We start from the raw sequence: 144,179 nt of genomic DNA on the forward strand, positions 1-144,179 counted from the left end.
ATTCACATCAGTCCCTGCCCCATTGGAGCTTACAGCTTAAATTCCCTAATATACACAGACAGACAGACAGAGAGACTAGAGTCAATTTTGATAGCAGCCAATTAACCTACTAGTATGTTTTTGGAGTGTGGGAGGAAACCGGAGCACCCGGAGGAAACCCACGCAAACACGGGGATAACATACAAACTCCACACAGATAAGGCTGTGGTCGGGAATTGAACTCATGACCCCAGCGATGTGAGGCAGAAGTGCTAACCACTTAGGCACTGTGTAAAGATTTAAGTGACAGTAAAGGTCTCATGTTGGGTGCCATGTGCTGGGATAAGTGTAGCAGGAATTGCTACACTAAGGAACTGCACTAAGGAATGCCGAGCATGAACCCTGTAGGATAGGAATAACATGGATTTCGATCTTTCGCACCCAGGAGGAGTAGGATATGGTGAGACACACAAGTCCATGGGACTATCCTGCTGGGTGGGAAGAATGCATGCTGGTATTGCAATGGTCTGTCTTTGCAGCCCTGATATGAGTAAACCTATGTTTGACTTCCATAGGGTTTCAGAATGTCATTCCTATTTAGGTGCACCCCTTCTTGGCAGCAGTGTTCCCGTCTATAAATGGTCTTGTTGAGCAAAACAATGCTACATATCACTAGGGAAGTCTTGGAATGGATCCAGGTACATAACAGTGAATTTAATGTAATGCAGTGGCATTTTGAGTCACAAGCTCTCAATCAAATCAAGCCATTTGGAATCCACCACCAGCTAGTCTGCAGCAACTATGGTACACCATGGATTGGATATGGCCAGCGTTCCTGTGCCATTCTTTTGTCATTTTATTAAGTTCAGGTCACAACAAATTCAGGCTTTTGAAAGGGTAAATGAGTAAGCAACTTATACCTAATAATGTGGCCACACAGTGTGGAAATAGTACAAATCAAATGCACTCCCTAGTGTTCTACAGGTAAGAAGAAAACCTAATACTCTACCTATAGCATAATAGAGCTTAAAGAACTCCACCTAGGGCTAAAATGAACACCCTGCCCTTACTAATATCAGAACTTTATAAGTCCAGGGTCCAGGACCACACTATTTGTGAGATACTAAAACCCCTGTTGTGTGATCTACTCTGGCAGAGTAGATGAATTCCCAGTGTACCAACACCACTAGGTGGTATATTTACTAAACTGAGGGTTTGAAATAAGTAGAGATGTTGCCTATAGCAACCAATCAGGTTCTAGTTATCATTTATTTAGTACATTCTACAAAATGACAGCTAGAATCTGATTGGTTGATATAGGCAAAATCTCCACTTTTTCAAACCCGCAGTTTAGTAGATATACCCCCAGGTCTTCAATTTAAAATCTGTGGGGGCTGGGTGAATAGTAATTAATTTTCCAAACAACATTTGATGAGTTCTTTTGCACCAATGTTTAAAAATTATATTCATCTTTACTTAAATGTATCTTTATACTGTACTTTCATTACTCAGGTATGCATTATATTTTATAGGCATACCTTGTACCGATACATTGCTATTGTATATTGGTTTATACTAGTTGACTGGAGAGTACTTTTGCTGCAACCCATTTTATTTAATGTTATTATGCATTTATATTTAATATTATTATGTGGGTATTTAAATCCTCCATCCTACTATGCAACATAGATATAAACAAAAAAACAGTTTGAAACAAACTACTATTTTACTGTTCTAAGCTTTTACTTTAAGAACTCGTTCAGATGAGTACCGTATATTAGAGACATTTCTCATGTCACGTTCCAAACAAAATGCAACATAAGCAAACTGAAAACCGTGCAGGCATCGTGATCATTGTTCAGAGGAGCAGCAGTAAAATCCACGGGTCAGACCCAAATGCAGAATAATCAACGCTTCCGAAGACTGCACGACGTTCACAGTGGCTTCCTCACATTGAACCTCATTTAGAGTCGGTGCAATTTACACTGAAATCGTAAGTGTAAATTGCATCCCGTAATTTATACAGAGTTTAGAGTGGCACGGATCTTTAGATCTGTGCGACTTAGAATACTGTGCAAATTGCACAAACACGCCTCTTTATCTGCCTTATAGGCAAGTGTATCATGCACAGCACCCTGTAAAGCAAATAATTAAATAAAAAATAAAAATGTAAAAAAATAAATAAAAAAATTGTTCTTTTCCCCCCAAACAGCACCCTGTAAAGCAGATAATTAAATAAAAAATAAAAATGTAAAAAAATAAATAAAAAAATTGTTCTTTTCCCCCCCAAACAGCACAAGGGTTGGTTATGCCAACCTTTTTTTATTTTTAATTTAATTATTTTTTTAAATTATTTTCTTTAATACAGCAAGGTTTCTTCTACCAGCTGAAAGCACCCGCAAAAGATACATCTCCTAGAGACCTATCTGCGGTTGTTTTCAACTGAAAATAGCATATTAAGAGCATGAACACACCTTTACATTACTAGGCTCGCCCACTACCTCCTCCGTCCCATCTCTGAAAGCGCAGAGAGGTGCAAAAGGACTTGTGTCCTACTCTACATCAGGCCCATAGTGTTCTTTTTGAATACACTTGTCTGAATGAGCCCTAATAAAAGATTTAAGTGATACATGTAACCTGTTTGCCCTCTTTCAGTGATTTAAACTCAACCCATTATCACAGTGAAAGTTTGAAAAATAATATAAGCCAAGCGGACTTGTTCACATACAATCTCTGACAAGAATTCGCTTCATGTCAATTTTGACATGACCTGCAGTGTTCAGAAGTATCAACGGTCAGTAAAAATACAATGGAGTTTATGGTAACCTCTATTTAATTAGATAGTTGCTGTGCAATGGGGCATTAATAAGCACTGTTAAAGTGAGGGCAAAGTAAAAGTTTACAATTTAACAGGCATCATTCTTCACTGCCCATGTGTATTAGCTTAAAAGCTGTATTTCCTTCAAAGTAGCACAGACAAGTATTTAGTCTTCAGCTATTTCTATAGCGCCACTAATTCCGCAGCACTGTACAGAGAACTCACTCACAATTTAATAGCAGCCAATTAACCTACCAGTATGTTTTTGGAGTGTGGGAGGAAACCAGAGCACCCAGAGGAAATCCACGTAAATACGGGGAGAACATACAAACTCCACACAGATAAGGCCATGGTTGGGAATCGAACTCGTGACCCCAGTGCTGGGAAGCAGAAGTGCACTAAGCCACCGTGGTATTAATTATATGAAGGGGCAGTATAGTTTACCTTAATTAACAGAACGGTGGTGGCGCTGCTCCCGGAGCTTCAACGTTGTAGCACTCCTCTGTCAGGCACACTGAGCTTGTTCCATTTTCCAGCCTTCAAAATCAGGAGCATTTTATAGTGTGAAGCTGTATGCGAATGTCAAAGGCATCTGACTGAATAATCCACTGCACTCTGACACATACCCAGTATCTCACACTCTAAACATTCTACACACTCTCAGGGGCGCATGCAGGGGGGTTTCTGGGTCTCCAGAGACCCCACCCCTCACAAAGTGCCACACATAGCGGCACTGTACTATATAGCAGCCGTGGCGCTGTCAAAGAAGCGTCCACGGACGCTTCTTTGACAGCGCCGCGGCTGCTGTATAGTACAGTGCTGCCGAAACGGAGCTGCTGCTACTCTCCTGGAATTCAGTCTTCCAGGAGAGTATTTTGAAAATGGGCTTACAGTGGGGATCCCCCATTGTTCTGCTAGTTAAGGGAATAAGACCTCTGTCCCCGGCTGGATTCCCTTTAAAGTGGAATTGTCACCATGATTTATTAAGTTGTTTTTTTTTTTAATTCAGAAGTATTATTATTAACTTTTTTTTATATGGTACCACAAAATTCCAGAGTGCTGTACGATGGGGAATTAGAGCATAGCACAAAAATGTAGAGGGTCCACCAGCAAAATACAGAAAAAGCAAAGGCATAACAATCAAGAAGCATTAATATCATAAAATAAAACAAAATGCATAAGACATAATAGGCAAGGTACAGGACAAACATAAAGCGTAGTACATAACATGCAAGGGGGTTAATACAAGGACACAGAGGTGAATGAGGTGGGAGCAGACAAGAAGACAGGACGAAAAAGGCCCATACCATCTAATGAGGCCAATATACCACAAACTACTAATATCCCATGCAAATCATCTGTTCCGGGCTGCTCTTCTTCCCCACTGGGACTATATGTTGTAGTATTTTATAAAAAGACAGATAGCCCCTGTTACTGTAACTTCAGATAGAAGAAGGGGATCACTATATAATTAAATTTTATGTAGGCAATTACTCATTTGATGATATAAAGACACCAATGTGGTTTTTGTTGAGCATGGCAAATTCATTTGAAGGGCTCAAATGGGCATTTATGTTGTGCAGTTTAAGTTCAAAGACTTTTAAGTGTTTTTTTTTTAACGCTGATAGTCCCAAAAATAATGTAAGCAAGTGATCCTGTAAGCACAAACATTGTGAGAAATATTCTCTTTGCATCGATTTCATAGGGCTGCCTGCAGATTTCAGCGGTGTTAACATTTAGTACAATATGATGAGTCTAAGTACATAGTACACTATGCTGCAGGGAGGCTTTGAGAACAGGATAGGACAGGAACGTTAGAAGATGCCCATGTTCACGGGACTAAGATTTTGGGGTCTTTTAAGCTCCTAAAATGACATGTTAGGATGGTGGTTACACAGTACACATTCAGCACGTCCATCAGTACATAACCGCACTTTAAAGCAAGTGGGGGATAGTCACAAACAAAGCGCAGTAACCCATAGCACTATGCACATGGTTTCATTGGCTCTCACTGGATTAGTCAAAGCTGATTGGTTGGTCTGGGTTATTGTAAGTTTACACCCAATCAGGGCTCATTTACCAACATTATATTTAAGCGTAAAATTTGCAGTGAACTACAGCAACCAATCAGCACTTAGCTTTTATCTGTCTAGTGTAAGTTAGACAAAGAAAGCAAGCGTCTGATTATTTGCTCTGGTTTACAGCAAATTTTGCAACCAAATGCAGTGGTGGAAAAGCCTTGTTATGTTGGTGTTTGTGTGTGTATACACATTTTATATATATATATATATATATATATATATATATATATATATATATATATATATATACACACACACACATATATACACACACACACACACACACACACACACATAGATAAATAGATATGGTACAGCCTTGTCATTATATTTTTATGAACACCAGCCTGCTTAAAAAAATGCTTTGTGGGTATATTATCTAGTTTTCATGGCAGTAAATAGTAGTAATGGAATTTAGCACTCATATAATGCATTGCCAAAAAGCTATTAGCAAAAGTGGATGTGACTATGTGTGCAATCTCATGTCTGCTGGTAGAAGACAAACAATAAGAGCATTAAATGGGACGTTCACATCTGTCTCATGAACCTTTCACAGTACATTTCTTGTACACAATATTAATGTCAGATTGTAAGTAAAAATAAAGTAGAAATGGTACAGAGATCGCTAATCCTTCATCCAAGATTATAATAAAATCTGTAAATATTTCCTTTGGAACCACGTAGCACTTTTACATAACCAGAGGGTGTCACTGTTTTGTTTAAATAAAGAGGTCATTTTGGCCATGGACTATAGTGACAGCTAGCATATATTAGATTGTTCTATACTAATTAACATACTAGATACCATATTATACAGCAGGGATTCAAAACACGTTACATGTACCACTAGCAATACTTCAGACACATTCAAGGTGTACATCTACCCGTTATGTTCAAAATAACAATTTAATATATTAGTTGTGAATAAAACACATTCAAAGCCAATTACACGGGGTATTTATAAATATGTAAATACATAATTGTTTGCTTGGTGAACATTTATACCCATTGGGAGGTGCTTAGCATAAATTGACACACAATACGGGTTACTGGGTATACATTTACTGTTGTAAGAGGGCACGTGATATAAAATGATTGATAAACCCTTCTATAGAGTACCAAAATATGCATTAAAAAAAAACAAAAACAAAAAACATAATAAAATATACCCAGTCTGTAAGTTGTTTATTTTAAGGGACTGGAAGAAAGACAGGTTGCACATAAAAAAATTAAGCAATCGCCCAATAAAATTGGACAGTCATATTTAATTAAAACAGGTGACCTTAACGCCCTTGTTGTGAGACAAGGTAGCAAAATACAGCAAAAGATAATCTTTGTACATAGAAAACAGACAAATCTAATGCCAGTATGGTTGTGAGCTTGTATTTTATGATTGATGTCAGTTCCATACACATGTTTATGGGGATATTAAAGGTAAGAATATTGATTGGAAAGCTGGAGATTAAAAAACACCCCAAAACATAACAATCCAAATATACAACTCCAGCAGCTGCTACCACTGGTGGCCAGCAGGTGGCCATACAGAATGAAACCATTCTTTCAATGTGTATTTGCAGGACCATTGCAGACACCTGTAGTGAGTTGTAAACTATTATACAGCCACATTACTATATAAAGTTACTATATGTTTTGGTATTTATATGTTTGTATTATTAGTATGCTATGCATACTTTTTTAAAATACTGTTATGTTGACATTTTTGTTTGAAAAATTGGATAGTTGGCATCCCCCCATGAAAATCATGTGTCCACCCAAAGTTTCTCATTTCTCCATATTTTCATACAAGGAATTACATTTCTGCGTTGCAGTTCTTTCCAGGTAGGTCACTGGTGTGAATGTAGTTCGGATCCACTTTCATTTGTTGCAGATTCCTGCGCATTCTCCACCATCTCAGGAAATTGTGTCTGCTTGATCCGATATGCCTGTGTCTTAATAGCCTGCTGCCAATTATTGCTGCATGTTCTTTGTTAGTTCTCTGCGGCAGGAAAGATGTCCACTGGCCGCACCACAATATGGATGCAGAAGGGCAGTGGTAAAGTAGGGGTTCAGACAGGTAGCATTAAGCTGGATACTCATTCCCATAAATACTAGATGGCTCTTCATTTACTGAGAGATAAGTGGCCCTCATACTTGGAGAGTACTAGAGGAAGACAGATAAAAAAATATTGAGTAAATGATCATGGTATATAATGTACTCATACAACATAGACATATATGTATAAGGATAATGTACACAGGGACAGCTAGACAGCTTACTATCAATAGAAGGTAATGATTCGTGGACAAGTCAAAACAAGGGGCTTTATACGTAGACCATCAATGTTTGCGGTACACTACACCTTGAATTTTTTTAAACTGCAGTAACCTATCTACAAATAAATAGTCTCTTAGTTAAGATCAGATCAAAAAGGTAGTAAGCAAAAAAAAGCAACGTACTCAATAGTGATAATACAAGGTGTAAGAGAATTTGCTAATGACCAACACAATGTTTGCAGGGTCCTTCAAAGGACTAATAAATCTGATGCGCAAATTAAAAGTGCTTCCCCACAAGTCACAGGTTTAACCCACAAAGGTAACTAATATGTTCCCAAAACATTTCCATATATTTATTATCAGCTTCTAAGCTGTAAGAAGTATTTGACCAGCATAGTACTAAACTCTAAGCTAAAGATATTTGCTTACTGCCTCTGTTATAATATACCTTGATCTCCCCTGTTCACTCCAACTTTCAATACTGACCATTAAAATTATAGGTAAAAGACCTCAAGCCTATCTGACGACTGTTTAAGGAGAATTTGGGTAAGGTAGCTGTTATACAATAATGTGCAAAACTGCCCAAACATTGGAAGATCAGAATGGCCTCATCCTATGGGGGCCTATTAAGTGTGGTCAGCTGAGAGCAGCATACTGGTCAGTTTGTGGCCACGGTCAGTGCTGAATGACAGCTGATTGATCCTGATCACATGCTGATAGGTATCAGTGATCATTATTGTCCCTACATCATCCTTTGGATTGCAGTGTACACTGGCTGGTACACAAGATTACCCTGTGTCAATTAAACCTTCACTACCGACAAAGGAGAAATATTTAATATATTTGGGCATACTAAAAGGACTCTATCATAAGCTTTGCACCTGATATTTTATTTTCAATTTTAATTATTTAAATTTAAAGACATCCTCCTAGAAAAACAATGTTTTTGCACCAGTTCCAAAACACCTTACACCCACTCTGGCAACTTAGTTCAGTTAGACAGTGTCTTACAGAACACAGAGGGGATATTTACGTACTTCTAATGTGGATAATATTTTAAACTCTGCAGCTGTTTTTATTTCCAATCTCAGGCACAAACTGGTACTCTGCTGCTTTTGTTGAACTATAAGTCCCAGCATTTTCTTCTATGCCCTGGAACGACTGCAGTGCAGATTATTGCTAGTCTCAGGGTTAATGCATACTTTACTATTAGTGAATTATTTGGACAATGACTTCCATGTGTAATTCTTGGTATCAGTATATTAAAATGTGTTCTCCTTCCTGACAAACACGTTCTTCTTCTGGACGAAACTCACAGGTTGGATGGACAGAGGGAGACAACGAACAGGTTCTCAATGCACATCACACACAGAAAAACACTTACTTTTTACACTATATAGCTCCAAAACATGCATGTGAAAACAAAAGATGGATTAGCAAGCACAATATGTGTAATTGTCCAGTAGGCTTCAGTACACGACATTTTAGTACTGTGTAATATCCGCAAGAGACAGGCTTTGTAAGGTGTTTAAAGATAAATGATTTCATAACATAACTATAAAAGTGTTAAACAAGTAAATCATGGCTAGATTTTAATAAATGGAACCAGTATGCCCCTGGCTTTATACAATATAAAGAATTAAAACAGAGACAGCCATTCAGGCATCAGGATGCAGTGAGCTAAAAGATTTGTGCTTCAGCTTTTTATACCAGAAATAGTGAGACAAAAAGGTGCACTTCTTTAAATGAATGAAATGTGTACAAGTGAATAAAATCATTTCAGACGACAGCCAAGGATAAATAAGACCGATGTGCAAGTGCAAATAACAGAAAAATGTTGTCCGGCGCTCGTAAACAAACAATATATAAAAATCACTATGTGTCAGCAACTACATAAAGGAGAGTTCTGTGCACAATACGGTTTTAAATCAGACACCCTGAATATAAATATGTATCAGTAGATTAGGGACTCACCTACAGGAGATGCCCTAATGCTGGCAGGTGAGCTTAACTCCCATATAGCTATATTGTGCACAAAATTCTCCTTTATGTATATGCTGACACATAGTGATTTTTTTATATTGTTTGTTTCTGTGCGCCAGACAACATTTTTCTAATTTTCAGCTTTTTTACGTAAACATAACCCATGTTCATGAAAGTGATGTTCCCTGTTTGCAATGCAGAACTAGGGCAGGATTAAAATATAATTATATTTGTCATATAACAATATGTATTTAACAAAAAGTACAGGTAGGATCTCCCATGATCGTTCTGTTAATAGTTGCTGAAGACCAGGAATTTGGAACATGTGGGTTTAGGGATATTTGTATATAAACATGGTTAACAAGCTGTGGACAGGGATTGATTGTTACAGCAATATAGGCCTCAGAATGTAAGCTATAGAAAATTCAGATGTCACACTGCTCAATCAGCTTTAAGTCCTAAAAGGATGCAGCTTGGATATGATTTTATATCTGGAACCCTAGCAGAGGGGTTGTTATGGAAATCTCCATGATTCAGAGACTCAATGCGGCAGGTCAGAAAACCAAAGCTAAGGACAAGCAGCTGGTTGCTGTTTAACAATGGCTTACATATTGTTATACGTCTGTGATGCCCACAAGCCAAATACAAAGTGATGACCTACCTACAGTATAGTCTAAGGAGGGCGTTGTTGCTATAGAGCAGGTTGACAGCCTGTGGTTCCCCAGCTGTTGTGGGACTAAAAGTCCAAGTAATCCAGGACATGCTGGGACTTTTAGTTCCACAACTGCTGAAGAACCACAGGTTACCTAAGCCTGGTTCAGAGTATCCTACTATGTGCCATTCATCTTTGATGTGGCCACTCAGGGCATGACATGCAAACTATCCTTAGCTAACTCATAAGTACCATAAGGATCTTTTATATCTTACTCATGAATGACACTGAACCCGCTTATATTGTATAACAGAAGAGATGATTTAATCTTTACATTGTGCAAAACATAGTGGAAGTACCACTGCTTCATACCTCTACAGCTTCAGACACTGCCCACAATTCTGAGAGTATTATTATTGCTGTTAATTTCAGAGATCTCATGCATCCCATATACTGTGATTAGAAAGTGTTCCAAATATGGAGCCAAGTTAAAGGTTCTGCAGAATCTGGGAACTCCCATTTGCAGAGGAAACCCAAGTCTCTGCTTATCAGGGATATCAAGGTAGAAGGATTTCAAAAATGCAAAACTCACAAAATAAAAAGGTTTGTTACACACAGCTTTTGATGCTTCAGTTGCAATTCTGCCAAAACTGTGAGTCATTAAAGCATTAATGTGTGTTTACACTGGCAGTTCTCAGATGAACAGTCGCAGTCATGTTCTTTGCATACAGCATTCCCTCTCTCTCTCTCGCTCTCTCTCTCTCTTAAAAGTTGCTTAAAAACAGCAAATAAAGGAGAGAAGTTTATTCATCTTGGCCTGGCAATTGATTAAATTAGGTTTTGAAAACAGATCATTTAGGACAGCAGACGGAGGAGTATTTCTGTATAAAAAAAACATTGTTACTTTGTCTTTTCCTTTAAATCAACAGTTTTTTATATTGCAAATAATTCTGCTACAAAAAAGATTTGGATTCAGAGGCCCAGCGTACCGTGGGTGGAGGTGATCCTCTCCCAATCAGCGGCACATTCTCATAGCGAGGGTTTCCGCCAAACAGGGCTGCCTGGTTCCTACAGAAGAGAGCAGCGGAGAGAAAATATACATCAAAGATCTTTGAAGAGCTTTAAGACATTAGTGGACCCTGGGGAAATATCACATTAGTATGTCAAATGCCACTTAGCAACACATATGGGATAACTGGTATCTGTGAAACAAAATATATACGTTTCCACTAAAGCAACTTTCGTTAAGTTTCTGCCCTTTGATTTATTGTAGAGATGACCAAATCAGTCTTTGTTTAGGGTGCATGTGGAGATCTGGCCAAGTTTACATTTAAAACAGACTTAAATAGTCATGTGCGCTTCATGGTGTAATGTCTTGGGTTAAGAAGCTAATGACTGGGATAGGTTTAGATTGTCTATATACATTGATCAGCCACTACAATAAAACCACCTGCCTAATATTATGTAGGTCCACCTTGTGGTGCCAAAACAGCTCTGACCCGTTGAGGCATGGACTCCACTACACCTCTGAAGATGTCCTGTGGTGTCTGGCATTAGTAGCAGATCCTTTTAGTCCAAAAAGAAAAATATCACACACCAGGGGGTAAATGTATTAACATGCGGGTTCTTCAACACCCGCGAGTTAAGCGTCTTTGGCGATTAAATTTAAAGCGGCGCTGCATTGTAAAGGGAAGTTTCCCTTTACAATGCAGCGCCGCTTTAAATTTAATCGCCGAAGACGCTGAACTCGCGGGTGTTAAAGAACCCGCATGTTAATACATTTACCCCCAGGTATTTCACATCCCCACAGATGCTCAACTAGATCACGCATCTGTGGGGATGTGAGATGTGGGGTGTGGGGATCTTGTAGGCGCTTTCGGTGGTGGACAGGGGTCAGCATGGGCACTCTGACTAGTCTGGTTACACAGCAAGCACCTTTCTATCATAGCCAGTATTAATGTTTTCAGCAATTTCTGCTACAGTAACTCTTCTGTGGGATTGGACTAGACGGACCTGTCTTCGCTCCCCATGTGCGTCATTGAGCATTGGGTGCCGATGACCCTGTCATTGTTTCACTGGTTGTCCTTCCTTTAGGTAGGTACTAACCACTGCATACTGGGAACACCCCACAAGACCTGCCGTTTTGGAGATGCTCTGACCCAGTCGTCTAGTCATCACAATTTGGCTCTGGTCAAAGTCGCTCAGATCCACTTGCCCATTTTTCCTGCTTCCAACACATCAACTTCAAGAACTGACTGTTCCCTTGCTGTCTAATATATCCCACTGCTTGACAGGAACAATTATAAAGAGATAATCAATGTTATTCCCTTCACTTGTCAGTGGTTTTAATGTTTTGGCTGATCACTGTACTAACTTTAAAAAAACGTGCTGTACTGTATTTAAGTTGACGCTACCGAAGATAATGTGAGTTAAATGAACGCTGTGGTACCTTATGTTTCATGTCTGTCTTTCACATATGATCCTGTTTTGTCTCAAGCAGAATCTTCTGGTGTTTGTTTTCTCACTGATAGAATTTGTACCGACATCCGATCATGCTGTAATTGCTAGCTCATGACTGTCCACTCGTATGTTATTAAGCTTAATTGTATTCATTTATCTATTATTGTGTTTATTATGACCATGTATGTCAGAGACGTATGTTATAACTGTAAGATGATTGTCCAGCGCTATGGAATCTGTGGCACTCTATAAATAAAACATGATGGTGGCCTAACTCTATAATTATGCATCAAAAATGCTGATGGCCCTGTCTCATTATTTTGTAGGGAAAAAAGGAAGAAATACTAAGAAATCAATGATAAAGTAGAGAAAAATGTAAATATAATGAACATACAGCTATTTTTATATTACCCTTCTGAACAGTATAGCCATAGGCATGCACATATGTTGCCTATATGGTATATACAGCCCTGTGTACAGTTAGAACTTTGCATACAAGAACAGACACATTTAGAATCTAGAATTGAAGTGTACATCACTATTTACCATTGATGGATTAATCTGTATTTACCTATCCTTCCCAGTAGGTTGTAGTAATTACTCACATGTACTCGGCAACCGGTGCATTGGAGACGGTTTGAGCAGGTGGCTGCAGACTGGCCTGGCTGCCTAAACTGCTGCTGAAGCTGCAGAAACTCCTCAGCTGAGCCCGGTTGGGGTTATGCACAGCTATGCGGCGAGCTTGTGGGTTAAAGGGATCTTCCTCATCTATGTCATTGTAGTCTCTGTCCCTGAAACAATAACTCTCAATTGTTAACACTGACATAAATCAAAGGCCCCTCACATACATCTATGACTGCAAATCAAATCCATGATTTTAGAAGGGCACAAAACATTACTAACTCTTCATTACTACATTTTGGCAGGACCCAAATGATGTCCTTGAATCAGATTCACAACCTATTGCTTGAATTTTTATGGGACACTGAGAAACAATATTTAATAGCGCAAAGTGATAACATATCTCATATAAATCTACTATGTAGTAAAGTAAATTGATAGCAGAATTCTCATGACTATTGTCAGCCGCTACTTTGTGAAGGGTAACAAGTTAAGACTTCGGTATCTTACATTCTCCACGTGTTACCTTTGTCCCATTCGGGTTTGCAGCATAATTTCCCTTACACACCAACACTCCATTTTTTCAGAAGCCAATTAACCTACCAGTATGTTTTTGGACTGTGTGGGAGGAAACCAAAGTACCCGGAGGAAACCCACGCAACCACGTGAAAACATAAAAACTCCACACAGGTGGAGCCATGGTAGGAATCGAAACCATGACCCCAGAGCTGTGGGGCAGCAATGTTAACTACTTCGCCACTGTGCTGCATATTTAGTTAATGTGCAGTGTACATTAATCGTACGTCTTCTTTCATTTTAGCAAAATGAGAGGTTAAAAACCATTGATTTTGGAGCTTTTCTAAAGTGATCGGGAAAGAAATCAAATAAATATATTCATATAACAGACAATATGAATTCTACAGTGACAAACACACATTCTCATGGTAATAAGGTATAATTCAGTAGTAAGTATACAGAATGCTCACCTTGCAACCAAATGCTTCCAGGCCCGTGGCACAGCACATACCATGGCAGTGAATGCAAATGCTGCCAGGATAGAGAACAGTCCCAGATAGAGAAGTCCTTCAACACCGTCATAGCAGATGCCAATAAGAGCTTCCACATAATCCTTAAAAAGAGAGACAATGTGCAAAGTGATTACAAGTACCATTCATTTTTTTCTTAGTTTTTTTATGCACAATGGTCACTTGTCAATTTTGGATGTTGTTGTTCTAGGCCTAATTCATCAAGAAACATAAGTGCCGATACATGCCATTTTTTGCGTAAGATCGCTCTGCGCATGCCCAGAACCGGACTATAAACCAGTGAACGCAGCAGCATCCAATTCATCTTTGAGGGCACAGTACCTATGCGACAGCCTACAATTAGAGGGACGGAACGCGGAGGGAATTGGCGTATACATGTAGTCAATGTACAGTAAGTGCATGCCAAGCTCCAGCACGTGCAGCAATGTGCGAATTCAAGCTATGGCCATCTCAAAGGTATGTGTTACATGCTAGAACATGTGTTTGCAATCAGGAGCAACTGTAAAAATGTATTTGATGTATTTTAAACATTAAGAACATCATGATAGATGTACTGCATGGAATTAAAATAATGGAAAAAAAATGTTTTTTCATTTATGACTATATTATTATCATTGAATATTTTTTTTGTAATAGGCATTCTGCAGGGACTTTATATTATACATATGTATTGGACATATCCTGCAGTGTATTGTGTCTGTCAAAGTAGAGCGTACCTAGACCTGTGTTCAACTACAAGCGGATCTGAAAATAGGTCTCTTATTGAATACAGGTCTAGGTAACAAATAAAGAATAATAATAATAATAATAATAATAATAATAGGTATGTGAATTACCTGCTTTTTAAAAAAAACAAAAAAAACATGTTATTTGTTTTGCGTGCCTTAATGAATCAGGTCCTCTATATGCAGATTCAATATTTTAATGAGAATGCAGCATATCAAATCACTAGGCACTAGTGACATTGTGGATATTAGTTAAAAAGTGCTTCAATAACATCACAAATTCCTAGTGAAGTAATAAGCTATATTCTCATGAATATTAGCACGCCCCAAAACATGTGTGAAGACAATAGGTGGTCTTTAAATATAAATTCTATTAAGCACTTGCATCTAAGCCTCCACATAGTAAATGTGCAGGGAGTTATGCCATAGTCTATTGAAAGAAAGAAACTCATTTTGTTTTATGCAAATGAACTGAACTAATTCATGTGTAATTCATGAACTGTACCCAGCTCACCTTATGGAGTCCTCTACAGTCCAGCAGTGCAGTGAGCTGATGCAGGTTAGACTCAGATGAGTTTAGCAGGAGTTGTATGCCCTGAAGATCTTTCTGATAAATATAATATAAAAGCCATAGTGAACATATTGCATCCATTGGAAGATTCATTTATGTACTTTAAATTACAATGACACTAGCAGCACTTTGAGACTGTGACATGACTTCATATATCTTTATACCCTACAGAAGTTGAGTGCAATAGAATGTTTTGCAGTGGTCTCACAGAAGCTGGGACTTGGTCCCACAAAGTGGCGGCACATTACATTTAAGAGGCATCAGATCACAAATTATGAGATCAGAGCAGCAGCAAACAAAAAATGTCCACACAACAATTTAGTAAACTTGCTCTTAATTGAGCCATATGTTATCCTTAATGTTAGCTCAGAAAAGATAATTCTGTGATCGCATAAAAAAAACAAAAGAAAATTAGGATTTGAATTCCTCCGAGCAGAAAGTCGGTTAAAACCGTTTTTTAATTGGCTGAATCCCAAAATAATTTCTAGCTATGACATATTTACTGTTCAATGACAATAATCTCATGTACAGCACTATAAAGATTATTTGTCATAAGCTATAGCTACAAAGGGCATTATCCGCATTTACAAGGAGCCATGTCTCACCTTGGCAGTAGGGAATAGAGGCACCGCAAACTGAAGTAAACCTTGAACCTGGATTTGCATGGTGGTGAGTGATTTCTGGAAAACATTGAGAACCTGGAGAAAGACATAGAGGGGCTTAATATGTAATCTTAGCGATTGTTACTTGACTCTTTGAAGAGCCTGTGATACTGGTACTTAGTCACAATAAAGAATATATCAGATAATGTACTCCTTATCATAAATTATATGGATATTAGAAGTCATCGAGGAGAAATCCAAGATGACATGCAATATATTTAATAATTTACAGTAGTTGTGTGTTATACCTTATAATACACAAGCTTTCCTAATTAATACTGAAGCAATGACTTCAGAAATCACTGTTTATGCAGATATTATTTACAGGATATTAAACATATAATAACCTCACTTTTGTATAAAGAGGTATATAATAAATGAATAAGTAAAAGACGAAACGGGCTTGTCAGTCTATGAAACATTGGAAAAGAGAAGAAGGAGTAGTTGATCACATAATGACATTGAAAAACCCATTGAGGACTCTTGCTGGAAGTCCAATGTAAGTGGGTACTATTTTACAGACAGAAGTTTCTTGACAAACAGACCAAGAGACTAAGGTCAATTTAATAGCAGCCAATTAACCTACTAGTATATTTTTGGATTGTGGGAGGAAACCCACGTAAACACGGGGAGAACATACACACTCCACACAGATAAGGCAATGGTCGGGAATCGAACTCATGACTCCAGAAGTGCACTAAGCCACCGTGCTGCCCCTAGAATGACAAGAGGAGACTCTATGTACCTGCTGGAAAGGATTCCTCAGACTTTGGCTGCAGTATAGGTAGTAATGAATAACTTCTGAAAAGACAAATGCAAAATAGGATTCTTTTAGTGATTCCCAATATGTTTTTAATGCTACTTAATAGGTGTGCTATAATAAAGGAGACATAAATGGATTGCAGTGAAAGGAACAAGGAACACATAAGTAATATGAGCTTGGTCATCTTTTCACTGTTCCTGAATAGCAATTAATGTGTGTGTCTGCTTGGCTCCTCTCCTTACTGGACAACACTTTGAAAATGCTTGGGACTTAAATATAAACAATAGATTGTTTTATCACATTTAAAAGGGAATGGCACACAAATGAATAATTCATACCCCCAACTGATTTGGGTTCTCTACAAGAGCCTTGCACACAGCAGACAGGTAACAAATGGTGGTTTCCTTGTTCCATCCTCATAAGGGGATTTGCCACAGTCATCTATAAAACACTGGTGCAAAGATAAATGGTCGTGTTGCTAGTAGTGACCAATCAAATTCCAATTTAAAAAAAGAAATTCAAATATCTGATAGGTCGCTATAGACAACACCATCTTTTTCCTTTGCACCAGTGCTCTTCATTGAGCTATGAAAAACGCTGCCAGCAAATTAATGATGATACACTATTTTTCTAATCTCAATGAATCCTTAATAAAAAAAATCAGTTTATAATTCCTCTATTTTATATATACATCTATGTGAGAATACACACCCCCCTGTGAAACATAAGAATATTAAAAGTCATCTAGACAAAACAAACCATTTAAAGACCTTATAACACCCTAGTTGACCTCCAATATCCTTAATATTCCTTTAACTAAATAAATAGTGCTTGATAAAAAGCACACGATAGGTTACTCTTTTATTATCATTTTATGAAGTTATTTTTTTCAGATATTTTATTCATAAACTATATATTTTCTTTTTTAATGAGAAAGCAAAACTGTGCTTGTGAGAGGATTCTGTATGTTTGTGACAGACTCCTTGTACATAGAGTTGTTGATAGGTTGGAAATAATCTTTTGCTGAATATGGGGGAAGAGAGGAATGAATCAGAGAAGCACTGAGTATTGTTCAAGCAAACTATCATCATCAAGTATTTATATAGCGCCACTAATTCTGCAGCGCTGTACAGAGAACTCATTCACATCAGTCCCTGCCCCATTGGAGCTTACAGTCTAAATTCTCTAACACACACACACACACAGACAGACATACAGAGATAGAGAGAGAGAGAGACTAAGGTCAATTTGATAGCAGCCAATTAACCTTCTATATGAACAACTGTTAGATATATTGTTTTATTTGTCTCTCTATTACATGGAAATGGTATGTGCTAAAATGGAGACTCTAGTGGAAAATATGAACAGCTCTTAGGTATATTATATGAACAACTGACAGGTATATTGTTATCCTTGTCCCTCTCTGCTATTACTCGGCACCATAATAATTATATATTTCACAGATGTTATTAGAATTATTCACAGCACTCAGGCACTATAAAGAAAACTGATATCAATGTAGATTACCATCTAGGCAGTAAGAATGCATTTCTTAAATTATACATAACTGCCCAGTATATAGTCATAATCAAGAGCGAGAATATCCACATGCAGATTATGTCTCTAAATGTGAAGTAACACTATGAAAATGATCTCCGTGTTGAAGCCAACACAAATGTATAATTGTCCTGGAGCCCAACCTTTACCTGCACTGACTTGATCCTGTGTCATGTTCATAATGAATTTGTCAGGAGCCACACAGAAGTCACTGGTACCCTATAAGACATGTAATATATGATAAGTTATTATTACCAGTTATCATTATCATTTATGAGTAACTGACATTGGAAGCAAATATTAAATGAGCTAATTCTGCTTTTCTCAAGAATAATTAGTTTTCCCGTTTAGTTTATGTAAAACGAAAAACAGTTATTGTCACTGAACAAAGACTTTGGGGCATCAACCACTGCTGGCCGTTTCTTTCACCCCCTGTAACATATCTCTCTAGAGGGCCTGATTCATTAATGAATGTAAATGCTCATATGTGCCATATTTTGCGCTAAATTGCACTGCGCATGCCCAGAAACGGACTATACGCCAGTGAACGCAAGAACATCCAATTCATCTTTGAATGCAAAATACACTTCCGGCACCCTACGTTTTCATGGGCAGAACGGGTGGGGAAGGGGCATATGCACATAGTCACTGTACAGTAATGGCGTGCCAAGCTCAAGCACACCCAGCTGCGACCGATTCAAGTTGTGGGCATCTCTAAGCTATGTGATTTTCAGCCATATAACTTGCAGTGTAAGTGCCAAGTAATCATGATGACAAATGTGTATACATGCTAGAACATGTGTTTGCCATCAAGAGCAACTGTAAAATGCATTTTATGTTCAGTAGACATTAAAAACATTCTGATATATATATTTTATAGAGAATTTTTTTTAATGTTTTTTCATTAATGACAACATTATGAACGGGTGACAATAACTGAATACTTTTTATTTTTCTCTGTGCGTTCTGCTGGGTTTTCCACATATCCACTTCTAGTTGAATACAGATGTGCTTATGCTCGATACCCGTGCATTTAAAAAAACAAAACTCTTTGAACCAGTCCCAGAGTCTCTGTGAGAGTGATAGGTGTCGTGTGTAATTTTGGCCCCACTGCTATGATGAAATCTCAAGAAGGTCCCCGTCCCGCCCACCTAATTAGAAAGTAGGCGAGATGCGGGAGGATGACCTGCTCTCACATGAGTCCAGGAGAGGTACCCGGAAATCAGGAGTAGGCAGGTATGGGGTATGGCACCTTGCAATACCCTGGCAGTCCTTAGGATCAGTCTAATGCGTCTTTTGTGTGTATGACACTGATCACCTGGCAGAAAACCCCCCATTAGCAATGTGCTCCAGAGTGAGTTGCTATATGCATAATAATGGGCAACAGTTGGCCTCAGCCAGGGGCAGGCTGGGCAGGGTGGCATCTGCCCCTCAGGCCGGTCCCATAATGGGCTACCTTGGGCTGGGTCACTGGGCCACCTGGGTTTTTATCCTTTAAAATAGGCTGCCGAGTCGAGTCTTGCCCCTCCAGGCTGAAGTTTGCCAGCGCTCCCCTCGCCTCTAGCAGCTAAGGTGGCCTTTATCTGCTCTGGCTTATTCTCTGCTATGTTCTAATATTTCTATAAACTGAGTGACAAGTTAAATGAATAAATAAATAAAAAAAATAAAAATAAAAAAAATATATATATATATATACACACACACACATACATAATATACATATATAAGTATATGGTAGGTCTGAGGACATGTGGCTGAATTTTGGTAGATCTTGTGCAGCACAGAGGTGTAGAATTGTGAGATATTGTGAGATAAGTGAGATATATGTCGGTGCAATTTTGCTGACGGCCTTGTATGTTAGTAGAAGAATTTTATATTAGATTCGTTGAAATACAGGCAACCAATGTAGAGACTATAACTGTGGAATTTGTATGTTCTCCCTGTGTCTACATGGTATTCCTCAGGATGATGTGCTTTCCTCCCACTCTCCAATAACATACTGGTAGGTTAACTGAGTACAGACAAAAATGGACCCTATTGTGTATTTGTGTGGTAGAAAATTTAGACTGTAAGCTACAATGGGGCCAGGACTGATGTGAATGATTCATTATTCTCTGTACAGCACTCTGTAAAATGGTGACACTATATACAGTACATAAGTAATAAAGTCCATATATCCCTTAAATGAGGCTAAACAAAGCAGTATTTTAGGAAAAAATAAACTTTTAAACTACTAGTTTGGAGAAAGAAAAATTATGCAAAAGTGTCAACATCACATCAATAGTCCAACCTCCAACACTTTTCAACTTCTAGTTGTCAGAGGTGTCTCTCAAGAGCACAGAGCACATTAAGCTTTTTTCTGTGTAGTTCACTTTATGAAACCGGTCATAGGATTCTATTTTCCTGCAGAAGATGTGGCCAGTGAGGTGTACGCCACTTTAATGGGAATCAATGTCACTATTCATTTCTATCCGCCTCTTAACTAGGCAAATGCTCTACCTGCTCCATCACCGTGGAGAGAAATAATGTGCAAATCAGACAAACCTGGAGGCTGTAATGTTAGCTATGGAAATCCAGAAAATTCAATTAGCAATGATTGGAGGATCAGACAAGGGTAGAAGCTGAGATTAGCCCGCAAGGTAATATGAGAACAGTACTTTTATAACTAACATATTAAAGGTAGGACAGACAAAAGTGGAGTCTAGTTTGCAGATGTGCAATGTGATAGACCTGTAATTGGTATGCCTGGAAGGTACTAGCAATGTAAATTAAAACACAGAAATTGTACTAAAAATGTATTATCTATGTCTATCTATGTTGGGAGTGTTACATTCATTATACATGAGTACATTATTATACAGGAGTACATACAAAAAACTAAACAAACTAAAGGTGGGTAGGAGATAGTGAAAAAAGACTGCACTAGAGCGATGGTTCGGTGGGGTGCAGCTCACCTTTATCAAGGTAACAAAACAGTGACACATTTGCAGTATTTATCCCCATTCAACAATACCAAAGTTTTGTGTAGCAACCTAAGTCTCCCCCCGTCACGGTGAACAAAGTGTACGATGCAAACAAATGGCATACCTACAAAGCACAGTAAACATGTAGGTGAAGCATTTTTAAGTATAAAAGACAGCTGTCAGGACTGGCTCCCTTCTAATAAAAGGAGCCGGTGCACGTGACCATCATTACCATAACAACAATATTGTATGTTATATGCTGTAATGTTAAACTAGCAGTCAAGGAAATGGAACTGCTTGATAGGCAGCGGTAGTCACATGACTGCAACTGCAGTGTCAGACATAAACAAAAGTGGTTGAGCTGCAGATTGGTGGATGTGGTGTGCAGCAGAGTAGAAACACTATCAATGCAGGAACACAGGCATAACCATATAGTAATAGGCAATGGCTAAAGGGTGCAGTCGGGGCCTATAAATGGATCTCCACGTGCTGGCCTCAGACAAGGATATACATGACTGATCCTAGAAGACCTGTTAATGTGCTATGAGAAGCCATGCGGTCACCAAAGGAATGTTTTAAGGTTCATGTTCAACAATAACAAGGAAATCAAGTAATTAGCTACCTGGTGACAGTGGAGAAGGTACAACATATTCGGAAAGCCAGGACCCTCCGATGAGCTGCAATTTCATACTATTGTGGAAATACATTTTTTTAGCAGGATGCTAGTTCCACAAGTGCTACAGTCCCCAAGAGTCAATAGCTGCAGGGTTCCACAATAGTACTTAATCTTTTTCTTACTTTAACAATTCTCCTGCACCCACCACACCAGGGGTGTCTGGAAGAGTCTTCTGTTGCAGGTTCTTACTCACATTATGATAGGGTGATCCCACACTGCAAGTCTCCCTGTTACACTGTGACCAGCCTGGCAAAGCATGGTGCCAGTTACTACTTTAGCAGTAACCTATCCAAGCTACTGCTTTTTTATCTACTATTTATTAAAAAAAAACAATTTTTTTACACTACAGATAGGGCAAGTTGATGTTGATGACTGCTGTAATCATTGCACCAGACGTTTTTGCTATAAATACACATTTTTATGTGAACGTCCACGTCACATTTCCATGTACAATCAGGGCCACTGTTGATTAACAGAAAGGATTCAAAATTTATGACACAAAGGGTTGGGAAAATCACTCCAATCAGTTAATTGATAATCTAACTAATGTATTACAGGCTAAAGGTTTTATGTGCTATCAATACGTCTCAAGGTTTCTCACCCAGATGCTCCCTATGTCTCCTGGGAGAATATGACACATGCTAGCTCTTTACTGCTATAAAGGCTTGTGATGCGTGGCTCTGGGGTGACACAATCCACTTATCTATACGAGGGCGAGATGTTACCACAGATGGGGCCGAAAGTAAATCTCATTTATCTAACTAAGAGTCACATAACAAGAAACCATAAAGACTGATGAGTGCAAGAGACAGGATAAAAAAATGGTTAGTGTGACTTGATAGTTACTCACATCGGGTGACACACATGGAAGGGGCACTCTGTATGTTAAAATAGAAAATCATTGCTACACATTTTAAAAGTTCTAAGACTTTGATAAAGATTAATGAGCTACATATCATTTGCTACATTATGATGTCTCTCACAGTGTGCAGTACTGCGCTGTATATACTGACATTCTGAGTGGAAATGCTTTGATCTACTATTTTAAAACAGGAGCAGTAAACAAATAGTCTATATAAAAGTTAAAAAAATATTTTATTGGAGCATAAAGGACTGCTACAAGAGTAACTTATTTACTTAAGAAGAGGTAAGAATTCTCTCAGAAATATGTCAGCATGCTATGAACAACTAATATAATGGCAATCTCATCTGCTAATTTAGACTATTGGACCAAATTGACCTAAAAGTGTCATATGTGGGCTTCTATCAACTACCACTGACCAGCTAGCCTGAGATTTTATCCTTCAGATTGGGATAAAATGATCAGACCCTGACAGCAATCTGTTTATGTGTGCTGTAATCTGAAGTCAAAAAGATTGATCTACATAAATCCACACTGTACATTTTTATTCCAATCAGTAGTTGTCATTTATTTACTTCTTATCGGTCCATAATGATTTAGAATTAATTAAATGTAATTAGTTCTCTTTTGGACAAACTTGAAAACTATTCCCGTCTCGCTAAGTGATTGAACTATATTGAATCAAGTTTCAGTATTTTTAACATTGTGTCCTTTGCATAACTCCTCCAGCTTGAATGGGTGGTAATATTACTAATTGATAGGAGTGAGATGTATGTCTTGTTTCTGTATTCAAATGTGATTATTGAGGGCTTTACATCAATAATATGTACAAGGTTCTCTCCTGTTTTAACAAATCTATGAAATGAAGTTCCTTGATTTTACCCAGAGGTCTCCATAGTGTGTTGACTATTGGGGACTGTGTACTTTACCTTGTTTCAGCTGTGTCACAGTCTACACTACAGCGGCTAGAGATTTATGTGGTCCTTTTGGATACAAGTACACAATGAATAGGAAACACATAAGAGCTGGTCATTTTACCAGACCTACAAACAATTGGAACCATCAAAGTTGGTCATCTATATGACACCGATCCAATAATTTGATGGAATTTCTAAACAACTTTAACTGAAAGCTCCAGGCACCCAAGAGAGAAAGTCAGCAATACAATTCTAGACTGCAAGCTTTCTTGACCAGGCACATCTGGGTCTTTTCCATCTGTGGAGGTCATTAACAGAGCCCACCACAAAATGCCTTATTGTTATCATTGTAGATTTTGTAAGCTGCCACAGTGTTCCACAGCTCAGGACAGTGGAGAAAATATCATATATATAACAGATATACAAGGTAGACAAAATAAATGCAGACATGTAATCAAAGTGTTGAGGGCTCATGAGAGGGCTTACATTCTAATGGGTGAGGGGAATGCTTGTCGAGGCAGGAGATGACGAAAGAATGGATAAGAGTTTTGGTTGGTTAATAAAATGGCGTATTCTGGCAATATTTAGATGGCGGAAGCAACAGGACTAGGAGAGAGAGACTGGACGTGAGGAATAAAGCAGAGTTTTGTAGTACACTAAGAGCTATGTCTAACTTCAGGTCTTAGGAGATGGCTCTGCAAATTACAAATGCCCCAAGGCTTGCAGGAAGGTGGACGAATCTGATAAGTTGCACTGTGCAAATGTTATACATCACATCAATAGTCTAATCTTCCACATTAGAACCTTTTATTAAATTAAATCTTTACTTTTTTCTCCTAAAATACTGCTTGGTTTAGCCTCATTTATGGTCCAAATTAAAATGAGAGTGATGGGACATCAAAGAGTTTTTATTACATATGTCAGTTTTTGTTGTGGAAAGTGTTTTTTTTTTAGAGTGCGCCTACCAAGGCCTTTCTCCATCAAAGTGCGGCATAAAGACACTAAGGGCTAGATTTACTAAGCTGCGGGTTTGAAAAAGTGGGGATGTGGCCTATAGCAACCAATCAGATTCTAGCTGTCATTTTGTAAAACGTACTAAATAAATGAAAGCTAGTATCTGATTGGTTGCTATAGGCAACATCCCCACTTTTTCAAACCTGCAGCTTAGTAAATCTAGCCCTAAATGTGTCCAATTAAAAGTACAGGACAGAACACAAAGACTAACAAAATTGGAGCAAAAGTAAAGCACTTTTGTGGAGTGGAAAGGGCTATGAGGCCCTCCGCACAGTAAGGAATATTCCTAAAAAAGCACCCACTCCACCTCATTATCTCATTTCACTAAACATGTTTCGCAAAATGAAATGTCATTCATGCACCATTCTGGTAGGAACACCCTCAGTCCAATTCCTGCCCTCGGCATGTGCACACCTCTCCTCCTCACACCGTGCATTTTAGGTGCAGTTGCACAAATCGAAAAGCACAGCAGGACCAAAGCTGATTTTGTGCTGCGATTCAGCAGCTTTGCACTTTGTAAATGACCTCTGTTTTATATGTAATATCTCACTGGAACTGCATTGTAGAGCACTGTGAAAATTCTGATGATGAGAACAGTAATCACATATAAGGATTTACAGTCACAACTATACATAAAAACATGATATAAAAGAGTGTCCTAATCCAACAAGGGCATCCAGAAAAAAGCATCAAAGTACTAAGTGAATGAGAAGAAATAAATGGGCACTTGGTAATCTGGTCAGAATGCCCCAAGGAGAAGACAAAGAGAATATCCTACAACAAACCTTGACCTTTTAATACCCTGTAATGGAGCATAGCACTCAGAGAAGATGTTAGTGTATCCAGCGCATTGATGAGGACTGAGAGGCAGCTGAGCCATTTAAAGATGTCATGTCCCTTCTGTATTAAGTACAGGCTTGAATAGCTTGTATCAACCCTGCATTTCCCGATTCACCTGTAAGTAGCTCTGTGGCTTAGGAAATGAAGCAGCCCGAACAGCATGTAACTGCCACTGCTGTCCACCTGCTCTACGTCAGTGAGAAAGGGCTAGCACAGGAGGGATAGAGGCACTCTGTATAATATTACCATGCTGAGCATTCTTCCTATTTGTTGATGGACAACACATTATCTATCTGAAAAAAGACCAAATTTATAGGAGCAAGGAGAGTGCAGAAGCGATCTCTGAACTGTTCACGCTCCTGCTGAGCCATTCTTTTGCTATTGTAGACCTGCCATATAACCTGAACCACCACCAAATGTTATGTATATTTTGATGTTCTTAGGTTATTAAATACGTGTAAGTTTTAAATCCGATGTTATATATTCACTCACTATTTGGTCTACAATCTGTGAGGTTACTATCATCACCATTCAATCCCTGATAGAACCAATAGAGCATTTATATTATATTACAGCATCATATCACATTTATAACATTCCATTCCAATAGTGACAATTGAGCGCTTACTATACAACTTTACTATTTGGATCAGGGAAGGGATATCCCTTTTAATGGAGCTGCCCTTGCTCTATAGAGGACTAGAGCGCAACCATTTTTGCTTGAACTAATTACACCGCCAAAACCTGAATTTTCGGGCTTAAGTGGAATAATTCTTTAAAATTATAGGACCAGACTGAAAGACTAACAGCTAGTGTCCTTCTCCAACAAGGACATCCTGAAAAATAGCATCATTGTACAAAGTCCTTCACCAGTTTGCTTAACAGTTCCTGCCAGAGAAAAGAATGACATATAAGTGCTTACCTAGGTGAAATATAAGTATCCCTAATTATACGATGGCTGCACTATGTCTGCATATATTTACATGTGTTAGTCTAACCTGTTAATTGGGCTCCCTCATTCTGTTTTGGAACAATTCATTGTCAGATATCCATATTTTGGGTGGGTTCTATAAAGTTTCCTTTGGTGTCTCAGAAATATATCACACTGACACTTAAGTACATAATTACATTTTCTACACTGCCAGAAAGTTGCGAGTCCAATTGTAGGTACAATGTAATAAAATTGTATTATGTGCAGAAATATTCTCAAGCCCAGAGCAACCAATCAAATTCTAGCTGCAATTTTTCTAGTACTGTTTAGAAAGCAAACATCAGACGATTGATAGCTATTACAGACCATATGATCACTTTGCCACAGTTTATGATAAAAGCTGAAACGTGTGTGACCTTGTGGTGTAACTGTGTTTTGGGAGGCAGGATGTGTGGGTCATATAACACATCGATGATTGTATGCCCAATGTGCAGAAGGGCGACAAACTTACCACAGCAGAGGACATATCAAGCGCGAGAGACGTCCAGCTTAATAATAGAGTCATAAGCCCGAAACCCAGCATCCTGAAATAAAACACCAATACTGAGTAACCACATAACAAGAACCTCAAAAATCACAATATACTTTCTCACTTTATGATCACAGGATTACATATCCTACCTCCATAATAAAAAACAATTATTGGATACTCAGACAACCAAGCATGAGATGGGCAAGATGTGGATAACAATTTTGAAAAATAAAAAAAAACAGTGCATTGCAAATAAGTGCATCTTGGAGGTCACCAGTGGGTGAGTAAAACAGCCCTGAAAAATATTTTGAATACAAATTGAATAAATTTGCCCAAGGAAATCATATAATTCTTCAACAACTCCCCATAACTTCTGTATACAGTGCACTCATTATGCAACCTAGGACCCATTTTATTATTAATACACTTAGGTCCTCCTTTAGGCTAGGTACACACTACAGAAATTTTCGACCACTGTGTTATCTATAACGATTTTACTAACGTCTGGAAAAAAAAAAGTCCTGTTCAACATGCCGAGTCATGTGTACACGCTATACATGTTTTACAAGAATTAACTTCAGATCTGGGCTCTTCATCTGTCATAACTAGTGGTTGAAAAGATCATGACTCTGTAAACTCTATGGAGATCCTGATCGTGAGTGCATACACACTGCAGGATTGGAAGGATGTTGTTCCATAGCTGGACAAGATTTTTAGTTCAGTTTAAAAATCAAATGAAACTATATGATGTGCTTTGGAATATTAATCGTTCATCGTTGCAGTGTATACACGAATGCAATATCGGGCCGAACAGCTGTTTATCAGGCGATTGGCCCGTTAATTGGATGAAATCTCTGTAGTGTGTACCCAGCCTTAGTCTGAGCAGGATCTGGATTTTGAGCTTTACAATGGAGGATGGGCTGTGAGGTACCCAGGGCCCTGGTCTGGGCAGGGTTAGCCCTACCGTTGCTGTACTTCCCAGTGGCTGGCCAGCGAGTAAACCAAGGACATGCACTGAACGTCCCTGGCGCCACTGTTACTATGTGTTTGGGCTCCTCCAATCAGGACTTAGCACACATTTCTTTGACAGGCTTCTGTGAATAGTGACTCACAGTGGGCTCATAGGGAGTGCATCAACATCTTACTGCAATTGACCCCAGCACTGTAGTTCTCAACAGAGTGAGTTGCCTGTGGGCAGAGGTAGGTAAAGCATTTTTAACACCTGATGGGGGAATGATTCGTAGTCAGATTAAGCAGTCCAGTATAATGCAACCTGTTGCACTGCAGTCTTTGTGCAACCACTAGCCCCAGCATGCCAGGTATGTAGGGGCTTGTAGTTCCACAACTGCTGCAGCTTACTGGGATGGGAGGGGACTGAGCGGGACTGTGGGGCAGCAGGGAAGTAATTTCTGTTCTGTGAGTGATACTATATGTAGATTGGATGAGGGTGGTGAGGGACGAAGTTCTTTGTTTATGCTTATGGGAGGGACACAGGTGTGCTCAATGCTAGCTCTCTGGAGAGAGCTTATGCATGTAAGTATGAATATGTCACAATTTTGAATTCAAGGAGGACAAAGGAGAAATAATATATGTACGTACTGTAATAGTGTGGTGTAGAGGATAGGAGTCAGAGGAATGCCATGGTACAGGGATTTTTTTTAAAGATGGATCGGAGGGAGGTGGTGGTGGTGGGACGGCAAACCAGTATCTTGCCTAGGGCCCCATGGGGTCTCAATCTGGTTCTCTTCTAGTGTAGTCCTGTCTTATCTGTGAGGTCTGAGTCCAGCATCCGCAGACCTGTCCTATTCCTCTGCTGTATTATTCATGTGCACTGCAGATATCTGGCTCCTTTGCAATTAGTTACTCTCTCCTGTATGGTTCTCACTCTACATCCCAAACAAGACTATCTAAAATCAATGGGTGCACCAGTGAGAGGGGGAGGCGAAGAGACACAGGAGCCTGTAATCAGAGATTCCCAGGGGTTCTTGTGAGCAGATGGAAACTATCAAACCCTTTATCTGCTTGCCTGATTACTTATTCCCCCCTCCCAGAGACAAAAACGGCTTCCAGAATGCCTCTATAACAAGGCAATTATCATCATACACTGCAGGCCTATCCAATGCAATTACTTAACTTCTTAAGTGAGCTTGCTCTGTAATGTGTTGCAGTTATGATTTAATTGGCTTAAACATCTATATTTAGATATGTGTCTTTGTAAATATGATTATACGTAGAGGTATAAAGAAACATTCTTTGTCACACCTATAGCCTGCCAAAAAACACCGCACAACTAGCAGTACAATGTAATACTTGAGAAATCTTTTCTTATACAAACCCTCATACAGGGGGAAACATGACCAACAGCACTTCCAAGTAAATGAATCACAACGGCCAATATACTAGCCCAGGTCATATAGGTGATATTAATATCACAATCTACTAGGAGTTTCTGTCTCTCCAGTTTAGCACCCTTCACTTTACTTTAATAAGATCCACAAATATAATTTCACCAGGTACAATATGTTCTGATCCCACACTTAACTTCCATAGGCAGCGTCAGGTGTGAATGTTAGAACACTGCAATTTGCTGACTAAGAATCAGTTGCGTTCTAAAGTGAGAACACGCTAACAATGTTGAAATACTTAAATTACATCTCCTCTGTTGTAAATGTTTTTAGTGATGGCTTTATTATGCCCCAAATGTGAAATAATGTTAAAGCAATTGCTGCCCATCTGTCATCCTTCAACAAAGCCGCTATAAATTGGTAGCTGTTACAGCCTTTCACAACTCAGCATAAAGATCAGCGCCAAATTAAAGTGAATATGGAACGCTGTTACCTGGTCTCATCATAGCGAATCTGCTGTCAAAGGGTGACATACTGTGCTCTGGAGCAAATACAGGTAAAGCAGCACATTTGTGCGTGGATAAACATGATGCAACACTAATCCACACAGCTCAGCCCTCCTACAACACCTTGTCTCCCCAACAACACCTAACTTGTCTGGGAGGTTCTTGTGCAATGCTGGGGCTAGTATCTTTACTATTAATCTTTTACATATCAGCTCCACTTCAGAAAGGCGAATGAAGATCAAATTTTAGTAGTCACAATAAACTGTCTAAACGTTACACAAACTAAAGGTAGTACATTCCCAGGGCTAATATTAGCAATCAATCAGCAATTTGCTTACATGGTCTAAAGCTGGGTCTACACTACAGAATTTTTCACCAACTTTTTATGCCAATCGATTTTGCATCCGATCGATGGTCCGATCGCTCGGTCCGTGGACTGCATACACACTAGCCTTGTTTTAGACGATAAAGGGAAGAGCAGCTGTCCCGTTAGCGACTTTTTACAGCCATGTTGTCGTGAGCAATGATTGTAATTTCGTACTCACTGTTGTGGATCGGTCGGAAACTTATACACACTACACAGCGGAAACGAGGTTGGAACGAAAATATTTAACGGTACGACCAACCAAATGAGGCGACAATCGTCCATTTGGGCAGACTTTCGACCACCGTGTCACTGCACACACTGAACCGACTTTTGAACGAGAGGTCGTATGTCGGCTGATGGAGCCGATTATTGGACGAAAACCGTGTAGTGTGTACCCAGCTTAAGATGCAATATAGTGATGAAAACTTATATTGCTGAGGTTACTGCACTCTAAATAATATCCAATAAATGTATAAGACCTTGTTTAAAGTACACATATTATAATTTAAATGGGTACCCACTGGCAATAAAAAGCATGTATTTACAAGCATATTTTAACCAGTAAAAGCATGTAAACAGATATGGGGATGAAACCTATGGGTCCCATTGATCCATGTGCTATAATAGTTGGCAGCACTGATTCCTTTTGAACACTGCATGCTCCATTCACTAACTTTCACTAAAGTGAACATAAGAGGGTCAATGGAGTGTCCTGGTGCAGTTACAAATGTGAGCGATTTGGGAAGCACAGTGGTTAGCATCGCTGCCTCACAGCACTGGGGTTATGGGACTGTTTCCAACCAAGCCCTCTCTGTGTCGAGTTTGTATGTTCTCTCCATGTTTGCATGGGTTTCCTCCCACACTGTTATCAGTGTGGTAGGGAATGTAGGCTGTAATCTCCACTGAGGCAGGGAATAATACTTATCTGTAAATCATTGTGTAATATGTATGCAATATATAAATAACTATTAATAAATACATTTCATCTCACTGGTAATAAAGACACAGCTATTGCTTTGCTGAATGTTTCACGTAACCTTTTTCTTTTTCCCCATTGGCATTGCTTGTGATCAGTTAAAAAGTGGGAATCCCATTAAGTTAGGATGAAGGATGACTGAAGCATAGTTAATAACAGGAAGTATTTACTGGAGTCACATGCTGATTCAGAAGATGGTTCACTCAATTTAATGATATTAAAAAGCAAAAAAAAAGCACCTAAAATTACATGCAGATTGTAGAGAAAATCCATTAAACATCTGGTAAAATAGTACATCCTCAATCTAGAACGTGTTGTGGGCATAGAAGCCTGTAGTCCGATACCTCTGACTAGCTTGCAGGTTACCAAGTTTTCCCCTTTCATGATATATCTCCACTTTATTTCTTACATATATTTTATTCCTTACTAGTATAATATTATTTTGAGTTAAAGTTATCAAGCGGACGTACACACTTGAATGTGTCTGGAGTACCACAGGGGACTAAGATGTACACTTATTGTATACTCACTCTTTCATACTGTAATGTATTCTGCACAGTGTGTGTGTCTCATTATATGCTCTCCTATGATGCTGAATGCCAGACCATTTCTGGAAAGTATGCAATAAAGCACAGTATTATGCAGCACAGAAAACAGCTCTGGAAGTTAGCTATACGGCATTGCTCCATCAAAACGGCACGTTCTGTCACCCATAGCTTATGCAATTAAATAAAAAATACAGAGAACATGAATTTTAGTGACATTCTATACTCACGTAATGAGCAGACACTTGCACCGTTTGGCTAACCCTAAGCATGTAGCAAGACAGATGACCAGGTCAAGGATGAAGAGGAAGAGATAAGAAAGCCATCTATAAGAGAAAAAGATAAATGTCTAAGGTGGTCTTCTTGACTAGGTTTGTTTTGCTTCACTCACAGTTATGGAACACTACCAGAATGTGTCATGTGACATGTGTGGGCAGAGCCTGTTTCCTAAGTACACACTGACAGAGTCAGAGGTGATACTAGACAAAACCGGGAGGCTTGCGATCAATGAAAAGACCACTTACTTATTAAGATCCGACCTTTAGTACATTTCAATTTATTTGGTTTCCCTGGGCTACACATCACACCTCAATGACAGATTATCATTTTCTTTTCGATCATGTGATTTACTACATTTTACATTTTTAATATACTAATTCTCACTTCATGATGTTGATAATTAAATTACCAATGCAAAGCCCTTGTATCTTCAGCTTGCTCTTAAAACACCTATTGTGTTTATCTCATGCACTGCTTTGCTAATTACCAATGCAACTAGAGGCTGTGCACATATATCATTGACCATCCTCTTTAACCAAAAATTACTGTTGGAAAAGATGCACCTGGCAAAGCAGAAAGTAGAACTGATGGTTTAAACATAAGTCACAAGTGGCAAATCACAATAGGACAACCCTGTGTCCAGCTAATTACTACACCTCCCCAGTGTGGGCCTTCCACTGTTGCCAGAGCTGCGATACTGCACTGAGTGACAGGAAGAAGAGAAGATGACTGCTTTTGGTGCTGGTGATTATCACTGATTAGTTAAAATCTTCTAAGTTTGGGAGGTGAGTAGTGAATGCATCACTTGATTAGAGGCACCGCAGCCATCAGAGTCAGGTGTCTCATTAAATGCACATCCTGACCTAACTGCTTGGAATCCTCCAGCTAATCAGTGCCGAATGCTCTCTACTCCTCCACCTGTCAAAGCACATGGTGTGTTGGCTCATATCAGGGGTGGAAACCCAAGCATGGGTCACTGGAAAGGGGTAGTTCCTAAAGAAGAGTTGTTGTACCTCTGTATATAACTTGTAAATCCATTCTCACTACCTGTAATACTCGATGACTGTGGCTTGCCTGGCGATCATAGAAAGCTTGCCACTAGTCCCCTGCCAGTTGGGCAGGCTCGAGAGTTGCGCAACAACATTCTTAGCCATGATCTGCATGAAGCGCAGGGTCTGTACGTAATCTCCATGTGCTGCAAATATCTCATTGAGACGCAACAGGTGCTGATCTAGACTTTCCTTCATCTTGTAGTTGGTGCCAGACACCTGTTGGTAATAAAAAAAACATAACAAACCACTCAACAAAGCACAATTAACAATAGTACACTATATAACAATGTTCACATGTAGTTGTTAAGTTATGTTGCACACAGATATGTGGAATTAAGTCCTTAAAGAAAACTAAACTGATAATACAATATTAAAAAGGCAGCTTATAGCATTCAAATACATGCATGTAAAAAACATATACATATACAATGTATGGCCTGGGCATTTAAACACAAGTGCAAAAGATGCAACATATTTGATTCAATGGGGCAGATGCTGAGTTTAATGCATGTGCACCCAAAAATAAGCACATAAAAATAGCGTATTTACACCCACCAGTAGGAAACGTGAGTATTTCTGTGCATTTATTGCACTTGAAAAGGTCCTTTGAGCTCTATATAATAATAATATGAAAGCCAATATAGTTCTCCTAGGAAGTAACAATTTTTACAGGTGCTGCGAAAACTGATTATAAGAAATATAGATAGACCCAACTGAAAGAGTGTAAAAAAAAAGAACATTTCTAAAAAATAAATGTAGGAGTAGGACTAAAAACTGAAGGATTGGGATTTTGTAAGAGACAAAGAAATTGCAAACTGCCTAAATAACTATTTTTGCTTGCTATTTACTGTTAAAAATCCAAAGGGTTCACCTTCACTGCATGGGATATATATAACCTACTGTACCATAAACACAAATATATTTACTACAGAAGATGTCTGTTACTTGACATCTCAAAAAGTAAAGTAGACAGTTCATTGGGTCCAGATGGTATACAGTAATTCCAAGAGTATTAAAAGAACTCTTAATGCAGCACCGTTAACCAAACTTTTAATCAATCACTGGTGACAGATAATTCCAGGTGATTGAAGAATGGTAAATGTAGTTCCACTACACACAAAAGGCAGTAGAGAAGACTGTGATAACTATAAACATGTGAGTCTCACATCAACAGTAGGGAAATAAATACAATTACAAAATAAAAGGAATGGTTGACTCTTAGAGTAGATCAAATGATAAGATCCAAGGCATCATGGATTTTCTGCTGGAAGAAAACAAATGTTGTGGACTTTTTTTTACTCTGTAACTAAAATGTCACATCAGGTTGGGAATGTGGCTATAGTTTATCTAGATATTAGCAAGGCATTTGATACGCTATGCCACAGTAAAATAATTTAGAAACTGCCAATCTTTGGATTTGTCTCAAAGAAAGTGGAATAGATAAATGTTTGGCTAAAGGACAGGAGACTGTGTTGTGGTAAATTGTGTAAACGACGGACTGGTAACTAGTGGAATATATCCATAGGCAAACCGAGGTGGTGGTGGTGGGGGGATCCTAGTGCCTGGAAACCCCCTGCCAAGCCTGGGGCACTGTATTATTGAGGTGGCTGGACCCTGTCCCCGCTTCACACGGCTCTGCTTGAAAAGGGAGACCTGCGTGCACCTTACAGTAGTGCAGGCAGCATTGCCCATGTATATTATAGGGATAGGAAGAGTTGGAGAGCAGCCAAGCACTGTCTAAAATTATAACCACGCCCCTGTGCATGCTGGTCACGCCCACTGGTGGCGTGGTGTGGAAACCCCCCTCTACAAATCTTGCGTTTGCCCCTGATATCAGGGATCGGTCCTTGTGGTCTACAATGGAAGGTGACTATATAGAGATGATACAAATATTTGTAACATGGTTGATACTCCCAAAATCAGTACAACTAATGCCGAGTGATTTAGAGAAAACAGAGGAATGGCCTGAAGTTTAGAATCTTACATTTAATACACCAAAATATATAAAAGTAATACATGTAGGACAAAAAGAAGAAGAATATAGATTGAACGGGAATGCATTTTCCCTGTTTATGGCATGCTGCATGTGAAAATGCAAAATAATCATTATGGCAGATCAGGATACACATGTAGGAATCTAATATATATGAGCCTAGCGGCGTGTGTTAGTCTGTGTGTGGAAAAAAAACAAACAAACTGCAGCGCCACCTGCTGGGCGGAGTTAAACACTGACCTACTAAATTCTTAGCATTATCTAATATATAAAAGTAAAAGCCTAGCGGCATCTGTTAGTGTGTGTGTGTGTGTAAAAAAATATTTTCTCAGAAAGGGCTCATCCAATTGACCTGAAATTCGGTATACTGACATTATTTGACAAAAAAATTAGAATAGTGAAGTCAGTTAAATTCCATCATCCCCCTTTCCCCCGTGGGAGGGGTAGTAAAGGCTAAATTTACGAGTTGAGGGCTCAAACTCTTTTTCGTGAGGTAATTTTACCTTATGAACACACATGTGTAGCGGCGTGTGTTAGTGTGTGTGGAAAAAACTATTTTCTCAGAAAGGACTCATCCAATTGACCTGAAATTTGGTATACTGACATTATTTGACAAAAAAATTAGAATAGTGAAGTCAGTTAACTTCCATCATCCCCCTTTCCCCCGTGGGAGGGGTAGTAAAGGCTAAATTTACGAGTTGAGGGCTCAATCTCATTTTCGTGAGGTAATTTTACCTCATGAAAACACATTAAAAAGGGCGCTTGCGTTGGGAAGTAACGCTCTTCCCCTGAGGACGCCTGGGCTAGGCCCAAATGCATGACAAGAACCTTTTTAAGACCTTAAGTAGCTTGATTTGACTAGAATGCATGAGTATCATGCACGGGTTAACTTGTGGTCTATTATCCTTTAATGCGTTTTATTTTGTGTGCAAAATGCATGGCAAATTGCAGAAGTGTGATTAAGGCCATGACATTTTACAGATAATTAAACACTGTATGTAAAGTAAATTGTTGAAATATGTCAGCCAGATTCACTAATCTTGCCAAAATATCTCATATCCTCACTCCCTCACTATGCCACTCTGAATGGGCACGTCACAGGCTGCAGCTAAAGAAACATCCCCTGGGTCTGAGGATTTAAGTCTGATGGCCAGAATGTGATGGGGGAGGGAGCCAAGATGCCCAGCTGTTGGGTTAAAGCCCTGTGTTTTGGCACAGGAGAGAAGGAGGGTGGGAGGATGAGGATAGAGTATTGAGTGAGCATACTGTGGTCTGGTGAGCGGATATGAGAGAAGTGAGGTTGATTACACAGAGAATAATAGGTTCTGAGGTCTGTGCTGGATACAGCATTTCACAAGTCAAATCAGAGAAATGAAATAGGCTTTTTGCTGAGAGCCATTCAGTCTAATAATAAGTAAATGGACAAACCCATAAGCAGTGTTATCTGTCTACTTACAGGAGTAGTCTCTAAATAGGAGACTTCAGTGAAAGGTCTATTCCTTCTGTATTCTTTATATATTATCTTTAGTAGAAACTGGAGTATGTGTTTATAAGAAGAATAATAAATAAAATAATCTAATGATAAAAGATTGTACAATCTATAATCATGTAACAAAATATTTCAATGCAAATTGCACAGATGTTTCTTACTTTTAACCTGGACTCATAAGCAATAAACCTGTTCTGTATAAAGGATTGCCTTTTGTACAATCACATTAATATTCAACTGAGGCACACACGTATTCCTATGAGTAACGTTTTATTTATACTTACTACACTACATTTCTTTCAAACTCTGGAAAGACCGTGAATGCAACTTGTTGTAGTTTTGATGTGTTCAGAATGCAGTGACTACAAAGTGATCCTCATAGAGATTAGTAGATCACTATTTTCTGGGCCATTGATGCTGCCTTTACCATCCCGTGAACGCACAACAAGACAACCTACCATATAAATGGATAAATATTTGAGTTTTCCCTCCTTACTCTGAGATCAGTTGAGTAGAGACTATAAAGGTGACAGGCTGAATAGGATGGACTTTTTCAAGCAAAATAAATACTGACCTGTTTATTATTATGTTTTTTCACCATTTTTTTGCCAGTTGCCATTGTGTACAACAAGTTGTGCCCTAAAAAAGTCTGGTAACCGGGAATGGTAGCAGGTAATGACTGTGGATGAGAGATGAAGATGTTGTGCAGAATGGAGGTGTCGAGTTGGGAGATATTTTGAGACAGTATTATGTCTATATTGGTTATAAGTTGGTGACTTTCCAGTGTCCATGCCTCTTTGTCCTTTTGGAACTGTGTCTGAGACATGACATCACTGAGTGGGAGACAGATCATAAAACGTACTATTCTCAACTCAAGTGGCAACTAAAGTGTACTTTTTCCCTAAATAAAGTAAAGACAGACAAAATTCAAAAAAATGCAGCCTATCAATTTAATTAGCTCAACTTATAACATGACTTTGTACTTCATGCCTCAGTATTGTCACTTGTTCTTAAAATAATTAATAGGTTAAATATTGGTTTGGCCCACAAAATGTCTGCCTATACTCTGTGTAGGAGAAGAGGACAATTAGAGCTGTACTTCCCCTCCCCCCCTCCCAATTGCCAACTAATGGAGAGAGGAATCTGTTTAAAACTGCTGAGTGGTCTATTGAGAGGCATCAGCTTGAACAAGGGAAATCAAAGAGAGACTGGGAAGAAATGAGGAAATACAGAGAGACGCAAGTAAAAGAAAAGTGTGAGAGACAAAGCAGGAAAAACACAGAGTAGAAAATGGAACCGGCAAATCAATTAAGGTAATCATCCTTAAAATGGTGGAGAAGGGGTTGTGACCAGGAGGGCCAATCACAAGCCTCATTCTCTTGATTACAAATTGTGGTCCTAATACTATGGGTTCTCAGCTGGAACTCTGAGAGGAATGAAAAAGCCCTCGGAACAACAGCTGGTCACAGCTTTGGATAGGCGGCACGCTAGTAAACAATTTTCCTAGGTGGCAGTACAGCTTTTAAAGTTCCCTTGAACATTAAAGTACCCTTCTTCTGACCTACCAATGGGCACATAGGGAAAGTTATTCTTGCTTTGTCTATAACATTTTTCTTTGACTTTCTTTGTATTTCCTTATTTTCTTCTCAGTCTTTAGCTTCTCTCTTTCCAGCAGATGGATCTGAATATACCACTCAGCAGTTCCCAACAGATTCCGTCTCCCCATTAGTCACAGTCCACAGGAATGTCACAGCAGTGAGATTAGTGATTGTACTGCATGAACTACGCTATGGTGATTGGCACAGTTGTGCCTCATTTATTTCTGTCAGAAAGTACAAAAGTGTTACATTACAATCCATGACAACATATTATTACCCATAAGGATACATGCTGCACATACAGTTTGCCTTTTCAGCAAATTATGGACAGTGCTTAGAGCAGCATGGTCCTTACCAGAGCATCAACCCCAGCTAAGGTATGATTGGCATCATCCAGTGAGTAGGTTAGCTGGTATATGCCATCATTGGTCTCGCTATTACCATAGAAACCGATGCCAACAGCAGCACTGTAAAACAGAAAGCAGAAAAGGACTCAATGTTTCTCTCTGTGTCAAAACAATAACAAACATATAAAATAAATAAACATCATTATAGGTTAAACACTGGTTTAATAACATTTACACAATATACAGCCATTCTCTTTGATGAGGAGCAATTAAACAAAGTATTGGAAATTAATAATCACATCTTGTGAATTTATGAGTGGGATTATCAACCTGAAAATATACATTTATTTAGTTCTGTGGCCTTTTTTAAAAATATATATATCAATGTATATTAATGACTCTATTTCTTATTATTGCTAATTATGCTCCCTGTCTATCCTTTTTAGTTAGGAAATCTATAGTAAGGTGGAGCTTAGGTGGAGGAGGAAATAACTAGGGGTGGGCAAAGGGGCTGCATGGCAGCCCTTGTGCAGTACTGGAGGTGGAATTTGGCTATCTGAAAGCTAGCAGGGGTTCCTTGCTGTTTGAAAGAGAAAAGTCAAGTCTCTTTGTACCATCTCTAGTTATCAGAGTGGTAATAGTAAGTGCTGGACTAGAGGAGTTTTTAAGTCATATATGGGCTCAAGCTCATTAAAAAGACTAGTTAGTGCCTGGCAGACTTACCATCTGTGGCTCCAAGAGAAAGAAGGACCCATCCACAGCATGTTTGAGCCCTTCTACTATCCCTCAGCAGCAGAGATGGAGCTGTTTAATCACTGCTGCTGTTTCCAACATTTCAAATAAAAAAATGAAAAGTCAAATTAAGGGTTGTGGATGCAGTTGCATCAAGTGGACCAGTGTCCCACATGTCATCATCATCAGCAGCATCTATTTATATAGCAACACTAATTCCGCAGCACTGCACAGAGAACTCACTTACATCAGTTCCTGTCCTATTGGCGCTTAGAGTCTAAATTCCCTAACAAACATACAGAAACATACACTAGGGTCAATTTAACAGCAGCTAATTAACCTACCAGTATGTTTTTGGAGTGTGGGAGGAAACCGGAGCACCCGGAGGAGACCCACAGAAACATGTGGACAGCATCCTGCACAATGTTTTCAGAATTTTATAGTGGTTTGCTGGTCTTTCAGTTCCTCATTACTGTTTCATCAGAATGGCTAAGCCTACAGAAATTTCTGTTTTTTAGAATTATTTACAAGCATTAGGTCTGTTGGGAGTGGAATATCAATCTCATTCTTGCCAAATTGTGGCTGCCAGTGAGATTTGTCCATTGGGTTTAGATAATGAAACAGTGCAAAGGATTGTGAGGTGGGAGTCTGTCTATTTCTATAGGTACAGCATAACTTAATGGAAGCATAGCATTCTGTCATTAGATAGTTTCAGAGTCATCTTTGTTGACAGGTGTGTGTGTGTTGGTTTTGGGGTGTTATTTGCTAGTTGTATGGTTGACACTTATTTTTTGTCCTCATTTGTATGTTTGATAGCACACATATTTTGGGATTGCGGAAGCATAGCCAATTGGTAGGCATTTTGCTTTTGAATAATCTGTTGCCCACTGGTTTGATATTCAGGATATGACTTGGGATCAGGTAATGTATAAGGTAACCACTTCAATCAGACTATGGGGGCTCCCATACATCTTGATAGCGCACAAGGGGGGCAATGACTTTGTGATTTATCCCATGAAGGGGGAGTTAATACTACAACCGTGACTATGGAAACAGTTCAGTAATTTGATTACAGTGTAGTCTGAGAGCGTAACACTTTTCTGCATTGGTGCAATGCAATATCTCCAGTTGAAAAACAAGACCAGTATAACAATTAGCAAGGCAGTGTAGAACTTTGTTCTGCTCATATATGGGGACAATTAAAGAAAAATCAACCAATCGGGCTGCGACTTTTCACAGCCATATTATCGTGTTAAAAGATTTTGATTTCGTGCACACTGAAATGACATATGATGTCCATGCAGCGATATTGCCAAGAAATTTAAATAAAGGGCAGAACATTTCTGGTAGAACCTCACAAAAACTCTTAAAAGGAAGCAACTATTTGTCAACTGACTGATGTGCGGACACCGCACCACGTGGGAGAGCTACAGACATCAGAAAATTACATACACATGCCCATATTTGAGTCGCAGTTGGTCGTGGAATCGGTCATGAATTCATACACACTACATGATCGGAAGGGAATTGGAACGAGATTATCAAACCGTACGCAAAACAAAAGAACCAACAATCGCCAGTTTGGGACGACTTTTGACCATTGTGTGATTACACAATCTTACGCGACATCCGACTGAACGGTCATATGTTGGCTGATTGGCACGATTATTGGACGAAAAAGCTCCAGTGTGTACCTAGCTTTAGTGTTTCATATGTCTATCTCTTGTGATTTACCCCTATAATCAATTGTATTGTGGTAGTGCATGTTAACACATAAGAAATAGGATGTGCTGTGTTCTAAATTTTATATACAACATTCAAATTATAGAATGCAAGGGTGGGAACAAGTCCACAAAAAAACATTCATCCAGATAGATGTGTCACATATTATTAAATTGTACTGAGGGCTGCCCAATGTTACCCTCCTGTACGTAAGGTACAACTGTATGGGGTAAAGCGTGCAGCGACTGTGTAGTTAGCAGGATGATACTAACATTTGCTGACATAAAAACCTCACCTCTGGAGATGCCTTGAACTAATCTTACGATTTAGGACTTGTATGCTCAAGTATTGAAAAATAATGCTAGGTTAAAATGTAGCAAAGCCTTGTACTTATCCTTGGTCTGAACAGAGCATATGAGAGTATGTTCTTAAAGACTCCCTGCAGAATAGTGTGCTATGTACGTAATGAGTTTTTCCATAGAACTCCATTGCATATTAAGGAGCATTAAGGCTTGGAAACAATGCAGTTAACATGTACAGGTCCATTTTCTCACTTTCTTTAGACTGTCAGTGTTAAAGCTCATTTAATAGGAATTTAGAACGCACATTAAATAAATAAACCTGTCACCTGTGCATATGATGCCTTGCTAGCATATTGGGATAGGAGAATTTTTTTTATTTTTTTTTATTTATTTTTTTAGAGTTGTTGGGGCAGCACGGTGGCACAGTGCTTAGCAATACTGCCTCACAGAGCGTGAGTCATGAGTTCTATTCCCAACGAGACAACCTATCTGTGTGGAGTTTGTATGTTCTCCCTGTGCTTGCGTGGGATTCCGCCAGTTGTTTCAATTTCCTCCCACACTCTAAAGACATACATACATGACAGGTTAGGTGTTGCTATATAAAAAGCAACAAAACATAAAAGAATTTGAGGAGATGAGACAATTTAGGGTTCATGGAAAGCAGAACAAACATTTCTTTACACATTTGCGGTTTGCAGAAGAGATATAATTAAAACTTGTGGGCACTGCAGCCAAGAAGCTTCTGTGGTCTTAATGCATAAACCTGTGACAGGGAGGTGATCCAAGTCATCATTATCATCATCAGCTATTTATATATATATGTGGGCAGCACGGTGGCTAAGTGGTTAGCACTTCTGCCTCACAGCGTGGGGTCATGAGTTCAATTCCCAACCATGGGAGTTTGTATGTTCTCCCCGTGTTTGCGTGGGTTTCCTCCAGGTGCTCTGGTTTCCTCCCACACTCCAAAAACATACAAGTAGGTTAATTGGCTACTAGCAAAATTGACCCTAGTCTCTCTCTCTGTCTGTGTGTGTATCTTAGGGAATTTAGACTGTAAGCTCCAATGGGGCAGGGACTGATGTTTCTGTACAGCGCTGCGGAATCAGTGGCGCTATATAAATAAATAATGATGATGATGATATATAGCACCACTAATTCTGCAGTGCTGTAAAGAGAACTCACATCAGTCCCTGCCCCATTGGAGATTACAAGAAACCAGAGTCAATTTAATAGCAGCCCATTAACCTACCAGTATGTTTTTTTGGAGCGTGGGAGGAAACCCGGGGGAAACCCATGCAAACACAGGGTGAACATAGAAACTCCACACAGATAAGGCCATGGTCAGGAATCAAACTCATAACCTCAGTGCTGTGAGGCAGAAGTGCTAACCACTAAGCCACCATGCTGCCCATATCTCCACATGCAATGCTGTAAATTCCACCTCTTACCACTCCACCCCTCAAAAAACATTTGATTAAAACAAAAGTCATCAGATATTAAATTAGTTTAACAAGGTTTATGGTGCACATTCCACTCAAAAACTGAGAATGGATCCTTCTATTCTATCTGCCTCTGTTCAAATCTCCATTTCCATTTTGTTACTGCGCTGCCCGAACAGCCTTCTGCGAGTCTTTTGTGAAAAAGGAGATAACGTATGATGCTATTTTAAGGCTTGTCTGTTAAAAACCGCCCTGAGGTTTTGTTATATAACTAGATCTCTCTGACAGCCCAATATCAGGCTCAGAGATGAACTTCCACCCCTCCTCACCCGGCTCCCTCTGATCCATGCCTGCCATCTCTAAGTGACATAAAGCAATTGCACTGATTCTTCTTTTCCCAACACTTCACATTCTTTCTGTAAAAACAGTACATCAATATCTCAATATGAAGATAATAGATGTTGGACAGAATAAAAAAAAAATCTTTATGATTCATCAATGTGATCACCATCTGCTACACTTCAACCTCTCTCTCCATGTTTAGTTTCTGATGTGTTTAGGTAAATGGGATTTGTTTTGATCCTCACTGAATTTTGTCATACATTTTTAATGTTGTTAAATCCACCCTGTTTGAATTGACCTTTTGAAGAAGCACACACTGTTTTGTTCTTTACTAATGTACCACTGAAATGTATATCACTGGGACAAATAGATGAAACTATATGAAGCTCAGGACCACTAAACCTAAAATACAAATTATTAACGTTTATAAATATGTGTAAAATTCCCCTTACTGTGACAGGTCTTCAGATGTTCAATAATGTATATATATGTAATGTGCAGGTATGTACAAGTTATTCTCTGTTACCGGACATTTCAGACCAAAGCAAAGTCAAACTTTACTCTCCACCAATCAAATGGTGTGTTGCAATTATAGTTCATACACAAACAGCTGATATTCTTGATTCTCAAGCAGAATGTAACACTGGTGCATTTACAGTGCTAAATTTACAGCATGGTGAATGCAGCATTACTACCACTTGGAATACTACACATTGATGCTCATAAGAATGTACCCACACAACACATATGTTTATTGTGAATGTTAAGCAGATCTCGGATACAGTATATTCTACTGTTTTGCACCCGTGGTCCATCCAGAATTCACTGTGAACACTCGTTTGTATTATGTGTAAGTTCTGCATAGGAATCAGTGATCCCTATTCTATTGTTTATAAGTGCTGGATATGCTGTGTGCAACATGAGAAAGACATAGTACAAGTGGAATATACTATGGGCACATGAAGAACTCCTGTGTGTACTTGACAATAATGGGGCACAACCTCCAGGTATGTCTGAACACAACCCATCACTTTCCGGACTAACATAGTAAAATGCATACAAATATTTCCATTTTATGACACCCTGATGAGGCCTTCACACTGCACTTCAATAGTAACATTAATGATGGCCCAAAGCAAAGTAACATGCCAATAGATAGTCTTATCAAATGGTTAATTTCTCCCCTTTTATCTTTATGACAAGTGAGACCATACGCTGAATGCCCTTTGTGAGGGTAAGCGGTGTGAGGGCAAGCGTACCTGCTCGGGGTTAAGTCCGCTGCATGTCCCAGCCAATAGAATCCAATGGGAGTATTCTCCGCTCTGGTATAAAGGCTCCTCCCAAGGGTTCCTGGGACTCTTTCACTGCAGGACATCCCTCACTCCAGTCATATGTCCCGACTCCCTGCTATGGGTAATCATTTTACATGTCTAACACTATTTCTCCCAACGCAAAGAACAGGCACAGTTCGGCAGGAAGGCATTTGTGAGTTGGCGACTAATTCATATGGTGCTTCCGCTCATTGGCCGCAGGTCACTGCTCTCTTTGAAGTACTTTGGCTCTTGGTCCCTTTGTGGGGGGGATCCCTTGACCTGCTTTGTGTAGGCACGTCATTGTGAGTCCAGAAGAGGTGTTGTCACGCTGACTCAAGATTTAGCACCGGCCAATCGAAAAGGATTATATCCTGGGTCTAGTAGTTAGTGTCGGATAGCCATACATTGTTTGGTTAATGCTGCAGCTGACTTGCAATTTACCTTCTCTGCCACCATGTCTTGTTATTAATAAACTGTGGCGTACTACTTGCCAACAAATTCATGGTTTCAGTGTCGTTATTTTATTATAAGTACAGTTTAAGGCTTAACATGTGAGTGAGGCTTGGTGCAGTGAAAGTGAAACATCTACAATTTGCAGTTTATTGGAAACACATTAGGAATCAGAAGCCAGCCCAAAAGAGCTTACAATCTAAATAGTGAATGTTCTGTAAAGATTGGAACACGTTTCTCTAGCTCCAGCATTTGTCTAGACACACTGATTTGGTATTGTCAGCTTGAAAGGCAGTATAACAGTCAAGTCAGGACACAGCGAGCCAAGGAATACGGATTCAGCAATGACTTTGATGATGAAAGACCTTATAGAATTACCACAGATGAAGGTCGCTACTTAGTTCATGGCTAAAAAACGGAGTTAACAAAAGATGATTTAACACCATCTTGGGAATTAAAAGGGAAGCCTATACTTATTTTAAGATCATGTCCCCAATTAATAATCAAAAAGATGATTTGCGAAGTATTGTCATTCGCTTTCCTTCTGGTGAAAAAATAAGCATGTATTATGTTTCTTCTAACTTATCTACAGTCTGGGCTTATATACCCTGATCCTTTCTCTATTCACTGCGGAAGAACTTGGAAGGCAGCCATACCTACTGTTGGTTTTTAACCTGTTAAAACAATGTTGCTGTGAAACAATTGACCCTTACTGCGTGTTAAAGGTGTTCTGTGCAGTGACAAATCACGCTTCTCTGTTTGGCAGTCAGATGGACGAGTCTGGGTTTGGCGGATGCCAGGAGAATGTTACCTGCCTGACTGCATTATGCCAACTGTAAAGTTTGGTGAAGGACAATCTTAATACTTCAGCATACCAAGTCCTTTTGGACAATGCTATGCTTCCATCTTTGTGGCAACAGTTTTGGAAAGGTCCTTTTCTATTCCAACATGACTGTGCCCCAGTGCACAAAGCAAGGACTACAAAGACATGGTTTGATGAGTTCGGTGTGGAAGAATTTTACTGGCCCACACACAGCCCTAGCTTCAGCCCCATCAAACACCTTTGGGATGAACTGTAATAGAGTTTGACCTCATAAATGCTCTACAGAATGAATGGGCACAAATTCCCACAGAAACACTCCTACATCTTGTGGAAAGCCTTCCGAGAAGTATGGAAGCTGTTATCGCTTCAAAAGGGGGATCAAACCCATACTAAAGTATATGTATTTGAATACAATGTTATTACAGACCCTGTTAGTGTAATGGTCAAGTGTCCGAATACTTTTGTCCATATAGTGTGTGTGTTATTTTAGTGTTGCACATCATTCATGATGATATATTATCAATAAAGATGTATTTTAACTATAACTAGAATACCATGGAGTTATGGATGGACTGAAGTGCTCATATACTCAACCTTTCTCTTCTCTGTTTGTAAATAATACAATGACATGAAGCAGAAGGTAAAGATGACCCTGCCCAAAGGAGCTTACAATCAGAGGTATGGGGAACACTATAGCCGCCAATAATAAAGCAATATTTGACAACTGGCATTTCTGTGCAGCTACAGGTGGGGTAGAGACACTGAAGGCCAAACATGAATCAGTTACTGAAGAAATCTTAAAACAGTCATCTGTTGTCAACCATAACTGTCCTTCCCCATTCAACCTCCTCTGGTTCTAGGGAAGGCTTCTGCTTTTGAGCTGCACGTGTACTCTTGTGGTTATCTGTCAGCCTGGAGTAGCTGTGTGCAGTGTTTTCGTTACGTATCACGCTCACTGCTGTAAACAGAGCCAGGACAGTTGTTCCCTGTGCTCAGTGGTCCTTGTTGTCAGTGAGGCAGTGGAGATCACCAGAAGAGGAGCAGAGATGACAACAGCAATGACAGTTTGATTAGTGTGGTGTGAGCTGAAACACCTTGAGATAACAAACCAGTTGCAATGTAACAATAACAGTTCAGAGTGACTGCAGTTGCATAGACGTACTCTGCACCAGTATATGGTTTCTGGTCTCGCACCGCCAGGAGTAATAATTCATGTACCAATGTAGGGGAATTATTATGTGACTGTGTTGCTGACCTGTCACTTCCCCTCCACACCCCCTGATCCCAACATGCAGATCAGCGCTTCACGGGCTGGCCCGGATTATAAACACAATCCTTATACTAAGCTCTTGGAGAGAGCAAAATCTAATCAAAGTGATTCAGGGGCCTCGGCCAGAAACCCCTGCTTAGCTGTGCTAGAGATGGAAACAACTGCATTTGGGGGCCGGAGTGCAGTATGAGAGTGAGGTTAAATATTCATTGTCGTCCCTGCCACTGTTTTACAATGTGGTGTACATGGCATAATATCACTTTTCCTAGAATTTAAACAGTGACCCTGTATGTCACACAACATACTGTGAAAATATATCATAGGAACAATATGTTTCACGCCAAAACCAAACTAGTGTCCATTTTATCCGCAATTAACCTAGCAGTTTTGTTTTAGGACTGTAGGAGGAAATCAAAGTATCTAGAGGAAACCCACACATATAAGGGGAGAACATACAGATGCCAGACAGATAAGGGCCTGGTCGGAATCAAATCCATGACCACAGTGCTGTGAGCTAGCAATGCCAAGGACTGGGCTTAACATTTATTATGTACCATATCATAATGCGCAATATTATAATATATAAGTAACATTAAACCTTCAACCCTGACGTACTAATCAATAACTCTAGCCAGTGAAATATGAACAAGTAACTGCTCGCTGAGCCTGCAGAGGTGTATAATTCCATCTGAATACTGCACTGAACAGGTCCACAGAGGATATGAAAGAGGAGAGAAATCCTGGCAACAACATCTGCATCAGCTGTGTATCTGTGGCAGGGAGGATGCCGGCCTGGGTACATGCCCTGGTACAGGGGCGAGATTGAGGCTGGTTATTGGTCTAATATCACTTCTCCCAATGCTACAAAATAAGGTGATTTAACCTTTTTGTTGTATCGGAGGAATCTGCCTTTTCTTAATGGTTAACTATTAAAGTAATCAGAAGTCAAATGTCTGTATTGCTTATTATTTCTTTGTATTCTCATTTCTAACTCTACACTAGTTATTGGTAAGTCAGTCTATTTGAATGTCCTATGAGTATTTTGGAGTATTAGTGACAAGGCTGCCAAGAGGAATTCCGGTACAGAACCTTTTTGCGTTCCACAGAAACTAAGGGGGCGTGTCCACCCCAAATTAGTGGCTCCTCCTAGTACACAGGCAGACCAGGATCCCCAGGCAGGCTACTCCCCAGCTCTTGGTGCCCCTGGTTAGTGATACTAGAGAACCAAGCTTTGCAGTGTGCTAATTTAGAGTCTCTCACCAGCAGAGCAGGCCGGAAACGGTGGCGGTCCATGTGACGCAGCAGGAACTTGTTTTCTTCGTTTCTGTGTCTTCTTCTTTCTTGCAGCAACAGAAGCAGATCAGATAGATAGTCACAAAAAGAAGATTGAGGAAAGCACAGATGGCGATGACCAGGGCCCAAAACAGCAATGACTGAGGGAAAACAAAAACAAAAAATGCAATCTAAATTTACAAGCAGTTACAAGGCAGTATAACTTTATAGTATCAAAAAGGCTAGCAATTATTTACATCAAAATGCCAATGCTAAATGTTGTTTTTCAAATATACTACTTGGTAATGAATAAAGATATAAGTGAAAATAGCTTAAAATGTATTGTCTCAGAACATTGTTTTCCAGATGTCATGTTTGGAAGCCCTGGTGTTCAGTAACTCAGCCCCGGTGGTACTGGTAACAGTCGTTTGCCCAGGAATCTACTACCTGGAACAGTTTATATGAATACAACTCTTAGAAAAGTGTTTTGATAATACTGAGCAACTGCCTGCTCCAAAGTAAATATGAAACATTGCATGGGGAGGTGTAATCACTTAATGTTCTCCAGTGACGTTAGGGGTAAATTCATTGGGAACCGTGGTATTTGTGGAATAGGACCCCCTGTGGTTCTGCCCCTTGGGGGGGAAGGTGTATACTCCTTAAAAATAGAAAAATAATTGAGTTCTTCCTCACACATTCGTAATGGTTATTAGTTTGATCATTTGTAAACTGTTCAGTTGAAACCATATATATCCTTTGTACAAATTTGACTGCATCCCCTTCCGTGCTCTCTCTCTTTCTTCTGCCCCTCTTTCCCCCACATCTTTTAACTGTTATTGAAAAACCTAATAAAATATACTTTGAAAAAATAAAATAACTGTTCTTCAATAGGTGACCTGGCAAGTACAGGCCATGCAGAACAAAACTAAGGATCTGTAGGGACAAGAAGAAGAGAGCAATCTACTTCAGTTCCTAATATCTGAAGAAATAGTGATACCAGTGATGTTACTAGTCTTCTAGTGAATTTATTGGCTTCATTCTTATTAATAGAGCCCAAACTGACTGCATCCACTGTATGCAGATGACAGGTACTCTTTAATTCATTCTATGTCCTATGGCTAATAATCACAGCCCTAAAATTAGCCTAATCTCTAAAATTAATACTAGTCCCAGCCCTAAACCAAGCTCCTTAGTGTCCCAATCACAGGCTCTTCTTAGCCCAATTGAAACATCCATCCAGATGCAACATAATTTAGAAATTAGTAAAAATAAGTATTATGTGCTAAAACCAGAGATCGAAGTGGACCAGTATACAGCGGCACACTATACCGCCACTTCTGCTACTGTTTTCATCTTATGGCCAAAGTAATGATCAGTCACCCTCCTCTTCTCCATGTCCTTGTACCGCCATCATGACCACCAGGCTCCTGGTGTGTCCACCACACCAGCATCTCTCTCTCCACATCAGGGCACATAATCTAGCAGAGAGGCTGTGTTTGTGGCCTAATCCAATAACCATATCATGCCACATAGAAGAGTCCCCCCTCCTCCCCGGCAGTGCATCTGTGATTGCCATGCGGCACATACACATTACTTACTTTGACTTCACTGTTTTTACCTTTGTGACTCTCTTACCCAAAGCAGAAGCAGGAAGTGGATCTATGCATTCTACATGCATTCCATTCACTCTCGCTGAGTGAGGCACAGGTAAGAGGGGAAAATAGGTGGTGAAAGGGAAAATGGAGAGCGGCAGAGAGGCTATCATGAGTGGGAATGTCTGAAGAGAGAACAGTGGAGAAGCATAATTAGAAAACTAAACGAATCAGAAGGAAGAAGGCTGCAGGAGAATAGGTAAGATTTACATGGGAGAATATGGTACAGGGGGTTAGGCGAGAGGGACAGGGGAGAAGATGGTTCAAGTAGGGGTCAGCAAACTCTGGCACACATGCCAGATGTGGCACATGGACCACTTCTATCTGGCAGCTGCTTCACTAAACCAGCCAAAAATGGCTGAAATGGAGCTGCTGCACATGCGCAGCAGCTCCGTTTCGGCCATTTCCGGCTGCTTTAGTAAAGCAGCTGCCAGACGTGTGTGTCGACTCCAAAGGTAAGTAGCAAGTAGTATGAAGTTTGAAGTTGATCTGGGGGCCCAACTATGTGGCATAGTATGAATTGGGTACTACTATGTGGCATAATATGAATTGGGCAGTACTATGTGGCATAATATGAATTGGGCAGAACTATGTGGCATAATATGAATTGGGTAGTACTATGTGGCATAATATGAATTGGGCAGTACTATGTGGCATAATATGAATTGAGCAGTACTATGTGGCATAATATGAATTGGGCAGTACTATGTGGCATAATATTAATTGGGCAGTAATATGTGTCATTATATTAATTGGGGCACTACTATGTGACATAATATGAATAGGGGGCCACTACTATGTGACATAATATGAATAGGGGGCCACTACTATGTGACATAATATGAATAGGGGGCCACTACTATGTGGCATAATATGAATAGGGAGACACTACTATGTGGCATAATATGAATTGAGCAGTACTGTGACATAATATGAATAGGGGGGCACTACTATGTGGCATAATGAATAGGGGGACACTACTATGTGGCATAATATGAATTAAGGGTACTACAATGTGGCATAATTAGAACTGGGGGCACTACTGTGTGGCATAACATGAACATTTATTTGTCGCCCCATTACTATTATATATTATTGTATGTACACAACTGTCACACATGGGCTTGACTAGATTTTAGCCGGCACACAGATAGACAAAAGGTTGCTAACCCCTGGGTTAGATGTAAAGTGTGGTGGGAGAGACAGCTTAAGAATGGGAATGTCGGGGATGCAGTCGCCATTTTGAGAAAAGTTAATAACATTTTATAGTGATAGATAAGGATAAAAAGGCATGTAGACAAAAAGGGGACTACTACATAGAAAACATGAGACAGAGAAGAGGGACATCTAAAGTTAAAAAACTGTTTGAGCAACCTATGGCACCCAAGTTGTTATGGACCCACAAGGCGACCAGGGAAGATAACATTTACACAAGATGCCTACATTGATCCTAAAGGAGCGTATACTTCAGGCCTGGAAATATCTCTGTAGCCAATTTGTCAAATCACTGCTGATGCAAAAAATTTTTTGTATAATTCCTATTCATTATTCAATGGACACACATCTTCCCTGGATTCTTAACAAATCCTAGGTGCCATGTGGATCTGAAGTACGACAGGTTTCAAAGTATAGAATAGATACAGTAGCAGAAACAGAGGGATGGGAGAGTAGGATCACAGATAAATCACGGGTAGTAATGAAGGATGGGAATGCACAGCAGACACAGATTTTGAGGGAAGTTGAATCATTCGGCCACTTCTAAATTTCCACTTTGACCACTGGCTAAAACATTATCAAATATCAAGGTGTACCCCCCCAAAAGGAAACTAGCATCTCCCAAACCACAACAGTCACAGGAACGAGACCCCATGCACTTCTTGTTTGCTTAAAGAGTTCTATTTACGGATCTGCATCCCACTAACTAAAGGGATACATATTGTGCAAAGACAATGTTTAACAGGAAGTACTGCTGCAGAGCTTTGCAGAAAGTCATTCAGAGCTTATAAAGTTAACATCCCAAAGAAACTGTACAAAAATTAAAGACACATTAACAACATTTGTTTAAGAGAAAAAAAGATGCTCTCCCAGTGGGAACTAATGGATGTAGCTTTGAAGAGAAATACAAATGTACATTTTTATCTACAAAAAGACAGAAATAGTTTTTCAGCAGAAGGAATACTGCATTGGTCTTCATGTCATGGCTCAGTTTGAGAAAATCTTATGGAAATGTGTTTTCTTTTAAATGGGGTTATTCTGTCTTCAAGATCATCATATATTATACATGTAATAATCTTAAGGTCTGTAAAGGTAAAGTGATGTTTGTAATATATTTGAATGCAATGTTAGCTGTAGTTCTCTTTATGTCTGCTGTGGTTTCCATTTCTATGGGAAGTGACATTACTGTCTGGAGTTAATGCCAAATGTTCTGTAAGTGTTTCTCTATTATAGACTGTATTTTCATGTTAAATCATGGAATAGCGAAAATGTGAATCTACTATAGTTCTTCAAATAGTTAGTGAAGTGAATTTAGGATGTTAAAATGCATATGGCTAATGTCCTTTCCTTCACGCATCTTACCATTAAAAACGTTTCAATTTGACTCACAATATACTGATTGTTTCATATAATTCCTGACAAATAAGGGAACATTGGATCAGACTTTATTTCAAGTTTTATTTATTATATGAAGTGGTATACCTGTACACATACTGTATATGCCCATGATGGCTTACTTATGATATGCTTGCACCTACATGGAGCAAAAGCCATGATGATAATGGGAGTATTGCTTTCCACCATCTAGAGCAGGGTTGTCCAACCCGCGGCCCGCGGCCGCATGCGGCCCAGCACGCCTGTAAATGTGGCCCAGAAGGAGTTTTGGTTGTGGCAAGAAGGCAGCACTGTTAATGGAAAAAAAAAATCCTGCAAAAAAAATAAAAGAAAATACTTACCTTGCGGTCATGTCAGCTGGTACTCTGGCTCCCTCCATTGTCTCCTCCTCCGTGCAGTGCTCTCAGTGAATGTCGGACGTGATGTCATCACGCCCAACATCCATTGCGGAGCACAGCACAGAGGAGTCACCCGCGCGAGAAGAACAATCAGCAGCACAGAATTGGAGAAAAGAAGAGAAGAGGAAAGGAGAACAAGCCGATTAAAAGGTAAGTTAAGGGGGATTTTTTTTATTATTTCAAGGGACGGTGACCAGTGAATAAAAGTCACCTGGTCCTGGAGCATCATGGACCTTATCTCCCTGCTACATACTTCTACTTTTAATACTAATGGGGCATTATATATTATTCTCTTTGGTCCATTATAAGTTGTTATCCCTTAACTAACATAGTGGTGTAATTAGCAAAACAGGTCACAATTTGGGGTCACAGTGATGTATATGTCAGGTACCGCAGGCCTGGTCAGGGCACCCTGATATACAATGCCTGGCTTAAATGCACTTTATTGATATTGCATCGAAACAATACAAAAAGTGATTATAGTATAATAACTAGAGAGGATTTTTTGAACAGGGCGATTGAAAGGTAAGTATAGGGGGATTTGAAAAAAAAGTGATACATATATCTATAATATAAATGTCTAGTGGCGTGTGTTAGTCTGTCTGTGTGTGTGTGTGTGTGTGTGTGTGTGTGTGTGTGTGTGTGTGTGGAAAAAATAAAACCAAGCTGCAGCACCACCTGCTGGGCGGAGTTATACACTGACCTACTAAATTCTTAGTGTGTGTGGAAAAAAAAATTCAGAAAGGGCTGAAATTTGGTATACTAAGATGTTTTTAATTTGTTAATTGTTAAAAGTGTTTATAAAGATTTAAAAAATATATATATATATATATTTCTTGAAGGAGAAGTGACAGTTGGGAGTGGTTGGTGGTTGCCGGGGGTGACAGTGGGGAGTGGTTGGTGGTTGAGGCCTGGGCTATGGCCCAAATGCATGACAAGAACCTTTTTAACACCATAAGTAGCTTGATTTGACTAGAATGCATGAGTATCATGAACGGGTTAACTTGTATATATATATATCACTTTTTTTCTCATATATATATGTTAACTATGTTTTCTATGGTTTTTTGGATGATCAGCTATCGTTATTGTTAGTGTATCTTATGTGCGGCCCAAACCAACTCGTCGTCTTCCAATGTGGCCCAGGGAAGCTAAAAGGTTGGACACCCCTGATCTAGAGGTAATGATTGATCCTGGCCATTGTGTATTTTAAAAGTTCTGCAGCTCCCCCGCAGAATCCCAGAGACGGTTTACTCAATATTCTGATCATTTAGCTATCTAATTTATAGTGGACATCATTGGGCACATCATTATGCCTTCCTTTACAACATTTAGTAGTATCCCAGGTCCACTATACAAAATGTGCTTGCTCAGCAGTTTACTGAATACTTTCCTGTACAATTCTACAAAAGTAGATGCACTGCCACAAACACACTTTCATACTGTAAGAGTAAAACTCGAGGGAACAAATCGCTCTCTCCCAATAAAACTGAAAGGGGGTAATCCAATTCAGAGCGGAGTTCTGCAGAAACCTCACATGCATCTCCGCGGGAAGCTTGGCAACGAACACATTGTTGACTTTTTGCTCATACCTTATGGAAAGCAATGCAAGGAAAAAATCATGTTTTAGGTACTGGGGTTACCTTGGAGTGTATGCAGCTCCATATCGCACAAGGATCCTACAGTGTTGTAGTCCGTGTCCCAATGGTGCTTACAGTATAAATTGACGCCCTAACACACACACACGCAAACACTCAACAGTCCATTTTGGTCAGGAGCCAATCAATTACCTACTAGAATGTTTTTTGGAGTGCGGGAGGAAACAGGAGCAGCTTAGAGGAATCCCACACAAACACGAGGATACATACAAACTCCCCACAGAAAGGGCCATGGTGGAAATTGAACCCACAACCCCAGTGCTGGGAGTCAGTAATGCTAATAACTGTGCCACCGTAATGCAAACAAAACATATGTGAGAAACTCATAGCAACTAATCAGATATTAGCTCTCATGAGTGTGACTAAACTTGACTGCTAAAAGCTAATGGGCCCGAGTCATTAATGAGAGCAAAGCAAAAAAAGCTTCCTCCTTGGCAAAATCATGTTGCATTGGAGGGGGAAGGTAAATTTAAAATGTGGGGACAGATTTATAATTGGGGTAGTGCATATCCTAAATCAACTTTAAATTTCAGTGTAAAAATAAAGCTATCAAGTATTTGTGTGCTACATGAAAAAACAGCCAATATTTAACTTATCTGCAAAACAATAAACTAATTTGCACCCCTTGCATTCAAACATAGCTTGTCCAGGATCAAACTTACTCCTTCATGACTCAGGCCCTCTGATAGAAAAAGTGAGAATTATTGTACCTTGGAATAGATCTTTGAATAAGCCCCATATCGATTTTTTTCCGAATACCCTTTCATTTTTACTTGAGGGTTAGAATGCTGTCAGTTATATTTCTGTGTTTTTGGGCGGGTCACATTTGAACCACAATCACATAAAATTGTAGGCTTATACACTTATCAAATATGCTCTAATGGCACATAGTGGCTCACAGACAATCATACTCCTGCATTTGGCAACTCAACGGTTATCAAGCAGAAACCAAACTTAATTCTCATTTCAAAACTCTGCAGCTGAGTTAGAAAGAAGGGGCATATTCAATTGGCCGCGTTACTGTCAAAAGTAGCGCGGCTTGCACATTATTACCGTTATTATGGTAATAGTCCGCGTAATTAACATTATTATGGTACCTTTAATGCCGGCTTGCAGCTCAGGGAGCTGTGAGCTGAAATCCCGGTTAGAATTACAGTAATAACGGTAATACTTTTAACGCCGCGTTACTTTTGCGAGTAACGTGGCTAATTGAATATGCCCCCTAAGCTTTTAGATTCCTTTTTTTATTAAATCTTCTTATTTGCTTTATCTGAACAGCAAAAATAAAACAACCTACTTGTTATTATTTAACAATGGAATTGAGAATATTACAAACATATAATACTAAAGCAAGAAAGATTTCTGTTGATAGCGTACAATACTCAAACAATTTTCACATATTATTCTCTTTTTTGAAATTTTAGATACATTTTAGTTCTCCACTGATGTCATTCTTTTAAGGTAAAGAGAAAATTCAAACTGCTGATATAACAGTTTGCACATTGCATGCAATTAACCACATCCCTTGTTGCTTGCCTCTTGTGTTTTCAGATTTGTGTTGCTTCTGTGTAAGGATTTGGTCTTGTGACCTTGTTTCAGCCTCCCTTCCCCCTCGTGACATGAAATATCCAAACCCTGTGATGTCTGTGGGAATCAAGAGGAGGGCGGGCGATGATATATATGGGCCTTTATGTTTTGGGAGTACTTCCACCCCCTTGCTTCCTGCTCTCAATCCTTCCTCTATTCTGTTCCTAATAAAATTCCAGCTCATTTCTCATTACATCCAGGAAACCCTCATAGATGCAGATAATGACAAGTAGATAACAACAGAGATCAAACATCATAATACTCTGTATTTAACCCCTAACCTAAAGGAAATGTATCCATCAGATCTGAGAGTGTTACTAAATTAAAGCTACAGTATCCTCAAACAGTACTTATTTTAAAGTCAATGGAGGTCATTTAGGAAGGGCTCCGGAGGCGCACTGCAAAACACCTTGGTTTTGTTCGTCTAGATTTTCCACAAACTAAAAGTCTCCCTGAATGTGTGGCGAGGCAGAAAGAGGACACCGAGTCTGTCTCAATGTACAGTGCAATGTAAAATAATATAATAAAACAACAAAAAAAACAGGCATGGTGGACTTATTTTCTCTCTAATAACAAGACCATGAGCATGGGGTTCCCCTACAACCTCAGGTAGGTCACTGCAGGGCTGGTGCCTTGATGGAGAAGGGAGGAGGATGCAAAAAAAACCTCACCCCCAAGTGGCTATCGGCCATGTGCTGAAAAATGTTGGGACCCTTTCTGACCCCTCTAGGCTGTGGGGCCCAGTGTAACTAATAAGACTGGGCCAACTTTCTACTCAGGTGGTGCAGTATAATCAACAGTGGTCCCTAGGACTCTTCCCATTATAAAAGAGAAAAAAATATTAATAATAAAATTAAAGACACACATACAATTTTCAAATAAAAAAAAGTCTTCTTTTCTTCTATTTTGATCCTTCGTAGTCCAAAAGTCTTGTTTTATGGGGGGAGGGGGTTCTGTTTTTTTTTTCATTATAGCAGAGGAACCAGGCTCGGGGCATGCTTTTTATAATTATTTTTTTTCTTACATAGTGCACTGTACATGTAAACTGTTTGATCACATTAACAGTACAGGACCTGATCTCTGAGCTGTGACTTCTATTTAGAGCTCCAGTCTTTCAGTGATTTTAGAATGGTCATACATGGCAAAAAACACCCCTGAAATGAGTCTCCTCCACTCCTTTATCGCATTGCAATTACTCGCTCTGCAATTTAAGACACAATGGTTCTCTTATTCTGTACGTTATTCTGCCCAACCCCCCCACCCCACCTCACTGCCTATGCAAACTTCTGCTCTACTGCAAGTGTGGTTGTAATGCATTGCAAACCTATGAGCCATTGTGGATAACTAGGTTCCAGTTGCACCCAGTTATCAAGGAGTTCATGAACAATTTAGGCCATAAATGAGACTAAACAGAGCAGTATTTTAAGATAACAACTACAACATTTATATTAATGAAAGAGGTGGTTCAAAAGTGGTAGTCTGAGGTAGGAGGCTTGACTCTGCCTCACCCAGAGTGGTGCCTAGGGTGCTTGAACTGTACTGGGTGGACCATCTAGGTGCACTTTTGTAGTGAAACAGTGAGACCCGGCATGGGACGGATACAGGGCTTCCTGTTTTATTAGCGGTCACAGAAAAAATCAATCTGAGCCTATTTTTGGGTTTGACTGGAAGTCATAATTACCCACTCTCCCAGAATGTCCAGAAGACTTATGAATGTCAGGTAAGTCTCTCAAACTCCCGGGAGAGCAGGCCTTCCTAGTGAGTTTGGGATGGGAGCCTACATAACACAAATCACACCATTTCGGCCCCAACCTCCTCAGTGAATTGTTGCAGCATTGCACCGTGGGCTAAAATAAAGCGATTGTGGAAAACCTCCCCCTCCTCAGTTTTACTTCAGGTAAGAATGCTGGAAGTGCACATGGTGGAAATGTCACTTAAAAATCTGTCATGATACCACTTTAAGGTATCCCTTGTTACATTATAAATATCTGTTATCCTCAGGGCCCTCCAGTAGTGCAGACACTACCAGGTGCTGGAAACCACTCAGAGGGTTTCTGTATAACTCTCCTCCCCTCTAAGTCAGAACACATTTATTGTGAAGCAGGGAGACAGTAAAATGTTTCTGGGTCTTATATCTTCATTGGGCATTAATGTTACAAAACAACTTTATGTAGGTTTGTATAACCATTACGCAGTGTCATATGTTCAATAAAGGACAATTAAAATAATCCAAGGTTTGAATTATTTAGCGGTACATAAAAAGTATATAGACATCAATCTATCTAAAAATGCATTGTCCGCATCTACTAAAATGTAAGATAGCGGTATCATTTTACATATAGATTTAAAACCATAATATCAGCATTCAGCAATTATACATCATTAACTTTTGAAATCCTGTGATACTTAAAAATGTGTAGAAACATTTAGGTTTTACATCAGGCTTTAAATATATCAATGCAGGTGTTAAGAGGCTAGTCAAATATACAACATTCTATTTAAATCTAACATATACAAGTCCATACAAATAATAACAAAAATAATCTCTTTTGTATAGCCCTTGTAACATATCTGCGACAAGGCTTAGAACAAACATCTTCCTCCTTTATACAGCATGACCTCCCTGCATTGTGATTCGCTCTACCTTGACATTTGGACTGGAGTTACAGAATGGCTAATTTATCCACATCCCCCTACCCAACTGTTTAGTTCAGGGGCAATCCATCTTCATCCCCCAGGCCTTCCATTACACTTGTCCTCCATTTGATCTAGAGCAGGTATGTTACTTCTGAATACTTCTCTAGGGTGGGAGTATTTTGTCAATTCTCTGACTTGGGCGATTTACCCAGCTTCTCAGATGGGCAGTTCTACCAGTACCTGCAGGTTAGACATTTATTTGACTGATAAAACCTTCCTCCTTGGCAGACCCATCTCCATGGTAGAGAATCTCTGCCTTTTCAGCTACTCCTCCAAAGGCTCCATCTTCATGCTTTACACTGCCCTTCTCATGTCTCCAATGATAAACTCAATCAGTACCAAATTAAATGGGAAGTGGGGAGGGGTGTACCTATGTATATGAAGGAGTCACATAGTCCTCAATTAATGTTCGTATCAAGGAGGACACCTACATACTCTTCAGGTGGTACAATGTTCAATTCAGGCTCCGTGGCATCTCCCCTCATGCATTGGATGGCTGTTAAGAGAAATTGTGGCCAATAAGGATCTTTCTTGCATGCCTGGTGGAGCTGCCATAAACTTCAACTATTTTGGAAAGAAGCAATTTCCCTCTACCAATGTTATTAACCTACTGTACAGATCTTGCATTACCGTAAACATATTTTGCTTCCCCTGTCCATAGCAGAGTTCCCAAAGACAGACAACAAGCTGATCAGGTGCATCACAGGTTCTGCAACATCCAATCAGCAGCCTTGTGGAAGAAGCCACACCCGCCCACTGTCATATCTGTGTGCAACCCATGTTTGGTACACATATCTGAATAAGAGTACATTACGAGTATCATGAGAAACTCCTCTATATCTATAAGTATGGGCCCAGTGAACCTTCTTCCACGACCAACCTCTATTTACCCTTAAATCAGAACACAGTTTTTGAGCTATTGGCCCTTGTATCTTCAGGCTAATGCTCTTCCCCTCAGCCATATGGACCCTTCCTCCCTGTACCCATCTCCAAACCCTCTTTTGCCCCCGTCACACATTCTGGGCCTGATTCATTAAGTAAAGTAAGGGGGAAAAAAATGAGTAAATTTTCTCCTCGACAAACCATGTTACAATGCAAGGGGTGCAAATTAGTTATTATTTTGCACGTAAGGAAAATACTGTCTGTTTTTTCATGTAGCACACAAATACTTGATAGCTTTATTTTTACACTGACATTTAAAGTTGATCTAGGACATGCCCTACCACAAATATAAATCTGATATCATATTTGAATTTACCTCCCCCTCCAATGCAACATGCTGTTGCCAAGGTGCAAAGTTACTCATTTTATTTGCTTTACTTTCCTTACTGAATCAGGCCCTATATGTGAAAATTTGCATTGCCACTTGCTCGTATTACAAAATGAACTATATGTTTGGACTAGAAATCTGTTATTATTGTGCTTTTGTAATGCTTTCTTATTATGCTTCCAATGCTCTCTGTAAACGGTAATTGAAAAAAAAACAAAAAAAAAAAAAACAATAACTGCTCTGTCTAGCCTTCAGAATATATGTAGTTGTAAAATTATTCCGAAGTTGCTCATCACATGCTACATTATTTCTGTGAAATTCTGTCCCACATCCTAAATCAATGACATAGATCAGTAACTATAAAGGACTTTTAGCAGCAATGTATATTACACTGTACTTTTTTTTTTAAAAAAATTTTACTTTTCTTATGTGATATCAAATAACAAATTTTAACTTGATAACTTGATTAAAGGTCCCTGTCCTATATTTTCACATTGACATTATTGGAGCAACAGTAGAGTGCATGGGACAATAAAGGTAATTTACTGTCATTGCGCAAAATGTAAACCTGCACGAAAACATCAACTAAACAAACATTTGCCTCCATTGCTTAGCCTGCACTATATGAAACTGATAATTTGTAATAGGTTGTTGCAGTTTTAGTGTGAACTTTGAGCAATATAAGAAGTAACACCATCAATAGAAGAAGTAAATAAGAGAAGTAGAGAATGAGAATAAACATTTAACATATTAAATGACACCAAATATCTTCAGCAGACATAAAACACTACAGAAGATAAAAAAACAACAACAGCCAATTAACACAGATTATTTCTGCTTTATATATTTACATTATCTTCACTCACAGTATGTACAACCAGTTCCAGACAGTAATGTTGGGAGTCCACCCAGAAGACTACCAATCAGGGCCCACTGCTTTTTCAAAGATTAAAACAACCAGTAATCCTAAATGGAAACTTTTATGTAAATAACCCTTTCCTAAAATATCTACCTTACTGCCCTGCCAGGGCTGAGCTTCTGGAGAAACATAACCCTAAGTATGCAGCCACTATTATATGGATGCGGCACTCCATGACAGGCCTCGTTCCTAGCGGCCCTCTCTGGTATACAGACCAGAAGAGAGACGGGTTGTGGAAACTGTCAAGGTGTGAGGGCAAACTCACATGGCTGATTAGACAAAGGAAGATTGGATTGAGTGGAGTGTTTCTCCGGTGGGGGCTTCTGACTGAAGGTCATTTCAGAATGGGGGCATTTATATAAAAATTATTTGATTTTAGGTTTACTGGTTCGTTAATATAAAAATTATGTAGAAATCAAGCAGATTTCCACGTTGTTTTTACCTGTGTAAGGTATGTAGAGAGGTCCACATAGGTTTTGTGACCACTCCTTCAGAACTTTAATGACCAACCTGTGCCTGTAAACTGCCGGGTACAGCCCATATTGAGAGGCATCATCATGTTCGCTTCACGTAAAAGAGGAGACTGTAGTATGGATGTAGGTCATTGCTAAATATTATTTATTAGTAACATTTCCTTATATATAGCCTACATAAATACACTCATCATTTTCACATGTATGAATAGTTGCTCTGTAGATTGAGTTTTAATATAAGTATTTGCATTGTAAGGATTCAGGCCTACAGTAATGTATTGTCTGTCAGTGAATATTTGTAGGCTCTCTAAAATGCATGCAACAGTTTTAAATAGTTCTCCACCAGGTGACCAGAATCGGATGTCACATACTCTATGCAGTGGGATGAAAAGTCATATCATGGCACTGTTAACACCATTGTGAGGCAAAGTGGTATTCTGTCACACACCGGCCCGTGGACGGGTACTGGCTTTGTTACCTCAATCTCATAAGCGGTGACCACAGTCTCCATCTGGTTTTCCGTTCTGCGAATGTGTCAGCTACCTCTCTCTCTTATGACCTCCTACCCGTTCCCATTGGCCCTGGCACTTTGGACCGCTATTTAAACCTCCCAGTTCCTGCTATCTGTTGCCTGTTCTTCAAGTTACTCACTCTCATTAGGATTAGGCTTCCTTCGTGTGATTTACCTGTGGCTGCTGTGCATCACTGTTCCAGGGTCAGTTGTAGTTTCTCTCCGGTGCACCCGCTGGAACTTCCACAGTACCGGTCCTCTGCAGCCGTGTTCTGTTTCCTGTTCGGCTTTACTGCCTCGACTTCAGCGCTTCACTACTGGAACTTCAGCCTCATTAGGAACTCTTCACACCCAGGGGGGGTTTCTGCCCCCCGGGAAAAAAAATATATTGCTGCGCAGCTCCATTTCAGCGAGTCTGAATTCTACAGCAGCCGCGGCGCTCTCAAGCAGCATCCGCGGCAGTGCTGTATTATACTACAATACAGCACTGCCGCGGACGCTTCTTTGACAGCGCCGCGGCTGCCGTACAGTACCGTTGGTTCGCGGAAGGGAGGGGCTTCTGGAGAACCAGAAACCCCCCCTGCGTGCGCCACTGACACCTGCTGCTCTGAGTCACCACCTAACGGATCAGCTAAGTTCTCCCTCATTATTGTCTCCACTGAACGGTCGCTGTACTAGTAATCCACCTGCGGTTGCTCTGAGTTACAATCTTACGGATCAGCTAAAGTTTCATCACATCGTTTCCTCTTACCGACCTGCCGCTGTACTAGTGTCCAGCTATTTGCTCTGTGTGACCTACTATCTATTTGTGAGTCCAGTATCGCTTCTATTCACGGACTACGTCCAGAGTTTCCATTGTTATTTTATTTATATCTCCCGGAGCAGCCTCGCTACCATTGCTTCCCCCCTACTTCTAGCTCCACCTACTGTTCTGCCATCATTCCTTCTGGGAACCGCAACCTGCGGTAATAGGTGCTGCAAAGTCCATGCTCTCTCCTACGGGTCAATGGTGAATACCACCTACCGTTAGACTCCGCGCCCCAGTTCGAGCATTAGTTATTGGCAGACACACAGGACTCACTAAATATTAATCAGATTTCGTGACATATTCCCAGATCTGTGGCCAAAATGTCAATCGTCCTGCGTCATTCTTGAGATGTGTCAGGAGCTTTCTTTAAATTCCAATACCAAACTTGCCAGCATCTAAAGACAACTTCATGGGAAATTCTGGCCATACAAATCTATGCCCATTTCTACTGAATTTTAAGCACTCCCATCTTATGTAGCATTTAGAGTAAAAACAGAAATTCTCACATTAGGGTGTAGCGACCTACATACTACTTCATAAACACCAGTTTGACCTGTCTGCACAACCATCTCCATCTCTCAGAATCTAATACTAGATCTGCCCCGCTGTGATTCACAAGGATAAATCTGCTGTCCTTCACTTCCTGTCCGCATAATGTAATATCCAGCTTTTATCCTGTTAGCATGTTCTGCTCTTAAGACTGTGAAAAAACTTCTTGGAAACCTGAAGAGCACATTTACTTCCTAAACTGTTTCCAATACAAAAACAACTTAATATAAGCTGCACTGAAAAGCAAAGAGTAAATCCAGGAGAGTGACTACACACATCATAAAAAAATTATATTATTTATACCCATATCCATGAGAATGAGAAACACACCAACCAAAAATTAAGGAGCATGAAGGTTAGCATTCATTAGCAACCAGGGACAAATTGTTAAGCCTCTGGGATGAAGGTGGAAACATCAAATACTGCATTGATGAAAAAGTCTAAACAGACGACTTACAACCACTTCAGAAAATAGGATGCCACTAATGTCAGGTGGGAAGCTAGTATCCACATATACCCCCTACTTAAAGCTGGGCCAACCTAATTTGTTTTCTTCATATGATACTTCCTGTCTCACAAATCGTAAGAGCAGTGGTCTTGTCATTAGGTCTCCCACCACTCCCAAAATATGGCCATCTGAATACTAAACATTACAGCAATCACTGACTGGATAATACAAAAGTGGGTGGAATCAGTCTCGGTGGTAAGCAGCACCTGATTGGAGAAGTAAGATCACCCGTGGCACCTTATTGGTTAGTCTGAGCACACTGCTCAAACTATCAACTAGTATGGCTACTTCTAACATCTGTGGGCAGTACTGCCTGAAGAATTCAATACATGGGTGGCCACACCTTGGCAACAATGAAGTTAGGAAAAGAATGTTCATATACAAAATAAAAATATAAAATAGAACTGATGTAACTAATCAAATTAACTAAAATTTAGGATAAGGCAATAATGTATTATTCAGAAATATCAAAAGTTTGCTTTTTACACCCGATATAAAAATAGAGAACATATGTGTAGCCTGATAATCTGGGTACATCTTTTATAATAGGAAAAACATATTAGTTGAAAACTGCACTAGCATTATTAATTCATCACCTCTGCTGGGAAGCTGAACTATGTGCCGAAGAACGTTTCTAAATAATAATCCATTTCACCTATATTTCCCATGTGGACTCTGCATCTCAGCACCTGCTCGATTAACCACAGTAGTAGTGGATGGACTGCATAGCTCAACTTATAAAGAAAGACTTGAAGAGATGCTTAGGGAACGGGCCAGGGTCAATATAATAGAATAGTTCCAATATATAAGAAGTGTTAATAGAGTCCAGGAAGGCAGTATTTGGGGAAGAAAAGAGGAATTCTAGAACAAGGGGCTATTAGAAGGAGGGAGGATGAAAGGGAACTTAAGGACAAACTTTCTACAGAAGTGGTGGTAGGTCTATGGAATACTCTCCGAGCAGTATTCCATACAGTGAAATAATACAAGAATGCATGGGACAAACACATGGCTTACATGTAAAATGTAAATATAAAAAACTAAATAAAAAACAAAACTTATCCGCCCACTTTTTCTTTTCTGCCATCGCTCTATGTTTCTATATCTGTATTCTCTCTCATTTACAAAAGGGCGTCACTAATCAAATAAGATAAAGATTGTTTTATTTCCTTTTTAAAGAGTCATAATGCTCAGTATTTTATAAATATTGTTTATTTTGTAAAAAGTTTCAGAAAATGTTCATTCATCATGACAAATGCACTTTAGGCAAATGACAAATACAAATTAAACATAAAACTCCCACAAAGCATTATCCACAGCCCTGAATTGCCTGTGTCTCATGGACAAGAAAGCTGATAAATATTAATTTCATTGTACAAGGTCTCTCTCGCTCTCTCTCTACTCATTAGGGTCCATTATCAGAGCTGAGCTGGCCCGTTTGCACATTAGACAGCCATTACCTGTGTGTTATGTTAACTGTTCCTGCAATGCTTTTAACAATGAGGATTAAAAGCCTCACATTCCAATTCTTGTTTTAACACATGAAGTGCTGAGTGGGCAGTTTCAATCATTTTCACTACTTTATAATTGATGTGTATCATTTACTGGATTATTTTAGTTGCCATTTTGGTTGCATTTTGCTCTGGACACAATATTATAGTTATCTAACAATGTTGCTTTTAGCAACAATGTTCCTATCGTAGTTTGAAAATGGATGTTATCACCTGCAACGGGGCTTCGTCCTAGACACCAAGGCGTCACCGCCGTACTGCTATCGCCAACTGTAGCCCCCGCTGGCAACAAGATTTGCCAGGTTTTGCCGTTCTACCAAGTAGAACTAAAACTGCAAGTCTGGGGCATGTATGACTCAGTTGACCTAGCAACATTTGATTGATAACTTGTAACAATAGGTGACTATTTGTATTGGCTCAAAAAGAATATCAGCCTTATCACTGCATATTAATAAATGTCTCAAAAGTGGGGTGTCACAATAACCCCCCACCCCAAAAAAACAAACCCAAACACTGCTTTTAGGGTTCAGTCAATTAATCACTGTGCTTTACATCTGCTAACACTTTAAAAATGCATTGAAAATAATAGGAACATCTTCTTTTACAATCTAAAATTTTAAACACATCATTAAAATTTGACACAGCAAGTGCAATAATATGCCTAACAATGCATCCGATTGTATGGCAAAAGCACACCTAAAGTTTTTGACCCATTAGGCTGGGTACACATTACAGTGTTTTCAGCCGATTATCGTGCCAATAAAACGATAAACGAACATTTGGCCCAACACTGCATTAGTTTGTACGCTGATGAACGATTATTGTTCTACCGTATCGTGTCATTTCATTTTTAAACCGGACTAAAAATGTTGTTCAACAATGAAACAATGTCCTACCAATCCTGCAGTGTGTATGCACTCACAACCGGCAGGGTACATAGATCTCTATGGAGTGTGCAGAGTCACAATCTTTTCAGCCCGATGGTTATGACAGATGAACAGCACAGATCTGAAGGTAAATCGTGTGAAACATGTTTAGCGTGTACACATGAATCTGTATGCTGATCGGGACTTTATTTTTTAATCGGTAATATCTGTAAGGATATCGCATGTGGAGAAATTTTGCATAGCATGTACCAAGTCTTATCCTATTGCACCAATTTACATACCTTTCAACCATACAAAATAAAGTATTATAAACAAAACCCCCTAAAAATATTGTTTTCTATTTTCTCACCGCACATATGTGAACGGGCCCTTAAAGTGGCCGACCCACTAACATGGCAGCAATATTAATGAATTGCCTCAACATCACCGCATGAGAGTCCCAAAACAAGAATGAATAATCAGTGCCGGATTAAGGGAATAAAGGCCCCTGGGCTAAGGGGGCCTCCATTCCCCCGTGAGGGCGAACCCCCCCCCCCCCCCCCGTGATCCGAGCTGTCTGCCCCCCCCCCCTCCGGCACGCTGTACGCTCTTTACTGAGGAGATCTCGTGAGAGTGAGACTCACGAGTTCTCCTCAGTAAGGAGACAGCGCGCCGGGGAAGGACTGCAGTGAAAGTGCTCAGCAGCACTGATCGCGCCGGGGGTGCCCCCGACCGATCAATACTGCTGCTGAGCACTTTCAAGGGCCCCCTGGATGCCATAGGCCCCTGGGCTGTAGCCCAGTTAGCCCTATGGTTAATCCGGCCCTGTGAATAATCCTTGTTTGCCTGAAAGGCCATGTCCAAAGTGCAACCCCATGTGATCCAGTTGGATGGCTGGTTCTTTCCACTTAGCCATCTGACTGTGCAGCCAAATTGCAAACAGATCCTACACTGGTCTGGCCTATGTGTGGCCAGAATAATAGCAGTGACTACTAATCAGTGATTTGGAAACACTGAGGTTATGTTTCTAGAATTGTGGTGCTATATATTGCATATTTCTATCTGACATATACCAGAGAATCCCTGTCTTCATGTCCAAAATTATGGGACCTTAAAGATAGTACTTGAAATTGCGTAAGCACCATAAATATAATCCAGACATGTTTTACATTTTTAGAGGTATTTTCATTTTTAAAAGGTATTAAAAATGTGCACTTTATTTTAACTTTCATTTGCTACTAATGTTAAGTAAAGCATATATGTAATAGTCATTCTGCATTAATTAATATGAGCGGAAGTAGTCATGCTCCCTGTTGGTACCTGGACTGGGTCCCCCATGGCTGAGACATCCTGAAGGTAGAACAATTCCTTATATTTACCAAACAATAGCAGATCTCAGACTTGTGAATGCACCGCTGTTTCTAACAGGATCTGCTCTACAAAACTTATTCTGGAAACTAAGGTTACTAGCCATGTGCAAAACCATGTATCATACCTACTAATATCCCGTTCACACTTCCTCAAAACCCCGGCAACCAGGGTCGAGGGTGAGAGTGAACGGGGTCCCCTGCATCCAAGGGAATTGAACCTGGGTCTTTTGCAGGGTTATTCCTGGGTTTGACCCGGGTAGATGCCAGTCTGAATGGTGAGACCCGGGTTTTTCAAACCCAGGTCTCACCGAACATTATTAAAAGTTAGAAATACAAAAAACAACATCACAAGAGGAGCCAATCAAAGCTCCTCTTGTGATGTTGCCAGGGTGACTCGGGTTCAGTGTGAACCGGGTCGACCCGGGAATTTGTTGGGATGAGAGACTCTGTCACCTGAATATCCCAGGTTCATATACCAGGGATATTGCTGGGGCTGCAATGTGAACGTAGCATTACATTTAGAATCACGATATTGGGACAAAATACACCCCATTCCATCAGAACACTGCCCACAAATAGGCAAATTCCTGTCAAACTGCACCCAGTTTTGTTAAGCCGGCCCCTTTTATAGACTGCTAATTGGGATGCCCCACCAAAATCTATGTAAGCAGACATGACAGATTCTCTCAGCAAAGTTCAAGTTTCTAAAATACAGAACACTGGTGCAAGAATAGAGACTTAAAACTGTTTTATTGCACTTGATACCCAAAAAGAAGGAATAGATTGAAAAGGGGTTGTACACATGAGTGACTGAGTTCTGCTGAGACATCTTTGGAGAGAGCAGAGTTCTGCTGCCATGTGTGGAGACATTTGATTGGTCGTAAGCTGCTCATCAGTTACCGCCCACTATAGCACTGAACGCTTCCATCTGTTTAAAGCTCTTCTAGACAAACTCTGTCAAAAACATTATTCAGCATTTAATGCCACTTATGTGTACAGACCCTTTAAAGACTGTAAATCCATCATCACATCCAGTTGACCCAATCAAATGCTTTAGAAATGGCAGCTTTCAGTTTGGATGATGATGGTGCTTTTGGATTCTTATTGAAAGCACAGAAATAGCAAATGTTTCACCACAGTCTAAAAGATTATCTGTTCTCTTACTGCAGATGTGATGGGCATATTTATGTAACAAGTGTTTGTATGTTACATAAATATGCCCCATAATCTCATATTTTATTTATTTATTTATGCCTTGGTCTTGGTAAATGTTAAAGTCCATCCTCCTAACACTTAAGAATCACCCCTTTCACTATATTAGATTATTTTGTATCCTTTCTTTCTAAAATACTGCTCTGTTGAGACTAATTTGTGGCTTATATTAAGCATGAGAGTGAGGGGGACATTATGGGCCTGAGTCATTAAGGAGAGTAAAGCATAAAAAAGGAGTAACATTTGCACCTGGGCAAAACCATGTAGTATTGGAGGGGGGGGTAAATTTAAAATGTGAGGCAGATTTATAGTTTGGGTAGGGCATGTCCTAGATCAACTTTATATTTCAATGTAATAATAAAGCTAGCATAAAAGTATTTGTGTGCTAGATGAAAAAACAGCCAGTATTTAACTTATGTACAAAATAATAAACTGATTTGCACCCCTTACATTGTAACATGATTTGTCCCAGGGAACATTTACTCCTTTGCTTGCCTTAATGACTCAGGCCCTATGTGTCTTTATTACATCTGGGAATTTTGTGTTTGAAGTGTATTATTTTTTTTAGGTTCTTTTAAAAGTATAGGACGAGACCTGAAGACCTCCAGCTCTTAGCTGATGACCCATTGGTAGGATAATTGGCCCCTTAACGATATGTCCTTAGTTTGTGTATGTGTATGGTTGTCAATTAGAATGTAAGCTCCACTGGAGCAGGAGCTGATGGGAGTATTTTCTGTACAGTGTATGTAATATGACTGCTGATACACAAATAAATGAAAATACTAATAATTATTATTTTTTAATTAGAAGGTGCCACAAGGCTTCCCCAGCACTGCACATAGGAGATTACAAGATGCAACAAAATTACATAAATACCTACAGGTAAGAACAATGGATACAGGTAAGCAGGATAATAAATGCATGAAATTAGCAGAAGGAATTTCATGCCACGCAAAAACAATATAGCACAAGTCAAAACAAAAACAGAGAGTAGGCAGATTTAGAGTACACCAGTGGATCCTAAACTTTTTCAGTCTGAAGCACCCTTAGGGTCTCCATAATTTTCTCAAGACACCCCTAAGCCACAATATTTGCCAAGTAGTCCCCCGCATTGCTTATCACCCCCCTGGTAGCCACAACTCACAGATTGGAAATCACTGAAGTACAGACATAAGACAGAGGGTTGAGGACCCTGCCCGTGAGAGCTTACAGTCTAAAGTGAGAGGATAATGAGAGACAATAGGAGCAAATGGGAACAATAGGCATAGTAGGATTCACTATAGTGCATAGGTCTGCAAGATTCTGAGGCTATGGTGCATGGGCCTTGTAGGTATAATATACCGGTATATAATAATTTTTAACAGTGTACCATGAGATTTTATTTTTACGGTTAAAAAATATATATTTAAATGGCCATTTGTAAGGAAATACTTGTTTTAGATTATTTGACAGTGTCTGCTACAAATAGCAGTTAGACAGTCTATGTGAAGGACCACCATCATTCTTGTTGTCTTTTCAGGTAAGACCTTCACCTAGGTGTGTGCAAGTTTTAAATCCCCCACCTCTGTCTGCAACCACTCCCTTTCCAAACTGAAGAATATAAAGCAATTCTATCTGATCACAATTGTTTACAGGAGCGGTGGATAGGAGGGAGTGGGAGGGAACAGGAGGGAGCACCAAGGACCAGTCATGGCTGCCAGCTATGTGCAAATTAACTTACTGATGCACATTTACTTTACTGCACACAACACAAAGAATAAATTAAAGTTAGTGTCCTTTTAACAAGCTCCATTATACACCACATAGCCTATCTAATAGCATCAGTTGCTGCTTTTCTCTAAAGGTAAAAAGAGAAATAGCCAAGGTACTCCCAGGGGTGATGTACTAGTTTGAAAACTTTAGGAATAGCATCCGGTAAATTTTGTAATCCATTTTTATATATTGTACTTTTATTAGGGCTACTTTGTAAGTGATTGATGTGTACTTTGCAAATTATGATGTTATTATTTCCTTAGTAGGTTTTAAATTAAATATTTTTTTGGCAAGCTATTGAGTGTTGGCGGTAACTTTTCATTTGACTTCTTCTCAAGATACGTATTTCTTCAAGTATTTATTTCTTAACAGTGCTTTATGTTTAAATATTTTTATTTAAAATAAAAATAATAATAATAATAATAATAATAATAATAATCTGTTTTTACAGTTATTTTATAGCCCCCATGTATCCAAGATTCCCAGAATAGTCCAGGGGGTATATTTACTAAGCTGCAGGTTTGAAAAAGTGGAGATTTTGCCTATAGCAACCAATCAGATTCTAGTTATCATTTTGTAGAATGTATTAAATAAATGACAGCTAGAATCTGATTAGTTGCTATAGGCAACATCTTTACTTTTTCAAACCCGTAGTTTAGTAAATATACCCCCAGGTCTTTGTCATGAGAAGTACAATTTGGAATGATTACTTCTGAAAAATCCAAAGGACTAATGCGCATAGATTAACAGAATTATTTGGCATTTGATTGTATAACTATTTTTCTGGAGTTGATGAAAGAGTAATATTTATGGACTGGGAAATATTTAGTTACAGTTTTCTGTTTCCAAAAATATGGAAGCTGTACCCATATACGAGATATACTTTGTTCAACAGTTATTGCTGGTGCTGCTCTATTAAAGGGGCTCAACTCTATAGAGCCGTCAGATGTGGTATTATTCCACTGGTGCCCCCTAACATAAATGGGAAATCCAAAGATCCCCCCAAAGAAGATTTTCAGATTATATCAGGAGGGATTCTTAAAACTGACAAGGCTCTCCATATCTGAATAGCAGAAACAATCCCTGCTCCCCATTGGATGGTTTAGTTTCAGTTTGCCATGACTAGAACCATAGCCGTCCAATGATGAACGGCAGATTACGTTTGTGTTCCAACTACAGAACGCCTTGTCAGTCAGAAAAATCTCCTGGGATAACGTCTCCAACAGTCAAATACTATTTCAAAAACATACATTTTTTAAAAAATATCCACAGTTTGTTAAAGTATATATTGTGTTTAACAGTGTGAAGTATTAGCTTTTCCTTTGGATGGTATAATGTACTACAAATGTTTAGCTTACTCTGCAGATTGTATTGGAGACATGTCAGGAGATAACTCATACATGTCCCGAAACAGGGTAAAATAACAGGGCTGAGTGGTTTTCCGGCTATTATAGCGATATGAGAGGCTCAAAATTCAGTGTCCTACATTGCTAATAAATCCTCAGAGATGAAAATGAAAAGCCTGAGGGTAGCACAGGGACTGACTGGGACTGTCTCAGTCAATAAGCCAGCATTCCACAGCCATTGTAGCCACAGCGCATTCTGGTGTTCCCAGTTCTCATATCCTGTGCATCCACCCAAGAAGCTTTGCTTTACTTGTAAATAGTCTATAAGACATAACAATGTTACAGCGGGCACATCATGGGTGTTAGCTAGTCAATGAGCTCAGGTCCCAAATAGCAAATTTAAAGCAATTACTGACACAATATTATAATACCATTGTAATGATTTATCATGAAAGGTGATGAAAAAAGATGTTATGGTTTAAATTAGGCTTTATTAACCACTTCTAGTCTGAAACTTGTGTGTCTGGAAGTCATTCCACAGATAATGCACACAATTGTACTTTCCTTGCTGTTACCACAGTGTCTGGTTGAATCCTAAAACCTTGTGTGTGCTTGAAACAACATGTTAGATGCGCATATTTTGAATCCAAAAATCCTTTAAAAATATTAACCCTTCCCTAAATAATAACAAGCCCCACAGATGTAGCGGTAGAATGCCCATGTGGTTTTGTGTTCCTGGGAATGTATACAAAATGTTCAGCTCAGGCTGTACCAGTCACCTGTGACTCATTACAGAGACATGGGAAGTGTGACAGAGCCACAGATTAGGGGACTATGTAAAGACATACAGATGATAGAACGGTATACTGGTATTGGGAATCACATTTAGGATAGGAGCCTAAAAAAAAGGAAATACAATACAGGTCTGCAAGAGAATGAGAGACAAAGAAAATGTGGGAGCGCAGTTAAGACAAGAAAGTACAGTAGAGAGAGCAGGCAGGGTGTGGGCAATGAATGGAACAGCAGATTTAGTTTAGGATTTCAGAGATAAAGAAACTCAATTCAACAAGATAATTTAAAAATCACTACAGTGACTGAAGAGAGATCAAATACTGAATAAGAGACACAACAAAAACATAAGGCGTTCTCATGAACCAGTAGGACAGAGTTCACCCACACAAACATAGCCCTTGGGCACTAACTGATCCATAGCGGCCATTCATTCATGACCCCTACATTTACATCTTGCCCAGTGTGCAGACTCCCTACTTTCTACTGACCTGCCTGTAGCTCCAATCCGTTGGGTTAAAGTCGCTGCTCGTCGGTGTCAGGGACAACTCCAGGTGCGGGATGTTATGAAGCCAATAAACCCACCATGGAGTGATGTATTCCACGCGTGCCGCCGCCATCCCCCCTCTCAGCACCCCGGGACTGGACCAAGCATTCCCCGGACTGTTACGGAGTGAGAGAGACACTACAGAGGGGCGCAGCGCGTACACACAGACATACAGCGCGGGGGCGCGCAGTGCGCGTACTCATCGTGCTGTCTATGAATGGTGCGTCCACAGGGTCTGTCTCTGTGATTGTTCTCCGATGGTAAATACCATTCTTGCTGCTCATTTCATTATCGCTGCAGAGATAGACGCACTACTGTGACTAGAAAGGAAAGTCTTACTCTGTCATCCACATGTTGATATGTTTCATTCATGCAGATTGTGGGGGAAAAATTATTGTATTTCCTAATATTCACACTTGCTGCTTCGTTTACTACCTAGAGTGTAAAGTTATTCCTAGCTATAAAAAATGCAGTACAGAAGTGTACAAAATAAATGGTTTACACATTAGAGGCACAAGCTCAACACATCATGGAAGTGGAAGGGTTAAAACGCACCTTTCTTAAATAGTAATTTATGAGAGCAAATACAGAGATTAACAGTAGAATCAACAAGTGATATGGTGCACTAGCCAGGGGGTGTAGCCCACCATGGGACCGAACCAAGGGGCAGATGCCCCCTGCCCCCCAGACAGCCTCTGGCACTAGTACACAAACACAGTGTTTAACTGGTAAAGCCCCTTGACATGTGGGACAGTTGGCATCTACGACAGCAACTTTCAAACATAAAAGGACCATTCTTCCTTAAGTGGTCGATTAGCGTTGACAAAACTGATTACTGAAAATAGTCATGGCAGACTTCTTTCCCTATCATTAGGTAGGACACCATAGTCTATAAAGTGCTCCTTTGTGGTCTTACAGAGTCTGCAGGCATCTGTGCTTTCTGTAGTCACATGTTGCTGTATCCAACATCCCAAAGCAAAGTCACAGGATTATAATTAGACTTCTAATTATATTTGAACTATTTCCCTTTATTACTGTAGATACGGCAACCAAATAGTTGTACTGTAGATTTCCTCTTATCAACACAATATTACTGTAGATACTTGGTATAGTCACGTCTGTGACTCACCCTGGACTCTAAACCAGAGTCGTAACTTAGAATTCTAGCGCCTTGGGCGAGAAAGACAAATGCCACCCCTAGCCTTCAATTTTAACCAAATGAACCTAAAATATTCCTAAACTGCGCCCCCCTTCAACGTTGCGCCCAGGGCAGTCACCCCTATCGCACAGCCCTAGTTACGGCCCTGCTCTAAACCATGACTAGGATGGCACAAATAGGGTAGCAAAGAATTAAGACAATAATTGTAACCCATGCTGCAAAAATAGGAATTTACTGAACAATCTGACAAAGTTGTAATAATAATTATAAGACATACTTTAGGCAGGTATGTAACAATAGTAAAAGTTGCAGAAGTACAAACAGAAACAAAGGTTGAATAGGACCCTTTTCCATATCAGCTTACAATCTAACGACCATCTCTCATTCAGTACAGTCACACAACAGGTTAATTGAGAAAATGAGCAGAGCATCTTGTGAGTTGTGCTGCAGAGCGTACACTCTTTCAATATTCTAGAATAAAGGATTAGAGGAACTACTCCTCTTGCCAGTGCATACATAGATAAAGTAGTGGCTTTGGCATACCAATGTATTTTCCACTTTGTGCACTACCGAAAACCCAAAAAATGATGCTCCACTATTACCCCATTTGCCTGGGAGGACACAGCCACTTACCTATTGTTTGGAAATGAAATAACACACAACATACAATTTAATAAATAAAACAGCAATCCTTAACACAGTGACATTTTATCGCATCTATTATGTATAATATTGGATGCTGCTTTGTAACCCTCCCCCAAACAAAACAAAACAAAACACCTTGTTAGTTTAAAAGTACCTATAATATTATTTTGCTTTTCAACATATATATTAATTCCATATTGAAATAAAAGATTGTTCTTTTCAAACATTTTTAATCTCTCTGAAAACGCCAATATTGTCCTCTTTGGAAAACCCTCCTCTAAATCACTGCTGCCCGCTACACATAGCAAAGAGGTTCCCCAACATATGCTGAAGAGCTGTTTGTCCATAGCACTGTGGCCAGCTGCAGGTAAAACTAGCACAAAAGTAGCAAGAGATTTGTTGTACAAGGGGAGGGCTGAAACGGGGGCAACCACTTTAACATCCATATTAAATTGTTTTGAGACTAGTTTTTGCACTTAAACAAAAGCTATACATAAAACATGCTATTTTGCTGGAGAAGGGCTCGTTTTTGCTAACTACCAAAGCTACCCCAGCTGTTGCAGCTAAAAAGCAGCTGTCTGGTGAGTATCACTCTGCATTGTGAGGAAACATGTGTCATAGCTTCCTTTTAGAACTATGAACTAACAGTAGAATTCACAAGTATTGGTGGATACATACACATAGGCAAGCATGAGCAAATCAGCAAGCTCAACAGTGGGTTATATAATTGCTAAGGCTGAATAAGTATTGAAGATGAGCTTTGGTCATATGTATTAAGACCCTCTTTGTATGAGGCTTTCAATATAAATCATACAATCACATACCTCCTAGTTGTCCTAATTTAGGTGGGACAGTCCATTTTTGGGGGACTCCACCGCCTTACTGACTATTAGGATTGTTGGGAGGTGTATTGGTGAACAGTTGCTGCACATATCTGCCACTGGTACATGCAGCAATGCAGGAGTGTTTTTATTAAGAGGAAGAATAGCGCTTCATTAGAGCAAGGCACACCCCCAGGGAACATGGCACAACCTTACATAAATAAAATATGGGATGTTTTTCAGCGCTACTGGAATCCCACAATAGACAGAGCGATTACTGACTTGATATGTTGTAGAGGTTCAGAACATTCAGGGACCATGCAGATAATCAAATATGTTCTATTGGAAATTAACTTACAATAACGATGCTGGTAATGTTCACGTAGCGGGTACTTGTAAGGGAGACCGTCTTCTAATGCCAAAATATCAAGTGTATATCATATACACTGATAGTGCAGAGGATCCGCCTTCACCTTCCGATGACGATACCGTCAAAGTTCCCGTAGCGGGTATTTGTGAGAGAGATCGTTTTCTGATGCCCAGAATGTCAGATGTATATAATATATACTGATGGTACAAGAAATCCGCCTTTCTCTCCTCTCTCGGCAGGAAATTGAACTTAAATGGGAGGGGAGATAAAACAAATTCTAGTATAGTACGTAAAAGCAATAAAATGTAGTATAAATAAAGTCACACAGAACAGGAGATACAGTTGCCCGTACCAAATGGCTGATAGTAACAATCATAGAATAGCTACGTCCAAAAAACGAGATCTCCAATTAATCGTCACCACGAGCCAGGTCACTGGGCTGCCGATACTCCCGTCCTCCAATCACCGACGCGTTTCGACTTGAAACGCTTTCTTTTAAGTGTTTCCATCAATTTTCCTACTACTGATGTAAGGCTTACTGGTTGGTAGTTGCTTGCCTCTTCCTTGCTTCCACTTTTGTGCAGTGGGACTACATTCGCTCTTTTCCAGTGTTCTGAAATTACTCCTGTAGCTAGTGACTGGATGAATAATTCTGTTAATGATGTTACCAGCACCCCTTTAAACTCTTTTAGTATCCTTGGATGTATCCCATCTGGCCCCATTGATTTATCCGCTTTCAGTTTTGAGAGTTTTGTTAGGACCTTCCTCTTTGTAAATGTACTTGTATCTACCTCATTTTTTTTTATTTTTTTTTTAAAGTAATTTTTATTGGGGTTTTTTCAAAACATAACAATGAGATTGAAACATACCAAGAGAATGTATAAACATACTGTATACATATGAAATTCAATATAGTTTACACATAATAATAGAAAGACTTAGATTAATTCTCTAAAATCCGGTATGTTATTTATGGAAAATAAAAATGTTGTTTGTTTTTATTTTTCAGAGGGAGGGGGGAGACGAACAATAGGGGAAGGAAAGGGAGGTTATGGGAATGGGGAGGGGAACAGGAGAATATTCTACTCATTGTATTATTCCTCAGATTGTAGGGTAGAGAGGCATTGAACCGTGTGGCTATATGAAGAACAAATTAAATCAGAATTTTCCAGAACTTATATGCGCAATGATCCTTCTTAAACCTGACAGGGGTACCTATCCAAACCAACAGAGATTTGTCAATCGATTGTCAAGGGAGGTTCAGCATCATAGTGATTCGTCCAGGAAGACCATGTGTTTTTGAAGTTCACTGGTTTGTCTTTGAGGAGAGCTGTGATACTTTCCATCCTATAAACTGACCAAAATTTGTTGATAGTGGCTAAGAGTGAGGGGGGAGAGGTGTTTTTCCATAGAGTGGCAATTAAACATTTAGAGGCATTTAATATATGATTAATACGTTTTTGCGTGGAGCGACTAATGCCCGGGAGCCGTCTAGGAAGAAGCGAGTATAGGGGGGACTCGGGCATTTTAACCACTGTAATATCCTTGATGAGATAATGAATTTGTTGCCAATAAGGTCGCAATTTAGGGCAACACCACCAAACGTGCAGCAGGGTACCCCGCAAACCACACCCTCTCCAACATCTGTCGCTAGTAGTCGGAAAGATAGAGTGGAGACGAGAGGGGACCTAATACCATCTATAGAAAATTTAGTAAGAGTTTTCCTTTATCCTAACTGATATAGATGACTTTGCTATATTAGCTCTTACCTTTGACCATTCTTTAGGAGTCAGGGTCTCCCCGGTGTCCCTCTCCCAGGCAAGCTCATTAAGGGTCTTTATCGGGTTGGCCAAAGTTGTTAATCAATTGATACAAAGTGGTAATTAAGCCTCTAGTAGTTGGGGAGCAGCGACACAGAGATTCTAATGGAGAACAATGAACCGAGGGGGGGGGGGGGGCGCATTTAAGGAACGATAAAGGTGCCTAAGTTAAAGATATTGATAGAAGATTTTTTGGGGCAAATTAAATCTCTGTAAGTCTACATCATTTTTTTTTATAAATATACTTGCAGCTTTACTGTGGCTTATTCTCCTCTCTTTCTATAGGGAACACTGAGCAAAAATAATTATTAAGATGATCTGCTATTACCTTGTCTCCCTCAACAAGACTCTCACTCTCTGTCTTTAGTCGTATTATTCCTCCTTTTGTTTTTCTCCTTTCACCTATATGCCTAAAAACAAGTTTTGCCCCCTTTACCTACTGACTGGGCCATTTTCTCTTCAGCTTGTGCCTTTGTACATCATTACCTTCTTAGTCTCCTTCTGTCTAACAAGATACACCTCTTTATCGTCATTATTCTAAGTCTGCTTATATTTCCTGAATGCCTTTTTTTGCTTTCACTATGCTTGCTACTACTTTTGCAAACCATACTGGCTTCCTTTCCTTGTGCTTTTCTTAACCCTTTTGATACAAAGGTCTGTTGCTTTTTTTTTTTTTTTCAAAGTTTTATTTTGCAAAGGTCAGTATAACAATAAGAGACGTTTGACAAAAAGAATACAGTTGAAAGAAATAGACAAAAAGTAATCAAATCATTGCTCAGAAAAGATCCAGCGAAACACTTAGTCAAACGAACCTTTAAATGTAGTAGCAGGGAATGACCCCAAGTTTTTAATGAGAGAGGAGAGAAAGAAAGAGAGGGTATAGAGAAAGAAAGGAGTGAGAGAAAAAGAAGAAAAGGAAGAAAGGTAAGAGGTGACTAGATCCACTGTAAAAGGAGAGAAGTCCAAGAAAGAGGTGAGGTATTAGAACTGGGTTATGTAAAGGGTGGGCACGCCTGAAAGAAGGATAGCTATGGATCCCAAACCTTGGTGAAAGCTCACAAAGTGTTCCGAATAATGCTGGTCATATACTTCATCCGTTGAGTCTGCCAGACTCTATTGATTATGGACTGCATGGAGGGAGGGGATTGTATACGCCAGTCTGCCGCTATTTGGCAAGTAGCTGCCGAAACAATGTGCCTAATCAGTTTGTTCTGATGTCGGGATGCCGAGGGAGCCCCCACAGGGAGTAGAAAGAATTTGGGTTCCAGGGGAATGTCCACCTGAAGAATTGCACTAACCAGGCCTCTAATCTCAATCCAGAAGCCTGATAATTTTGGACACGACCACCATATGTGGAGGAATGTGCCTTCCTGGGAGCACCCTCGCCTACACCGATCGGATGAGTCATGGAGAATTCTGCATAGACGCGAAGACACATAGTACCATCGGTATAGCACTTTGTAGACGTTCTCCTTGATTCTAACGCAGATGGAACTAGAAGCGGCATTTTCGTAAATATCAGACCATACCTCCTCCGAGAGCTCCTCACCAAGGTCCCGCTCCCATGCCAGTTTGTGAGAGGCCCTAGAGGTTGAAGAGGAAGGGGCAAGTTCGTAGTAGAGCGTTGAAATTAGCCCTTTGGTTGAAGATTGGCGTAAACAGAGGGCTTCAAATGTGGAGAGGGGTCGGGATAGAAGATGATCTTTAACAACACTGTGAAAGTGGCGGAGTTGAAAGAACTGATAGAAGTGTTTTGAGGGAATATGGATATGTGATTGAATTTCAGAAAACTGGGGAAAAGTAGCCGATGCAGATAAATGATTAAGGTAAGTGACTCCCCGCGAATACCATGGCTGGAATGCGCTATGATGAAGACCTGGAGGAAATTCTGGAGAGCGGAATAACCAGGGAGGAATGGGGAGACAAGGCAAATTTCTGGGATGACGAATCCCAGATGGATAGAGAGTGTGCAACTACTGGATGAAGCAACAGTCGTTTAGAGCGACGTGATCTTGGGAGCCATAGGAGAGAGGATAAAGAGAGCAATCCCAGACCTTCAGCCTCGATTTTGGACCAAACTCTGGCTTTCGTTGGACCAGACCACAAGACACATTGAGTGAGCTGGGCAGAAAGATAATATCTTCGGAAGTCAGGAATCCCCAAGCCTCCTCCCCGCAGGGACCTCTGTAGCACCTTGAGTCGGACTCGGGGTCGTCTACCCGACCAGACAAATCTAGAGACATGGAATTGCAGAAATTTAAAAACATATGGAAGGATGCGGATGGGAAGAGTTTGGAAAAAATACAACAGCCTTTGACAGCATTAATACGACCAATCCAGGAGATATAGAGCTGAGACCACGATGTAAGGTCTGATTTTACTTGGTCGAGTAGGTGAGGAAAATTAGCCTGAAAGAGACGTCGATAGTGTTTAGTGATAAAAAAAACCCCAGGTATTTGATTTTGTGGCGACCCTATTGAAAAGGGAAGGATATTTCGCGATTATTTCGGATTCTAGCGGCCAGAGGCTCAATGACAAGAGCGAATATGAGTGGGGAGAGGGGACATCCCTGGCGAGTGCCATTCGTGATCTGAAAGGGCGTTGAGATCAGGCCATTAGCAGACACAGTAGCTGACGGGGACCGACAGAGAGATAAAATACCTGTCAAAAACCTGTCTGTCGCTCGCAGCACCCCCTCCATGAACGACCAGGAGATGCGGTCAAACGCCTTTTCGGCGTCGAGCGCCATGATGAGGGAAGGAGGACCATCGTTATTTATTGTATGAATTAAATCGACAATCCTTCTAGTGTTATCAGGGGCTTGACGCCCTGGGATAAAGCCCACCTGGTCAGGATGGACGAGGGCTGGGAGCAGTGGGTTCCACTTAGAGGCCAGAATCTTTGCAAATATTTTCAGGTCTACATTCAGTAACGAGATGGGCCTGTAACTAGCACAGAAGGAGTGAACTTTCCCCGGTTTAGGAATAATGATTATGTTTGCCCTAGTAGTGGCGGAATCAAAGGAAGCTCCCCCAAGTACCTTGTTGAAAAATTTTGTCAGGTAAGGGCCAAGGACCTCGGCGAACTTTTTATAGTACGGGGGAGTAAGGCCATCCGGACCAGGAGCTGAGGAAGACTTCAAGGACTTGATCGCTGCCATAACCTCCAGCAGAGTAATATCTGCGTTTAGATGGGATTGCTGCGTGGAGGTAATTCTAGGGAGGGGCGTAGATGAAAGGTAATCAGATAAAGAAGGGGCCAAGGGATCTAGACGAGGGGGGAGGGGGAGCATCAAGATTGTAAAGAGAAGAGTAGAAATCACTAAATTCTCTAACTATCCCTGCTGGGTCATACGTTACATTTCCGGAAGGAGTCTGACGTATTTTATCAATGTGTTGCAGGGCAAATTTTTTCCGGAGCTTTCTGGCAAGTACAGAATCGGCTTTATCTGCTTTGTCGTAGTAACGCTGTTGAAGTTTCTGCATGATGCTCTACGGGAAAGGATGGTATTTAGTTGACCCTTCAGTGAGGCAATTTTGGGAAGTGAGGCCGGATCGTGGGGTGTCTGATGCTGCGTAAGGAGTGAGGCTAGCCTAAGTTCCAGAGATGCTACTTCTTTGGCTGCCTTCTTTCTAATCGCCGCCGATTGACTAATCAATTGGCCTTGTATGGTAGCCTTGTGCGCCTCCCAAACAATTCCCGGGGTTATGTCAGGGGTTGAATTATCTGAGAAATAATTGGTAATGGAGGACATAATATCTAGACAAGTAGATCTATTAAGTAAAAGAGAGTCATCTAGACGCCATCTACTGCGCTGAGGGGGCGGTTTAAGAAGATCTAGTACGATGGATACGCCCTAATGATCTGTCCAGGAGAGGGGGGTAATGTCTGCCCGTATCACATGATGAGTGGGTGATTGCGAAATGTGTAGCATGTCTATGCATGTGTAAAGTTGATGCGGGGCAGAGAAGTGAGTATAGTACTTAGCGTCCGCATTACATAGTCTCCAAGAGTCATGTAAGCAATGGTGTATAAGGAGTGTGGAGAGACTAGCGGATTCAGGAGAGGAGGAGATACCCCGCCGGGAGGAGGAAGAGGGAGACCTATCAAGTGCCGGATCGAGAGTGACATTAAAGTCACCTCCCATGATAACATGGCCCTGCGCCAGCCGCTCAATTTGCTTGAAGAGCTTGGTAAAGAAAACTTTTTGCTTCTGATTCGGGGCGTACACCGATACCAATGTAACGGGAGCAGAACGAAGAGTGCCGATCAGCATCACAAAGCGGCCTTCTGGGCCTGCATGGGTTTTGGAGTGAAGAAAGGGAACCTTACTATGGATTAGAACAGCAACGCCCCGTTTCTTGCAATCTGCTGAGGCAAAAAAGGTCTGGGAAAATTGCTTACCCTGAAGCTGTGTATGGGCTCCCGTGAGGTGAGTCTTCTGAAGAAATACAATATCTGCTTTTTCTCTCCTACAGGCACCCAGGAGTATCGTATGCTTTCGAGGAGAGTTGAGGCCGTTCACATTTACGGAAAAAATCTTCAAAGCCATGGCAGCGGGGAACCAGTTTCCAAAGATAGCACTAGACAGTTAGATGGGGAACAAAACCAGTTAGTTTGTAGGAAGGACACAAGCTTAGAAAGCCAGTAAGAGAGTGGATCAAAGTCACAAAGGAAAGAGAAAGGAGATAGAGAAATAAGAAGCCCAATTGGGCGAAAACCCTGAGTAAAAGGAATCCTGTACGGATTCAAAGACATTATCCAGTATTGGAGCACAGTAAAAGTAGCAATGTCAAAGGGTGCGTGGGAGGGTGGTCCTTAAATTAACGCGGCGTGAGGAGCCGCTGAGACCCCGGGAGACCCACAAATCGAGTATATTAAATAAAAATAAAAATAACAATAGCAAATATAAATATATAATCAAAATCTAGCCATAAAACGGTGTGCAAAGTAAGTGCAACATGTTCATAAAACATTTATAACATAAAGGGAGGGGGGGGGGGGGCGGGAAGGATGGTGGGGAGGAAGAAAGGGAGGGATAAAATAAAAAATTAAGCAAAGTACAAAAATAAAAAAAGGGGGGGTGGGGAGGGAAGGGGGATAGAGGATATTAGGGGGGTGAGAAGGGGAGGATCTAGGAAAAGGGCATTTGCTCTCTCTTCCAACGACCAAAATAGGACTGCAAAGCACACCAAAGAATGTTTCTTTCTTTTTTTAATAAAATGGTACAAATGGATATGAGGAGAGGTCCCTTTGGCCATCAAGAGAGAGAGGAGAAAAAAGAAGATAAACAAAAAGCCCATATTATACAAAATATTTGAAACTTTAGGAGGGTAACAAATACCAGCTGACGTTGAGAGTCCACCTAAAAAGGAATAATCAAAACAGAGAAAAGGCAAGAACGGACATAGGAAGAGCCAATTGTGTAGAGATAGCCGAATCAGGGGGGCTCTGCCTCCCGAGGACGACGTCTCGAAGACCGCGACCATTCAGGCTGAGGGAGCGCCGGGCGCTGGATCTGGGACAAAGGTCTGTTGCTTTAAGTCTTGCAGTTTTTAATTTTTCCCAACTTTCCTGCACTCCTTTCAAGTTCTTCCACTCTGCCAAAGAGTCAATTGCACATGGCCACTTGTGCCCATGTACAATGCTGGCACTTGTAGTGCCAGATGTGCACAACATAAATGGTGCACTCATCATGAAATAATAAGTGTTGTCTCTATTATAAATAATTGTTGCCCCAGAAGCAGGTATAAAAAAAATAAAAAGGTGCCTTTTTTCTGGCTGTTTAGGTGCTTTGAAACACATCTCCGGTGGTTTTACATTCAAGCCTCAAATCGACTTATAGTAAATACGGTTTTGAGCACGAAGCCATCAGAAATTTGTGCTGATGTGCATAGTTTCCAACCACAGCCAGACATGATATTTAGTAAAGCTTACCCTAAGACAAGACGAGTTATGAGCTTTGGTCAAAAACTTCCATGATTTTTCGGTATTGACTGAAACAGTTGCGTGATGCTGCGTGATGTTTAAAAGCGATAACTGCACCCAAAACTAGAAGCCTAAGCTACAGTTTTAAAATGACACCAGATCACGATCTGTACCATTTATCACTGGAACCAGGCTGCTGGACTGCTTTGTGTGGAAATAATGTAGATTAGTCTCAGGGCAGAAATGTACATTCACGTATAGCTAGCTGGCATTACATCATTACTACAAGTGATTTCTGATGATATATGGGTGGGCATGTCTCAAGTCCACCCTGCCCTGACAGGGCCCCCCTAAAATAGAAGTTTAACATTTTTAACATTTAAAAAAAATTAAATAAAAAATGATTCCCTCTCCCCTTAGGTCACTTTAAAGCCACACCTAAATGAGGTCTCGTTCTCTGTGGCAATGACATTGTACATCAAAGTCATGTAGAATATATGTGACCCCAAACCTACCAAAAAAACGCCATTACCCCAATTTGTCTGCCAAACCCTTGTTATAACTCTGTCATGTGTACAAAGTTCACATATTTGCTGCCCAGGTACGCAGGAGAACCATCTTTGTTTGGAGTGAACTTCTGGGGGTATATTTTCGAAACTGCGGTTTTGAAAAGGCGGATATGTTGCCTATAGCAACCAGTTAGATTCTAGCTTTCATTTAGTAGAATGTACTAAATAAATTATAACTAGAATCTGATTGGTTGCTATAGGCAACATCTCCACTTTTCAAACCCGCAGTTTAGTGAATATATCCCATGGGGTTTTTGCACAACAGTCAGGCCAATGTAATAACTTATGGTATAATTACCTAAATGTTGATTTAGGAAGTAACATAGAAACCCATATTTTTTCCACTGAGGGCCCACCGGGCCCTAGGCGGAAGCCTTGGTTGCACAATGGATGATCTGGCTCAGGTTCCAACAATAGAAATTAAATTTGCCTACATAGAACTCAATTATTCCCAGTGATTCTGCCGCTTGTCCAAACCAAAACAATAATCTGGGCAAGGAAGGGTGAAAACCCTCTGGCTATTAGGTGCTTTAAAATAACATTTATAAAAGGAGACCTCAAGCATTATGTTGTGTAATATATAAAGAGATGCAGAACATACATGCTGAAATATCTAGAAAACAGTCTAGCAATAACACTACCCTGGATTACAATTTTAATTTGACTCGACATTACAATTATGACAAGTGAATATACAGTGCCATCTAGTGGTGTTTGTTTGTATTACATATAGAGTTTAAACAGCTCAAAATTTGCAGCAATTCAATTACAGGTTGGGGGGAGAAGAAACACCAAGGGGTAGATGTATTAAGTGCCGATTTCTGAAAGTCGCCAGAAATCAGCGAGTTTGCAGTGAAAATTTAAAGCGGCAATGGCTTTAAATTTTCTCTGCAAACTCGCTGATTTCCGGCGACTTGCAGAAATCGTCATTTAGTACATTTCCCCCCAAGACATATTATTAACAGAGTTATTAAGAACTGAATAAAGTCATTACGATAGATAACTTATTGGTTTTATTTTCAGTTATTCTGTTCGTAAAAGACAGCTTAACGGAAGGCCTAGTGTCAAGACTGTCCAAACAGGCCCTAAAAACTCATCTCTTCATAAAAATCTACCAGCCCTCCTCCGAACTCATCCCTTACTGCCCCTCCCCCACACACACTTATTCACCCCCTCATTGTAACCCTCTTTGTGTTTGTCTGTCCCCCTTTTAGATTGTTAGCTCACGAGCAGGGCCCTCTTTCCTTGTGCTTTCATGTCTTCACTATCCTATCTACCCGAGCACCCATGTCTAGCAGCTTCTACCTGGTCTCTTATTCTCTGCCTTCACCGTCTCTGGATATGTTTGTTCCGCTTATGCTTCTGGGCGTTGGCCTGCTACTCTGGTATGCACCCTGTTTTGTCCTCCTTCCACTTCTGTCCCCCCCGTTTCATACTATGCAACTTGATTCTGTTTTGTTCATTACATAACTGTCAGTTGTTCTGCCCTGTGTAACGGTCATATACTCTGCACTATGTTATTTTGTGTGCTATTTGATGTGGTTTGCTCCCCCTTCCCCTCAGTGTACGGAACTGTTGGGCCTTTGTGGTGCCTCATAAATAAATGATAATAATAATAATGTGGGTATCTGAGGTACATACCGAAATGCTGTGCAAAGCCCATGTAGAAACACAGCAGACTTATACAACAAAACAATTCCAAATCAGATTTTTTTAATGAACAGAAGTAGGATCAGTCTATAAAAACAAAAATATGCATATTAGATCATTTACATGAATATTGCAAACTTCGGGGAAAAAAAGCCACTGCGGTCACAAAACATGCAACATATATGAACTAGCTTTTTTATGTCCCTTTTAAACATATCAAGAAATTGCTCTAACAGAAAGGTAAGAAGAAGAAGAACTATACAACCTCACCTATGACTAGTCAAGGACAAATTCCATTAGCAGAAGCAACTCATGTCACAATATCATACCTTCCAATTATAATCCCTTTAGACTTAAATTCCTCTTTCCTTCAGTGTCCATATGGCCCTTAGACTATACACTCAGTGGCCTCTTTATTAGGTACGCCTTTACACCTGCTTGGTAAGGCAAATATTTGATCAGCCAATCATGTGGCAGCAACTCAATGCATAAAAGCATGCAGACATTACCAATGGGTTCGGTTGTTGCTCAAACCAAAACACCAGAATAGGGAAGAAATATGATCTAAGTGACTTTGACCGTGGAATGATTGCTGTAGCCAGACAGGGTGGTTTGGGTACTTCATATGCAACACTTTCTAGAGTTTATAGAGAATGATGTGCAAAAGAAAAGCGGTAGATCCGTGGGTGTTAACAAGAGCGGTCAGAGGAGAAGGGCAAGACTGGTTCAAGCTGACAGGAAGGCATCAGTAACTCAAATAACCATGTGTTACAGCAGATGTATGCAGAAGAGCATCTCTGAAAGCACAGCACGTCATACCTTAAAGTGGATGAGCTACAGCAGCAGAAGACCACACCAGATTCCACTCCTGTAAGAGAAGAACAGACTCACCAAAATTAGACAGTTGAAGATTGGAATGACACTGCCAGGTCTGCTAAATGTCCATTTCTGCTGCAACATGTAGATGGTAGTGTACTTGGTGTAAACATGAATCCACCGTACCATGTGTCAATGTGCAGGCTGCTAGTGGTGTAATGCTGAGGAATGGTTTCTTGGCACACATTAGGCCCCTTATTACCATTTGAGCATTGTTTTAATGTCCCAGTCTACCTAAGTATTGTTGCTAACCACAATCTACCCATTTTCTAATAGCTATGCAGGATAACGTGCCATGTCACAAATCACACATCATATCAAGCTGGTTCCATGAACATGACAATCAGTTCAGTGTGCTCCAGTGGCCTCCAGTCACCAGGGGGTAAATGTATCAAGCTGAGAGTTTTCCGGTGAGTCTGAAAAGTGGAGATGTTGCCTATAGCAACCAATCAGATTCTAACTATCATTTTGTAGAATGTGCTAAGCAAATGATAGCTAGAATCTGATTGTTTTTTTTTTTTTAAACCTGCCAGAAAACTCTCAGCTTGATAAATTTACCCCCAGGTCTCAATCCAATAGAGCACCTTTGGGATGTGGTGAAATGGAAGATTCACAGAATGAATGTGCAGCCAACGACTCTGCCTGATGCTATCATGCAGAGACCAGAATCTCTAAGGAATGTTCCCAGCACATTTTTTAATCCATACCATGAAGTCTTCAGGCTGTACGTAATAAAATGTCCACTGAGTGTACATTGCAATATACTAGAATAGCAGACACACACTGTACATGCAAAGGGACATTGTACTAGGGATTTTCATAGTTTTGTTGTATTTGTATTCATTTATAGCAATATGTGTTATAAGATTTGTTTTTGAAAGTCTGCCATGGTTTGTGTGCATGTCTGTCAATGCATGAAAGTCCTCTTCTGTTTCTCTTTGGCTATTGAAAATCGTGGAGAATGCACCAGGTTGTAGTGTGCCATTGAAATGGCTACTATACCTTGTAGTTTACTTTCTCATTGTGTTTTGGAACCAAAAAAAGCTCTTTTTTGAAAAAACATAAACGTTTCCAAAAATATTGGCACCATTATTAATATTAGGTGAAGCCTCCCCTGGGGCGAGTAGCAGCACTGAGATGCTTGATAACACTTGATGAGGGATCTTGGACCACTCCTCCATGCAGAACATTTCTAGTTCCTTGTGGATTTATTGAAGAGGGCCTTCAACTCACAGCACAGGATTTAAGCTGGGTTAAGATCTGAAGACTGAGACCATGGCAAAACATTGATTTTGCGTTCCCACAACCATTTCTGTGCTACCTTTGAGGTGAGTTTGCGGTTGTCTTGCTGATTGATCCACAAACTGTCAAGTTTCAGCCTAACAGAGGCAGACAAATTTTGGCCTAAAATCTCCTGGTATAGAGTGGAATTCAATCCACCATTGATTTTTGACAAGAGCCCCTGGACCACTAGCAGCAAATGAGCCTCAAAGCATCAATGATAAACCACCATATTTGACAGTGACTATCAGGTGCTTTCCTTTCTATGTAGTTCCTTTTCTTATCCAAACATGGTGTGGTTGGCCAAATGGTTCAAGTTTTTGTCTCAGCTGAGCACATCATATGATTCCATTTGTAGTTCCAATAACATTTTGCACAATTTAGACCCTGCATTTTGGGACTTGCCGTTAGGAAAGGTTTCTAGTAGATTTCTAAAAAGCTTCTGGTCATAGAGGTGGCATCTGACAGATCTTGAAGTTTTTAAACCCCAAGATTCCACTAGACTACGCAATTCTGAAACTGTGATCTTTGTGTTCGTCTTTGCCTTTTACCTTCCTCTTCCTGGCAACTCTTCAACTGTTCTATGCTCTTCTTCCCTATTTTATCATCCCCCCCGATTGTGAGTAATTGTAATTTCAACGGACTACTAATTTATTTTATAACCATTTCCTAATCTGTGCAGGTCTACAACCTTCTGTCTTATCTCAGTTGTCAGCTCTCTGAGTTTAGCCATGTTGATGGATGACAAAGGGACTTTACATGTGTGTACCCTCATATTTATACCCCAGGGAAACAGGAAATAGCCACAGCCAACAATGGTGTTCCTGGAGACTAGGAGCAATAAACATGTCTTATTTAAAATATTTTTAGTTGTGCAAATAATTTTGCACCATGTTTTTGAAAATACACTATTGGTAAAATAAATAAACAGTCTTGTAGGTATGATGTCTGTTATATATATGGTAAGCAATGTCTCGGAACATTTCAATCGAGTATCACAGCACATCCATGTTACTCTCTCAACATTCAGCTGTCCCTCAGAACTGAGCGAGCGGTCGCCGGTTCTGGATTAGCACAGCGGTGATGTGAAAGTACTGAGATGTCAGCAGGTGTATGAGTGCTTAATGGACACAGATAATGGCAATAGCAGCATAGTGCTGCGGACATTGAAGGTAACAGTAATTACCGCCTAAGGGGAATATTCAATTGTTGGCGTTTTCCGTTATTACGGTAATACTAAGCCAGATTTCAGCTCGCAGCTATGAAATGTACCGTAATAACTATATTTACATGCACTATTACCGTAATGACAGTAATAGTGCGCGCTCCACGTTACTTTAGGCAGTAACGCCAACAATTGAATATGCCCCTAAGTGCTGTTAGGTATGGTTTGGTGTTGGAGGATAATGTCATAAAATTGTGCCAAATCTAGGGTAGAGTACAACCGTAGTAATAAAATAGTGCAGAAGAAATAGAAAGACCACACCTGTAAGCTAGAGGAGACCTTCAGCTTGAGATGCATATTGTGGGCTGAACATACAAGAATGAAGCCTATGAATCATTACGAGCCAATGCCTTGTAAATATAGATTGTGAGATACCTCAGTGTGATCACTGGTTCCTAGTGAATAGACAAATTGCTCATGAAGAGTGCTGCAACACAAAAATAGTTGTTCTATTGTTTAAGCAACATGTTTCACTATAAAACATAAATTCACAAAACAGTACAGTGGACACCAACAGTCACTTGCAGAGACTTGTAAATTTTGCCATAAAAAAGGGGTCACAGAATAATATTTAAATATCTCTGGATGATATTTTAACTTTATAAAGCAAGAAATTAGCTGCTCTAACTCATCACCACAGTAATGCAAAGAAACAACTCCGGGTAGAATAAGATAACCCTGTGTATATTTATCAACAAAATCCATCTTCTATGATCAGGATGATGCTGCTTCTTTAAAAAAATTAATTAAAAAGGTTAATTTAACATCCGCTAAGATAAATATAAAGATAGTGTTTTGTTACTCATTTACTATTTGTGTATTTTTAGTATAAAAATTTACTGTAAGTAACACGAGCTATGAGTTCCTAGGAAATCATGTTTCATTTAACCACTTTCATATGACAGGCAGGATGGATGGAATCAGAGGCCAGAGCAGTCACTGTAATCAAGTTACTGTTATGATTCCTAGCGAATTCAAGAAGAGGCAACTGAAATTAAGAACAAAGTGTCTTTATTTAGGCAAAATATGTGAAGGATTGAGTTAGTGGAATATGCAGATTTCAGGTAGCAGAATAAACAGCTATACTCCAATACACAAATATGAACAGGTGTGATGAATGGAAGGAATAGTCCACAGAAGCAACAGGTTCCAAGCAATGACAAGTACAGTTTAAATGCAGGACCAAGTATATCAAGTTACCAAATTGCAGGAGGCACGAGGCTTCAGACTAAGGAGGCAGGGATCAGGATTCCAGATTGCCAGAGGCACGAGGCAGTCCAGGGAGGGAGACAGACTAGCCGAGTTCAGTAGCCAGGCAGAGGTCAGGGTCACAAGCAAACAAGCATAATCCAGTAATCAAGCAGAGGTCAGGGCAAAAGGCAAACAAGCAGGGTCCGGTAATCAGGCAGAGGGTCACACGAGGAGATCAGACTGCAGCAAGCAGACATGCTGTGCAGTGATCTGCCAGGTCATGTGCTGACCAATATTCAACTAGCAATGCTTTGCCTATGCACCTACACTTAGTAGGGTACCATATATTGCAAGAAAACTCATTTTAAAAGAATACAAAGCCAGAAATATGTTATTGGGACTCACAATCTCCTACAAAAAGGTATTTTTAGGGCCACAATGAAAAACAGACAGTGGACACGTGCCAAAGAGCCAGACATTTCGAAGCTCAGTAAATAAGCTTTTTAGCTGTATATTTCATAGCTGTAACTTCTACCATTACTAATGATTGAAGGATAAGAAACTAGTGAACAAGCCCTATCAAGGAGTGGACACAATACATGGTTTGTAATGATTTGCATTACAGAATGCTTCAACAATCTTAAGCTGCCCATATATTGGCAAACCTATTTCCTCGGCCTGGGCACCCAGATATTTCAACAATTTGACCATCCACATAGGCCATATTTGAAAGTTCTACCAGATCACACAGGATTGTAGTAGTGCAGTCAGTAAAACCACAGACTGGATATTGGTTGGGGTTCAAGTCACTGCAGATATGGGAAGTTTTACAATAGTGCTGTTATGAATATGGAAAAATATCATCATCATCATCGCCATTACAGAACGGATTTATACAATAAAAATATGTAAGGTTCCTTCTTATCCAAGTATGTCCATCATAAATATAGGGGGGAGAGGGACTTCAGCTGTCATACAAAGCTACAGCTGAATGTCAGGGCAACACTGAACCATGTGTTACTTCCATGGTTTACAGCTTAAGACTTCTTGGTGGTCCCTTTGTCACTAGAAAATATGTACAGGAGACAGCTGGGGAACACTTGAGAATTTATCATTCACTGATGCAACCTTTAGTGATTTTTTATGTTTTGCCCACTTTTAGACCATCCCTAAACACACTCTCCAATACCTAGGATAGTGGACTCCATTATCAAAATAATGCACTTCACTTTCACGTTAGGATACTTGAGTCTGTTATAAGGAGATATTTTATACAACCATCCTACCATTTTGGTGATGGCTCTAGCTTTCAAACCAACGACAGCTTCAAACTAGAAAAGTTGCCCTTGGGCAAGTAACCATAAAGAAGCCTTTTAAAAAACGCATTGTACTTGTCCAATGACCATACTGAACCCTTCCCTTCACAGATGCTGCACTTTTAAAATGTAGACTCAGGAACGTTTTAGTTCAGACATCCTAAGCACACTTGGTGCTACATAGGCTAGGGTCACACCTACAGGAAATGCATTGACATTGGCAGAAGAGCTTACCCCAACATAGCTATATCGTGCTCATATCTCTCCTACTTATGTATATGCGGTCACAGTGATTTATATATGGTTTGTGTTAGAGCACAAGATCTTTTGTTTTCAAATACACATTGATCCATTATTTACTTTATCTTTGCTTTAAAAATCGTGATGCTTCAGGATGGCTAGCTCTAAGCCATTCATTCATAAACCAAGCACAACTGTGCAATTCAAACCAGAACCAACTTTCTGCACTTGGGCTGAATCATCAACAGGCTAAGGTCATCTTTCCAACACACAAAAATCTGAATGTGTAAGTATGAAATAAGTGTGACAATCTAACCCGTTAATTAAAGCTGGATAAACACTACAGGTTTTTCATCAAATTATCAGGCCAATCACACGATAAACATCCATTTGGTAAGATATCTCATTAGTGTGTACACTCCGATTAAGTTTTATCGCACCAAAGTACGTTGTATCATTTGAGTTGATTATATAAACTTCCTAAAAAAAACACGATAGAACAATGTTGGGCAAATGTGGAATTGTGTATGCACTCACAAGCAGCAGTGTAGGCAGATCTCTATAGAGTATGCAGAGTGGCGATCTTTTCAGCGGATGGTTATGAGACATGAAGATCAAAGATCTAAAAGGTAAATCATGTAGATGTGTACACATACATCTGCATGCTCATTGGGACATCCAGTCATTGTTAAAATCATTACAGAAATTACATCTGCAGTAATTTTCTGTAGTGTGTAACCAGCTTATACAGCGTTTTTTCTTACCCAAATAAGGACCTGAAAGAACGCACTGTATTTACTCAGATTAGGACGAAGATAACAGGTTCATATTTTAAGGCAAACAATCAGATGATACTAAGGGGTTCATACTCGGCCCACTGAGAGCACTTTGCTATTGCGACTGCCAGAGCAAAAGTAATATGCTTAAGAGCACATGCAGACTAAATAACTTTCCATATAAAATCATGTGTGGGACATTTCCCTACACACAAGCTCTGTCTTCTGGCACCTGTATTCTTGTACTATCCATTCCCTGACAAAAGCAGGCATTTTATCAATCCCTTAATTGTGCATGACAAGGTCTTGCTTCCTACTAGTCCTGTACCCTTCCTCCCTCCCATGTCCCCCTTTACTCCTATTGTCTAATCATTAAAATCTGGTCCTTACCTCAGTTGTGCAAATATAGTTTCACGTATATTTTCCCCCAGTCTGTTTGCTATAGGTTTGTTAAGAGTGAAACGTAATTTTGGCTTCATTGTCCGGCTACTTCAACATATGCATTTCTATGCTTCACCACGCAAAAGAATTATAACAATATAAACATTTTTAAAAATTTTGTATCATTTACCTCTGTATATACTTAATATTTTGCTTACAAAACCAGTTTGGAAAGACCGCTCGTCACATCTGATTAAGAAACGTTGAGGACAGCAAGCCTTATGACACATCATAAAATGGACAACCAACTCAAATTTTAATGTTTTATTTATTTATTTATTATTATTGTACAAAGGACTAGAGAGGATATTCACTTCAGTTCTTTGACAGATAGACCTGTGAAAGAGAAAACAAGGACTATTTAGACCAAAAACGGATTTGGGTTAAGTACCAGGGGGTATATGTATCAATATGCGGGTTCTTCAACACCCGCGTGTTCAGCCTCTTCCGCGATTAAATTTCAAGCGGCGCTGCATTGTAAAGGGTTAACTTCCCTTTACAATGCAGCGCCGCTTGAAATTTAATCGCGGAAGAGGCTGAACACGCGGGTGTTGAAGAACCCGCATATTGATACATTTACCCCCAGATGTGTTATACCTATAAATGGTGTCCTTACAATGTGTATAAGTTAAGATTAAAACTACATTTCTTAATGGGGTATGAACAAAACATTCTGAAATTTTATGAAAATTGTTCCATAGCTGCAGAAAATGAGGAGATGTTCATAGTAACGAATTACGGTCTTTTAAAATGATTTAAATAAAAACAAACATCTTGTAAAAGAGCTGAATACCATAACGACATCAGTTATCAATGGAACAGCTTCAATACGTGTTCCTGTACAGAAGTGCAACAATTTACAGCTTTAAAAAAAAAAAACAATACGAAAAACCCCATATATATAGTGCTAAACACAAATTGTAAATCAGAAAACGAGTCTAGCCACTGCATTCAAAATTGAATAGCAATACAGGAGATTAGGGGGTATATTTACTAAACTGAAGGTTTTAAAAAGTGGAGATGTTGCCTATAGCAACCAGATTCTAGCTTTCAATTATTTACTGCATTCTACAAAATGGCAGCTAGAATTTGATTGGTTGCTATAGGCAACATCTCCATTTTTTCAAACCCGCAGCTTAGTAAATATACCCCTATGATAGGGGTACTTTTTTTTGCATCTTGTGTGAAATGTGTGTATTCTGGAGAGGATTCTTATGCGACAGGATTGGGATACAGATTGCATGTGGGGAACAAAGGACAGTTTTGAGTAAAGGATGACAATGTGCTTCAGGGTGTAAGGCTTTTTGTAGTCTTGTCAACAGAAGTAGAGATGTCAGGTAAGCATCTTCTTTTGGCTGGTGGAAAGATTAAGGGCTAGATTTACTAAACTGCGGGTTTGAAAGAGTGGAGATGTTGCCTATAGCAACCAATAAGATTTTAGCTATCATTTTGTAGAATGTACTAAATAAATGATAGCTAGAATCTGATTGGTTGCTATAGGCAACATCTCCACTCTTTCAAACCTGCAGTTTAGTAAATATACCCCTAACTCTTTGTTTTTGACAAATGCAGAGACGACATACAAGATGAAATAGCAGGAAGTCATTCAGTAACACAGGCCAATACAGGTGGTGAAAGGTCCAGAGAGAACATGTTAATGTGTCATGTGCATAGAGGAGATACTGAAAGCCAAAGGAGCTTAATAGTTTTCACAAAGAGAAATTGTAAAGATAAAGATCATAGAGCCTTGTGGTAGTTTAATGGATAGAGAAAGCGTAGAGGAGGTGGATCCCACTATAGATCACAGCAATAATCCAAATATTTTTTAACTTTTTGTTTTCAAAACCATATCATAAACAGTACATAAAAAGAGTAAAAGCGCAAGAACAGTCCATTGACGTAATAAGCAATCAAATATATAACATGTTAACCAATTAGTGTAACTCTTTAACATTGTGCTTGTGTGGGGGTTTTGTTTTTTTTTAACTAGTAGAGTGGAAATTTACTACTTCTACAGAAGAAAGAATTTTTGTTAACTGGATTTAGCAAATGTAGGTTTATAAGTACAGAAAGTAGCTTGCATGCAAGATTGAAGATTTAGGACAGTGACAATTTTGGGAAATACTTTTGAATTAAAATAGATATAAGTATGTGATGTTATATAGTGTATGCACATAAATATATATACACAATTTTTGTAAAGTCTCACTTACCAGGGGGAAGAGACTGTTTCAGCTTTTCTGCCTTCTCTTTGTCTGTGATGACTAAAGTGTACAGGTACTTGCTGCAGCGCACCTTAAACTTGACATTATCCTTGTTCTTCTTAATCTTGACAGCTGTGGTGAAGCAAGGGTATAAATATGCACGCCATTCAAATACTACACAACACACATTAAGTCAGATAATCTGACACTGTTGCCCACAAGCAAACATTTTGAATAATCAAAATTCAGTTAAGGTAGGACACTGTTCCGGTAGGAGGTCATCTGCTAACATGACAGTGTTAGGTGCCCCTCATACATTTTTTGCCAGACACCTGGGAGTAAATTTATCAAGCTGTGGGTTTGAAAAAGTGGAGAAGTTGCCTATAGCAACCAATCAGATTCTAGCTATCATTTATGTAGTACATTCTACAAAATAACAGCTAAAATCTAATTCTAAATCTATAGGCAACATATCCACATTACCACCTGGACTTTGATTTAGATCCTGTACATATGAAGCCAGAGGCTAGACTTCTGCAGAACATTAAGGGGGACTTTTATGAAGTCTGGTACACAGGTAACGGGCAAACGTACCTCACAGTAATCAGATACTTTCATTTTCTAAACTACTAGAAAAATATATGATTGGTTGCTATGAGGTGCAGCACGTTTTGCAGTTATCGGTTCATCTTTTTTACCCCAGCATCTCCGTGTGTGCACAAGTGACCACTTGATGAATACATATTCAATATAGAACAATAGTCCAATAAAGTATTATACCCCATATGCATACCACATATTAAGGCAATAACATTTTTTCCAGGCCTCATCTCCGAATCTACACTCAACCTATGGGTCAACTATATCATTAGACTGGCTCACCATGATCAGATTTCCGCAAACCTTTATGTACAATTTTAGTGTTGCAGTAAGATGCACGTAAACTAGTACTCAAATATACCAAATAATGCTTTACTAGGGGCAGCAATAGTGTGGAAATCACCAATGACAAAAGAAGACATACTTATATTCTTCCATCATGAGTGGCTATTAATATGAAAACAAAATAGTATAACCAGCTATTAAGGAGTTAAACATGGTTTGCAGACAAAAGAATCCCATGTAGACAGTTCTAGTATGTAAAAATGGCATACCACTAAAACACTGCAGGGTAACAAACTCATTACATATACATGTCATCAATGCCCAGGAACCATGCATTGCTTTTAAGTGATCAACTCATGTCAACAATTACCAACTCTAAGTAAACAGTGCTGTTTAAAAAGACACTCTTCTTTTGCTACACTAGAGACATAACTCCTCAGTTACAGGTGATGCAGGATATGTTAAATTTACACTCAAGGTGACAAAGTGCTGTAAAATTCATGAATCAGAGTGATACTTAAGAGCTAATAAAACATTTTAACACAAGAGGTAACCCAAAAGGTAAAAGTATAACTGCTCCTATATACACTCTAATAGTTCTACTACTCAGAAACTCCTTCATGAGATTGGACATTGTGAACCCTCTGTCTACAACCTGACATTCTCCATCACCTTGGTGACGCTGTCCAATTTGGACAGACCAGCAGGAAAATCTATTTGCTCAGTTTTTATAACACAGCATAGGATGCTGGCCATAGACAGTACTCACTACATCCATCATAAGAGCTCCAAAACAGTGAGGTGCTCTATACACTCCAACATTTAAAAAACAAAACAAAAAAACCCCCAAACTATTACTAGACCATTGGGGCCCATTATGTACACACAGTATATCTGTCTCTCATGAATACATACACATCTACATATAACAGCAGCTTCCAGAGCAAGCATGGTCCCTATTGCATTTCACATTTCTTGTGGGCAGTGGAGAAGACGCAGCATCATCATCATCATCATCATCATCATAACTTTGGATAGCCAGGTGGGGCAGACTGGTGCTTCCTAACATTCAGAAGGCCTGTTCTTTACCAGCCATTTATTGAACAATACGCTTTCATAACTTACATTTTGCATCCTTTCTCCTGGCTGTCAGCAAGAAGTCTTTGATCTCTTCAATTTTACGAGGCTACAAGAAAGGAAGAGACATTTTTAAGCCATGAGCATGGTCATAGAACGGATGTCAGAGGTAGACAGGCCTGCAGACAGATGGAGACAACGTAACTGCCCATTTGTTGTAGAATTACAAGACCCAGCAGCAGGGAACAGAGTGACAGAACATATACACAACAAGGCTTCTGTATCATGTTCCAGCTTCTCACTTCATGCAACAAACATAAAAGGCCTGGACTGGAGCCCCGGAACACTCACCATGCTGCAGCGCTGCTTCCAGGGACCTGTGGGAGACACAGAGCAGTCAGCGCACCGAGGAACACCGAGGTGACCCCGGGGACAACAAATCACCCGTACACCACAACAGGCCGAAGATGGAAGCGAATTCTCCGCTTCACTCACCGCGCAACCTCTGCAGAGCAGCACTAGCTAGATCCAAGCTGCTACTGTACCGTCTGACGTCACTGTGACATCACCAGGTCATGTGGCTGCTGCAGCCACTTGGTACACAGTGCAGGAGCTGCAGCTGGATGTCTTCTTGTCCCTGTGTAGCTGGAAGTCACTGTTGGAGAAAAAGGTAAGAAGAAGGGGTGATGGGAGGGGGCATGTGTGTGTTTGTGTGTAAAGCTGCTTAGTATAATGTACATGTGTGAGTAAATTATGTGGGCAGATGTGGCATGTGGGTAGAGGGTACATATTTAATTAAAGCCTGTGGGCAGAGAAGGCATTTGTGTGAGTAAAGCGTGTGAGCAGAGGGGGCAAGTTTGCGTAAAGTGTGTGTGCAGAGGGGGCATGCGTGAGTAAAGTGCGTGGGAGGAGGGGGCATGCGTGAGTAAAGCGTGTGGGCAGAGGGGGCATGCGTGAGCAAAGCATGTGGGCAGAGGGGGCATGCCTGAGTAAAGCGTGTGGGCAGAGGGGACATGCTTGAGTAAAGCGTGTGGGCGGAGAGGGCATCCGTGAGTAAAGCGCGTGGGAGAGGGGGCATTCATGAGTAAAGTATGTGGGCAGAGGAGGGCCTGTGTGGGAGAAGTCTCTTTCCCACACAGCCCCTCCTTAACTGTCAATACCCTGACACTCACCAGCTTTTCTCTGACATTTCCTATGACACATGTTCATATTTTATTCCTCACACATATCCTACCCGCAATCCACTATCTCACATGCCACCACTGGCCTTTCCCTCACATGCCTCCATTGCCACAATCACAACGCCAAAGTGAAAGGCGGCACCCTTTCTGTGAAAGAGGAGAAGGACACAGTTCGTGACACAGTTATTTCTTGGTTCACTTCCTATCGTACCAGTCTTTCTACCTCTGGCACACCCTCCCCTCCATTACTACTATCTGTTGGGGTCCCACAAGGCTCTGTTCTTGGCCATTTAATTTTTACATTGTACACCACCTCTATTGGGGCACTAATTCGCTCATTTGGCCTCCAGTACCACCTCTATGCTGTTGATGCCCAAATCTATATATCTTCCTCGGACCTCTCCCATTCTGTACTATCTCGTGTAACCCAACAGTCTTTCAGCTATCTCCACATGGATGTCCCAACGCTACCTAAAGCTCAACATATCCAAAACAGAGCTTATCATTTTCCCTCCTGCCAGAATCACCACCTCCGCTCAGATCTCCCTCACGGTCAATAACACCACAATTTCTTCAGTCTACCAAGCCCGCTACCTTGGTGTTACACTTGACTCCGCCCTCTGCTTTATTCCTCACATCCAGACTCTCTCCTGGCCCTGTCGATTCAATCTTAAAACATTGACAGAATACGCCCTTTTCTTACTCAACATGCTACCTAAACTCTTATCCATTCTCTCATCATCTCCCATCTTGGCTACTGCAACACCCTGCTAGCTGGCATTCCCAACAACCATATATCCACACTTCAATCCATCCTAAATACTGCTGCAAGACTGATCTTCCTTTCTCACCGCTCCACATTTGCTTCACCACTTTGCACATCCCTACATTGGCTCCCTGTGTCCTCCAGAATCCAATTCAAATTACTCACCCTTTCCTACAAAGCCTTCAACAACACCACCCCTTCATACATCTCAAATATCATATCAATATACTCTCCCTCCCGCACTATTAGGTCTACCTCTGACCTGTGCCTCGTCTCATCTCTGGTAACCACTTCTCACTCGCGCCTGGACTTCTCCCGTGCTGCTCCCCACTTATGGAATTCCTTACCACGCTCAATCAGGTTTTCCCACAGCCTTCAAATCTTTAAAAGGTCTCTAAAAACCCATCTTTTTTTAGCTCTTACCTTATCCCTAATGATACTATTCACACTAATACAACCTCACAGTCCCAATCTCCACCCTAAGCCACACTCGTTCCTCTTGTTTCATCTGTGCCCTCTTCCACTTAGAATGCAATCTAAGCCCCTGTTTTATGTATGTCCTGTTTTTCCCACTGTACGGCACTTACAAATCTACAATGATGATAATAATAATAATAATAAAGAGCCTTAACATCAGATTAGACAATTCTGGGACCCCTGGAAACTTTGGTGTATAGTGTAGGGACTGGTCGTAAGGGCATGCCCAACGTGGCAGGGCATGTTTTTTTATTTTTATTACTGGGGCTGTTTAAAACCTGTTTTCCTTTATTTAATCTTTTATTTTTTCTTTATTTGTTTATTTTACTGGCTCCGTAGCCACCAGCACACCATGGTTTGTTACATTTTTCTTTTGTTTGCACATGCACATTGGTCTCTTTTATCTTTGGCTGCCGTCTGAAATTATTTTATTCACTTGAACACATTTCATTAATTTAAAGAACCGCGCCTTGTTCTGTTTCACTATTTTCTAGTTTGTTTTTCTGGGAGTTGACCACTCCCTCCAGGTGCTGCATGCTTTATAAGATGGAGGTTCAGGGGAAGGTTTTAAAATCGGACACCCTGAATATAAATTTGTATCAGTAGCTTAGGGACTTACCTACAGGAGATGCCTTGACGCTGGCGGGTGAGCTGAAACTCAATATAGCTGTATTGTGCACAAAATTCTCCTTTATGCTGACACACAGTGATTTTTTTATATTGTTTGTTTCTGAGCGCCGGACAACATTTTTCTTTTGCTCGCGCATGCTTTGTGATGGCCATTTTCCTAACAATGCAAGGCCCTTAACTTATTACAGCCAGCATTAGCAAGTCAACCACAAATATATTGTTTTCTAGCATTGTCCACTAATTTCCCTTTAGTCTCACAGGGGGGGAGGGGGGGTGTCCACAAACATAACAGCAACATTCACTATTTTCAATACAAACTTTGTACAACCAAAGACATCTATTTCTAGCCATCTGTATAACAAAGCATGTCTTTTGCAATCTCCTTACAACATAGTTTCCAGTCTTTACACATTGTCTTCTCCACACATATCCCACAGCCAGGGAAGGAGGGGGGGAGCACGCGCCACGAAGGCAAAATACAATGTAACCAGTGAATGTCCTAAATAACAAAATCTAATAATATCTACTACTATTCAATCACTTAAAAACGTACACTTCTTAAACGCTGTACCACATGGTCTGTGGCTCAATAACAAAGCTTACAACACAGATATTCTCTCCCACAATAAACTCTTTGCTAACTTCCAATAAAATCGCTTAATAGTAATCACAATGTAAAGACATCAATTTCAAATCTTCCTATTGTAGACCCTATATTCTATAGCTTTACCATTAAAACAATAACTATAAACAGTTTACATCTTACTCATATTTAAGTCTATTTCCTCATGTTCAAATATTACCACCAATATTTTTGGGTATTCTGTTCAACACCCACAAACAGAGGATGCTCTTACCACCGGACAAGATTCAGACTTTACTAAAGATGGTAAGGCCTCTGATGGCTGTCAGACAGACTTCTGTACACTTCTGCATGAAGGTTCTGGTCAAGATGTTATTGATTTTTGAGGCTGTCCATTTTGCTTCGTTCCATGCAAGAGAATTTCGGCTTGAATTCCGCTCTCAATCTTTTCAATCAGGTGTTTCACCTTTCATCAAGGGTGTGTCAGTCGCTTCTTTGGTGGCTGCAGAAAAACAGTTTCTGCAAACTTTGCCCATTCTCAGTCTGTGATGGATATTGGTGATGATGGATGCTAGCCTTTGCAGTTGGGGAGCTGTATGTCTTCATGCCCGCTTCAAGGGTTTTTGAACCATGGAGGAATCCAAGCCTCCAATCAAGGTTTTGGAACTGCATGCAGTGTTCTGTGATTTGGTCAGGGCAGAACATTTCCTGAAGGACAGTGAAGACATAGTTGGCCAATACCAAGGTGGTGGCATACGTCAGTCACCAGGGCTGCACAAGGATTCATAAGAGAAACACACAGGATCTTTCATTGGGCCCAAAGACACCCTTGGGCATCAGGGCGGCTTTTATCCTAGAGGTGTAGAATTGGGAGGCCAACTTTCTGAGTGGGTAGACTCTTCACCAAAGTGGCATCCAGAGGTGTTTCGTGAGATCGTGGACAAGTGGAGTCTACCGCACATCAACATAACAGCATCTCGTTAAAAGGACACGTTCTGGATTGGACTGTTATGGGTTTTCTTTTTTAAAGTGTTTGTTCATCAAACGTTGTTATAGAAAGTTTGAGAATGCAAGAAACATAATGCTGATAGTAACTTAAGAAACTTCTTATTTATGTCTCCTGGACAAAACCATGTTACAATGCAAGGGGTGCAAATTAGTATTCTGTTTTGCACATAAGTTAAGTCTGTTTTTTTCATGTAGCACACAAATATCAACTTTACATTTCAGTGTACAAATAAGCTATCAAGTATTTGTGTGCTACATGAAAAAACAGTCAGTATTTAACTTATGTGCAAAACAGAATACTAATTTGCACCCCTTGCATTGTAACATGGTTTTGTCCAGGAGACTTAAATAAGAAGTTTCTTAAATTAAGATCCTTAATGAATCAGGCCCCATATTATTATCCTACTACCTGATATTGCCTGATGAATTCAATGTGACGAGCAATAGTTATTTTGTTGCTGGTTATGACAAGGACCAGCAAGTGGACTATATTACCTGACATTGTAAATGGACATTTTCAGACATTTCTGTTTGCTTTTTCAGGCTACAGACAGCTGAATTCTTGTTACCAAATATTCAAATATTATATATTACAAGCACATAATTTGATATGCGATGTAAGCAAAACATACTTAAAGCAGCTTTTTTGTCTATTTGAAGGGTAAGGTTTGTTATAAGGTATTTTTTCTCCATTAAAATTTTAACATTTTGACTGCTATAATTTTACCAAAACATCACCATTTTGGTATATAAAATCCATACTTTATCTATGCCAGCCAAGATTCACCCCTCCTTCCTGCAGTGGAGGATCCAGGACTGGGTGACTGATCCAGGCTGATGACTGGACCAGCTCACTTATTGTCTTTCACACTAGTGATTAATCTATTTAATTATTTGAATCATCTATTTAGTGCTGATATCTTGCCATAAGCCACTCTGTGAGAGTTCAGTGAAAATGGTGTACAATAGTTCACAATGTAAAGTAACTTACATACATAGGACCGCTGACCACATCATGGACTGACACACATTGCTTTTATGTAGTATGTTTTCATTTGGTTACAAGTAGGGATGAGCGCACTCGGATTTATGAAATCCGAGCCCACCCGAACGTTGCGGATCCGAGTCGGATCCGAGACAGATCCGGGTATTGGCGCCAAATTCAAAAGTGAAACTGAGGCTCTGACTCATAATCCCGTTGTCGGATCTCGCGATACTCGGATCCTATAAATTCCCCGCTAGTCGCCGCCATCTTCACTCGGGCATTGATCAGGGTAGAGGGAGGGTGTGTTAGGTGGTCCTCTGTGCTGTTTAGTTCTGTGCTGTTTAGTTCTGTGCTGTTTAGTTCTGTGCTGTTTAGTTCTGTGCTGTTTAGTTCTGTTCTGTGCTGTGCTGTGCTGTGCTGTGCTGTGCTGTGCTGTGTTCTGCAGTATCAGTCCAGTGGTGCTGTGTGCTGTGCTCTGTCCTTCTGAGGTCAGTGGTGCTGCTGGGTCCTGTGCTGTGTCCTGTTCAGTCCAGTGGTGCTGTGTCCTGTGCTCTGTGCTTCTAAGGGCATAGTTATTTCCCCATTATTCCCAAGTTTTTAAAAAATAAAAAAAAAGTAAAAAAAAATAAAAAATTAGAAATTAAAAAAAATATATATAATTATAACCAAATGTGCAAAACCAATCCAGCAGTATAAGTCCATTGGTACTGCAATATTACCAAGTTCACACATTCTGCAGTATTAGTCCAGTGGTGCTGTGTCCTGTGCTCTGTCCTGCTGAGTTCCGTAGTGCTGCTGGGTCCTGTGCCGTGTCCTGTTCAGTCCAGTGGTGCTGTGTCCTGTGCTCTGTGCTTCTAAGGGCATAGTTTTTTCCCCACTATTCCCAAGTTTTTTAAAAATTAAAAAAAAGTAAAAAAAAATAAAAAATTTAAAAAAAAAAAAATATATATAATAATTATAACCAAATTTGCAAAACCAATCCAGCAGTATAAGTCCATTGGTACTGCAATATTACCAAGTTCACACATTCTGCAGTATCTTGTGCTACATATAATGGAGACCAAAAATTTGGAGGATAAAGTAGGGAAAGATCAAGACCCACTTCCTCCTAATGCTGAAGCTGCTGCCACTAGTCATGACATAGACGATGAAATGCCATCAACGTCGTCTTCCAAGCCCGATGCCCAATCTCGTAGTACCGGGCATGTAAAATCCAAAAAGCCCAAGTTAAGAAAAAGTAGCAAAAAGAGAAACTTTAAATCATCTGAGGAGAAACGTAAAGTTGCCAATATGCCATTTACGACACGGAGTGGCAAGGAACGGCTTAGGCCCTGGCCCGTGTTCATGACTAGTGGTTCAGCTTCACCCACGGATCTTAGCCCTCCTCCTCCTCCCCCCCCTACAAAAAATTGAAGAGAGTTATGCTGTCAGCAACAAAACAGCAAACAACTCTGCCTTCTAAAGAGAAATTATCACAAATCCCCAAGGCGAGTCCAAGGGTGTTGGTGGTTGTCAAGCCTGACCTTCCCATCACTGTACGGGAAGAGGTGGCTCGGGAGGAGGCTATTGATGATGTAGCTGGCGCTGTGGAGGAACTTGATGATGAGGATGGTGATGTGGTTATTGTAAATGAGGCACCAGGGGGGGAAACAGCTGATGTCCATGGGATGAAAAAGCCCATCGTCATGCCTGGTCAGAAGACCAAAAAATGCACCTCTTCGGTCTGGAGTTATTTTTATCCAAATCCAGACAACCAATGTATGGCCATATGTAGCTTATGTAAAGCTCAAATAAGCAGGGGTAAGGATCTTGCCCACCTAGGAACATCCTCCCTTATACGTCACCTGAATAACCTTCATAGTTCAGTGGTTAGTTCAGGAACTGGGGCTAGGACCCTCATCGGTACAGGGACACCTAAATCCCGTGGTCCAGTTGGATACACACCAGCAACACCCTCCTCGTCAACTTCCTCCACAATCTCCATCAGATTCAGTCCTGCAGCCCAAGTCAGCAGCCAGACTGAGTCCTCCTCAATACGGGATTCATCCGTGGAATCCTGCAGCGGTACGCCTACTACTGCCACTGCTGCTGTTGCTGCTGTTAGTCGGTCATCTTCCCAGAGGGGAAGTCGTAAGACCGCTAAGTCTTTCACAAAACAATTGACCATCCAACAGTCGTTTGCCATGACCACAAAATACGATAGTAGTCACCCTATTGCAAAGCGTATAACTGCGGCTGTAACTGCAATGTTGGTGTTAGACGTGCGCCCGGTGTCCGCCATCAGTGGAGTGGGATTTAGAGGGTTGATGGAGGTATTGTGTCCCCGGTACCAAATCCCCTCGAGATTCCACTTCACTAGGCAGGCGATACCAAAAATGTACAGAGAAGTACGATCAAGTGTCCTCAGTGCTCTTAAAAATGCGGTTGTACCCACTGTCCACTTAACCACGGACATGTGGACAAGTGGTTCTGGGCAAACGAAGGACTATATGACTGTGACAGCCCACTGGGTAGATGCATCCCCTTCCGCAGCAACAGCAACAGCTGCATCAGTAGCAGCATCTACAAAATGGCTGCTCATGCAAAGGCAGGCAACATTGTGCATTACAGGCTTTAATAAGAGGCACAACGCTGACAACATATTAGAGAAAATGAGGGAAATTATCTCCCAGTGGCTTACCCCACTTAGACTCTCATGGGGATTTGTGGTGTCAGACAATGCCAGTAACATTGTGCGGGCATTAAATATGGGCAATTTCCAGCACGTCCCATGTTTTGCCCACACCATTAATTTGGTGGTGCAGCATTACCTCAAGAGTGACAGGGGTGTGCAGGAGATGCTTGCGGTGGCGCGCAAAATTGCTGGACACTTTCGGCATTCAGCCAGTGCCTACCGCAGACTAGAGGCACATCAAAAAAGCATGAACCTGCCCTGCCATCACCTCAAACAAGATGTTGTGATGCGCTGGAACTCCACCCTCTATATGCTGCAGAGGATGGAGTAGCAGCAAAAGGCCATTCAGGCCTACACAGCCACCTACGACATAGGCAAAGGAGTGGGGATGCGCCTCAGTCAAGCGCAGTGGAGACTGATTTCCGTGTTGTGCAAGGTTCTGCAGCCATTTGAACTTGCCACACGAGAAGTCAGTTCCGACACTGCCAGCTTGAGTCAGGTCATTCCCCTGATCAGGCTGTTGCAGAAGCAGCTGGAGAAAGTGAGGGAGGAGCTGGTAAGCCATTGCGATTACACCAAGCATGTAGCTCTTGTGGATGTAGCCCTTCGTACGCTTTGCCAGGATCCGAGGGTGGTCACTCTTTTAAAGTCAGAGGAATACATTCTGGCCACCGTGCTCGATCCTCGGTTTAAAGCGTATGTTGTGTCTCTGTTTCCGGCGGACACAAGTCTACAGCGGTGCAAAGACCTGCTGGTCAGGAGATTGTCCTCTGAAGAGGACCGTGACATGCCAACAGCTCCACCCTCATTTTCTTCCACATCTATGGCTGCGAGGAAAAAGCTCAGTTTTCCCAAAAGAGGCACTGGCGGGGATGCTGATAACATCTGGTCCGGACTGAAGGACCTGCCAACCATTGCAGACATGTCTACTCTCGCTGCATTGGATGCTGTCACAATAGAAAAAATTGTGGATGATTACTTTGCTGACACCATCCAAGTAGACATGTCAGACAGTCCATATTGTTACTGGCAGGAAAAAAAGGCAGTTTGGAAGCCCCTGTACAAACTGGCTCTATTTTACCTGAGTTGTCCCCCCTCCAGTGTGTACTCGGAAAGAGTTTTTAGTGCAGCGGGGAACCTGGTCAGTGAGCGGCGAAGGAGGTTGCTTCCTCATAACGTTGAAAAAATGATGTTTATAAAAATGAATAATCAATTCCTCAATGAAGTACAGCACTGCCCTCCAGATACTACAGAGGGACCTGTGGTTGTGGAGTCCAGCGGGGAAGAATTGATAATGTGTGATGAGGAGGAAGTACACACTGTAGGGGGAGAGGAATCAGAGGTTGAGGATGAGGACGACATCTTGCCTCAGTAGAGCCTGTTTAGTCTGTACAGGGAGAGATGAATAGCTTTTTTGGTGTGGGGGCCCAAACAAACCAATCATTTCAGCCAAAGTTGTTTGGTAGGCCCTGTCGCTGAAATGATTGGTTTGTTAAAGTGTGCATGTCCTATTTCAACAACATAAGGGTGGGTGTGAGGGCCCAAGGACAATTCCATCTTGGAACTTTTTTTTTTGCATTATATGACCAATCAACAGTCGTTTGCCATGTTCAAAAAGTAAAACCAAATGTAAAAAAATTCAAGAAATTAAACCAAAAGTAAAATGCCGTGTCATAATTTAAAACAAGAGGTATTGACGTGCTCTAAAACTACTGTATTGTTGTTTATATTTTATAAACACTACACTTGAAAGCTTGAGTCTTTCAATAGAAAAGTAACTGTCCATTGCATGAATATTTGCAACAGGGACAATTTTAGGGTTAAGAAAGTCAACTAATAACACTTCGACGCTGTCTGTCTTTATAAACACTACACTTGGAAGTTGGAGGAGGTATTGTGGCCCCGGCACCAAATTTACTACCGGGGCCACTCCACTGTGCAGTCCATATTTAGGTGTATCAGATATTAAACAACGGTGACAGTTGATGCCCAATTTTTTAATTATATTGTGGCCTCGGTACCAAATTGTGTACCGGGGCTACCACACTACGCAGTCCAGATACTTGTTTGGTGGAATTCAGACCAGTTGAGAGTTTTATTATTATATTGTGTGGACCACTCTATCTATACCACACTACAACTCTATACCACTCTATTTCATACTTTAATTCTATTTCATACTTTAATTCTATTTCATACTTTAATTCTATTTCATACTTTAATTCTATTTCATACTTTAATTCTATTACTAATTAATTACCATAAAGAGGAACAAAATAAACCAATTTTACCAAAAGTATAATATGACTTAGACTTACAAACACTACACTTGAAAGATCGTGCCTTTAAATGAAAAAGTCAGTCTTCATTGCACGACTATGTGCAACAGGGACAGTTTTTTGGGTTTACAAAGTCAAACAATAACACTTTGACCCTGTCTGTCTGGGATCTCAATGACGAATTGTCTGTACCATGTTTGGAGGAGGTATTGTGGCCCCGGTATCAAATTGGGTACCGGGGCCACCCCACTATGCAGTCCAGATACTTGTTTGGTGGAATTCTGACACGTGGAGGGTTTTATTATTATTATATTGTGTGGACCACTCTATCTATACCACACTACAACTCTATACCACTCTATTTCATACTTTAATTCTATTTCATACTTTAATTCTATTTCATACTTTAATTCTATTTCATACTTTAATTCTATTTCATACTTTAATTCTATTTCATACTTTAATTCTATTACTAATTAATTACCATAAAGAGGAACAAAATAAACCAATTTTACCAAAAGTATAATATGACTTAGACTTACAAACACTACACTTGAAAGATCGTGCCTTTAAATGAAAAAGTCAGTCTTCATTGCACGACTATGTGCAACAGGGACAGTTTTTTGGGTTTACAAAGTCAAACAATAACACTTCGACCCTGTCTGTCTGGGGTCTCTCAATGACGAATTGTCTGTACCATGTTTGGAGGAGGTATTGTGGCCCCGGTACCAAATTGTGTACCGGGGCCACCCCACTACGCAGTCCAGATACTTGTTTGGTGGAATTCAGACCAGTTGAGGGTTTTTTAATTATATTGTGGCCTCGGTACCAAATTGTGTACCGGGGCCACCACACTACGCAGTCAAGATAGATAGATGCGTATTGCGTATCATAGATAAAGTACATTCAGTGGTGTGGGGCAAATTGAAAAATATTCAAAATGCACTGACATTATCAAAAACAAGAGGTTGTCACACGCTAAAACTCCAACATGTATATGATGGAGAGGATGGAGGAGCAGCCGTATGTGTAGTGTAATGCAGATCTGTTGAAGGTTTTTTATATATTTTATTGTGGTGCCCAGTGCCCACTCCTCTACGCAGTCCAGGTACAATTATTGGTGCGAATCATAAAAGTTCAGGGTTTTTAATATATTGTGGTGACCCACTCCTCTACGCAGTCCAGGTACAATTATTGGTGCGAATCATAAAAGTTCAGGGTTTTTAAGATATTGTGGTGACCCACTCCTCTACGCAGTCCAGGTACAATTATTGGTGCGAATCATAAAAGTTCAGGGTTTTTAAGATATTGTGGTGACCCACTCCTCTACGCAGTCCAGGTACAATTATTGGTGCGAATCATAAAAGTTCAGGGTTTTTAAGATATTGTGGTGACCCACTCCTCTACGCAGTCCAGGTACAATTATTGGTGCGAATCATAAAAGTTCAGGGTTTTTAATATATTGTGGTGACCCACTCCTCTACGCAGTCCAGGTACAATTATTGGTGCGATTCATAAAAGTTCAGGGTTTTTAATTTATATTGTGGTGACCCACTCCTCTACGCAGTCTAGGTACAATTATTGGTGCGAATCATAAAAGTTCAGGGTTTTTAATATATTGTGGTGACCCACTCCTCTACGCAGTCCAGGTACAATTATTGGTGCGAATCATAAAAGTTCAGGGTTTTTAATATATTGTGGTGACCCACTCCTCTACGCAGTCCAGGTACATTTATTGGTGCGATTCATAAAAGTTCGGGGTTTTTAAGATATTGTGGTGACCCACTCCTCTACGCAGTCCAGGTACATTTATTGGTGCGAATCATAAAAGTTCAGGGTTTTTAATATATATTGTGGTGACCCACTCCTCTACGCAGTCCAGGTACATTTATTGGTGCGAATCATAAAAGTTCAGGGTTTTTAATATATATTGTGGTGACCCACTCCTCTACGCAGTCCAGGTACAATTATTGGTGCGATTCATAAAAGTTCAGGGTTTTTAATTTATATTGTGGTGACCCACTCCTCTACGCAGTCCAGGTACAATTATTGGTGCGAATCATAAAAGTTCAGGGTTTTTAATATATTGTGGTGACCCACTCCTCTACGCAGTCCAGGTACATTTATTGGTGCGATTCATAAAAGTTCGGGGTTTTTAAGATATTGTGGTGACCCACTCCTCTACGCAGTCCAGGTACATTTATTGGTGCGAATCATAAAAGTTCAGGGTTTTTAATATATATTGTGGTGACCCACTCCTCTACGCAGTCCAGGTACATTTATTGGTGCGAATCATAAAAGTTCAGGGTTTTTAATATATATTGTGGTGACCCACTCCTCTACGCAGTCCAGAAAGATACCTTGTTGCAACGTTTTGGACTAATAACTATATTGTGAGGTGTTCAGAATACACTGTAAATTAGTGGAAATGCTTGTTATTGAATGTTATTGAGGTTAATAATAGCCTAGGAGTGAAAATAAGCCCAAAAACTTGATTTTTAAACTTTTTATGTTTTTTTCAAAAAAAATCCGAATCCAATACCTTAAATCCGAACCGAGACCTTTCGTCAAGTGTTTTGCGAGACAAATCCGAACCTCAAAAATAACGAAAATCCGGATCCAAAACACAAAACACGAGACCTCAAAAGTCGCCGGTGCACATCCCTAGTTACAAGCATAGTTGCCTACTCTCCCGGGATGTCCGGGAGACTCATGAATTTCTGGGAGTTCTCCCAGGATCCTGTGAGAGCAGGCAATTCTCCCTGATCCTGGCCGGATGTGTAAATTAAATGGATGGGGCAGGGCCAAGGGACGTCATGGACCCAGCATCGTGGCCCCACCCCCTGTTTTTATTGGTTCAGATTAGTGATGTCTGTTTTGGGGGCAGGGCTAATGACGCAATTCTTCGAGCCCCACACCCACCTGTACCCTGGACCTCCTGGAAATCATCTTGCCCATGTTGGGAAGTATGGTTACAAGCCACCATATCTGGAAGTGAAGTCTCAACTCAACCTCCCCTCCACATCCGTTTGGAACAGACCTTCACTCTTTCCTCTTCTGTCCTAAAAGCATCTTAAAATATTAACATAAAACATAATTTGCCAATATGTTATGAGAACTATGTGCCACATTAGGATTGTCTTATTGATTGCCTACAATTTTTTTTAGCCTGACAATCATTACATGTTCACAGCTGTTACGATGAAAAAATGTTTTTTAAAAATTGTATTTTCTACTGTACCTGAATGGAATGAAGATCCTCATTTGTAAAACACCAAATCTAATTACACCACATCTAACTGCAAGAAGGGTCCATGCATAATAAACTTCCATTGTGCATCCACCTTACAGAGTTATAGGGAGTGTGAAATACATGGTGGCTGTAATGGTATTTCATTATTATATATGGTTAAATGTAAAATTATATTAAACTTTACAGCTCAGAACATTGGTTATTTTGTTAACATTCACAATACTTACTTGATTTAGGGGCATATTTAAGAAAGCACGATAGTGCTTTTAACGGGTCATTAAGGTGCCTCCTGTCCTCCGCAAATTTATTAAGGGTGCATCGCAGCAGATATCATGGATATCTGCTGCTTTGCACTCCTCTTCGTTTTTGGGAGCAGTCACCATTCAACAGAATGGTGACTGCTCCTGGCCGCAATCTAACAAGTCCCGGAAAAAATATTTTTCGGGAACTTGTCATGTTAATGTACACCAGCTGAAGCTGGCGTACATCATCGGAATGGAAGAAATCTAATGCTGTCAGCTCTGCTCCGAAGAGCAGAGCTGGACAGCGCATGTGTGGAGGGATCACATGATCCCTCCCTGTCACTCAGCAAGCTCTCTCTGCAACTATCGTTGCAGAGACAGAGAGGGGATCTGTGTGCGCATGTGCAGTTCTTGGAACTGGACATGCGCAATTGAAGAATGAAAAGAAGGAGGAGAAGACCCGGAGACAGCGCTTCCGAAGAGGGGGGTAAGTATGATTTTTTACATCGCAGAAACAGCAGTTTTTCGGAACTGCTGTTTCTGTGCAGGGCTGTACATAAATGTGAGAAATAGTTCAATCCTTATCATTGCGATAAGGATTGAAAACTACTTTTCACTTTATGTGAATATTGATAAATGTGCCCCTATGATTTGGTAATGTATATATAAACACACTTGTTTTACATGCAAAAATGGGTCACAAAGTAACATTTATTTGTATACTTCAGGTACATCTGATCAAAAAAACCTTTTGCTTTAGTACCATAACCCTGTCTCTGATATTGCTATAAATAGTTTCATGTTACCTATCCTTTTTCTTAAATCTTTTTTTAAAGCACTTGATTCAAATTTGTTTATATTTCTCTCTTCCCATTAAAGAAAGCAGGACTGTTTTCTTTATTTGTATGTGTGCGTGAGAAAGATTGTCATTAAAATGATGTAAAACTGCCTTGCCATTTTTATTTATATATAAAAATATATAAAGTTAAATATGGATTTATTGAAAAGTAAAATAAAGTTATGTTTATTACATTTGCTGTCCTTGTATTTTTTTCATTTACTGGCGCATATTCAATTAGGATTCAGGTCCGCGGTAACGCGGAAAGTGCGCACTGTTGCTGGTAATACGGTATCGCAATAACGCGGATTTTCGTATGCAACCCTATGAGCTGCAAACGAAAATCCACGTTATTGCGGTACCGTGAATTAGCTTCGCGGGCCGTTCCGGCGTGTTGCCGTGGACCGGAATTGTAATTGAATATGCCCCACTGTATTTAAAGTAAATCTTTTGCATGTAGATGGTTTTATAATGGTTTAAATTACATCAGAATTGCTGGAAAGTGGGTTTTAAAAAGAGTTATTTGTTATCACTCTATAGATATCCCTTGCAAACATCTGCTTTACAATCTGCTCATACTTCTCTCCTCTGGTAGCCTGGCAGTGATGGAACCCTCTCAGGATAATTACCTACGGTGTGTCACACAGAACTGTATGTAGTGTAATAAATTACAACAAGCTATAGTGAATTATTATCATAAATGATATCTGAATACCTTGATACATGTTAAAACTTTTACATGTAAATGTAATTTGAAGCTGTTATTAAATATATATTTAAAGAAGTGGAAGTTGCTTAAATCAATTTATAGGCTATAGCAGGTGCGTGAAAGGGTGGGGTTATCCTAAAAGGAACAAACACACAGAGAGATCCCCCAGCACACTGCTATAGCCAGCAACATATCTGCCAATAAATATATATTCCATGACAACATCATGTTTAATTAACAACTTAAGGAACTTTATACTATGAAGTTTGTCTCAATAAAGCTGGTACTGCAATGGGAAACAATGTCTCAAAATAAGATAATCTTGCAAATCTTAAGAATTAAGATAATAATAAGGAATGTAAGGGATATCTCTTTTATTATTTTATTGTGATTTGGGAATCCTCATTCTTCCTCTTGTCCTCCTTACATTGATCACCCTCCTGTGCTCTTGTTATGATAACTGCTATAAGGAGAGGGGAGCTTTTCATATATGCCTAATGCATTTTGATTTGTATCTAGCACAGAATAAAAATTGTAAATAACTTTTCTCCTGAGTTGATAACTACACATTATCCTTACTTTAAGTGTTGTTGACCTTTTAGTTTCCTGCTGTCACTTTAAGCAATTTATGGGCCTGTACCTTCAGTTCCTCCATTTCTCACTCTAAGATTTTCCTTTTTTCAGATTTGTATGCAGTCATATGAATCATTAATGAATAACCAGAAGAGAAATCATATCTTAAAAGGTTGTCCTAATAAGTACATTTTATTAAAATAAAAAATAAATGGCTAAATATTATTATTTTTTTAGGGTGACTTGAAACCAAATTCAAGATACACTGCACATATTATTATATCCATTTCATCATATTTTGTACTGATACTACATTATCTCAAACAGCCTCAGTATTCTAAGACAAGAAGTGTGAGCTGGCTAAATTACATCATTCAAAATGACCTCAGCACTCATTTGGGGGTACAAATGATCATTTAAGAGAAGAGAATCTAATAATGTCCCTCCAAGCTGGCTAAACCCCTTCCAATTCAATACCTGGTTAAATGGAGAAAAAGATACTGTGAGAGAAGGGAATATAGCAGGCTCCCACAATGAGACGCTTAGCTGCAGGTGATCTAGTTGACTCACAGAGAGTGTGCTATTTTCCACACAGTGAATGTACCAGGTACCTTAGCTGCAGGTGATCTAGACACAACCCTCTGGGACCCAGAAAGAAAGAATAATCATCATTTTATTTATATAGCACCACCAATTCTGCAGCAGTGTACAGAGAATATCTGTCATTTGCATCAGTCCCTGTCCCATTGGAGCTTACAGTCTAAATTCCCTAACACACACAGACTAGGGTCAATTTGTTTGCAGCCAATTAACCTACCAGTATGTTTTTGGAGTGTGGGAGGAAACCAGAGCACCCAGAGGAAATTCACACCAACACAGGGAGAGCATACAAACTCCTCACAAATAAGGCCATGGTCAGGAATCAAAATCATAGCTCCAGTGCTGGGAGGCAGAAGTGCTAACCACTAAGTCACTGTGCTCATTACTTCTGGATTCAGAGACGTAAGGTAGAATGGCAGCCAACAAAAGTAAAAAATAAACATTAACATCCTGGAAGTGCACTACAGTCATTTTATGTATCATTTAGCCTCCTGGGAATACACTACCCATGTGACGTGAAGTCTATATCAGGACAAGACTCTATTAGTGGTGGTAGAAGCAAATGCACTCTGTCATATGGTCACTAGTATGGAACTCCGGATTATTTCCAAAAGGTAATATTTTTTTTACATACATATCAGTGTTAATAAACAGAAACCTCAGCATCAATCAGTATATGGCTCCAAGTCATGCTTGGCACTGATTTTCTGCGTTTTCAATTATTAGCAGTTGTCAGACCTTCCATATCAGTGGTTTTCACTTATGAGCTAATTATCAATTATTTGTTGTCAGTTGGCATTTGTAGTGTTTATCTCACTAATAACTTATTTCAAAGCTATATTAGATGATACTGCTAGTGACGGCTGTATATATCGGTGGTAGTCAGCATATCGAGTCTGACTACACCGACACCACTTACCATGACATCTGCAGACGGATTCCAGATGTCGTGGTAAGTGCTGTCGGTGAAGTCAGCACCGATCTTCCGTACCCCACCCGCATATATACCAATCCTGAGGTTAGTTTCTGTAGAATTTTCCCAATTAATAACAAAATATTAGAAATTGAAAATCAGGGTGTGAAGTTTGTTCAGGTTATAATGCTGTAACTTGCTTCTGCATAATCCCAAGTAAAGTAAAACAGTGGTAAGCGTTTGGTGCGGTGCCATTCTCACACCAAACAAACTCTTAATGCCTCCTTTGTGATCTACATCCCTGTGGTAAGCTGTGCTTCATCACTGCTGTGTGTCTGGACTCCGCTGATCTCTGCACGACCTGTTCTGCTTACCTGTGGTAATCGCTGTGATCAACACCCGCTACCTACTCGGCCTGCACCACTGACTACTGCTGCCTTGTTCCACATCCCTGTGGTAAGCTGTGGCTCATCGTTACTGTATATATCTGGACTTTGCTGATCTCTGTGCACCAGTTTCACTACCTGAGGTCATTGCTGTGATCAACACTCGCTATCTACTCGATCTGCACCGCTGACTACTAATGGTTCGTTCCACATCCCTGTGGTAAGCTGTAGCTCATCGTTGCTGTATATACCTGACTGCTGACCTCAGTGAATGTGTTTCACTTATTCGTGGTGACTGCTGGGATCAACGTTATCAACATCGTTGTCTAGTGCTGGCTCGCTTTACATCTCCCTAGTGAGCAGTGATTCATCACCGCTGCATATCTGGATTTCATTGGTCAGTTCATCTCCAGTAACTTCATTGAACTTTGTATTATGTTCCACTCCCTAGTGGTATAAGTGGTGACTTTGCTTATTAGGCATTCAGTCTGCATTATTGAACTTTATTGATGGTTCCTACTCTCTGTACATTATTATGATCATTTGCAGTTTACTCAACTTTCAGTGAACTTTGTATTATATTTTACAATAAAGTGGTAATCGTTATTATCACCATTTGATGTCAGAATTGGATATTTCTTCTGCTATTAAATCTGTTCTCCATCTGTCTCACTGGGAACTTCCCTGGAGGGCCGCGATCTGCAGGCTGGAAGCCGCTGAAGCCCAAATTCCCTTGCGGAAGTCTCTGGTGAATACCTTCCATATTTTTAGACTCCACCCCTCTAGCGAAGTCTAGCCAATGCCAGTTGAGACAGTAGGATCTCACTCATCCATTCGTGAGCTAACCTGACAGACCTTGTGCACATTTAATTATTTACCTATGATAACCTGTTGGTTAAAGTAAATTAATAAATGCCTTCCTTCAGGCAATAACCAGGGGGGAAAAACAAATTGAAATAAACATAAGTGTACATGTGACACAGCACATGAGTTAAAAGCACAACAAAGTCTAAGGGGGAAATTTAATTGGCACAGGAGGCTGTTTAATCAATGTGGGCCTATTGCGCATGTGGCTGTCCACAGCTGCCGGAACGTGGCGCTGAGTAAGAGAGCATCCGGAGCGTTTGGTAGGTGAACGCCAGGATGAAGAACCCAGAATTGACATCCCAGCTGTCACCATGACAGCTAGGATGCGGCTCGATGAGGGGAGCAGTGAACTGTCGCGGCTCCTAACACCTGTTTCTTGTCTAATAACTGTTAAATACACTTTTATACTGATAGTTCAGTCAATAAGGTAAGCAGCATTCAGAAGTGTTAATATACGCTAAAATACAATGGAGTTCTATGGGAATGTTTATTTAGTACATACTAGTACATTATGCTGCAGGGAGGCTTTGAGCTGTGACCATGAACACACTTCAAACTATTAGTTGAAAGCAAGGCTAAAGTACAAGGGCCTGATTCATTAAGGATCTTAAATGAAGAGGTATCTTATTTCAGTCTCCTGGACAAAACCATGTTACATGCAAGGGGTGAAACTAGTTTTCTGTTTTGCACATAAGTTAAATATTGACTGTTTTTTCATGTAGCACACAAATATCAACTTTAAATTTCAGTGTACAAATAAGCTATCAAGTATTTGTGTGCTACATGAAAAAACAGTCAGTATTTAACTTATGTGCAAAACAGAAAACTAGTTTGCACTCCTTGCATTGTAACATGGTTTTGTCCAGGAGACTGAAATAAGATGCTTCTTCATTTAAGATTCTTAATGAATCAGGCCCTAAGGGCTAGATTTACTAAGCTGCGGGTTTAAAAAAGTGGGGATGTTGCCTATAGCAACCAATCAGATTCTGGCTTTCATTTATTTAGTACCTTCTACAAAATGACAGCTAGAATCTGATTGGTTGCTATAGGCAACATCCCCACTTTTTCAAACCCGCAGCTTAGTAAATCTAGCCCTAAGTCTTTGTTCATGCTCTAACTAATTATGTCCATGTTTACAATCCCTAAAAGTGTACTGACTCCATTTATGCTTCTTATTTATATGTGATCCTACTTTTTATTAAGTCAGCAGAATGTTATGTATGTGGTATTTGGGGATGCAGAGAGTCTAAAAGAGTTATTGCCTTAGTTAGAGAAGGAGGCAGTTTTTGGACTGAAAGAAAAGCTAAGAAGGATACTTATATAGATAATTGCTTGACCTACAATAACTTATCACATTGTGATGATTTGTAGATTGCACAGACATATTTGTTCTATCTGTCTAAGCAGTTAAAATAATTCTGTTAAGAGTTCAGTTTAGTCCATCAAACCAAGCTGTATAATGATGTCATGCTGATTTAATTGCTCTGCTGTACCTCTGATAAAACAACTTCATAGAAGATTTCATCTGTTTTCATTATTAATGTATGAATACAGATCTACTTTTCAACAGTTGGCTTTAAAAGGCTACAGCATTTTAGCTTTTTTTTTTTTTTTCACGAGTTTGCCCTTGTTTTGCCATGGCTTGACTTTCTAAATTGTGATATTTGTATAAATCATCCTTTGCTACTAAATTAATCTGGCAGATCAAATAACATTACTGCATGTCAGGATCTTGCCTTTCAGAGTCCCTGAGCCTGCTCAGTAGGCATAGAACTAATAAAATGCAGAGTTGAAAGTACGCCTATATGCGTATCATAAATTGCGTGATTTCACATTTGCATGCACATAAAAATACATCAAGTGCTTACACCTATGCATGCATCCAAACTTGCACCTGCTTATTCTCAAAGAGGTGTGACGGGTGGGCAGGGGCACTCAAATGTAGGCCGTTTGCAGTAAATACGTGGATGGAAATGCGTCTTTTACTGACATATTATTTGTACCAGCCTAGGATATGGTGCATATACATGATGATGATGAAGATTGCCAGCACTAGCTAACTGCCTCTGATTGGCTTATTCTGATGTCACCTCTAATGCTGCTAGCTGCTTTCTTCAATGATGGTGCACATGTGCATATGGATTTTTTGTTACCTTTTTGTTACTTTCATGCATAAGTAAGAATGAATGTTATATCTGCTGTATTATATGGAGCATAATAGCAAATACATTTTTCCCTATGAAAACAAATGTTTACAATTGCACTTACAAGCTACTTCTGTGTATTTGGGTGTAAGTATACCTGCCGTAAACATGGCACAAATGCTACAGATGCAGAGCTGGACTTGAGATGCGTCTAGTTTAGCATATGGCCTGAAATACGTTATTTTTGTGTTCATTTTTCAACTGTAAACTACGGGCAGGTTATGTACAATTCTGCATCAGGCATTAAATGTCTTGATTCAAACCCTGGACAGATGGGGACATGTAAGGTTTGTCCTTATAGCCCAACATTTTAAACACCCTGACATTGAGCATAGTTCACCTATATTTTGGTACTTAGCTTGCAGACTTGGGAGCAGGATTGCTGGAGATGCGGTTTCCAGGAGTTGCTGCACTGTTGCATTGTCAGGTCAGACCTAATGTGCATTTAGGCGCAGGAAAAGCCCTTTTAAATTCCCAGTGCCTTTGTTATAATCAGCTTAGGGCATGCCTCAGACACTCTATTAACCCTGTGTCTAATAGTCCTATAGCGAAACAGGAGTGTGTCTGTAAAGTGTTGTCAAAAAGTGTTTTTTTCTTACTAGACATTTTTGTCTGTTGATGAGAGGTTTTTATTTATTGTTGTTTTAATCTGATTATGGATGTTTTTAGGTATTCATGCAGCCAGTAATTGATTAATTTTATTGATACACATTTATTGACACCAAATGTATATTGTGGTGTACACATACAGAAAGAACACCTCACATTATTATATTTTCAATGCAATCCTTTTATTTCTAACTCCCCTCCCGTTGTGGCTATCTCCTGATTTATTTCTATTATCAGATTTTCTTTTGGGGAATTGAGACAACCTCTAAAGGGTCTATGGCAGCATCTCTCTTACCCTTCCCCCAGCTCTAGGGAGCGCTACCCTGACACCAACTGTGTTCTATACTGTTCCTGATGTTGTGCTGTGTAACAGACCCCTGGATCATTCCTAACTACAAGTATCGGTTGTCACTGCACCTATGCTATTGACTTTGTGTGCTGAACCAAGAGATGTTGTTCTCAGTAATTGCCAATACTACAACCAGTGAAGTTATCAAAGTTAGCTCCTGTTTTGAATACCTGGCTTACCAGACCTTTGGCTTATGACTTACGATTACTATTAGAGTTTACTACTATACAATAGCCCTTGACACTGCTCTGAACAACACACTGTAAAGTTTACTGGATGGTGTTATTCCAGTTTTAAGTGCTGGACTAAATATATTCTGGACTTCAATGTTAGTGGCCCTCAATCATTGGTCACATCTATTTTAGAGGTCACTGTGCTGGTGCACTGCCATTCTCCCTACTTCTGGACCCTGCATTCCCACTAGCAACTGGGGTCCATCATCCAGATTATTGACTGAACAGGTCATCTGCAGTAGTTTTTTTCCTGGTATTCATCACTCTCCAGCTGCCCTTGATGAGCCTTGATTACTACACTTTAAATAGTGGTCTTTATGCTTTGCATACATACGAGGTATGTCTATTAAATAACGAGACTGCGATTCCACCCAGTAAAGAAAGCAGTCAAAACCAGTTATAACTGTATACGTAGTAACCTTGAACCGGTCTGAACCTGCATGACAAGCTGCAACACTCTATGACGTTCAGTTGATTGGGAGTCGCCATTTAGTTTGGTTGTGTTTTCTGTAGAGTGCCAAAAAAATTTAAGAAGTTTAAAAGTTGAACAGCAAGTCAATTTTAAATTTTTAGTAAAATTGCACAAAACACCAACAGAATGTTTTCAAATGCTTACTACGGCCTATGGGAATGACTGCCTCTCTCGTGCGCGTTTGTTTGAGTGACACAAAAGATTTAGCGAGTGACGTGAGAATGTCGAAGATGATGAACGCCCTGGACGACCTTGCACTTCAAGGACTGAAGAAAATGTAGAAAAAATTAATCAGATTGTTCGAAACGACCGCCGACTCAGTGTTTGAATGATAGCTGAATCAGTGAACATTGACAAAGACACTGTATGGAAAATTTTGCGTGAGGATCTTAACATGACGAAAGTTTGTGCAAATATGGTCCCAAGGGTTCTCACACCAGAGCAAAAAGAACGTCGCAAGGAATGTTGTGTTGACATTCTGCAGCAACTTGACACAGATCCAAACCTGTTTCATAAAGTAATCACTTGTGATGAGACCTAGATCTTCCAGTGCGATCCTGAAACTAAAAGACAGTCAATGCACTGGAAAACACCGTCATCCTCAAGAATGAAAAAAGATTGTCAAAGCAAGTCAAAATTCAAAGCAATTGTTTTTTTCGATATCAAGGATGTAATTTTGGAATAATTGGTTGCAGAAGGCACAACAGTTAATCAGCATTATTATAAGGAAGTTTTGAAAAAGCTGAGAGAAAGAGTCAGAAAGAAACGGCCGCAACTGTGGAAAAATGGTTTCTTTCTTCACCAGGACAATGCGCCTGCTCACACAGCACTTTCTGTGAAGCAGTTTTTGACCGACAAAAACATTACTACACTTGAACATCCTCCATGTTCGCCCAATTTAGCACCTTGCGATTTTTATCTTTTCCCAAAAGTTAAATCGGTGCTTAAAGGGACACATTTTGAGTATGTTGATGCTGTAAAGAAGAAAACGGCAGATATGTTGAAACAAGTGACATAAATTGATTTGCTCCATGCCTTCCACCAGTGGAAAACAAGACTACAGTGATGTATTAGTGCAAATGAGGAGTATATTGAAGGGGACAAACATTAAATTTGTAATACCAATAAATAAAGGTGAGTTATTTAATCAGTCTCGTTATTTAATAGACACACCTCGTATGTTTGCAATTTACTTTGAGAGTTGTAATCAAGGTGTCCCCTTGAGCGTATTCCCAAAATTAATAACATGCAATAAATGGAACTTGAGAATAAATTAGTTTTTTTGTAGAGTCCATGGAATGTCAGAATGTATAATTGCAAGATTTATATCAGGTAAGCAATTTGACACACCTGTCCTAGAGCGTTATTATATGGAGTACACTATGTTGGTTTTCTCCCATTCTTTTATAACGGTGGTGAGAAACAGTGCACCAATCACTGGAAAGAGGAGATGATTCCCTTGCTGGTCTATTAGAGACTCACTGAGTGAATTCAAGCATTTTCTGGCAAGCACATGTAATTATGCTCACTATGGCTGAGCATAATTACGGTATACTAGATAATTAATATTAAAACGACAATACACACTATCACTTATCGTCATTTTTCTGGTTCATTTATTCATTTGTTTTAACATCTCAATTACTGATACAAATAAGCAGATTAAAAAAAATAAAAATAAAGATCAAACTTACTTATCTTATATGTACCATTCTTACGGACACTGCGAGATCCTGAATGTCTGTTATGTACCGATACCCCTCTGTTCTGTAGTCTAAGTGCTCTTCATGCTGAGTGATTGTCTATGCTATACATCACATTCAAATCAGTTGTAATTAGAAATTAATCAATATCCATCCCGGTAAATGTATCAAAGTGGGATTTTTTTTCAGCAATTTCAAATCGCTGCCAATTGCTCGCCGATTTTATGTGCAAATTCGCCATATGTATTAACCTGCGATTTGAGATTCCAAGATCCAGCAAATCCAAGAGATTCAACAGAAACAGAGACTCGCCCGAGATTCAAAATAAGAAAAACATGCTGTTTGGCCATTCTTAACATAACAGGAAGCACAAAACACATTTTAATTATAAAGATACTTATAATTTCTTGTTTAGAAGGGTAAAAAATGGGATTTTTGTACTTACTGTAAAATCTCTTTCTCTGAACACTAGTTGGAGGACACTGCTCACCTTGGGGTATAGAGGGCGGTGTGGGAGTTAAGGCACTAAAAACTTGTCTAGCCTGCTCCCCTTCCCTCTATGCCCCCTCCAGCAGGAAGCTCTCAATTTATTTATTAACCAAGCCACAAGAGAGGGCAAAACACAGCCAACAGAACACAAAATAACTATCAGAACAAAGGGTGGGGGCGCAGTGTCCTCCAACTCGTGTTCAGAGAAAGAGATTTTATGGTACGTACAAAGATCCCATTTTCTCTTTCTCACTAGTTGGAGGACACTGCTCACTGGTCACCTAGGGGACGTTCCAATGCTGCCCCTATGGGTAGGAATGCTCAGAATGAGCGGCACATAAAACTTTACGGCCAAAACTTGCGTCTCTGGAAGCAAAGACGTGGAAACGGTAGAACCTGAATGTGTAAACAGAAGACCAAGTAGCTGCCCTACACAACTGCTCAGCTGAGGCCCCATGCAGTGCCTCCAGGAGGCACTAACCGACCTCGTGGAAGGAGCTGCCAGATCGACAGGAATCGGAAATCCCTCCAAAATGAAAGCCTGATGTATAGTAGTGGTGATCCATCTGGCCACCCTCTGCTTCGTGGCTGGCCAGCCACACTTATGATCATCATAAAAAAAAAAAAATTGTCTTCCGAACAGAAGCTGTACGGTCCACATAAATTTTCAAGGCTCTGATCACATCTAAGAGTAAGGTTTGACCAGGAGCCAGGGAATCCAGAGGGAGTACCGGCAGAACAATATCCTGATTTATGTGAAACCCCGAGCTCACCTTCGGCTGAAACAAAGGCTTAGTTCTAAGCACCGCACGATCGTCATGGAAAATCAGAAGGGGGCTGACAGGACAGACCTGCTAATTCCGAAACCTGTCTGGCCGAAGCAAGGGCCAGCAAAAAAGCCACGTTCCAAGAAAGAAGTTTTAGGGAAACAGACTCCAAAGGTTCAAAGGGCTACTTTTGAAGCACCAAAAGGACCAAGGTTAGGTCCCACATAACCACTGCGGGAACAAAGGCCAGTTATACATGAATTATCCCCTGTAGAAACATCTACACTTCTGGCAACAGAGCTGTACATTTCTGGAAATGCACCGACAAAGTCACTACCTGGACCTTAAGGGACAACAGCTGCAATCCCTTGTCCAGACCATCCTTAAGAAATGCTAAGCGAAAGGAACTAGTAGACAGCTGGAACTTCTCACACCAACCTATGCATGCCTTCCAAATGTGGTGATAGATGGTGGATGATGACAGTTTCCTCACCTGGATCATGGTTTTAACCACTCTCTCCGAAATCCCTTTTTTCCTGAGAATCAAACATTCAACCTCCAAACTATGAAAGCCAATCGATCTAGGTCCTGATGAAAGAAAGGGCCTGGATGGAGAAGATTGTTTCTGAGAGACGTCAAGGACGATCCACTGACATGTCGAGAAGGTCTGTGCACCATGTTTTTCTCGGCCAGTCTGGTGACAGTGGAATCACTGGGACTCTTTTGCATCTCACCTTCTGTAAAATGTGAGGCAGCATCAGAAGTGGAGGAAAAAGGTACGCCAACCTGAAGCTCCAGTGGACTGTCATAGCATCTACTAAGAATGCCTGAGGGTGCCTTGACCTGGCACAATACTTTTCCACCTTGCGGTTGTGCCAGAAGGAGGCCATCATGTCTATTTCTGGCTGACCCCACCAAAGGACTATTTGAGTAAACACCTCCGGATGGAGAGACCATTCGCCTGGGTGAAGGGCATGCCGCCTTAAGTAGTTGGCTTCCCAGTTCTCCACCCCCGAAACAAGGAGTCCTCTTGTCAACAGGCTGGCATCCATTGTCACCACAGTCCAGTCGCAAACAGAGAGAGAACGCCCCTGAGTTAGAGTGTCCTTCCTCATCCACCAGAGAAGAGACAGGCGTGTCGTGGTGTGACAACCAAATGATCTGACCTTCTAAGTGGGGATCCAACCTTGACCACTTTGCCAGAATCTCCTTCTGAAACTTGCGTGAATGGAAGCGAGCAAACTGCAGTGCCTTGAATGAGGAAACCATGAGACCCAGTAACTTCATACACTAAAGTACTGAGATGTGAATGAGAGATAAAAGATTTCTCACCTGATGCCGAATTGTTTGAACTTTGTCTGGAGGGAGAAAAACCCTCTGACAATTGGTATCGAACAACAACCCCAGGAACACCATACGTCGGGTTGGTATCCAACTGGATTTTTTTAAGTTGATCTCCCAGAATGTCCATGGTCAGTTTCAGATGTCACTGGAGCCGATATACCAACTGTGCCTTGATCAGTAGGTCATCCAGGTAAGGTAAAATGGTCACCCCCTGTAAACGTAACTGAACTGCCATTACAGCCATCACCTTTGTGAACATTCGTGGTGTGGTGGCCAAACCGAATGGGAGGGCCCTGAACTGAAAATGATCCTGACCCACCGCAAACTGCAGGAGATTCTGGTGACCTGTCCATATCGGAATGTGTAGGTAAGCATTCTTGATATCCAACAATGCCAACAGGGCCCGATTAAGGGTCCAGCCGCCCTAGGCTATTTCAGCTGTAGCGCCCCCCTCATCCTTCCCCCAATATAGGCGTTTAGGATTACTCTTGAATATGAATATTCAGGAGTATTCTCCAGCATTCACATTTAGACAGATTGTGCAATCTCTCTTACCAGTTCTTGTTCTTCTCTCTTGCTTGTACTTGCAGCTTTGTTGTCTTGTAGCTGGATTCTGGAAAATCGAGGTCCTGTTTTGAAAACATGCAGCAATTGTATTATAATGCAAAATGCTAACAACTCTGAATGATTAGGCCCTTTAGTCCAAACACAACAGTCCATTATGGCCAGATACCCCATAGCACAGGTGTATGTAGGCAATAAAATATATGAAAATTGTTGTCAAAGAGCTATAAAAAAATAAAAAAATTACCAGCCCCACCTGATTATTAATCAGTATTCTAGTGACCCTAGAGACCACAGAGATCATGCTCATAACCGTTGCACAATACAAAGATCATGCCCGTCCAAAGCTCTATTTTTCAAATGCCCCACTCAGCAATTTCTTCAACCCCTTCAGCCACCTCACCTGCTCCCTTCAGCCACCTCACCTGCCCCCTTCAGCCTGCTCACCTGCCTCCTTCAGTCACCTCACCTGCCCCCTTCAGTCTGCTCCCTTCAACCTGCTCATCTGCCGCCCCTCCCCCCCCACCCCGAGACATTAGAACAAAGACTTACCTGCTGTGGAGTCTTCTCTTCTCGCTGTGTATGACAGGCAGTCTGGCAGCGATCGCTGCTAGCTGCCTGTCAGTGCGGCCCAGGCTCTTCTTACTCTGGTCACGTGAGATGTGGAAGTAATGATCTCATGTGACCAGAGTAAGAAGCGCCCGCAGCCACACTGACAGGCAGCTAACAGCGATCGCTGCCAGACTGCCTGTCATGTGATAGTGACAGTCGGGACCGCTCCTTTAGACCAGGGGCGGCCATGCTGAGCCCCCCCAAGCTCCAGCGTGCCAGGCTGCAGCCTGGTCAGCCTATTGGCTGATCAGGCCCTGGATACCAAGTACTTTTCTTTCTTCATGGAAATTATCACAGATCTGATGGACTCCATCCGAGTACACATAAGCAGGTGTTGAGGTCCTTTAGGTTTAGAATTGGTCTGAAGGACTGATCTGGATTTTGCACCAGAAAAAGATGAGAGTAAAAGCCTTGACCTCTCTGTTCCAATGGAACTGGAACAATCGTGTTGATTCTGGCGATATTCACATCAATCTCGGTTGAGTTTGCAAAATCGCAGCTTCATGCATATGGCGACTTGAATTCTTAGAATGAACAAAATTAGGGACGTTTTGTATCTTGTCTGCTTTGTTTACATCACTTTACTGGCGATTTACTATCAACTTGCATTTTCATACATCACCAATTTCAAACTCGCCCGACAAAAAAATCGCAGCTTGATACATTTTGCCCCCCTACTGAGCCACTCTTTGTCTTAGCAAAAAATTTTGGCCCCTATCTTAAATGTTGCTCAGTAAAGCTAGAAACACATTATCTATCAAATTATTTATTTCTGTTTCACCTGATTTGTCTGTCTTACAAATAAAACAAGCCTGACCAACTTGCAGAATAATATGGCTTTATTAAGCCATGTTCCACAGTGGAAAGAAGAGAAGTGAACAGAGAAGACTAGACACACTTAGGTATGTTTATTACTTGTTTACATTCTTCGAAAGTTGATAAATTTTGTTCACAGTATAATCTTGGTACCTAGAATTATGGTAACAATGAGGTCATCATAAACTTCAAACTGGCTCAACAGCAATTCTGTGTCATTGTTTTACAGAAAGAGCACTTGATTAACGAGCCACTTTGTCTTAACAAAATATTATGGTAGTTTGAAAAGAACAATTGGAACTAATTTTATGTGACATTTTATACTTCCGCTCTCGAAAGCATTTCTATTTTAAAGGATAATTCTTTTCAAACATTAAGTAAATACAATTGTTGGTATAAATTAGAAGGAGATGAAGTAGGAATACTAGTTAAAAGAAAGCAGGGTATCGGCACATGGTGCCAGACAACGGCAGAAGTGGCAAATAAAATTCTTGGATAAAGCAGGGGCGCACGCAGGTTTCCCCCCCCTGACCAAAACCCCCCCCCAAAAAAAAACACGAGAGAGCGCTGCTGCGCATGCGCCCGTGTGGCAGCGCTGTCCTATACAGCAGCCGCGGCGCTGCCATAGAAGCATCCGCGGCGGTGCTGTATACGATACAGCACCGCCGCGGACGCTTCTTGGACAGCGCCGCGGCTGCTGTATAGGACAGTGCCGTTATGGTGGGCACTGAGTTAGCGCAGGGGGGGTTTCTGGAGACTCAGAAACCCCCCCCCCCTGTGTGTGCCACTATAAAGGGTACCGTTATGGGCACCTCTAATTTCACAGAGGGTTCAGAGGTGGGAAGCATCAATAATAAAACAAATTGGGTTAAATTATGAGAGGTTAGAAAAACTACATTTGTTTAGTGCGGAAAAAAGTGCGTTAGTGCTGACCTAATTAATATCTTTAAATGCATCCAAGGTCAGTACAAGGATTTGTCAAATTGAAATTTTGTGCCAAGGACCCCACAAGAAATAAGAGGTCATCACTTTCAAATAGATGAAAGAAGGTTCAATTATCACATAGGGAGGGTTTTTCCTGAGTGGTTAAGCTGTAGGATCCTTCTGACATGAGCTGGTGATGGCAAATGTACAAATATAAAAATGGATTACCTTTCTTACAAGTAATGTTATATGTAGCTATAATTTGTAGAGTGCATTATGGAGGTGATTTATCTACAGAATTTATAAGATTGCCATGTTTGGGGATTTAGGAATGAATTGTTTCCATCCTGTGAAGCTAAATTGGCAACTGTCAAACTGGGAATCTTGTTTTGTCTTCCTCTGGATCAACACAATCATAATTTATGAAATGTTAATCTTAGTGGATTTTTCAACCTTACTATGTATTATGAAAAAGAACAGATGGTGTCCCTTAAAGAAGTTAGGCCTAAATATAACTATTTACTAGTATTGCATAGTACCCATGAGCTTTTTCTACAAAAGATCCAGTGACTTTGGTGCAAATTTCCTACATGAAACTTTTAAGAGTATGTTTCTAGCTGCAAGCCAGACTTTGTCTGCCTCTTGTAGTGCTGGGGTAGCACATTGGTTCTTGTCAAAAAATAATGGTAGCATTTTATGGATTTCTTGAGGTTTTTTAATTACATTAGACCAAACAGTAAAGAAATCCCGACACAAAGAGTTGGCTGCAGGAACTTCCATAACACGTAAGGAAGACCATTTTGGAACTAATGGGTGAAGCCCATACACTGTGAAAAAAGGAGTGAAAGAAGAGGAATAATGAAAAAGGTTGTTAATTCTGCCCAAAGGAGTCCATCCAATTAACTTGGTTAGAATGAGTATAGATCCTAATGAAAGTCTCCAAGGGGTATATTTACTAAACTGCGAGTTTGAAAAAGTGGAGATGTTACCTATAGCAACCAATCAGATTCTAGCTTTCATTTATTTAGTGCATTTTACAAAATGAGAGCTAGAATCTAATTGGTTGCTATAGGCAAAATATCCACTTTTTCAATCCCGCAGTTTAGTAAATATACCCCCAGGTTTTGATTCGATCTCTTAGTTTGCTCATTAGATAAGGAATAGGAGGCTGAGGAAAAGTTGAGACGGATATTAAGACATTTACAAAGGGATCTCCAAAACGTAGAAACAAATTGGACTCCACAATCTGAAATTATCTCCTAAGGACATTCGAGTAGAAGGAAAATTTATTTGCCAAAGATTTTGGCAAGGGTCGAATCAGAAGGTAAAAAATATTAGTTGAATGAAATGGGCCATTTCAGAGAAAAGATCCACAACTACCCAGACAGTGTTACAGAGCAGTGACAATGTGGGTCCATGGTCTCTCAGGAATGGGTAATGGAAACAAAGGGTCGAAGGATGCTTGACAAGGGATCTTGTGTTGAGCACAGGTTGCTCAGGCAAGAACAAATTCTGTTCAGGAGAGGTCTCTTGTAGCGATCCGGAAGGAGATGACCAGAATCAGCACAATAAAGACAGAGATTAACCTTCTCCCCCATTCCTCAGGAAAGAGTCAGGATCAAGCAAACTGCATATGTTCTTCATGACTAACCGGCGTTAGCCTAAAAACTGTTAGGTGAGTTGGTTCTTCTCTAGGGCCCTTTTATGAAAATGGATGTCCACCCAGTTACACAGGAATCAATTCACTAAAAGAAGTAGGAAACTCTCGAGAGGCTATTACATTCTTGATGTGATCCGATAACCCTTGAGAAAAGACAAAAGGTTGCCACTGAAGCCTTATTACTCCACTGTAGTTCAGAAGAAAGAGTGAAGAATTGTATCACTTATTGACTCATGAAGTGTGATCCCTGGTGAAGCCATAGGATGCTGGAGGTGGCAGAGGAAGTGCAACTGGGTTCATCAAATATTCTGTTAAAGGAAGCACTGAAGAAAGCACAGTCTTGGAGCAATGGGTCGTTTCATTCCCAAAGAGAGGAGGCGCAGGCTAGAGCTTGACCTGAGTGCAGAGAGACAATATGTGCAACCTTCGACTACTCAGTAAGGAGATTATGTGGAAGCAGTTCAAATTAGATGCAACATTGACTCAAAAAACCTAGGCATATTTTAAGGTCTACGTCGTACTAGCAGTGAGACGCAAAATGGAGGCAGGTGTGGGAACAACCACAGCTGCAGGAGGTTCAGTTACAGCCAGAGGAGGATTAGCCAGAATATTTTTGAGAGCATTTAGCCAGATAAACAGGCCTTGAAGGGATTACATCAACAAAACTTGAGAATCATATTGTTGGTCCACTCTGCCAAAGAGATGCTGGAGCATTTTCTTGGGCAATGGGTCTCCTGTAGAATCCATGTTGACCAGATCATACTACCATGGAATTCACAAAGACGGTTGGACTCTTTGCAGTCTGCATGGCTTGACTCCACCCACCATGGAGGCATGGAGTCTAACAAGGTGAAGGTTTTCGCCATTGTCCCTCGCAAGGAGGTTTGGGCTTCGCTGCTTCAACCAGCTGGTCAAGGATCTCCGGATGGGTATCATGCGAGAATGACAGGAGAAGATGTTATTAGCCGACAAGAAGAGAACAGAATAGAAAAAAGATACAGGATACCAGGATTAGCTGAGAAGCATATAGTGTTGGATACTAGGATCTAATAACTAAGTATGGATACAGAATAACTGGATACCAGGATTAGCTGAGACGTATTTAATGCTGGACACCAGGACCTGATAAATAGGCATGGATACAGGATACCAATGGAATACAGAGAAACCAAATAATCCAACAGTTTATCAGACTACTGGGCATGAAGAACTAGCGCCATATTGCTAAAACAGGTGCCTTAAGCAGTCTGAAGGATGAGGGGGAGTGTCAAGATATCAGCCAATGGCTGAATAGGAAAAGTTTATATTAAATCACTCTCTAATGGATCACTGATTACAGTTTGAGAAAAGACAGTATGATTGTTATATGAATATAAAAGAAAGCTTGCGCAGACTATCTATACATAATCATCTGCACTTTTTGACATTTGAAAATAATTAAAGCAAAATCCGCAAGAGAAAATTACTAATATAAAGCAACACGTTTTTAATAAAAGAACTTGAAAGCAACATTTTTTTTTTCTCGTTTTTCACATTTTTGACCTTTGTAATGCAAATTTTAAATAGCGGTTTACACTTTAGTATACATTAAACATTAACTGATGCAAGAACACAAAGAGGATTTTTTTTCAGTTGGAAATTATCATAGCCTCAATATTTTTCAAAGAGCATATTATTAACTATGTTCTTGTGCGAAACAAAATATGATACCAATTATTCAAATTTATTCATAGAGTACAATGCAATTATAGAATAAAATCAATACGGCTTTTTAACTGTTGTGGATGGACGTGTCTAAAGTATACTGTATCACTCAGCTTCAACATATAATTTTGATGAATGTCTTGCTTTCAGATGTGTTCTGGGATACACTATGCAGCTACACGTATGCACAAATATTAATTCATATATACAAAAATATCGCAATTGTTTGAGTGCTTGTTAGACAGTGACTTGTTATGCAGTTGTGATTCCTTGAATTGGGATTTGGAGGCAATGCGATTGCTGTGTGTATGCGTAATAAGTCATGAAGGGGGAGTGTAGGATGTTGCCTGACTAATTAGAAATAAATATTTTAATTGGCATGCTGCTCTGTTGCCATATGCTAAACATGTATTTGAATAAAATGAATAAGCTCATATTTTTGCCTAGAGACACATAGGTAGATTAGATTTGTATAATAGGTGGTTTTTTTTTGTCAATAAGAATGCTAACATTTTGAGAACATTTCTCTTCAACCCATTTTTAATGATTGAAGCTTTCTTAGGTCATGTGAATTCTGTGGGTCGGGAAAACACATGGGGTGCTAGATTACGATTTTGGTGTCCCCTAAATGTCTGATATGCAATATATTATGTTGGAAACTGCCTGTAATGGGGTCCCAGAACAGTCTCACACTGACACTTGAAGTCATATGACCAGCGCTACGTGAGAACTTGTGGGGCCTAGTGCAAATGGAACAGGCAGGTCCCCCTCCCCCAGAGTTGGTGGATGCAGAGGTGTGGTATTTTACCAGGGTGCACAGGGCATCCTTATACCTTGCAGACCTCCCCAAATGCCATCAGACATACCCACATGTCCCCAGACCTATGCACATGTCACCAGACCTCCACACATCATCATCATCATCATCATTTATTTATATAGCACCAGCAAATTCTGTAGCGCTTTACAATTGGGAACAAACATTAATAAGACAACACTGGGTAATACATACAGACAGAGAGGTAAGAGGACCCTGCTCGCAAGCTTACAATCTCCCCAGACCTACCCACAGGCCCCTTACATGCCCATCAGATTACTTGATAACAATTACAGATGGAGACTTCCACCACTCACTGACTATTCTGGTGAGATGACGAGGTCTGATGCAGCCAGAGCCAGCAGTGGTGCTTCTTCTTCCTGTTCTAGTGAGCAGTACGTGTGCGACCATGGGAGCAAGCTCTACCCTGCTAGGGCTGGTGATTTCCTGCCATTTGTTTCAGGACCCGCCAGCGCTGATGATCCCAACCACAAACTCCTTCTGATTCACAGAGTGTCTATGAATCGGAAGCAGTTTGTGGACAGGATCTTCATCGCCGACGGGCCCTCTAAATCTGTAACCTTTGATAACAGCACTGCATATGACAATGGCAAAATGATACTTGACATCCCAGGTACAAAGGTTTTGCACCAATGACATAAATGAATGTAACATAACAGTAACAATATTAGAGCAGCTTGTATGATGATCATGCCTTAATTAACTGAAAGTAAAAGTACATCAGACTATCGTTATGTTAAGTGTCACAATTTTAAATCTTTAGGTTATTAGATAGGTGTCGGTGCACTTTAATGTACTTATCAGATAAAATAAATTGTGCCTTGCTACAAACCAAATGTGAACACCTTCAATTTACACCTCTTGCTATTCATTACGATACCTCCTGCAAAACAAATTCATGATTTTGCATTTGTGCACATAATCAGGTGCATTGTACTGTATACCCTGCTCTCAATATGGTAATAACTTTGTCCATGCTGGACCACGTTTTGCAATTCATTGTTTATTCAGCAATAGGCACTAATTTGCTGTGTTAATCATTCATTTAGTAATAATGTTTTTTTTCAGCCAGGAAGAGGGGCAGGGAAGACATATGTCCATTTTCCACATATGTGGCCTCCAGTGCATTAAAGCATAAACAAAAAAAACAACATAAATAATATATATAAGATATAAGAAAAGAATATTTGAAAATAATAATTCCCTGCTGTCCATCTAACTCCTTTCCCAGCCCATGCAAATTGCATCAAGTAATGCTGCGTGACACAGGCACATTTTACTTGGGTGCCACACACTCATACAGAAATGTTTAAATGTCAGTCAAAATCAATGTTACACCAAAACTAATAAACAATGTTGATTTCACCAATTTTTGTGTGCCTGCCACTAGCTCTGTCCAGGGCTGCTAAGAGGAATTCAGGGCCCCGGTACAGCAACTTCATGGGGCCCCCCTTATAGTTGAGCGCAGCGGCGCAAAACTGGGAACTGGGTGTGTTCACATGATTGGGGGCGTAGCTATGCATCACTGGAGCATTGCTAGCAGATGAACCACCCTCCTACAGAATAAAAACCTGCATTGTTGTGCACTCCTGACTTTCAGGACATCTAGCACCATAGTGTAGTATATAAAGAATGCAGTGTGCATATAAAGAGTTAACAATCTTGGCCTGCCCCTTACATTGGGCAGAACACTCACCAAATATCAGGATTGTCCCACTAGAATCACAACATTTCACAGACTGTCCTGCTCTCTCCTTCCTGTTCTTGTCACTTACATCACCTGTGGCTGCTGATTTCTTTAGTTGCGGCTTGTCTGGATCCTGGAATGTTGGGGGTCCTATTTGGGAAAAAAATGTGTATATTTAGAAAATTCCAACCAGCCCAGGAGTTAAATCAATAGTACCCACGAGTAATAATTAGGCCTTCCTCCAGCCCCAACATTAAAATAATAGCATTCCCATTTAATAAACATATTTCCCTCACTGCAAACAGCCACAGCAATAAATTTATATTATTTGCATTTCATAAATATACCTATTTCCCGCAACCATCACTGCAATTAAATAATTCATAGTCACATTTAATAAAGAGACCTCATTCTCCATAAACTCACAAAAATCACATTTAATAGCCCCCAAACCACCCCATCTTAATTAAGTCCCCACTATTAAATTGCCCCACCATCACCTCACAAACAAAATAGCTACCACCTACCTCACACACTACATTGCCACAAGCCCCCTGTGCCACCACACACACATTACTGTGCCCCTTCATCATCACAACGCTGTGCCCCCTTATGATCACGCGGTGCCCCCTTATGATCACACTGCTCCCTCCATCTGCTTTTCCCCCGTTCACCTGACCCCCCTTTATCACACTGTGCCATGCTGCTTCCCTCCTTCATCACTGTGCCATGCTGCTCGCCTCCTTCATCACTGTGCCATGCTGATCCCCTCCTTCATCACTGTGCCATGCTTCCCCACACTCTCTTTCATCACTGTGCCTTTCTCCCCCCCCTTTTTCATCACACTGTGCCTTTCTTCCCCCCCTTCATCACACTGTGCCTCCGCCTCTTTTTCATCACACTGTGCCTTCTCCCCCCCCTTTTTCATCACACTGTGTCTTCTCCCCCCCTTTTTCATCACACTGTGCTTTCCTCCCCTTTTTCATCACACTGTGCCTCCCCCCTATTTCATAATACTGTGCCTTCTCCCCCCCTTTTTCATCACACTGTGCCTCCCCCCTTTTTCATCGCAATGTGCTTTTCTGTTTTTTCTCCCCTTGCCTCCGTTCCTTTACTTACCTTTGTAATAGCTTCTTTCATCTCTTTTCTTTCCTTGTCTTCTGTCTTCTTGCTGGATCCTCTCTGCGCCGCCCCCTCTCAGTAGTCCTGGCTCTATCTACTCTTTCAGCAACCCAAACACTTTTGCACACAGCATACCAGAAGTTGGGAAACTTACAGCTAAAATGGGTATTTTTGTCCATGTTAATTGCACATATTTGGTATCACTGTACTGAAGAGGAGTAGTTGTTTCAGTTGTAAGGCACATTTCAGCAGCAGCTCTAACTGCATTACAGTAACTAATTGTACTATAAGGAAAAGCATTATTTTCTTTTGTCTTCTCTCTCTTAAGTAATACTTAGAATGAATATATAAGGACAAGTATAGATCCCCTTCATCTGGTGACCAGTATAAAATACAGATCCCCATCATCTGGTGACCAGTATAAAATACAGAGCCCAATGATTTTGTTACCAGTATAAAATACAGATCCCCATCATCTGGTGACCAGTATAAAATACAGAGCCCAATCATCTGGTGACCAGTATAAAATACAGATCCCCATCATCTGGTGACCAGTATAAAATACAGATCCCCATCATCTGGTGACCAGTATAAAATACAGAGCCCAATGATTTTGTTACCAGTATAAAATACAGATCCCCATCATCTGGTGACCAGTATAAAATACAGAGCCTAATCATCTGGTGACCAGTATAAAATATAGAGCCCAATCATCTGGTGCCCAGTATAAAATACAGAACCCCATTGTCTCCTTACCAGTATAATATAGAGAGCCCAATCATCTGGTGACCAGTATAAAATACAGATCCCCATCATCTGGTGACCAGTATAAAATACAGAGCCCAATGATTTTGTTACCAGTATAAAATACAGATCCCCATCATCTGGTGACCAGTATAAAATACAGATCCCCATCATCTGATGACCAGTATAAACTACAGTGCCCAATGATTTTGTTACCAGAATAAAATAGAGAACCCCATTATCTGGTGACCAGTATAAAATATAGATCCCCATCATCTGGTAACCAGTATAAAATACAGATCCCAATCATCTGGTGACCAGTATAAAATACAGATCCCCATCATCTGGTGACCAGTATAAAATACAGAGCCCAATAATTTCGTTGCCAGTATAAAATACAGATCCCAATCATCTTGTGACCAATATAAAATACAGATCTCCATCATCTGGTCACTAGTATGAAATACAGACCCTAATCATCTGATGACCAGTATAAAATACAGATCCCCATAATCTGGTGACCAGTATAAAATACAGATCCCAATCATCTTGTGACCAATATAAAATACAGATCTCCATCATCTGGTCACCAGTATGAAATACAGACCCTAATCATCTGATGACCAGTATAAAATACAGAGCCCAATCATCTGGTGACCAGTATAAAATACAGATCCCCATAATCTGGTGACCAGTATTAAATACAGATCCCAATCATCTGGTGACCAGTATAAAATACAGAGCCCAATCATCTGGTGACCAGTATAAAATACAGAGCCCAATCATCTGGTGACCAGTATAAAATACAGAGCCCAATCATCTGGTCACTAGTATATCATTTAGAGCTATGTTATCCATGCAGAACCACATTACCTGATAACCAATAAATTATACACAGCCCCATTATCTGTTAACCAGTATAAAATGCAAAGCCACTTAACCTGCTGACCAATATATCATGCTGTCATTTGGGGATAAGTATACTGTGATGAGATGGCTAATATAAAATGCAGCACTGTTTTTGGTTGATCTGATTGCTTTTTGCTTCAGTGAACTTCAGTTCACCAATCAGAGTTCATTAAATAATAGTAATTGCATACTAATTTCTGGAATCAATTGAAGAAAAAGCAATCATTGAAGGAAAAAGTGATATGATTAGGTGCAGGGCTAACTGGATGAGGCATGGTTCCGGAAAATGGGAGTGTGGTGAGGTGGATTCTGGGTGTAGCTTGTGTGGTTCAGGAAGGTATCTTGCAATGCTTTTTCTTGTGAAACCATGGGAGGTTGGTGTTAGCTTTATGTTGTGTAGTACTCCTAATGCTGCTCTGAGCGGAAAAGTGACAACTGTGGACTTTTCTCAACCTTTAAAGGACTTTAAAGTATTGATTTGTGCATGTTCTCCTGCAGGGTGCGCTAAATATATGAATGGGCATTTATAATCTACAAAATATTCACAGAACTTTGCACTTTGTCCAACTGTGATTAATGGGTTGCCCAATTGTCTGTCTGATGCATAAGAAGAGACACACGTATGTGGATCTTCCCCAGGAAAGAAATTCCTCCATTTATTTAAATGTTTCCATTTTTCTCACAAAATACTGCTGAGTCAGTCTCATTTATATGAAAATATTATAAAAGCGCTGAGACATCAACACTTACGTCACTATAATGAATGTTTTTATTTCATTGATCATAATGTACTTATAGAAAGTGTGCCTGGATAGTGTAGAATCAGTGATTGTGGCAAAATACAATAAAATTCAGGTAAGCTAGCATATTGACCATCATAAATAAGCTTTATACTGTTACTGCGGAAATTGACTGGACACAGAGCGCATGTTACTGATCATAATGAAGAATACAGCCTTAAATTTGAAAATCTGCAGATATACTGTTGAAACGTGTTTTAAATGGAGAACTAATTTACAGTCTATGTCTATGTGGAAACAACAAAAATCGACTTTGTTAGTACAATGAGAACAATATTCAGATAAACCACTGCAATTCAGCAGAACAGATCTCTGGATGATGCATTGATTCAAATAGCGACCATGTAAGTAGTAACTCCCAGAAACAGGGGTGTAACGACCACTGGTGCAGCCCATGCAGCTGCTATATGGCCCAGCAGTGAGGAGGTGGGGGGGGGGGGGGTCCAGTGATGCATGCCACCTGCTCAAAAGGCTCACGCTCTGCACTTCCTTTGTGCGGATGGCGGCGCATGCATGGTGTGACCCCCTTTGCACTTTCCGTTACACTGTGATAACTTTTAAGAATTAGAATAAATATCACAGTGGGAATAAAACCAGGGCTCCTCTGCGCATTCGCCAAGCTCCTGTGCATTGTCAGAAAAGCAGTGCAGCGGCCTCAGAGCGCTAAGTAGATTCACTTTGCTGCCTCTTCCTTCCTGAATTTTTTTTTTGCTATGGATTTATGCTAGTTTCCTTCCTGACAGAAATAGGATATTATTAATTAATATTAATTATTCATTTGCAACAGAAGATTAACTCTGGTTGTTATGGCTTACAGCACTTTTGTACATTATTATTAAAAAAAAAAGCCTTTTAATGCTATATGAACCTACCATTGGCTGTAATTGTGTAAGTCAGAGAAGATGCTCCCTTTAAGACACTAAAATTGTAATCACTTGGTTTCAGATTCGCTGATATAGAATAAAGTATTACTATCATTGAGTGATGCGCTCAGGGAACTAATGCATCTTTTAAATGTTACTTTTCCAGCAAGACTCTAGGAAATCAATATCTAACATCTTATAAGGGTAATTGTATACGTAGGTTATCTGTTATGTTTTGGATCTGTCCAGTTTATTGATTTTTACATCTATATTAGTAATAATGTTATTGATATATTGCTGACAATGTCTGCTTATAACATTAATGATGATTATTATAAAGTCTTTATATATATTTAAAGGAAAGCTATGGATTGTTAGTCATGTTTTGTAGAGCATCTAATGCTAAATACACATAAAATAAGGGTATAAACGGTTTGTCTTTTTTCCCTTTCAAAGTGTGCTTGAAATGTTTAGATGGTCTTTTTACAGATCTCTTGTATTTTTTATATTTACTATGAACGCTGGATAAAATAAATACTGCACACTTCTTCAAATTCCTTCCAGTCTCAGTGTCCTCCCAGCTGATTAAAGCAAAGGTCTTTTCCCTGTAGCCCCAAATTCCTCATTAGATATTGGGATAAATGAAATCTTGACCCACCCATAGAGCACAGTCTTCCCTTTCCTATGAAACCACCCCCTTTTTCTGATAGGGCACTCCCCTTTTGACCACTGGAAATGGCAATCCGTACAGATAACCCATTTTTAGATGAAATTCCTCATCACTCTGTTTAAGAGATGTGAATTAGCAGTCAGAGTACCTAAAACAGATTTCAGGGCTTGGGCTGCCTTTCGTCAGGTATGAGCACACATTTATGGCTAGGGAAATTAGAAATGCACCTAAGTGTGCATACAGGTGGGAAAATCTGAAGAGTTGCACTTTACAAACTGGAAAACATAATAACAAATGTCCAGCCTCCTACTATTTTAGACCCCTCCCTTTCATTTAGTTAAACATTTCACTTTTTTCCTAAAATACTGTCAGTTTATCTAAATTTATGGTTTAAAGTAATCATGAGAGTGTTGGCAGATGGGACTGTATTTATTACAGGTGACAATTTTGTGTGTGTGCAGCTATTTATTACATTGCTCTGAGTGCTCTTGGATATGCTTTTCTCTGCAAGTGCAAGAATTGCAAAAATGGGTCCCATTAAAAGTATTGAATGAGAGCCAATAATGCATAGTTGCCTCACAAATTTTTGGGAGTTCTCCCAGACTCCCGGGAGAGCAGGACACCATCCCGGGTCCAGCTCACCACGTTTGTGAAGCGGGTGGGGCTAAATGCGTCATCCTGGCCAACCTCCACCCACCGATAGACTGAAATGGGAAAAGATTGGTGCTAATGGCGCGATTCACGTGACCACGCCCCCAAGATGGAGCTCCCTCCCGGAGAGCTGGCTGCAAAAGTTGGTAAGTATGCAATAATACCCAGAATTCAGATTACAATAGCTGTGCAGAATACATATAGCCATTATCCACTCTTTATCCCTCACTTCCTGTCTCTCTCTCAGTGCTGTCGACTCCGCCTTAAAAGCATTGCCAGAATACGCTCTTTTCTACCCACAGCAGGAAGAACCCATACAAGATGTGCTCTCTCTACCCCTTTATCCCATTTCAATAATCTTGCTGTGCAAAATGATATCTCATATCTGTACTAATCCACAAAATGAGACGCATCAGTATAAGTATCACCGTCATCCCACCTAACTTCTACCATTTGGGTGACATAAATCTACAAGCACAGGGGGTCTGAAGCCAGGTATACTCTGCACCGAGGATGTTTTAGCACTTTGTATATAACCTCCAGTGACTGAGTATAAATAATTGTTATCACTGTAATTCAGCCACAACAACAGTTAATGGCGGTTATTAAAACATCAATTAAACACTATAAAATGCATAGTGTTGATTACCCTTCAAATGCATTCCCCTCTTTGTTTAAACATCCCCACATATAACCATAAAATAAAGACACGGACACCGACTTAAGTTTGGAATAAAAAAGGTCCTTTTATTACATTATTATTTTTTAAATTATTTGTTTATTTTTATTTTATTTATCTTTATTTTATTTATCTATCAATACTATCAAAAGCTATAAACAATTTGGACCTTTTTCTTTATAGAGGTGGCGAAGAGCAAGGGCAGCCAGCTAAAAACCAACATAAACCAATACGGTGGAAGATCGCCTCCTTTCCACCAACCCAGGTTAACACCTTAACTATTGGCCGGTACTATACACTATAGATTAACTCAATACCCTCTGAACTCAAACTGGTCAAGCCCTTTCTAGGCAAAAACCTGATACTCCTTACCAGAGTATCAACGAGTCTAATAACATTGAGGGAACCAAGGCTATATTGCCAATACATTAAGTACCGTATGTTTAACAACCTTATGACTGCCATGCTCTCCTGCCATTCAAAAAACCTCGCTCCTCGTGACGAGGGAATATAACCAATATATCCGAAACTAGGGCGGGTGGGTGGGTCTCCGGATCCAGGAAACAGGAAGCTCTCTCCTTCTCCCATTGCTTGATATATTCTTTCCACGACACTCCCACATCCTTCCTATTGGCTGATTACACTACAGACTTAGACCCCCCAGTGGTGAGTAACATTATCAGCTTCACACCACATGATTTTAAACTCCTTCGGCTAATGGCCTCTCTCATAAAATCGCTGAAAAATGGAGAAACTGCATTATAGAGTGTAAAACCCATTGTGAGCAGATATAATTATATTAACACAGATGATTACCAGAGACTAAACCAGTGGTGGATACTTTAAATTAATAACAAGGTATGTTCAAACATTGGGGGAAGGCTGGCAAACTTTAGTCCGGGGGGCAAGACTCCACTCAGCAGCCTATTTTAAAGAGAAAAGAATGCAGGTGACCCAGCCCAGTGACCCAGCCCAAGATAGCCCACTATGGGACTGACTCGGAGGGCAATGCCCCCCAGCCCCTGTCAAACATCAAAAATGAAAAGGGAAACTAACTGCACTGAAATATTATAATTCTTGGACATAGTATTTTACATAATCAGACACATATCAAATATGTACATGAAACAGTAATGAAACAGTAATCCTTCAAAACAAAATAAAAATATCATTGCTCGCCGCCATCAGTCAACTATTTACATAACAAAATTGTCACTTGTGTAGCCAGTTTATGACTGAAGCATCAATTGATTAATTGATTATGACTACATAGTTATGTGGAGCTGTATAATTCCTCTCTTCCTCCAATTTACTTGAGCCCAACATTAAACTGTCACACACTAGCTTTTACAGCTATTTCTTCTCTGCCTTTCTCTATCAATTATTGTTTATAATCTAGAATCTACATAGGGAATAATTTTATGGAAATGTAGCAATTAAATACTAGTTTAACTGGTTATATGTGATGACACTCTGATACTGATAACAGTGCTGACAATACAAAGGCCCGTTCCAGTTCCTTAACCATGAAGCAACCTGCCAGAAGATCCTTCCACAAAACACAGCTATGTGACAGCTTTCCTTCCTTGCTATCATAAAAAAAGAAAATACACAATTACACTATTAGACAAGAGGTATACTAAAACATAACATAAAGTAATAATATTTAAAATGTGTCCTTTTTTTAAGTGAAGGAACAATGTGTTAATGCAGCAATCCTCAAAATGGTTGATGAATGGAGTGCAAGGCTTTTCTTAACTCCAGACAGAAGATCAATATTATATAACTATTTTAAGAAGTCCAAGGGGTAAATGCATACTTGCCAACTCTCCCGGAATTTTGCGAGAGTCTCCCGGACTCCCGGGAGAGTGTGGCAATCTCCCGAATTCTGCCCACTTCACTAGGAAGTGCCCCACTTCCTAGTGAAGTGGGCAGAATTAGATCCCAAATGCCGCAAATTCCGGGGCCAAAATGACGCAATTTCGGCGCCCCGCCCCCCGCACGCCCACCTGCTACAGAGAGTCTCCCGGACACCAACTTAAAAAAGTTGGTAAGTATGGGTTTTGAATTTGGCATCTCTAAACCTACATTCTTTAGATACATGCAACTCTGTCATATCTTGCAGATACAATTCAATGATGGGTTCCCAACCTTTCTTGATGTTCCTTTTCATTAGTCTTCATTACTGTTTACACCTCACTAGTAAACCAGTTGGTTGACAGCAACAGTTTATATAATTTCCTAAAAACTAGGTACAACTGTCATTGGGACCAATATATCTCTTTTGACATATTTTAGTGTATAAGCAAAACTTTTATTTCTTTATGTCCTAGGTCTCCTAAAATAGCAATCTTTGGTTTAGCATTACCTACAGTATTAGATAAACTGCTGAGATAAAATGTGATTAACTGTATTACCTGGCCACAGATTATGGCGCTCAGGGCTGCCAAGAGGAATTCAGGGCCCCGGTACAACAAATTAATGGGGCCCCCCTTATAGTCGAGCATAGTAAAAAAAAAATCGGATGTGTGGTCATGCATTTGGGGGCGTTGCAAATGCACCATTGGGGCGTGGCTAACACATCAAAATCTATAGGCTCTTTTTTAACCCCTCTATGACAGACCCCCCCTCGGTTTTTTAACCCCTCTATGACAGGCCCCCCCTCGTTTTTTAACCCCTCTATGACAGGCCCCCCTCGCTTTTTTAACCCCTCTATGAAAAGCCCCCCCTCGCTTTTTTAACCCCTCTATGACAGGCCCCCCCCTTGTTTTTTTAACCCATCTATGACAGGCCCCCCCTGCTTTTTTAACCCCTCTATGACAGGCCCCCCCCTGCTTTTTTAACCCCACTATGACAGGCCCCCCCCCGTTTTCCTCCCTTTATTTACCTTTTCCTTTTCTTCTCTCTTGGTCTTCTCTGCTGCTCTGTGCTCCATTGCTCCAGAATGACTGAATGCTGGGCGTGACATGATGACGTCACACCCGGCATTCAGACAGTCTGAATGGAGCACAGAGCAGCAGAGAGGAGGGACGCCAGCGCCGCGATCACGTGGGTATGAATTTTTTTTTTTTTACTACCCTGCTCCCCCCACCAACGACCGAGCCCCCCCACCGCAGAAAAAAAACAACAAACCCCCCCCCCCAAAAAAAATAGTTTTGAAAAAAAATTAATAATAAAAAAAAAAAAAAGTTGGCGCGAGGGCCCGGGCCGGACCCCCTGGCATGCCCGGGCCCGGGTAATTAGTACCTGCTACCCCCCCCTCTCAGCGGCCCTGATGGCGCTAGATTCTGGTTGGCTCCTTTAGGCCCAGACATTCGGATGAGGGTTAACTTGATATTCATATATACGTTTCACTAATTCTGACAAAAGGACCATAGCTAAATTTGAACAGTACTGGTCTAAATGGAGTAGTTCCAATTTTTCTTTGGGTGAGGGCGGTGTCACTTTTTTTCGTGACTGGGTGCTCTGCACCTTTGCTTTCAATTCAAATTTGTTGGTTTGATGTTTTTGCTGTGTATCTTCTATGCAGTGATCGAAGTGGAAATTTAGAAGTGGCAGCATGGAAATTGTAATGGGAATGTCAAAGTAGGTGAATGGAATTTGATAGTGTTACAATGAAGGCAGTAGGAGAAGTGGCGGTATGGCATACCCCTGTATACACTTCGACCACTGCTTCTATGTGATAAATACAGAACATGTATACATTTTTAGAAACCTTTTGAATCTTATAAACTGTTATAATGCTTTTGTATTTCTTTTTCTTGCTATTGCACCATCAAATAGAGCTAAGTTAATGTAAATATAAGGATACTAGTAGTCCCTTTGGAGTTCCCTGAACCGTATAAAGACAATCTGCCTTGGGGTGAGAACCTCATCTCTCACATCATCCTTCTCGGGGCTGCAGAAACAAGTTGTCCTCTGTTCCTGCTACAATTCCCGTCTGTCCATTGGTTACCGCTTCTGAAACATTAACTATAGAAGAGAGAACAGCCAATCACCTGCGTGTTTTCCTGCAGTCATTGCATTAACAGTGCAGTGACTGAGAGTGCAAGCTAAGGAGATACAGTAGGACATAGATACTCCATCTTCCTCATGACTTGCCAATGCAGTGAGCGCAGGAGGAAGCATATGTGGTTTGTTTCACACTGTGGTCCATTATGCAATCTATTTTGTTGCAGGAACGATGTTTGATAGAAAAGTGTGACTAGA

General features: G+C 40.2%; 2 protein-coding genes across 3 annotated transcripts; both read right to left on the bottom strand.

Moving 5' to 3' along the window:
• Positions 1-5,765: 5,765 nt before the first annotated feature.
• TTYH2 (tweety family member 2) lies at positions 5,766-73,304 on the bottom strand. Its single transcript, XM_075216835.1, has 14 exons — positions 73,064-73,304; positions 48,078-48,250; positions 38,433-38,544; positions 32,993-33,213; positions 31,897-31,992; positions 26,907-26,979; positions 18,342-18,411; positions 16,618-16,673; positions 15,816-15,908; positions 15,154-15,246; positions 13,855-13,997; positions 12,853-13,038; positions 10,777-10,855; positions 5,766-7,039 (listed from the first exon to the last, which is right to left on the bottom strand). The coding sequence occupies exons 1-14, from the start codon at positions 73,190-73,192 to the stop codon at positions 6,959-6,961; spliced, it is 1,605 nt and encodes a 534-aa protein (XP_075072936.1). The 5' UTR covers positions 73,193-73,304; the 3' UTR covers positions 5,766-6,958.
• A 20,377-nt stretch (positions 73,305-93,681) lies between these two features.
• Positions 93,682-98,186, bottom strand: RPL38 (ribosomal protein L38). 2 transcript variants are annotated; one of them, XM_075216837.1, is made up of 5 exons: positions 98,089-98,186; positions 97,945-97,970; positions 97,642-97,702; positions 95,641-95,763; positions 93,682-93,763 (listed from the first exon to the last, which is right to left on the bottom strand). In XM_075216837.1, the coding sequence occupies exons 2-5, from the start codon at positions 97,945-97,947 to the stop codon at positions 93,738-93,740; spliced, it is 213 nt and encodes a 70-aa protein (XP_075072938.1). In that variant the 5' UTR covers positions 97,948-97,970; positions 98,089-98,186; the 3' UTR covers positions 93,682-93,737. The 2 variants fall into 2 exon arrangements, with proteins under 2 accessions (XP_075072938.1, XP_075072939.1); XM_075216838.1 differs by lacking the exon at positions 98,089-98,186 and having other exon boundaries at positions 97,945-98,082.
• Between the last annotated feature and the right edge of the window lie 45,993 nt (positions 98,187-144,179).

The sequence above is a fragment of the Mixophyes fleayi genome, chromosome 6 (genome assembly GCF_038048845.1).
Source record: "Mixophyes fleayi isolate aMixFle1 chromosome 6, aMixFle1.hap1, whole genome shotgun sequence".
NCBI lineage: Eukaryota > Metazoa > Chordata > Amphibia > Anura > Limnodynastidae > Mixophyes > Mixophyes fleayi.

What these genes read in the sequence shown, in the direction of transcription:
- RPL38 (XM_075216837.1), bottom strand. An exon ending in CAGGAGAAAGGATGCAAAAT is followed by an intron (nt 95,764 to 97,641) that starts GTAAGTTATGAA and finishes GCTTCACCACAG; the next exon opens with CTGTCAAGATTAAGAAGAAC. An exon ending in GAAACAGTCTCTTCCCCCTG is followed by an intron (nt 93,764 to 95,640) that starts GTAAGTGAGACT and finishes TCTCTTTCACAG; the next exon opens with GTCTATCTGTCAAAGAACTG.
- TTYH2 (XM_075216835.1), bottom strand. Translation starts at nt 73,192, where the DNA reads ATGGCGGCGGCACGCGTGGAATACATCACTCCATGGTGGGTTTATTGG. An exon ending in GTTTCCGGCCTGCTCTGCTG is followed by an intron (nt 38,545 to 48,077) that starts GTGAGAGACTCT and finishes TCTGTTTTACAG; the next exon opens with TGCTGCTGTTGGCATCGGTT. An exon ending in TGGAAGCATTTGGTTGCAAG is followed by an intron (nt 13,039 to 13,854) that starts GTGAGCATTCTG and finishes TTATTGTTTCAG; the next exon opens with GGACAGAGACTACAATGACA.